At 47.0% G+C, this 144,179-nt stretch overlaps 1 protein-coding gene across 1 annotated transcript; it reads right to left on the bottom strand.

Annotated features, from left to right (window-relative positions):
- Window positions 1-29,054: 29,054 nt before the first annotated feature.
- LOC142295473 (latexin-like) lies at window positions 29,055-105,618 on the bottom strand. Its single transcript, XM_075338574.1, has 6 exons — window positions 105,087-105,618; window positions 36,554-36,616; window positions 35,613-35,787; window positions 33,478-33,614; window positions 30,438-30,500; window positions 29,055-30,349 (listed from the first exon to the last, which is right to left on the bottom strand). The coding sequence occupies exons 1-6, from the start codon at window positions 105,420-105,422 to the stop codon at window positions 30,209-30,211; spliced, it is 915 nt and encodes a 304-aa protein (XP_075194689.1). The 5' UTR covers window positions 105,423-105,618; the 3' UTR covers window positions 29,055-30,208.
- Window positions 105,619-144,179: the final 38,561 nt, after the last annotated feature.

Genomic DNA, 144,179 nt, shown 5'->3' with positions numbered 1-144,179 from the left:
GTGGCTAAAGCTTTCTGCCCCCCCCTCCCCCCCGCTGTGAATTGCAGTCCATAGCCGCCCCAGAAGATGGCGCTTTCATAGAAGCGCCATCTTCTGGCACTGTATCCAACTCCTCAAGTGGCCCTGGTGCCAGGTGGCACGCTGGGTAATAAGGGGTTAATACCAGCTATGTTTTACCAGCTAGTATAAAGCCCGAGATTCTTAATGTCAGGCCAAGTTTGACCCGGCCATTAAGAATCTCCAATAAAGGGTTAAAAAAAGACATCACACAGAGAAAAATACTTTACTAAAAATAAATACACAGACACATTAGGGACTCCATGTTTATTACTCCTCCTCACCCCTCCACGATTGAGAGATTTCTGTACTGACCATGCCAGAGGAGAGCGAGGGAAAAGAGAGAGGGAGGGAAAGGAGAGAGAGAGGGAAAAGGTGGGGGGAGAGAAGAGATTGGGGGGGAGAGAAGAGAGAGGGGGAGAGAGGTGCTCTGTCATAGTTACATAGTTATTTAGGTTGAAAAAAGACCTAGGTCCATCTAGTTCAACCTTCAAAAAAAAAAAAAAAAAATACCCCAGTGAGCCAGGGTTGTCTCATTTTCCCAGTCCCCACTGACTCCAGATTATACACAGCACAAGCTCCCACTATTTTCACAAATGCCAATTACAGTCTGTCACCAACATGCTCCACTCTGTGACTTGTTGTGCAGGTGCCAGAGTGGAGACAGTTGGTCCCATGCAGCAGGACAGGTGACAGAGCAGAGCAGTAACATGCTCTGCTCTGACCCAGAAAGTGCTGCATGTCACCAGCTTGTCCGTGTCTTGCTGCGTCGTGTAGTGCTAGTGGGAGGAGCACATGATCACACCGCCCGTTCTCCTGACATCGGAGCAGAGCGGGCGGGTGTAGAGTGAGCTCACATACTTACGTGACAGGGGGGGTTCAGCTGAAGAAACCCCCCTATACTCACACATCTGCCGGACGCTCAGCCCTCTTCACCGCTCCACACTGGCGTCCTCCGGATCCTCCCCTCGATGCTGGGCTGTGACATGCGGTAGTCACCGCCCACAGCACAGTCAATCAATGTGAGTGGTGCCTGCATCCTCTGACGTAACCGTCCAGTTTCAGAGCCTGGAACTTGATGGGACGTAAGAGGATACTAGCGTCCGCAGCACCAGGAGGTCATGTAACCGGCACTGAGCATGCAGGATTGCGTCGCTCAGTGCCAGAACTGCAAATAGAAGCCAATGAAGAAAACACCTAAAATGGTAACTTACACTCATAGAGAAAATTTAAAAAATGGGTGAACCACCCCTTTAATAAATAGAAGATGGGTTGTGGCTGGGTCTTTGAGCATAACAATGACCCAAAACACAGTTAGGGCAACTAAGGAGTGGCTCTGTAAGAAGCATTTCAAGGTCCTAGAGTGGCCTAGCAAGTCTCCAGACCTGAACCCAATAGAAAATCTTTAGAGGGAACTGAAACTCAATGTTGCCCAGAAACCTGAAAGATCTGGAGACGATCTGTATGGAGGAGTGGGCCAAAATCCCTGCTGCAGTGTGTGCCAACATGGTCATGAACATCAGGAAATGTCTGACCCTTGTAATTGCAAACAAAGGTTTCTGTACCAAATATTAAGTACTGTTGTTTTATTGCATCCATTACTTATGTCATGCAATAAAATGCAAATTAATTATTTAAAAATCATGCAATGGGATTTTCAGGATTTTTTTTGGATTCTGTCTGTCACAGTTGAGGTGTACCTACGATAAAAATTACAGACCTCTCCGTTCTTTGTAGGCGGGAAAATTGGCAGTGTATCAAATACTTTTTTCCTCAATATATGTACAAGTGATTGAATTTGAGTTTTAGGGTGTCAGACTCTCTTTAAGTAAAATGATTTTATGAAAATTGTTCACAGCACCCTGGTCTGACGCCATATTTGTACTGTGTTGCTGCCAGACCCAGGTAGTGTGACGTTCCTCAGCCGGCAGACAAACCCCAGTAATCTCTTGATTTCTGGTTCCCCCTAGCCGAACGTAACAACATGGAAGCTGGAAAAGAGTCCTGTAAATCTTTTTTTCTCAACTCCACTGAAACTGCTCCTGCCCTTGTAACATGGATATTAGTTTACCTTTTAATATAATTAATAGGATTATTCTGTTAGATATTTCCTGCATATCGAGAGCCACAAACGTGAAGAAATCCTGGTCACATAACCTGATAAATGAAACTACTCATTACAAAAAGATCAGTATGGAGTATGTTAAAGAAATATCCAGATCTAAGGCGGAGGGGTGTGAAGTACTAAGAGCGGCCGGTTCCTTTATCCGGGGTAGCAAATAGAGAATGAAGAATTGCTATGTATAAGGCCTCACAGGTAACCATGTTGTGTTTCCAGCGCCTCGTGTCCGCTGTGACATGTCCATGTGTCCTAGATTTGCCTCGCAGCCTCGTCTCATGTTTATTTCATGTAGGCGAGCATCTGGTGGGAATGTATTAGGAATACTGATTTCTTCTGAGTGACCTAACCCAAGAAAAATGTCCATGCTAAGTGTGTTTTCCTTTTATTTTACAAGTGTGTATGGTGCCAGCGAGGTCATAAAATGGGCGTTACTCCTTATCCACTTGCGTCTGCCTTCTTGATTACTTCATCTTGAAAGCAAACACGTTTTATTGAAATGATTGTGAACTGCTGATATGTAGAAAAATAAATGTTCTTAATTAGAGGGTATGGGGTATTCTCATATTCTCATTGTTTAGGATCTGTGCTGAAATGGTCCACGGTTCACAATATTAATGTGGAGAGAATGTCTCACGTTGTGACCATGGGCTTGACCCCATCAAGGAAGAAAGCCGCAGCTTAGTGATCACTGTGGATGATGGATGGGGCTGTACAAAATTCATGCAAGTAGTAAAAGGCACATGGGACAACATGGAGGGCAAATAGTTTTCATCTTCCGAAACTTCGTTTTCGTATTTATAGTTGGATACAGGTTTGGGTTTTTTTTTAGCCATGTTTTATAGAGGGTGTATAAAGCTGTGTATCCTATTTTATCAAAATATGAATTAAAGGCTCTGGGGCTTCTTAATATGTGCTGACTGGTTTTGGAGCAGAATCTAGGGTTATTGTTATGCAGAGAATCGGCTGCAATTACCAGTCATTCCCTCTTTCAGTAGGCGGTTACCTAAGCTGGGCAGTATGCCGGCAGCAGGGCCGAGACTGGCCATTAGGCAAATATGTGAAATGACTTTTATTAATTCCTCTAAAAATAGGGAAGGATCACCTTGCCTATGCATAAAATTAAAATAAATGCAGGGAATAAACCACCTGCTGGAATTCTCCCAACTTCAAGGGGAAACCAGCAGACCCTGTGAGGTAGCAGATACACCTTAAATACAGTTGGTGTTATAGCAATATGAACTAATCAACCGGATGTGTAGTTTATGTAACACAGCTGCTTATTCACACTCCGTTGATATTATTAACAGCAGCGTCATCCATCAGATTATTAACGAATAACGTTTTGGAACACCATTCTAAGGGGTGCTTCACACACAGCGAGCTCGCTGCCGAGATCGCTGCTGAGTCACGCTTTTTGTGACGCAGCAGTGACCTCATTAGCGATCTCGCTGTGTGTGACAATGAGCAGCGATCTGGCCCCTGCTGCGAGATCGCTGCTCGTTACACACAGCCCTGGTTCGTTTTCTTCAAAGCCGCTCTCCTGCTGTGACACACAGATCGCTGTGTGTGACAGCAAGAGAGCGACAAATGAAGCGAGCAGGGGAGCAGGAGCCGGCGTCTGACAGCTGAGGTAAGCTGTATCCAAGATAAACATCGGGTAACCAAGGTGGTTACCCGATATTTACCTTAGTTACCAGCCTCTGCAGCTCTCACGCTGCCAGTGCCGGCTCCGGCTCTCTGCACATGTAGCTGCTGTACACATCGGGTTAATTAACCCGATGTGTACAGCAGCTAGGAGAGCAAGGAGCCAGCGCTAAGCAGTGTGCGCGGCTCCCTGCTCTCTGCACATGTAGCTGCATTACACATCGGGTTAATTAACCCGATGTGTACTGTAGCTAGGAGAGCAAGGAGCCAGCGCTCAGTGTGCGCGGCTCCCTGCTCCCTGCTCACACTGGTAACTAATGTAAACATCGGGTAACCATACCCGATGTTTACCTTAGTTACCAGTCTCCGCAGCTTCCAGACGGCGGCTCCGTGCAAGCGCAGCGTCGCTTGCACGTCGCTGCTGGCTGGGGGCTGTTCACTGGTTGCTGGTGAGATCTGCCTGTTTGACAGCTCACCAGCGACCATGTAGCGATGCAGCAGCGATCCTGACCAGGTCAGATCGCTGGTCGGATCGCTGCTGCATCGCTAAGTGTGAAGGTACCCTAAGTCTGAACTGGGTGCAAAAACCTAAAAAAACATCACTATGGGGAGATAAGGTATGCACACCAGTGACTATGTAAGGGGAATACATGAAATAGCAGAAACTGCTGTGTGAATACTGACTTGAAAAATCCAATAGCTATATGTAAGAGTGAAAATGTGAAAAATGGAATCTGCATTACTGCCATGAACATATGAATCAAGAGAAATTTAGCTACTGAATTGATCAATGCAATAGAGCCCCAACACTACGCCAAAGTATTTCTCTACGTTGGGCTCCCTAGCTTGTGTGTGTCCTCTCATGCAGTTAAAAAACCTACCGTGTATGGGAAGCTGAGACCCAGGCTATATATGCGTATGATATGGATTGGCAATAGGTGTGGTTGGGGAGGGTTCACAAACGAAAAACTACTAACAATAACGAATAACGTTTGGAACACCATTCTAAGTCTGAACTGGGTGCAAAAACCTAAAAAAACATCACTATGGGGAGATAAGGTATGCACACCAGTGACTATGTAAGGGGAATACATGAAATAGCAGAAACTGCTGTGTGAATACTGACTTGAAAAATCCAAGTGTTGGGGCTCTATTGCATTGATCAATTCAGTAGCTAAATTTCTCTTGATTCATATGTTCATGGCAGTAATGCAGATTCCATTTTTCACATTTTCACTCTTACATATAGCTATTGGATTTTTCAAGTCAGTATTCACACAGCAGTTTCTGCTATTTCATGTATTCCCCTTACATAGTCACTGGTGTGCATACCTTATCTCCCCATCCATCAGATTATTAACCAAAAATAATAGCAAGAAGTCCTAATTAGACCCCAGCTACCAGTGTGATTAGTGATTATTTCACAACCGGTTGATACTGGAAAACAATAACCAGGGATACAAACACCATAGGTTAACCTGATACTCTCTATCAGGCAACAATCTCACCCAAATCCTGGTGTCTTGTTTCCCAGAGTGTCAGTGTGTCATCATATTCGGCGTAATCCAAAAAGACCTTCATCAAAACGGTCTAGGACCCCTTATGAATAGACCCACTTCTCCTCTCCTGACCCAGACTGGGTTATCAGGCGGTCACGGCGTTAGTCGTGCACGGCATACAGGACTGACGCCGTGACCGCCTGATAACCCAGTTTAGGTCTACTCCTTTAGGCTATGTTCGCACTGGGAAATGAAATTTCCTTGCGTAAATTCCGCAGGCTCTCAAAGATCTTATCACCTGCGGAAAAAATCCGCATCAAATCCGCACCCAAATCCGCATGCGGATTGTCGCGTTTTGTTGCAGATTTGGTGCGGATTTGGTGCGGTTTTTCCGCAAGCTGTTCCCTGCGTGATTTTTACATTAGATTAGGGAAAACCCACACCTACCTGCGGAAAAGAAGTGACATGCACTTGTTTTTGCTGCGGGATTTCCGTAGCAAAACATGCAGCTGTCAAATTCTGCCTAGTGCGCACAGGATTTTTTTTCTCCATAGGATTTGCTGGTGATTCACTGCAGAGATGTTATGAACATTTTCTGCAGCGAAACATGCAGCAAATCCGAGGAAAATCCGCGGCAAAATCCGGTAAGTGCGCGCATAGCCTTAAGCTCCCCTGATGAATGATACACAGGAAACGCGTCGGGAGGAGGAGAGTCTGGGAGAGGAGAAGTGGGTCTATTCATAAGGGGTCCTACACCGTTTTGATGAAGGTCTTTTTGGATTACGCCGAATATGATGACACACTGACACTCTGGGAAACAAGACACCAGGATTTGGGTGAGATTGTTCCCTGATAGAGAGTATCAGGTTAACCTATGGTGTTTGTATCCCTGGTTATTGTTTTCCAGTATCAACCGGTTGTGAAATAATCACTAATCACACTGGTAGCTGGGGTCTAATTAGGACTTCTTGCTATTATTTTTGGTTAATAATCTGATGGATGACGCTGCTGTTAATAATATCAACGGAGTGTGAATAAGCAGCTGTGTTACATAAACTACACATCCGGTTGATTAGTTCATATTGCTATAACACCAACTGTATTTAAGGTGTATCTGCTACCTCACAGGGTCTGCTGGTTTCCCCTTGAAGTTGGGAGAATTCCAGCAGGTGGTTTATTCCCTGCATTTATTTTAATTTTATGCATAGGCAAGGTGATCCTTCCCTATTTTTAGAGGAATTAATAAAAGTTATATTTTAGGTATTATTGCTGTATTTCAGGATTTTCATATTGATATACCATACCAGTGGCTGTATTAAATATGTGAAATGCCCGATGGGCCTGTCCTTCGGCACTACAGGAGTATCAGCTGTAGTGGATCAGAAAGCCATCAGCTGCCTACTCCTCCTTTTAAATTTTTCACTGTTGGGTGTCATTGCAGCCATTTGGTAAATTCAAAAAAAGTTTATTTTTTTTCCCTCATTAATGTACACTCTGCACCCCATCTTGACAGAAAAAGAACAGAAATATAGAAATATTTGCAAATTTATTAAACAAGAAAAACTGAAATATCACTTGGTCATAAGTATTCAGACCCTTTGCTCGGTATTGAGTAGAAGCACCCTTTTGAGCCATGAGTTTTCTTCGGAAGTTTTTCCACACCTGGATTTGGGGATCCTCTCCAGCTCCGTCAGGTTGGATCGTGAACGTTGGTGGACAGCCATTTTCAGGTCTCTCCAGAGATGCTCAATTGGGTTTAGGTCAGGGCTCTGGCTGGGCCAGTCAAGAATTGTCACAGAGTTCTTCTGAAGCCACTCCGTTGTTATTTTAGCTGTGTGCTTAGGGTCATTGTCTTGTTGGAAAGTGAAAATTCTGAGGTCCTAGGAATAAACAATTATAATAATGACTCTTAAAACTTGACTTTTACTAAAGTGAAAGCTTCAAGATGACGAGTAGTCACATAAATACGTGAACATAAAAATTGACACATGCCCACTGGGTCACAAAGATCAAACAACCCAGCAACCATGTGAGGCACAAATACAAACAAGTCCCTGAGACAGTTTCTAGAAACAATTTGAAGTTTATTAACAATCTCAAAGTATCCTCATGTTATCCCAGTCGGGGAACAGCCCCCCAAAAGGTTAAAATCAGCATGCGGGGACAGGCACAGAACTAATATACACACATGATACAAGTGCATCCGCATTCTGGACAGAACCTATGATGCTGATTTTGTAAAAGACACAGCTAACATGAATACCAAAATTCCCCTGATGAGTGAAGGTGATAACGAAACGCGTCGGGAGTGATTGTACGGATCAGCATACTGTGCTATGGCAGGAAGAAGTAAATTCTGACTTGCACAGCAAACTTGATCCCAAAAAACAGGAGGAAGGTGGTGACTAGAAAAGAGGAAAGTCGACCATGATTGTAAAAACCTGTGCTGGGATTCAGTAGATGAGCCTATTCTTTGGTGAGAACTTTCCATATCTTTTACACATATTGTCATATTGAGTAAATGATGTCTAGTGGTTCTGATTGGTAATTATTTGGTTTCACAATTTTTCCCTTACAATAATCCCAGTTTTTCCCTTTTGGGGGGCGGTTCCTTTGTGACCCAGCGGGCATGTGTCAATTTTTATGTTCACGTTTTTATGTGACCACTAGTCATTTTTAAGCTTTCACTTTAGTAAAAGTAAAGGTTTAGGAGTCATTATTATAATTGTTTGTTTTTGCACGTCTCCTTGACCCTTTATGCTATTTCTAAGAAACTTTCGTAAGTTTATGCTTTGTTAAAATTACAAGGTATCCAGCTTATCATTACAAGTCTGAGGTCCAGAGCACTTCAAAGAGGTTTTCTTCCACGATATCTCTGTACTTCGCCACAACCAGTCACCCTTTCCCTGCAGCTGAAAAACACCCCATACCATGATGCTGCCACCACCATGTTTCACTGTTGGGATTGTATTGGTCAGGTGATGAGCAGTGCCTGGTTTTCTCCACACATACGACTTAGAATTATCACCAAAAAGTTCTATCTTCGTCTCATCAGACCAAAGAATCATACTTCTCATAGTCTGGGAGTCTTTCATGCGTTTTTGGCAAAAGCTATGTGGGCTTTCATATGTCTTGTACTGAGGAGAGACTTTCATTGGACCACTTTGCCATAAAGGCCCGATGAGTGGAGGTCTGCAGTGATAGTTGACTTTGTGGAACTTTCTCCCATTTCCCTACTGCATCTTTGGAGCTCAGCCACAGTGATCTTGGGGTTCTTTACCTCTCTCACCAAGGCTTTTCTCCCACGATTGCTCAGTTTGGCTGGATGGCCAGCTCTAGGAAGAGTTCTGGTGGTCCCAAACTTCATCCATTTAAGGGTTATGGAGGCCACTGTGCTCTTAGGAACCTTGAGTACTGCAGAAATTCTTTTGTAACCTTGGCCAGATCTGTGCCTTGCCACAATTCTGTCTCTGAGCTCCTTGGGCAGTTCCTTTTGACCTCATGATTTTCATTTGGTGTGACATGCACTGTGAGCTGTGAGGTTTTATATAGACAGGTGTGTGCCTTTCCAAATCAAGTCCTATCAGTTTCATTAAATACAGCTGAACTCCAATGAAGGAGTAGAACCATCTCAACGAGGATCACAAGGAAATAGACAGCATGTGACTTAAATATGAGTGTCTGAGCAAAGGGTCTAAATACTTATGACCATGTGATATTTCAGGTTTTCTTGTTTAATAAATGTGCAAAAACTGATACGTTTCTCTTTTTGTTTCTGTCAAGATGGGGTGCAGAGTGTACATTACTGCACTATTGAATTTACCAAATGGCTGCAATGAAACAGAGTGAAAAATGTAAAGGGGTCCGAATACTTTCCATACTTACTGTATATGGGGACTATGGGGCATCATACTGTGTATAGAGGGCTCATAAACATCATACTATGTATGGGGGTCTCCTTACTGGGGGAGTTGTTATGGCACAAAAGGAGGGTACTATTATTGTGCAGAGCATGGAGGGGGCATTACTGTCTAGGAGACTGGTATAGCACTGAAGTGGCCGCGGGTAAGACTGCGGCTGAGTTCCCATAATCTGCGCCAACAAAATCCCCACGCTCAGATTTTATGCAAGGGTACATTTCTTTACTGGTAAACATTTCAATGACACACGCAGCTGGCTTAGCAGCACAGGAGACGGTCCGGAGGTCCCTTGAATCCAGTATCACATCTGCAGCAGTTCTGGCAATCCCTCACACTTCAGCGATGAGGGCAGTCCGAGGCAGGTCTGCTCTGATACAGCTCCAGTGGCTCAGTGAGCTTTTTCCCGCACTTTTTTCCTGTACAACCAGTGTTTGTGGGAGGCGATCAGATTTTACAGTGTCCGCCCCTCGAGCAATTTCAGCACTTGTCCACAAGATGGCAGCACCATCCTGTGTAATGTCAGTCTCCATGTCCTTTTCAGGCAAAAAACAGTCAGAGCTGCTCGCCTCATTACATATCCCCCCACTGAAAGGTTGGCAGTCCCTGTCAACATTCACAGGTTCCAGGGCAGCGAGGACTGAGGCTGTGGCAGGGGGAGGCTGAGAAGCGGGCCATACATACTGGTCCCTATAAGACTGCCCAGGAGGAACCCCGGCAGTGGTGCGGGTAGTACGCCGCAGAGGTTGATTTCCCTCCACTCTATCACCGGTTGCACTCTCTACCTCCATCAGTTCCCTAAAGGGAGGGCCAGTCTGCGCAGGCGGGTAACCAGTCCCGGAGTCAACAAGGTCACTATGCTGAGTAATGTCAATGGTGTCAGTCCTGTCAGCAGTGTCGTCCTCACCGGGTACTGTGGTCAGGGAGTCAGGCTGGGATCAGCAGGGGCGCAACATATTCCGGAGCAAGGTGCGAGAGTTGCCGCTATCTTCGCCCCGGACTCTGTACACATGACCATCAGGGTAGGGGCGCTCAACTACCCGATAGACTTCAGCTTCCCACTTAGCTCGGAGTTTTCCTTGAGGCTTCTTAATACGAACCAGGACTAGCTGTCCTACTTCTAAGGGTTCTTCCTGTACGGGGAGCGGGTCAGCATGTCTCTGGCCCCGGATTTGTTGGCCTACCAGTCGGTATACAGTTTCCATCTTCTGACGATGAGTGTGTAGCCAGGATGGATAGGTACCGCCGGTATTTTTTTCAGGACTGGTCAGGTTTAGGTCATGGACCCCTTTTCCTGGGCGGCCAAAGAGAAGGGTGTGTGGGGTAAAACCCGTCACGGAGTGGACTTGATTGTTGTAGGCCCATGCTAGATCCGGAAGGAATTGGGGCCATTGGTCTTTCTTGTCATCGGCTAAGGTGCGGATCAACTGGAGTAGAGCCCGGTTAAAGCGCTCACACGCACCATTCCCCTGTGGGTGGTAAGGGGTGGTTCTGGACTTCTGGATCCCATACATCCGATGCAGCGCCTCGATAATTTGACCTTCAAAACAAGCCCCCTGATCAGAGTGCAACCTCTCCGGACACCCATAGACCTGGATGAACTGTCAACAGATGGCCCGCGCAGCTGACTCGGCAGTCTGATCTTTGGTAGCAACAACAACTGCGAATTTTGTGAAATGGTCTACCATAACCAGACAGTATTGGTAGCCACCACTCACCGTCCCAATCGACAGGTAGTCCACCATCAACAGCTCAAGGGGCCGGGATGTCTCAACTGTTTGGACAGGTGCGACAGGCTTGGCAGACATCTTCAACCAGCTTGCGGAGTCCCGGACAGTAGATGGACTGTTGGACCCACCGGAAGGTCTTGTCTATTCCAAAGTGGCCGTTCCTCTTGTGTGCTTCTCCCACCATCTCACGGGCCATTTGGGCCGGCACTACAACCTGTAGGCACTCCTCCAGCATGTGGGATAGGAAGATCCTCCGGTATAGCACTCCTTCTCTAAGAATCAGATGATCCCATTGGCTGAGCAGGGTCAGGGTACTGGTGGACAGTCGTGACCGCGTGTCAGAGGACGGCTTCTGCTGCTGCTTCACCCATTGTTTGAGTAGGGCACATTCAGCATTCTGGTCCTGGATTCTGCACCATTCCTGTGGGGACAGTGGGGACCTTACTGGAGTGCCAGCCTCATCCACAGCATACTGGCGGCAATCCATCATCTGCCGGGCTAATCTTGTGAAGTCAGGCATCTCGTCTCCTTCCAGCTCTTCGTCCTAGTCCTTAGTGGGCGAGGGGGATGTCCTTCTGGACAGGCTGTCCGCATTCTGATTTTCAGCCCCAGCTCTATATTTAATCTTGTAGTTACTTGGAGAGTCGAGCCATCCATCGCTGCTCCATAGCCCCAAGTTTCGCATTTTCTAAGTGGGACAACGGGTTGTTGTCCGTCAGGACTAGTACTTCCGCCCCCGTCAGATATCCAGCAAATTTCTCAGTCATTGCCCACATCAAGGCCAACAGCTCCAGCTGGAATGAACTGTAATTGGTGGGATTCTTTTCACCTTCATGTAGGGACCTACTGGCATAGGCTACAACACGTTCCTTGCCTTCTTGTACCTGTGAGAGTACTGCCCTCAGACCCTGTAGGCTGGCGTCAGTATGTAATTGAAAGGGCAGGGTGTAATCTGCATATGCCAGGATGGGGGACGACGTCAAGGCACCCTTTAGAGCTTGGAAGGACTCTTCTTGGTTAGGCCCCCAATTGATGCGGCGTCCTCTGGGACTGTTGGTAGTCGCTCGAAGCAGGTCATGCAGTCGTGCAGCAAGCCGGGCGAAGTTCTTGATGAACCGACGGTAGTAGCCTGCCAGTCCCAGGAAAGCCCGGACCTCCTTGACAGTTGTGGGTTGTGGCCAGTCCCGTACAGCGGCTATTTTCTCCGGCGATGGTTGTACACCTTCGGCCGAGATCCTGTGGCCCAGGTAATCGATCTCCTGCTGTAGAAGACGGCACTTGCTGGGTTTCAACTTCAGGCCATGTTCCCTTAGCCTCTGGAATACGCGGCCCAGACTCTGTAGATGTTCTTCGAACGTGGCTGAATAGACCACAATGTCATCAAGGTAGATGAGGGTGAAGTCGAAATTGAAGTCTCCCAAGCAGCGCTCCATCAGCCTCTGGAAAGTTCCTGGCGCGTTGTTCAGGCCGAAGGGCATCCTGTCAAACTCGTACAGACCCATGGGTAGGATGAAAGCGGTCTTTTCTCTGTCCTTTTCGCTCATGGGTACCTGCCAATAGCCGCTGGCCAGATCCAGGGAGGAAAAGTACTTGGCTTTCTTCAGAGCCGTCAGGGATTCTTCGATCCTCGGCAAAGGGTATGAGTCCCGGACGGTGCAAGCATTCAGGCGGCAGTAGTCCACACAGAACCTCAGGGATCCGTCTTTCTTTTTAACTATTACCACCGGTGCAGCCCAGGGGCTCTGGCTCTCTCGTACCACTCCGGCATGGAGCATGGAATTCAGGAGGCTTTTCACTTCTTGGTATTGCTGGGGTGGTATCTGCCGGTATCTCTCACGGATAGGAGAAGAGTTACCCGTAGGGATCTCGTGTTGGATACTGGTGGTGCATCCAAAGTCGGTGTCATGCCGGGCAAAGGACGCCTGGTGTTCCTGTAGTAGTTTTTCCACCCGTGACACTTCCTGTTTAGAGTATTGGGATGTATCCAGCTGACACTTCTCTAGCAGCTCTTTTCCAGCTTCAGTGTCATCTGTGGCGGTGGCCATGGCAGAAACAGTCACTGTCCAGTCTCCCTTTGTCGATGGGGCAAACTGGAAGGGGTAGGGGCCCCTGGGATTCACCTCTGTAGGTAGGGCGTAGACTCTGGCGAGCTGTGTCCCCGCTTCTAGGTCGACGCCTACACTAGTCGTATTGCTCAGCCGGACAGGGATCCTTCCCCTCCTCACGACAGCCAGAGTGCGAGCGACTAATGGGTTCAATTTTCCCTCCCTCGGGGTTTGCGGCTCAATCAGTACCTCCACGCCTTCAAGCGGTCTTGTGGTGCTAAGGGGTAGCAAGATAATTGTCTCCTTTTCAGCCAGTAAGGTGATCCTAGTGTAGCGAGGTACGGTGACAGTGGCTATGGGCCGTTGTTCCTCTGCCATTTGCTGTAGGCTGCAGGCCCGAACCACTCTTCGGAATGCTCGGCGGGTGGCCCCATGTGTGGTAACTTCCTGCCAGTACTTGGGTCCCCGCTTGGTAAACAATACCAGGTCCAGGTCTTTCAGGATGTTCATCCCAATAATCATGGGCGTGTCCGAACCGAAGCCTTCTTTGACCACGATTATCCCCCTCTTCCCGAGGTCATGTCCACACATTTCGGTGCTCATCCAAGCTACTCCCGTTACTGGAATGGGTAGATTATTGGCCACTTTGATCTTGATGACGGTATTCGGGTCATAAGCAGCCCGTGGTTGTAGATATTTCTCGTAAAACTGTTCTGAGATGGTGGACACCTGGGATCCAGTATCCATTAGTCCTTGCACGGCAACTCCCTCTAGCATTACTTTCAGTGTAGGACTGTTTGATGCAAGCTTGCTCCTTTGTTGGCTCCTTTTCTCCGTGGTCTTCCCGGTCGAGTGAGCCTCCTCAGCCGGGGTGTCTAGTTTAAAGGTGCCCGCTGTTGAGAGGCATGGCTTGGCGGTTCTAGTGGATAGGCCTGGGGTTCCATCCGCTGTTTCGAGTGAAACTCCGCTTGCTGGGGTGTTTGAGAGTCCATTCAATGGAACGGCTGCGGGTCGGGTTGGAAGGAGTTCTGGGGGCAACGGTTTGCTCTGTGACGGGGGTCACCACATGTCCAGCACTTCCCCATAGGCCGGCTAGGTTGCCGTCTCACTTGCCTATCCGCCTGTTGGTCTAATGTGAGCTGCAGCACCTGCTTCTGTAAATCCGCCACCATCTGCTTCAGTTCCTCTGTGTCGCTGTTCGGAGTATTTGTACTGTACATGGATCTGCAAGTAGCGGTATAAGTCTCTGTTCCCGTAACAGGTCCCCTAGAATGTTCTATGGCTTCTTGTTTAACCTCAGCAAATGTAAGGGCTGGATTTATCCGGAGTAAGTCCTGCAATGAGCGGTTGAGATACGGATCTCTCAGTCCTATTACGAATTGGTCCCTCAGCACCAGGTCGCGGGAGGATGTACCAGCTAGATTTTCTCCATTTTTGCAGGCTTGTTTCAGCAGTACTTGGAGGGCGTTCGCATATCGAGGAATGTCCTCCCACTCGAGCTGTGTACGCTGGAAGAACATGTAGCGCAGTGTTCCCAGGTATCTGGTCGGCCCATAGGTGTTCTCTAGCACCCGCACCAAGCCATCTAATGTACGCTGACCCCTAACCGTCTCCAGTCTGACCGTCGTCCATGCTTCCCCCTCTAATGTCAGCATAGCCATTTCCACTAAGGTCTTAGGGTCAGCATTATACATTTCCCCCACTATCCTAAGTTGTTCCGCCCATTCAGGTACAGGGTAATTCCGTCCATTAAACTTTCTCACTTGATTTACAATAGACGCCGGAGGACTATAAGCTACCACCGGATTTTGCTGGTCACAGATCCTGCCGACTACGCCAGATGAAGTGGCCGCGGGTAAGACCGCGGCTGAGTTCCCATAATCTGCGCCAACAAAATCCCCACGCTCAGATTTTATGCAAGGGTACATTTCTTTACTAGTAAACATTTCAATGACACACGCAGCTGGCTTAGCAGCACACATAATTAGGGTTTGCTATCCGAGTCTCTAACTTCGGACACACGGCACAGAACACAAAAAAAACAGCAATGATAAACAAGAATTCTGTCCCTGACTTGCCCTATGGGTTACATTACCAGTCCAAAACACAAGGAGGAAGGGCTCCCACGTAGCAGGCCTGAACTCTGGGTAAACGGCGGCGACTCCAAGGAGCAGAGATGGGGAAATCTTCAGCCCTCTCGCCAGAGGACTAGCATACAGTCTCTTGGAATGGAGGAAGGAGACTGTTCGGAGGTCCCTTGAATCCAGTATCACATCTGCAGCAGTTCTGGCAATCCCTCACACTTCAGCGATGAGGGCAGTCCGAGGCAGGTCTGCTCTGATACAGCTCCAGTGGCTCAGTGAGCTTTTTCCCGCACTTTTTTCCTGTACAACCAGTGTTTGTGGGAGGGGTTCAGATTTTACAGTGTCCGCCCCTCGAGCAATTTCAGCACTTGTCCACAAGATGGCAGCATCATCCTGTGTAATGTCAGTTTCCATGTCCTTTTCAGTCAAAAAACAGTCAGAGCTGCTCGCCTCATTACAGCACTATATGGTAGGTGTATAAATAGGAATAATCTGAGGAAGGGGCTAGAAAAGTAGGAGGCCAAAGATGTTTCTGTGTTACATTTTCCAGGAATAAGTTATGTATGGTGGTAATATCAGGCCTAGGGGTTTTAATTGAGAAGTATGGCAATATTATCATTACTGTACGTGCTGGTAATATTTGTTTATGGACTAAAGGTATTGTTTCTCTTTTATTGCAGTATTTATGCTAATATTGTATTTAGTACAATCATGTTTGTTAAAAGGGTTGTACACCCCTGAATAAATTGCTGGGAAGCCCCGCAGCATGCTGAGTCTTAACTATTTTTATGTATTTTACACACAGATTTTAGTTCACGTTACGTCAGTGTGCAATGCAACTGCACTGCGATCCTGAGATTTTTCTCATGATTGCAGTGCGTGTGCAATGCGTGTGTGATCCGTGTGTGATCCTTTTTTTTCTCAGCAGCTGTCATCTGCCAATCAGCTCTGCTACATGGCCGCTGACAGCAGCCACAGACAGCCATGTAGCAGAGCTGAATGGCATATGACAGAAGGCACAGACAGAGCCGCACAATCAGAATGAAGTTGGATGAACTTCACCCGACTTCATTGTCATGCCGCGGCTCTGTCTGTGTCGCGTCCTGATTAGCGGTCACCCGTGAAGGACTCACCGGTGACCGCTAATCTCCTGAGTGACTGAATTGAGCAGCGAGATTAGTGCTGCCGTCACTCAGGTTACCCGCGGCCAGCTGGATCCTCCCCCCCGTGACCGCAACTCACCTGTGACTTCATCGCTGTCACTCGGGCGACTTGCTGTCACAGTTGGAGGATCCAGCGGTGGCCACGAGTTACCTGACTGACATCAGCTGATCGCGCTTCTCAACCCCGTTGCGAGCTGAATCATTCACTAACATGTGTCCGATTCCAATGCGAGATTTTCTCGCATTGCTCTACTGCGAGAAACTCGCAAGTGAGAAGCAGCCCTAATTGGAAGAGTGACCCCTGTTTTGTGTTTTGGAGACACTCCTGGTCCTGGAATACAAATACTGATGAAATACTGGTCAAAAATACTGACGTGTGAATGAGGCCATAAGACTTGGCTTTGCTTGTCAGTTCCAGCAGTTGTCCCGTGATGACAAGTATGCAATCTGCAGTCCTGTGCCGACTATAATAGAACATTAAGGCTGCTTTCACACATCCGTTTTTTCCTGTGCGGCACAATCCGGCGCTTTGCAGAAAATCCGCAACTGTTTTATTTTGCCGCCGGTTGCGTTTTTTTTGCATAGACTTTCATTAGTGCCGGATTGTGCCGCATGGGCTTGCGTTCGGTCCGGTTTTTGCCGCATGCAGCAGATTTAGCCGATGCGGCGGCCGGATGGAGCGTTGCCTGGCACATATTTTTGTCCGGCAAAAAAACCCGCATCGCGCCGCATCCGGCCTATGCGGCGCGATTTGCAATGCATGCCTATGGACGCCGCATGCGGCGTCCTGCGGCAAACACCGCATCCGCCGCATGTGGTTTTTTCCACTGCGCATGCTCAGTAGCGTGCCGCAAGCGGCAAAAACCGGACGGGCCGCATGTCAAAAACGTATGCAAAGGATGCGGTATTGTCGCCGCATCCGTTGCATAGGTTTTAGAGCCGGATTGGCCGGCTCTGCTAAAACCGGAGGTGTGAAAGCAGCCTAAGTGAAACAGCTGAGTCTCAAGTCGTCACATAATCACAAGGATGCAAATCGCACACGTATTAACATGACAACTGCTGGAACTGGTGAGCAGAGCCAAATGCTAATGGTGTATATATTGGGGTTCAGCAAGCTTCACTGCATGCTGCAAATTGACTCCTCTTTATTTATAACCCCTTAAATGATCAGTTTGATGGCATTATTCTGTCGCTATGTGGTGGCATTATGGAGTCATAATATCACTATATTATTTACCTTATATAACAGTATGATAATATAGGTCTTGCAATTAATCTTAGTTTGCTCCTCACGGGATAATATTTGTATTTAGAGCTCAATCTTGAGAAGGGGGAGAAAACCTGGGCCTGTGTGCTGTCAGGCGCTAGGGCCTCCGTCCCAGTCCGGCGTTGGCCATGAGTACACACCTGACACACCTTGGACTTACTGTAGTCACCAATTTAATGCCAACCCTAAAGAAGACACACGCCTGTCTTCTTGTATGAGCTGATATAAGTGGGGAATAAGGATTTTACTAATTACTGTGTGGAGAGGAAGGGCTGGAGACAGTGCACGGATCTAAGAGGGACTCTGCATGAACTGCGGATGAAAGTGACCGTCTACGATCTACAGTATGCAGAGCAGATAGAGCTGGGGGTGTTTACAGTTTTGGCATTTAATAAACTGGTGATCAAATGGTGGTAAGTTTATTGAAACATCAGTGACCATTTTAGTGTAGCTGATGTCAACTTTTACCAAATTTTTGTGTTTACCATTCTAACATACCGTATATGATCATGGCTGATTACAAACTTTAGACTTTTGTCTTCAAAATTTACATGTAAGTATCTTTAAATTTCTTTTGTCTGTGTTTTATGGAATTATATCTAAACCTGACTTAGAAAAAGTTATACCTCAGTTATTCTCCCCTAGAAACAGCGTTTTTAACCTAGTGCTTTGTGAAGCCGAAGCTCTGCCCTCATTTGCGTTGAGGCTTCTGTTGCATGAGACACCACACTCATAAAGGGGTACTCTCATGTTATTAAATTGCTTTAGCTAGTTAACAGATAGGAAAAGCTAGTCAATTGCAAACCTATTTTCATGCTGTCATTCTCCTTCTGTGACAGCTTTTATCTTCAATAGTATACATCTTTCAGCCAAGTAACGCGGCTACCAGAGCCTGGCCAAGTGTGTGAAGTAGTCGCATTTTAAACTGTGAGTTAATTATTTAGATGATAGACAGCGCACTCCAGCCCTTTGATTTCTATGCAGCCATTATCTGCTCCCCTACCTTCACCTCAATATTGGTTCCTAACAAGCTGTTATCAATCTTGCAAAATCACCAGCCCCAAACATTGCCAGTTTCTAGAGAAACTCCCCTAATCCTGGCTCACTGTCTGGAGCTGTGTGCTTGTTCAGAGGCCCTGTTATTTTTATGTTATTTCTCTAGTGATTATAGAACAATCACTGACAGAGTGCCTTGAGTAAGTATTCACCCCCCCTTGGCATTTTTTGTTTTGCTCACAACCTGGAATTTCACCTTTTTTTTTTTTTTTTTTTTTTTTTGGAGGGTTTGCATAACTTCATGTAAAGAACAAGTCTACAACTGTGAACATTTGGTTTTCTATTTATTGTGATGCAAACAACAAATAGGGCAAAATAACTGAAAACTGTGTGCATAGCTGGCTGAGCCTAGATGTACGGGCTGCAGTCAGGTCATGGGCGTGACCAGCTTGATTGATGAGCGTGACCATTTGGATTGGGGGCGTGGCAATGTTTTACCTGTCCATTATAATCCGACCCCCGCTTCTATTATAATCAACTCTATGCCCACCTGGACTTAGAATAAACATTGTTTTTCTGTCTGGAAAGGTCAGGCTGGAAACATCAGGCTGCATTTTGAACACGCCCCATCACATGACAAATTACCTGTCAGGAGCCCGTACATGCTAGCATCTACCGTGCATAACCATTCACCCCCCTAAAGTCAGTACTTTGTAGAGCCTGCTTTGAAACAATTACAAGTGAAAGTCACTTTGGTATAGTCTGTTTTAGCTTTCGCTTTCCACATCTTGCCACTAGGATTTTTGTCCATTCCTCAAAAAAAAAAAAACTGCTCCAGCGCCTTCAAAATAGATGATTTCCTCTGGTGAACAGTAATCTACACGTTTGACCACAGATTCTCAATTGGATTAAGGTCTGGTCTTTGACTATGCCACTCCAAGACTATTTTCCTTGTCCCTGCTGCCAAAAAACATCACCACAGCATGATGCTACCACCACATCTCACTGTGGGGATGGTGCTCTTGGCGTGATGAGCTTTGTTGGTTTGTCACCAGACATAATGTTTACCTTGGTGGCTAAAAAGTAAAATTTTGGTCTAATCTGACCACAGCACTTTCCTCCATACATTTGAGGAGTCTCACATGTCTTTTGTCAAAATCAAAATGAGCCTTCCAATTTTTGGCTGTAAGTAAAGACTTTTTTTCTGGCCACTCTTCCATGAAGACCAGCTCTATGGAGTGTACAGCTTATTGTGGAGGTATGGATGGATACTCCAGTCTCTGCTTGGAAACTGCAGCTCCTTCAGGGTTACCTTTAGTCTCTGTGCTGCCTCTCTGATTAATGCCTTCCTTACTCGGGCTGAGAGTTTGGGTAGCGGCCCTCTCTTGGGCAGGTTTGTTGTGGTACCATGTTCTTTCCATTTGATGATAATGGATTTAATAGTTCTCTGGGGAACCATCAGAGATTGTTAAATTGTTTTAGAACCCAACCCTGACTTATACTTCTCACCACTTTGTCTCTGACTTGTTTGGAGATCTCCTTGATCTTCATGGTGTTTGGTTAGTGGTATATATACTGTATGTATATAATGACAGACCACGGGACATTTAGTGACAGGAAACCCACCTGTGTGCAATCTAACCATATGCTTTATGCCGGTAATTGCTTGCAGCAGAAATGTTTAGGGGCCTCATAGTAAAAGAGGTGAATACATTTGCACATGGCAATTTTTACTTACTTTATCCCATAAATTTAACTTTTGCCTATATTTTTCTCACCTTCCCCAACGTAGACTATTATTTAGTGCTGATGCATCACATGCAAATCGGATTACAAAAATATTTAAACACAAGTTGTAATGTAACAAAATAGGTAAAAAGCTAAGGGGGTGAATACTTTTCCAAGGCACTGTAGTTAATGTGTCACAGTAGCAGGATAAAGTCCGCAGATGGATAAAGCTACTGAACCAGAATTGCCATTTGAGGAGTTGAAAGAGACTGGAGAGCTGTGAGCCGCTCAACACACAAGTTGCGAATACTCCTTTCATATGCTGAAGATTATTTTCTCATATATCTTGGCACCCTCTCTTTAGCTACTCATTGTACTGAAGCAAAGCTTCTAATAACCTAATACCATCTCTGCATCTTGGGTCTGATATACGACTGAAATTCCACATATATTGAATTGATTGATTTTAATGGAAGCTGTCAGGACCCCTATAATCTGTAACCTAGCAATAGCACCTGTGTGGGCCAAAATTCCCCGTGTAACCATCCCTGTCTAATGCTATTATCAAAAACAAAGGTTTAAAAAAAAATGATTTATATGGTTAATTTTCCCTATGCTATTTAGGGCTGTGACAAATCGCGGGGGCGTTGGTGTCCCTGCCTAGACGGCCCACTAAGCATGTGATCACACCCCTGTGGGTGTGAAAGCCTTCTTTACATAAGCAGCGTCTTTTCCAGCACTATGTAAAGTTCCCTTCAGCATTACAGGGAACCTATCACCAGAATTTGGCCTTCTAAACTAAAACTAACACCTTAAGCAGCACCTGTGCTGCATTCTATAAAGGTGCACCTTACCCCCTGACCCTCCCCGTAGACCCCACAAATACCTTTATAAAATCTTACGCCATGTATGTAAATTGTCCGGTCCGATTGGCGTCCTAATCTGTGCCTCCTGTCCCTCCTTTTGCCGTCCTCCTGTGCTGATTGACGTGGGTGATGCCTTGAGCACCATTCATGTAGGAGGGCAGAATCATGTGCCTGCACAGACACACTCTTGGCTCGCGCAGGCGCATTTTGCTCTACCCTATTGCGGGCAGAGCTGAAAACAGAGGTGCACCTGCGTGAACCGGGAATGTGTCTGCGCAGGCACAATAGGGCAGAATGAAATGCGCCTGTGCGAGATTTTGCCCGCCTACATGGATGGCGCCCGAGACATCATCCACGTCAATCAGACAGGACAATGGCGACAGGAGGCGCAGATTAGGACACCCATCGGACCAGACAATTTACATATATGGAGGGAGGTTTTATAAAGGTATTTGTGGCATCTACAGGGGGAGTCAGGGGGTAACATGCACCTTTATAGAATGCAGCACAGGTGCTGCTTCAGGTGCTAGTTTTAGTTTAGAAGGCCAAAATCTAGTGACAGCTGGCCTTTAAGCTTCTCTGATGCCGGGTGTTTGCGTCCTGGCTTCAGAGTGGCTCACTGTGCATGATCTTGTCTGCACTTCCGATCATACGCACTACGCCTCTCTGAAGCCGGGACACATATCCCTGGCATCATAGTAGGAAAAAAAAATCTTACTTCCATACCTTCACCAGTTTCAGATTGGCTCCCTCTGCTGGCCAACAGTGGGAAATGTGAAAATGTATTTATTGTTTTATATTATGTGACAAACAAAAACATATTCAAAAATATATTTAAAAAAGACTATTTCCATGTGTTGATTTGGAGACATTGTTTTACACAAAAAGTAAATTGACATCTGAAATCTTGCTAATCTTATTGGATGAAAAAGTTGATGAACGATCCAAAATCCACAATGGAAAAAAAAAAAGTAATTGACATGTTAATTGTGGACAGCTAAGCATCTATTATTATTATTATTTATTATTATAGCGCCATTTATTCCATGGCGCTTTACAAGTGAAAGAGGGTATACGTACAACAATCATTAACAGTACAAAACAGACTGGTATAAGAGGAGAGAGGACCCTGCCCACGAGGGCTCACAGTCTACAGGAGATGGGTGATGGTACAGTAGGTGAGGACAGAGTTGGTTGCGCAGTGGTCTACTGTACTGAGGGCTATTGTAGGTTGTAGGCTTGTTGGAAGAGGTGGGTCATGACAGGGCCGGCGTCCGAACCCGGCATACCCGGACAAATGCCGGGGCCCTGGAGAGCTGGGGGGCCCACTCGGCCTCGTCAGTTCTGGTGCCCCTTAGCCGGGGCCCACTCGCCTTAGTTCTGCTGCCCCCGGGCCGAGTTCCGGGGACCGCTGTCCTCGGCAGGAATCTTCGGCGCCGTCCCTTTAAGGCGCGCAGACTTCCTGGTTTGAACTTTATCTATGGGCGGAGCTACCGCCCGGCATCCTGCTCAGTCCCACAGATGAAGGAGTTGCAGTGCCAGCCAGCGACCCCCAGCACAGCACTTCTCTCCGGCGCTGTGTGGGCCCCCTCTCCACCATGACCTGAACGGTATGTGCCCTCCCCGCCCCCCGATTTATGGGCCCTGGTGAGCTGTATGGGCTTCTCCCCCCCCCTAGGTGTATGCCCTGCCCCCCCGGTGCCATATGTGCTGGCCCCCGGAGCTGTGTGTTTGGGCCCCCCAGAGCCACGTGTGTGGGCCCCCCAGAGCCACGTGTGTGTATGTATGCAGCAGAGCTATGTGTGTATGTATGTAGCAGAGCTATGTGTGTATGTAGCAGAGCTATGTGTATGTATGTAGCAGAGCTATGTGTGTATGTATGTAGCAGAGCTGTCTGTATGTATGTAGCAGAGCTATGTATGTATGTAGCACAGCTATGTGTGTATGTATGTAGCAGAGCTGTGTGTGTATGTATGTAGCAGAGCTATGTGTGTATGTATGTAGCAGAGCTATGTATGTATGTAGCAGAGCAATGTAGGTATGTAGCAGAGTTATGTATGTATGTAGCAGAGCTATGTGTGTATGTAGCAGAGCTGTGTGTGTATGTATGTATGTATGTATCCAGCAGAGTTGTGTTGTGTGTGTCTGTATGCATGCAGTAGAGCTGTGTGTGTTTGTATGCATGTATGATGTGTATCTATGTATATCAGTGTATATGACTGTATAGATATGTCAGTTCTATATGTATTTTTGTGAGTTTGTCTTTAAATATGTATATGTATGTGTACGTATGTGTGTGTCTGCGTGTGGATGGGGCCCACTGGGACTCTTCCGCCCGGGGCCCACAACAACCTGGAGCCGGCCCTGGGTCTTGAGGTTCCTCTTGAATCTATGAGCAGTATGGTGGGTGCACAGAATACACAAACACTGACAAATTTTAAAAGATTTTATTTAAAATAGTAGATATTTTATAATCTTCTTATTGGAGATTTTATGTGAAGCATCTGTGCAAAGATTAACAGAAAAATAGGCGATAAGACTATTTACAAATCTTTAGATATGCTCTATGTATAATAGATTGATAGAAATGCTGGTAATATGTTCAGTCCCCGGCAGAACAGACAAATAATAGATCAGATGGATATACAGCAATATACAACACTAATGAGAGCTAATTTACCAGTTATGGCATATCAGTGTCCGGTTCAATCCCTAGTGGCTGGGCACATGGATGAGATGGGTGTGTATGGCGAATGCCGGCTGCACCACAAGAGGTTTTGATGATGGCCATAAGGCCTCATTTAGACGTCCATGTTTCAAGTACATGTTCAATCTGTATTTTTCACGGCTAGAACGCAAATCCATTATAATCAACGCTGATATTCATATGTCCGTGTAAAAATCAGAGATTGTGGTTTGCTTTTTTTTTATTTTTTATTAGCATAGATGAAAAGAGCCAAAACAAGTCTATGGTTTTGTGAAAAACACAGACAGCACACTAATTACATTAATGTACTGTCTGTGTTTAACATTGCAAGGAATAGGAGCTTCGACAGTTCTCCATCCAGGAAAAACAGTGATGACATCATTACCATTGTTCGGGATACGTGAAAAATACTGATGTCTGAAAGAGGCTTAAAGAGGTTGTCGACTACTTTTACATTGCTGGTCTATCCTTAGGCGGGCTTTGCACACTACGATATCGCAGGTGCGATGTCGGTGGGGTCAAATTGAAAATGACGCACTTCCGGCATCGCATGCGACATCGTAGTGTGTAAAGGCTCGATGATACGATTAACGAGCGCAAAAGCGTCGTAATTGTATCATCGGTGCAGCGTCGGTGTAATCCATAATTACGCTGACGCGACAGTCCGATGTTGTTCCTCGCTCCTGTGGCAGCACACATCGCTGTGTGTGAAGCCGCAGGAGCGAGGAACATCTCCTACCGGCGTCACTGCGGCTTCCGTAGGATATGCGGAAGGAAGGAGGTGGGCGGGATGTTTACATCCCACTCAACTCCGCCCCTCCGCTCCGATTGGCCGCCTGCCATGTGACGTCGCAGTGACGCCGCACGACCCGCCCCCTTAACAAGGAGGCGGGTCGCCGGCCAGAGCGACGGTCGCAGGGCAGGTGAGTCCATGTGAAGCTGCCGTAGCGATAATGTTCGCTACGGCAGCTATCACAAGGATATCGCTGCTGCGACGGGGGCGGGGACTATCGCGCTCGGCATCGCAGCATCGGCCTGCGATGTCGCAGCGTGCAAAGTACCCCTTAGGATAGGTCATCAATGTCTGATCAGCCGTGGTCCAACACCCCACCGATTAGCTGTTGCTAGCGCCGTTGGCAGCCAGAAATGCCCAGTTCCGGACCTGCCCCGTTGATGGCTAGCGGCCGCACCTGGATACTGCACATCTGCGTCCCATTCAAATTGATAGGAGGCGGATGTGCAGTACCCAACCACAGCCACTATCAGAAGACAGAACAGCTCTGGAACTGAAGATTTCTGGCCACCGGCTTACGCTACCGGGAAAAGCAACAGATTATTGATGGGGGTGCTGGGATGTCGACCCCCACTCAATCAGACATTGGTGACCTATCCTAAGGATAGACCATTAATGTAAAAGTAGTGGCCAACCTGCCACATTGGGCATCATCATTATTATGTTGCTCTTGTGTATTCCTCCTATAGTGGGAGATACGCAGTGGATGTTCCTTTCGCTGCTCATTACCGTAGCAGTATTCTGTGTGAAATTTTATAAAATTTAATTTGCTCACTATGGGAAGAACCTGCACTGAATGCAATGCAAAGATGGAAGCTGCGGCAATGTCAAAGTTGTGGTGCTGATTTTGCTGCTGGATAACTAAAATTGAAGTATCAGTAAAATCACAAATTATTATTGATTCTCAGAATTTCTGGTACATGTGGTCCAGACTGTCAGAAGAAACGGCTATGGTCAGCGATGGGCATGGGCTATAAAGCTGACAGTGTTTATGTAGGTGCATTGCCTCAGATTCGTGCTTGTAGTCAGCTACATAGTCACTACATTGAAAAGTCAGAGATAACCTGGACATAGACATTGTTTTCATCCAGATCTGGTCATGTTGAGCTCTTTACAAAGAGTGTTCTGATGATCATAATGGATTTTCAGGTATGACACGTAAACCGTGACAGCATGCAGTGATCCTAATAGATTTGGTGCATGTTATTATGACTGCTCGTGTCACAATCTGTCGGCTACCAGCTGGAGTAAATTTGTGCTATAATTTACACCATTTTTACTATGTCGCAGTAAATAAGTCGGACACTTGATAGCCACTTTTGCCAAATACTTCTGCAACTTTTTAAGTACTAAAAACTGGCAAACAGATGATGACTTGACCCTAAAGTATGACAGATAGTTGCGTAACCTAGTATTTAACATTAAGTTGATAAAACCCCTTGACACGTATACTACTTATTGTGTTTGTGTAATAGACCTATTCACAATGGATCCATGTAATATTATCTAAATAGACATCTTTTATTTTTCTAATCTGTGTACATCTTAATATATTTACATGCTACCAATGTATTAGGTGCCACTTAATCCTAAAACCCCTATATGGTTACCGGGCCATAGTGTATACCTTTTAGCAGCTATTTAGTTATGGTGTCTACTGCCAGATTATAGCATGTATATACACTGCAGCTGCACTCCTGATTAATATGATAAAAAGACCAGAGCTAACACGGGAGGTGACCGAGACGCCACCCAGCACTTGTCGACATATCATGCTGCAAGTGAAGTTTAGCGCTTAGATCTACCTGAAATCTGAGCTCAGCAGATGTGGCCAATGTCATGGTGCTCCTGACTAGTGTGGACCACTAATTGTGGCTAATAGGGATTCATTTTTTTTTCCACATGTCCTTTTTTATAATTTGTTTGTTTTTTGCTCACAAAAAAACCCTGGACCATTTATCATTATGTTAAGGATCTGTTTAAATACATATACATACATGGACACACACACACAGTATATCACAAAAGTAAATACACCCCTCACATTTATGTAAATATTTTATTATATCTTTTCATAGGACAATGCTGAAAATATGACACTTTGATACAATGTAAAGTAGTCAGTGTACAGCTTGTATAACAATGTTAAGTGTACAACACAGCCATTCGTGTCAAAACCACTGGCAACTAAAGTGAGTACACTATAAAGTGAAAATAGCCAAATTGTGCCCAATTAGGCATTTCCCTTCCCCGATGTCATGTGACTCATCAGTGTTACAAGTGTGACGCCCCTGGACTATCAGGTCGTCACAGGGTACTGCACAAGCTGCCCTTCCGGGCAGTATTCCGCCTTCCTCTTGGTTCTGGGTCCCTAACTATATGGTGTTGCCTCCAACAGCAAATCAAATCCTAGATACACCCTGCACCACACCCACCAGACACACCAGTGGACGGCTTGAGTGGAATAGAGTCGCCCAGCTGGGGGGTCAGGGAGGGGAGGTGAGGAGTGTAGTCAGAGTGTGAGAGGAGAGAGGTTGGGAAGTAGCTCTCAAGCTGTGAGGAGCTCAGAGGAAGTCGGGAGTGGTGACTCCTGAAGTACTGTCTAGGTTGCAGACGGTAGTCTGGGTTTAGAGGAGTCGGACCCCCGGTCGCAGGGGATTGTGGCGAGGTGCTCAGACTTGTCGAGGAGGACAGCCGGCAGCCTAGCACTATCACTGGTCCGGGACCGAAGGCACGACGGGGTACACAGACCCTAGGTCGGGGAGTAGCTTCAGGCAACACGACAATTCACCTGAGGAGAACGGAGCCTTTATGATCTGTTCCCACCCGCTCCAGAATCGGGGCATTAGCGCAACGAGGGGGATAGGACTTTCCAATCCAAAACGGTCCAGAAAATCCCAAGCATGAGCCCTGAGAGCAAGCTCCCATACTTAGCTATGCCATAGTAGGGAGCGGGGCCCGGCTAGTTCCAAGCTACCGGACCCACAAGTTGAAGTTAAACTAAGTGCCACTTAGTCAAACTAAGGTCACGGATCACCAGGCAGCACCATTGGGGACGGGACCTGGACGAGCTGCCCTCAGCGGCAGTGGTACCCAGAGACTTGGTGTACCCAGTTGTTGGTGTCTGCTTATGAACTGAGGGAGTACGAGAGTGACCTCTGCACCCCACAGCACCCCTCACCGAGTCCCGGGGCATTCCCCCTACCCGTGGAGGGTTACAACACCTGGCTGCCCCACTCCATCACCCCGGGTACTCCCAGCGGTAGCAGCGGTACTCCCCAATTTACCGTACACCATGGGTGGGGTCACGTACTATACATCAACTCCCCTGTAAATAACCCCTTGTTATTCGAGTGGCCGCACGACCCCCGGGTCCGGAGACCTTCGAGCCACAGTGAACCCGGATCCGAGCAGCTCAGCTGCTTCCACGGAGGCGGTACACAAGGTCTTCGGTGTGCATGGGGAGCAGGTGTGTTACATTTTGTGTTATAGCTCAAACACTCTCCCATACTGATCACTGGAAGTTCAAGATGGCAAAGAATTCTCTGAGGATCTTAAAAAAAAAGAATTCTTGCTCTACATAAAGATGGCCTGGGCTATAAGAAGATTGCCAACACCCTGAAACTGAGCTATAGCATGGTGGCCAAAACTATACAGAGGTTTAACAAGACAGGATCCAGTCAGAACAGGCCTTGCCCCGATCATCCACAGAAGTTGAGTGGACGTACTCAGCCTCATATCCAGAGGCTGTCTTTTCAAAAGAAATGTATGAATGCTGCTTGTTCCACTGTAAAGGTTTAGGCGGTGGGTGGGGGTCAGCCTGTCACTGTTCAGACCATATGCCACACACTGCATCAAACTGGTCTGCATGGCTGTTGTCCCAGAAAGAATCCTCTTCTAAAGATTATGCACAAGAAAACCTCCAAACCGTTTGCTGAAGAGAAGCAGATTAAGGATATCAATTACTGAAGCCATGTCCTGTGGTCTAATGAGACAAAAACAAAACTTATTTGGTTCAGGTGGTGTCAAGCGTGTGTGGCGGTAACCAGGTGAGGAATTCAAAGACAAGTGTGTCTTGCCTACACTCAAGCATGGTTGTGGGAGTGTCAAGGTTTTATGCTGCATTAGTGCTGCCGGCTGTGGGATGCCAACGTTCATTGAAGAAACCACGATTGCCAACAAGTATTGTGACATACTGAAGCAGAGCATGATCTCCTCCCTTCAGAAAATGGACCACAGGGCCGTATTCTAACATAATAACAATCCAAGCAAAGGAAGAAAGGCGGCATCTCACCATGAGGTTTTTCAGCTTTATTTAAAGCATGTGAATTACAGCATGTGGGGGAGAGGGGAGTGCGGCAGCGGCAAGCGGACGACGCTTCCCGCTCCCGCACTCCCCTCTCCCCCACATGCTGTAATTCATATGCTTTGAATAAAGCTGAAAAACCTCATGGTGAGATGCCGCCTTTCTTCCTTTGCTTGGATTTTTCAGAACAGTGACTATGCTGAAGGCTGAGCACCACCTGGAGTTGCTAATCTAATCCATTGACATCTACATACCAGGTCTGTAAGTATGGCTCCACTCCACAACCTTTGCGCTGAAGTGCCCGATTTTTTTCTTCCTTTTTTTGCTAACATAATAACAACCCCAAACACAACTCCAAGACAAAACTGCCTTGCTAAAGAAGCTGAGGGTAAAGGGTCTGGACTGGCCAAGCATGTCTCCAGATCTGGAGGAATAGAAGAGGATTCCAGTGGCTGCTGTGAAGCTCTAGTGAACTCCATGCCCAAGGCTGTGCCTGGAAATAATGGTGGCCACACAAAATATTCAGACTTTGGACACAATTTGGCCATTTTCACTTAGAGGTGTACTCACTTTTGTTGCCAGCGAATTGACATTAATGTCTGTGTGTTGAGTTATTTAGACAGCATGCCAAATTTACACTGTTATTCAAGCTGTACACTCTACATTGCATCAAAGTGTCATATCTTCTGTATTGTCCCATGAAAAGATATAATAAAAAAATTACAAAAATATGAGGGGTGTACTGACTTTTATGATATACTGTAATTATTATTTTTTTATTAACTTTCCAGTTTCTATTATCCTTTAACAGCATCTGAGCACATCGCATTTTTTTGATGGATACATTCACTTGGAGGGGAGATTTTGATCTGAAAATTGTAACAAAAACTGATGTTTTTTTCTTTTGCAGACAACTGTTCTGAAAAAAATAAAATCTAAATAAATAAAAACGGACTTGCATATATGGTACTATTCGCATATAATGGGTATATCTGGATGTGAAATTCACAAAACATATACAACAAAAAAGGGACATCTGAATGAGGCCTAATTCTATAATTACAGGCAAATCCTTTCTCATTTTCCATGTATCATCTCATAGTTATGTTCTGGGTGCTTCTGACATCAGAAATGTGTGGTGAAAAATAAAATCTATATCTTATATTTAACTTGTAAAAAAAAGTAAATTACAGTGACATGTTCAGTTTCCTAAAAAGATATCAACCTATATCTTACAAATTATAAATTCTTATAAATGACCCCTTTATTCTAAAAATATTCTTTTTATTTAAAATTCCCCAGGAACGCTGATCCATCCTCAGACTTGTTACCGGAGCCATTTTCGGAATCCTCTGTACAACTGTAATTAACTTTGGGACGCTTTCCGGGAATCCAGACAACATGGACACTACAAAGCAGCATATCCTGGAAATGGCAGTAAAGGGTTAAAAGACAAGTGTAAGGAAAGATCTTAGCTATTTCACACATCCTATATCAGTAAGTGGTCACTTACTTCTGATGGCCTTTCATGAAGATAGAGTTCATAGTCAAAGGCAATTAAATTGTCCTTACGGAGCTGAAAACAAAGGAAAAAAATGTGATTTTTATTTCAATGGTAGCTTTGTCTTCCATTTCCAATTAGCTGCTGTCAAGCTGCCACCAGGGGGAGCCGGAGCTCGGCAGCAGAAGACACTACACAGAGCAACAAGAACCAGGAAGTAGATACACAATGTGTGTTCGTACACTGCCTCACAGCACAGCTTGGGAGCAGAGCTGCGGGGCGTGCGAGGAATGGTCAGGCGGGCCGGGTCAAGCACAGCACGGGCAGAAGGAGGACTGGAGGAAAGAGCAGAAGCACAGTCGAGGTCAGGCCGAGGTCAGTACCAGAGGAAGCAACCGAGTGGGGAGGTAGGAGAGGGGACAGAGGTAGGAGAGGGGACAGAGGAATGGGGGAACGACTAGGGGACAGAAAAGACAGGGCACGGGGCACAGACGTATCAGGATAACACTTACAGGACCAGCAATCACAGGCAAAGCAGCGCTAAGCTTATAGTTTTTAAAGCATCCAAGCTCCGGAAGTGAGGCTCAGGAGAAGGCTCCGCCCCCTAGCCATGTGGACGGGGAGGCGGAACCGTGACAGCTGTAAAATACAGCTATGGCCAGAAGTGTTGACACCTTTGAAATTGTTCCAAAAAATGAAGTATTTTTTTCCAGAAAGTTATTGCAATTATACATGTTGTCTCCTACACAATTTTATTTTCTCTGTGTGTATTGGAACAACACACAAAAAATAAACACAGAAAAAGGTAAATTGGACATAATTTCACACAAAACTCCAAAATTGTTGTCAGCTTTCCTAAATTGTAGGTAAAGAACTGTGTTTCAAGCATGTGATGCTCGTTCAAACTCACCTGCGGCAAGTTACATGTGTGGGCAATGTGAAAATCACAGCTAAAAAATAGATAAAAAAGGGAGAAGTTGACTCAATCTTTGCATTATGTGTGTGTCTGTGTGTGCCACACAAAGCAGGGAGAACAGAAAGAGGAGAAGAGAACTGTCTGAGGACTTGAGAACCAAAATTGTTAATAAAAAAATATTAACAATCTCAAGGTTACATGTCCATCTGCAGACATCTTAATGTTTCTTCGTCCATGATGTGAAACATAATCAAGAACTTTACAACCCATCGCACTGTAGCTAATCTACCTGGACGTAAAAGGTTGCAATGCAGGTTAGTCTGGATGGTGGATAAGCAGCCCCAAACAAGTTCCAAAGAAATTCAAGCTGTTCTGCATCATTGTCAGCGCAAACTGTCAATATTTGAATTGAATAAAATGCTATGGCAGGAGACTCAGGAGGACCCCACTGCTGACACTGAGACATAACAAAGCTAGAATGCAGTTTGCTAAAATGTACATGAGTAAGCCAAAATCTTTTTGCGAAAATGTCTTATGGACAGATGAGACCAAGATAGAGCATTTTGGTAAAGCACATTATTCTACTGTTTACCAAAAACATAATGAGGCCTACAAAGAAAAAAACAGTACGTACAGTCATATATTGTGAAGGGTCAAAGATGTTTTGTAGTTGTTTTGCTGCTTCTGGCACTGAGTACATTGATTGTGTGCAAGGCATCATGAAATCTGAAGATTACCAAAGGATTTTGGGTCGAAATGTAATGCCCAGTGTCAGAAAACTGGGTTTGCATCTTACGTGATGAGTCTTCCAACAGAACAATGATGACCCCAAACATACTTCAAGAAGCCCCCAGAAATGGATGGAAGCAAAGCAGTGAAGAGTTCTGAAGTGAGTCTGGATCTAAATCCCATTGAACATCTATGGAGAGATCTTGGGAGAAGGCGCCCCTCAAATATGAGAGACCTGGAGCAGTTTGCAAAAGAGGAGTGATACAAAATTACAGTTAATAGGTTTAAGAAGCTTGTTGATGGTTATAGGAAGCGAGTGATTTCAGTTAATTATTGCAAAGGGTGTGCAACCAAATATTAAGGGTACCAATAATTTTGTGGAGACATACTTAATTTTCTGGAACAATTTCAAGGGTGCCAACACTATTGGTCATGACTGTATCTGTAGATTATATGAGGGGGTTGTCTGATTTATGATATATATTTTTCAAAAGCCAATTGATATTCTTAAAAATAAAAGAAAGAAGGTATACACACTGGCTTCAACTCTGGCACTTCAGCACAGGCCACTCTGGTTGACTTTGTATGGCCAGGAAGTGATGATAATGTCCAGTTCTTTGGTCCCTTAACCACTGAGGGCTTTGATTGTTTTCTTTAGTTAGAGAACTCGATTTGCTGTCATTCTTTATATCCTCATGGAGCCCCTTTCCAGCCACCTGACTGCTGAGGACTGGAAGAATGAGACACTATCACTTGCTGTCATGGCAGACTACCTGCGCTGCAGATGGCTCGAGCCAGTGAGTATACCTTGAATTATTTTTTAAGGTTCGTTGTATTTTTAAATAATATTTTCTCATCCAGTTAATTGCTTAAAGGGAATCTATCACCAGGATTTTGCAATGTAAGTTGAGGGCAGCATGCTGCAAGGGTTAAAAAAGAAAAAGCATCTGTGTTTCTCTCATCTGTCTTTATTTTGCTATTGATTAGTCATGCTAAAGGCAGAGAAGTCCAGCATAGCCCCTTCTGTGATTGACAGCTCACAGTCAATGCACAATCTCTATAGAGAACCTGGTGTGGGCAAGACAGCTTCCAGCTCTGCTACACTCAATTCTGAGATAAAGTCAGAACAGCTGCACACAGTGATCTAAGATGAATGTGGTTAGTTTCAGAATTTCTGCCCACATTATGCTGCTCTAAGATCAAGTAGCAAAAACCTGGTAATTTCCATTATATTCAGAAAGACGGGGTTGACTTTATGAAAGACAATAATCAATTCATATACAATTACATATGGACATAAAAAACATGAACAGTTTAACCTACACTTGACCATTCCTTACAATCCATAATATGTTAGGTGACATATTTTGACTTTTTGGATAGTAAATGTAATAATATATTTCTTACCACTTGCTTTGCAGATTTGATTTGTGCCATATTGTATTCATGGCCTGCGGTGGTCTTATCCCATATAACGTAGCTGCATCCCAAATGAGCTAGATTCCACACCGGTTCTAGCTGTGGTTCAATATATCCAAAGCTGTCTGAAAAAGGATCGATGAAAGACACTGATTATAATATGCTAAATCTAAGTTACAATATGATCACACCGTAAGAAAAGCATCAAAAGTAAAGCAATTCATGATAGGAATTATGGGTGCTATTGGACAGATTTTTTTTTTTTTTTAAAGAAAACAGGTAAGTATAAGTGTTATTATATTACCAGGGGGGAACACAGTGATTGAGATGGCGTTGTCAGAGTACTGTACAACCTCTTTGAATATGAGTCGGAGGAAATCCACCCAAAACAAAAACTTTCAAAAGATTAAAATAATCTCCTTTACATTAACTAGGATATTTACAAATTACAAAGACAAAGTTTTCCCCAGGGAGGCTATACAGAGTGGGATGTAAAATATGGGGCTATACAAATGGAAAAAGGGCTATTAATTTATATGTTGGTAACAGGCAAACAAATTAATATATTCTGGTCTAAACAAAACACATTCTATCAAAATGACTTTTCAGAAAACGCATTATATGCAGTATTTTTCTTGGTCTTATTTTTTTTTTCTTTTGTAAGCCAGTACGTTCTATAATTTCCTATGCATAAGTAGGAAACTTAGGCTAGGTTCACATTTCCGTTGTTTTGCATCAGTCACAATCCGCCGCTCTGATAAACAATGCAATCCGTTTGGCGAATTCCATTGTTTCCCATAGACTTATATGAGCGGCGGATTGTGACTGATGCTCTTGCATTGCATCCTCCGCCCGACTGATCAATCGTGGAAAGACTGACCGTCGGGCGGCAGGAACGCAGAGCTTAACGTTTTTTGAGCAGCGGAATCCTTATGATTTCGCTGCGCATGCTCTCTCTCGGCGGCCGAACGATCAGCTGATCACCCAGCAGCCGGCTTCTGTGAGCGATCAGCTGAATACCCGGCGGCCGGCTTCTGTGAGCGATCAGCTGAATACCCGGCGGCTGTGAGAAATCAGCTGATCTCCTGGCGGCCGGCTAATGAGAGCGATCAGCTGATCATTCACAATAGCCGGGCGATCATCTGATCGCTCTCAAAAGCTGGCGGCCGGCTATTGTGAACAATCAGCTGATTGCTCTCATTAGCCGGCCGCCGGCTTTTGAGAGCGATCAGATGATCTCTTGCCGGCCAGCTAATGAGAGCGATCAGCTGATTGTGAACGATCAGCTGATCGCTCTCTCGCTCTCGTTTTACAACGGAATCCGCTTTCTAATTCCAATTATTGTCATCCGTTGTACAACGCATCAGTCACAAGCGTCAAGCAACGCAGGTGACTGATGCAAAACGACGGAAATGTGAACCTAGCCTAATAAATGCTCTGCAATAAAGTCAGGAAAGAAATTCCCTAATTTTTAGTGTTTTTTATTTCACACACAGTACATGTTTAGTTTTTCTCCCACTGCCCTTCATTTTTTTTGTCATTTGGTACAAAAAAAGCTTATGTTCATTTATCTTGTGTTTTTGGTGCATATTTCACGCAATTCTATGAGGAATCTATAAATCACCTGATCTAGGATTTACATTATTTGTAAAAAAAATACTCATAAAAATGCACCAAAAACACATTTAAAAAAGCCATAAAACTGCTAATAGAATACCATAAAAACTGCATGTGTTTTTGGCCCCAAGCCCCCCAAAGCATGTTAAATAAAGTATGTGCTCGTAAGTTTTTTGAAGTTTATAAAATAACACCTAAAAATCTGTTAAAGAATACTTGAAAAACTCTTCCTATTAATGTCAATGATAAAAACCTCTTGATTTTCTATGTTCATGTTCAATTTTCTGAGTGTTTCGTTGGCAAATAAAGTGCATATCACTTCTTTTTGTGGCACTATATGGAAAACGCTCCAAATTAGCCACTATCCAATCAAATGCAAAGAACGCTTTCTAAAAAAATCCTTAACACCACATCAGGAAACAAGAAAACACCTCAAAGAAGTAGTTTCCACTTAAAAACGTATCGTTTTTAACCCCATTGTGTGCCCTTAGCCGTAAAGCTCTCACCAGGAATGTTTTCTCCAGTGATTGGTGTAGTCTGAGACTTCATGAGCTTGTAGAAGTTGTAGTCATCGTCGCTGGCTTGCTTCTGGATCTTGGAGCTAGCACAGTTGACATTAATGGCTGGTCGAGGTTTCCCTTCTTGGAAAAAAACCGTTGCCGTGCATAGTCCTAATTTTTCCTTTGGGAAAAAAAAGAAAATATAAGTTTCTAATTTAACAAGCAGTAATTGTGCAAACATTTGGTGACTAATGTTTTTTTTAGCAACACCAGCTTTTTGAAAAGAGGGAAGAGCTTAGCCTAGTGAGGCATGGCCAAATACGGCCCACAAAAGTGGCTTAACGTATGACAAATATACGAACATGACTGAATGCAAATAGCAGCTGAAACAGGTGCCAAATTCATTAATAGGTTAATGTATCTTACTGAATTTGGTGCATTTAACCTAGATGGGAGTACAGAACACCAGTCTTCCCGAAATACAAGAGCCGTAGTTTGCCTCATTAACCCAGAACAATTATTAAAGGGAATCAGCCACCAGGTTTTTGCCACCTAATCTGAAATTAGCATAATATAGGAGCAGAGACCCTGATTCAAGTGATGTGTCACTTACTGGGCTGCTTAGTGTAGTTTTGATAAAATCACTGTTTAATTAGCAGTACCTTAACATTACAGGACTACTTGGCCTGCTGCTAGATAGTCCAGCATATTCATGAGCTCTGTAGAACTGCTAGATCTGCAGCAGAAAAAATATTGATTTTTATCAAAATGACAGTAAATAGCTCAGTAAGTGACACATCGCTGGAATCAGGATCTCTGCCCCTACATTATGCTGCTCTCAGATGAGGGAGCAAAAACCTGGTGACAGATTCCCTTTAAATTACTGTTGTAAAACTACAACACCCAGCATCTCAGGTGCAAGTTATTACTGATAATTACCAACTCACCCGGGTTTGGGATATTTGAGCAGTGAATTCCACATAGTATTTATGTCCAATTTCAGGAACAATCTAGAATGAATATAAAAAAGAAGTGCAATTAATGTCCAGTGTCACTAAGGATAGAGCTAAGACTGTAAGTAGATATTACAATATGGCTTATCTTAGGATACTAGTAAATAACAGTAAACATTTGTGTATCTATATTTATATTGTATATTAACTTACATCAACACTGAGTTGCCGCCTATATCATAAACTTCAGAGCTGTAATCATTATGCCACAAGCTTCAAAGCCCAAACCTCCCAGTATTCCCCGCAGGCTCAGTGCCAGCACAGAGATTGTTCTAGTTTACAATCTTTATATCAAGTCAAGTGCTGGAATCTAATCTGATTTAGGATAAAGAATCTGTCCCACCACAGCATGAAGCTTAAGGTGGTGTCACACATAGCGACGACAACGACGTCGCTGCTAAGTCACCATTTTCTGTGACGTAGCAGGGAGCAGGAGCCGGCGTCTGGCAGCCTGCGGTAAGCTGTAACCACGGTAAACATCAGGTAACCAAGGGAAGACCTTTCCTTGGTTACCCGATATTTACCTTCGTAACCAGCGTCCGCCGCTCTCACGCTGCCAGTGCCGGCTCCCTGTTCACTGCAGACGTAGCTGGAGTACACATCGGGTAATTAACCCGATGTGTACTCTGGCTAGGAGTGCAGGGAACAGGGAGCCGGCACTGGCAGCGTGAGAGCGGTGGATGCTAGTAACTAAGGTAAATATCGGGTAACCAAGAAAAGTGCTTTCCTTGGTTACCCGATATTTACCTTAGTTACCAAGCGCAACATCGTTTCCACGCCTCGCTGCTGGCTGGGGGCTGGTCACTGGTGAGATCTGCCTGTTTGACAGCTCACCAGCGACCATGTAACGACGCAGCAGCGATCCTGATAAGGTCAGGTCGCCCGTCGTAATCGCTGCTGCATTGCTATGTCTCACCCCAGCTACAGGTAAGAGGGTGCACAGGTAGCGGACAACAATGCCACCTGTTTCCAATGGCACATCAGACATGTGAATCAAGTACGGCGCTGTAATGGTAATGCAGTGCATGTACAAGGTGAAGATGTCCTTTGAACAGAGGTGTAGCTAGGGGTTCATCTGGAGGTAGAGGGGGTGGCGAAACTTCTTAGTGGGCCCCAAACCAGGGAACCATGTTTAAAACTATGGTGGTGCACCATAATATGCATTATAGGAGAACCTCAGCAGATGACCAAGACTGATAATAAATCACAATCTAAAGAGAACACCACTATTACCGCCGTATGGTGACCATAGTGGTGGATATCAGTCCTACAAAACTAGGTGACTTACAGGTGACGTTCTTTCTGATGGAGTTGTTCATTTTTCCTGTCTTTTCTATCTGGCCCAGAATGACATTGTAGCTCTGGTGGGTGTGATTCCACTGCACCATGGGCCAGGCTTACCCTGGAGAGGCATGACTAAGTGTCTCCTGGGTCTTCACTAGAGCCTCTGATCATGAGGATAGGCTGGCCAGCCAGTAGACACCAGGCATCACATCAAGGCACTCTTCCGGGCCGAAGCAGCTGACAGGAGGGTTAGCGGCACGTGTATGAGGCACAGGACGGCAACGACAAAGACGTGACCAGACAAATCAAGGTCAGGGCAGACAGCACAGGTTGGATACATGTAGTTGAGGACAGTATCAGAGAGGTCAAACAAGATGGGAAAACAAGCCGGGTTGATAAAAGGAGACAGAATATGGAGTTGCTTAAATAAGATGTTCGTAGACTAGGACCCAACGTTCGAGCGAGGAACGGAGGGTGCAGTTGCCTGATATATTACCCGCTAGCAGGTGACAGGGAAGCAAATTTCTACAGGACAGAGAGGATACAAATTCTTGCTTGGCCTGGGATCTGCTGTTCTGCAAGCAGCAGGCCGCAAAATAGAAAGTTTTAGAGTATTGTTCCCTGCTGTGCCGCATAGAAATTTCATGGCTAGCAGGGCCCAGAGAGATCGACCCTTCCGGTAGATATGGAATTGCCTTTGAATCAATGAATCAAATATATATCATACAAATCAAATATTCTAGGATAGTCCTTTCTCAGATGTTCTAAGCACATAATCGTGGAGGAGCATAATATTGGTACTATAACAAGTTTTGTATGCAGGCTGTCAATCACACCCAGGTAGGTGTGATTAGGAGATCCAAGGCAGGGCTAGTCTGGAGAAGAGACACCGGCTAGACCTGTCCTGCCTCATTAGTATATACAACACTGCCGGAGTTCATTTTTTAAAAAATTGCAGTGGCAGTAAACCCCATGAAAAAGTAAAAAATCCCCATGCTATTTGTGGTTGAGGTAGATCCAGCAAAGCAAAAGTACTAAAATTGTGGTCACAATTAAAAATTAACTTTTAATATTTAAATTTTTTAAAAAGAATTTATACCACACACCATAAATGGTTGCAAAACCAACCAACTAATTAGGGCTGATGTTCAAGCCCCTATCATTACCCAGTCAAGGACACTGTGTAACCAGTAGTGATGGTTCTACTGGAATAACACCAATTGAGACAATTGTCCCATATGTAACATATAGATTAATAATCCATAGCATAGACAAACATTTGAGTGGGTATAGTCCCACTATGATGACGATATTAGAGACTAAAAGACGTTATTGTCTCTACAATAATATGCAAAAGCTGCAATCTGCAGCGATCAGTAACCAACAAAATGGTCAATTGAAACACAAACTTGTTTTTAGTTGTCCAGTAACAGGGGGGGGCACCAAATCCGCCTCACAATACCCCTTAGCTGGCAACAATCTGACCTGATGTTTTCTTAGACCTCCCGACGCGTTTCTTAATTTATCTTAATCCTCAGGGGACTGTGGTCAAGAAATAACAACTGTGAAAATAAACAATATAATCAGGCTAAAAAACAATGCAAGGATTCATCAAAAGGGTCGCAAAGCATTCTCAAATAAGCCTCCCACATACCTTCATTAAAGAGGCGGACAACCAACATACTGTGTCCGGGCTGGTAATAAGCACTGGGCTTTCAAACTTGCCGCCCTTAAATATCCTGTGGGCGGGATGCCCAAATTATCATAATTGCCACCCCTATGCTGAGAGCACCGTCCCTACACAATGAATGATCGGTCAAAAGCCAATCATCAGATAGTGGGACCGCCCACCACCATATTTGGGCCACAACAATTGGTGGCCGTCACTGAGGGCTCGCCCTCATTGACCAATTAGTATATTGGAAGACGTCCCCCAAATTACATCCCCGTGTATGGTGATCATATGCTCTCTGACATCACCGCCTATCACATTCCTGCCACTCATACCATGTGACCGGAACTACAGCATTTGGCCGGCGTACAGAGCGGCCGGAAGTCCCGCCCGTGTGACGTCCAATCGTCCATGTGACCGCAGGCCGGCGTCATCCGATCTATCCCACATCAAAGGATGACCGGAGCTATACAGCACATATCTAGGCGCCTGACATCCTGCCTGCAGTGCTAATCTCATTAATATTTGTATTGCCGTATAACCGGAAATACATGAGATTTTCAGGCACGCATCGCGGTCACATGATCTGCCCATGTGACCGCAGGCCGACGTCAATCAAGTGACCGGAAGTGCGCGGAACTACATCGCGCACCTCCAGACACATCAAACGCCAAACAGCGACGCGTCAGCACGTCACCAGGGCAACCTTTAATCACATGACCTGTCACATTATCATTGCCATAGTATACTTCGAGCGCCCATATTTGTACACAGGCTGGCGACACACAAACAATATGCTTGCGTACCCCCCACCTGTCATATGGGCTAAGGCTCATCACATGAGAGATAACATAAGGGCAAGTTGTGCAGAATGATGAAAGGGAAGAAGAGGGGGGGGTGGGGAGGGGGGTATTCTTAGAGAAAATCAGTAGGAAGGATTGAGAATGCTGAATTGTCCTAAGAATAGAAGGACACAAAATTGGATTTAGGCAGGCACCCACAACGGGCCCAATTGACACGGACACGAGGCAATTGGAGGATAAAATAACCAGATATCCAAATGGAATTTGGCAGAGGGGGAGGGGAGATTTTCAACAGAAAGGAGGAGGGTTGGGTGCCCTATAACAGACCCTACTCAGCCCTGTCCTCCCCCTACCTACCAACGGAGTGTAACAACACCTTAAAGTACCGGGTGCCCCCGCTCCACGGTGGCTGTCCCTAAAGGACCCTAATATGGCCCTAGGGGCTATAGGAAGCACCCATAAGTGAGTGTCTCATTAAGACCCCACGGTGTTTGGGTTTTCAATGTATATATCCATTTGCACTCCCGCTGGAGGATCAACCGATCCCAATCTCCCCCTCGGGTCGGGTAATTGATAAGGTCGATTCCCATGAAAGTTAACCCTGAGATGTCACTGTTATGCACGACTTCCATGTGTTTGGCTAGGGGAGTATCCCTCTTGTTGACTATATCTCTAAGGTGCTCCCCCACCCTTCTCCTGAACTCCCTTCTCGTCTTGCCTACATATTCCAGTCCACAGCCACATCTTGCTTTATAGACAACCCCCTTCGAACGGCAGTTTATGAAATTCCTGATGTCAAAGGAACAACCAGTCGCAGAGCTGGAGAAGGTCCTCCCGGTCTCGATGTGTGGACAAGCCACACACCCCTTACATCGAAAACACCCTTTCAGCTCAGTTCGTAACCAGGTGTTGTCTTTTGGGCGAATAAAGTGGCTGTGGACTACTCTATCACCGATAGAGCGACCTCTCTTATATGTACATTTTGGATGGTTACCCACCACATCACCTATGTCTACATCCATCTCGAGAATTGGCCAGTGCCGTTCCAAGATCTTACGTATTGCGGCTGACCCATTGGTAAAGGTGGAGATGAAATGAAATTTCCCATCCGTTGTCTTGTTCTTATTATGTGAGGGAACTAATAGGCTGGATCTTTCCCTGGATTGTGCCGCTTTGTAGGCCTTAGAAAGGACATGGTCAGGATATCCCCTTTCCCTAAACCGGCTGCGTAAATCATCCGCCTGTCGGGAAAAGTTTAAAGGGGTGGAACAATTCCGTCGTGCCCGCAGATATTGTCCCTTGGGGATGCCTGCCCTGAGAGGTAAAGGATGATTGCTCTCCCAGCGCAGGAGTGCATTGGAGGAGGTAGGTTTACGAAATGTGTTAGTCGTTAGGGTTCCATCAGCATTTTTTGTCACCAGAATGTCCAGAAAAGACAGCTCTCTTTCGTCACATAGGGCCGTAAAACCTAGCCCCAAAGGATTGTGATTGATCTCAGAGACAAATTGTAAAAATGTCTCCTTGGTACCCCGCCATAGCATGAATACGTCGTCTATGTAGCGGGTCCATAATACAATCCTATCCAAATCATAAGGGGAATCTTCCCCAAAAATAAGGTTCTCTTCCCACCAGCCCAGGAGCAGATTGGCGTAAGATGGTGCACATGGACAACCCATGGCCGTGCCCCTGAGCTGGTGGAAGAAGAGCCCATCAAAAAGAAAAAAATTTTTTGTAAGACAGAAAGAGAGCAGTCTGACCAACCACGCGTTGTGTCTTATAAAGTGACAGCCTCGTCCTTTCAAGAAATACTCCACCGCTCTCAATCCATCCTCATGCACGATCGAGGAGTACAAAGCCTCCACATCAATCGAGCATAGGATGGTGTCATTATCAAGCACAACATCTTCAATCTTTCTCAAAAAATCCGTTGAGTCCAACGTGAATGAATTCAATGAACTCACGAACGGCTTGAGAATATGATCGAGATAGGTGCCGATGTTCTGACAAAGGCTCCCCACCCCAGACACAATTGGTCTACCTTTGAGGGGTGTGAGGCCTTTGTGCACCTTGGGGAGACAATAGAAGGTGGCCAATGTAGGAAACAGAGGAAACAGGAAATCATATTCATTTTTATCTATGAGTCTGGCTTCCAAACCTTCTAATAGAAGTACCTTAAGTTCTGCTTTAAAGTCATTAAGGGGATTGTGTTTCAATCTCTTATAGTTGTTAGTGTTATTAAGGATAGCCAGACACATCTTCCTGTAATCCTCCAAGTCCTGTACCACTATATTGCCCCCCTTGCCTGAACTTTTTATTACGATCGAGCGGTCTTGTTCCAAGGCACGCAAGGCCATCACTTCAGGTCTAGTCAAGTTAAACACTTTGTGTTTTTTCTGGCGGGCCAAATTTTCAAGATCCTTTGAGACTTGCTCAACAAAAACGTCTATAGTGGACTGATCAAACAGATTAGGAGGCATACGACGACTTTTGTTCTTAAGGGATGTAAATGGACCTTCGCCACTAAGGTTAGGGTCTGCGTCTGATAGATGGTAAAGTAGCCGTATGTCTCCCAAAAGAGCCTCAGGTACCCCCAGTTCTTTGCTCATGCGTTTCTCTTCCTTTACAAAATGCTTGTGCCACTTCAGTTTCCTAGCAAATAAATGTAGGTCTTTAATACTTTCAAACAGCTGGAAATCTGAAGTGGGAACAAAGGAAAGGCCCCTGCTCAACACACACATCTCCTCCGTACTCAAAACCCGTGAGGACAAATTCAAGACCTGTGGTTGTCTGTCTGGTTGGGTGGGCGCGATTGACTTCTCAGGTAATACCCCTGGTCTAAAAAACGCACTCCTGGGTTGTCGTTGTGGAACCCCCTACCTCTTCCTCTTCCTCCTCTACCACGTTGCCTTCCTCTAGAGTTTTTATTACGCTTTTCACTATCTGAGGCCTCAGTATCAGTCGAAGAAAAATCAGTTTCAAGACCAGCAGGAGTGTTCCTAGGGGCAGAGAAAGTATACGCCCTCCTATACCTAAATTCCTGCAGATCCCGGACAAAGTATCTATGCTTCCTTTCCTTCAAGTGGTACTGGAACCTCTCCAGTTGACCCTGTAGAGACGCTTCCTTAGAGGAGAAGTCCGGTTCACCAGAAAATTTTTTGGTAATTTCGATCTGCTCCTTCAATTGAATCGAAAGAGCGGATAGTGTGGATCTCTCTTCCTCCAATAATAACTTCATAAATTGTACGGAGCTATTCGTGGCCTCCCTTTCCCATTTATCCAACAGTGTTGAGTTCTTATATCTGAGGCCCGGAAGAAGGGAAATTCTCAGATGGCGGGGGACAATATCCGATTTTATATAACTTTCAAGACTTTGAACCTCCCACCAAGACGTAATTTGGTTCTTATACACTCTAGTGAGCTCTTTGAAGGCAGCCGTATAAGTAGGAGTATATTTAGGTTGTGCGAAATCTTTCTCTGAAAAGATATCCTTGGCCTCTTGTGCCCAGTTACCCGTGTCGAGGCCAGCCGTAAGAAAACCTGCCATTCCAATTAATTAATTCAAGGAACAGAATGTGTCGTTGCTTACCAGTCAAGGAGAGAATTAGCAAAGCAAAAGTACTAAAATTGTGGTCACAATTAAAAATTAACTTTTAATATTTAAATTTTTTAAAAAGAATTTATACCACACACCATAAATGGTCGCAAAACCAACCAACTAATTAGGGCTGATGTTCAAGCCCCTATCATTACCCAGTCAAGGACACTGTGTAACCAATAGTGATGGTTCTACTGGAATAACACCAATTGAGACAATTGTCCCATATGTAACATATAGATTAATAATCCATAGCATAGACAAACATTTGAGTGGGTATAGTCCCACTATGATGACGATATTAGAGACTAAAAGACGTTATTGTCTCTACAATAATATGCAAAAGCTGCAATCTGCAGCGATCAGTAACCAACAAAATGGTCAATTGAAACACAAACTTGTTTTTAGTTGTCCAGTAACAGGGGGGGGCACCAAATCCGCCTCACAATACCCCTTAGCTGGCAACAATCTGACCTGATGTTTTCTTAGACCTCCCGACGCGTTTCTTAATTTATCTTAATCCTCAGGGGACTGTGGTCAAGAAATAACAACTGTGAAAATAAACAATATAATCAGGCTAAAAAACAATGCAAGGATTCATCAAAAGGGTCGCAAAGCATTCTCAAATAAGCCTCCCACATACCTTCATTAAAGAGGCGGACAACCAACATACTGTGTCCGGGCTGGTAATAAGCACTGGGCTTTCAAACTTGCCGCCCTTAAATATCCTGTGGGCGGGATGCCCAAATTATCATAATTGCCACCCCTATGCTGAGAGCACCGTCCCTACACAATGAATGATCGGTCAAAAGCCAATCATCAGATAGTGGGACCGCCCACCACCATATTTGGGCCACAACAATTGGTGGCCGTCACTGAGGGCTCGCCCTCATTGACCAATTAGTATATTGGAAAGACGTCCCCCAAATTACATCCCCGTGTATGGTGATCATATGCTCTCTGACATCACCGCCTATCACATTCCTGCCACTCATACCATGTGACCGGAACTACAGCATTTGGCCGGCGTACAGAGCGGCCGGAAGTCCCGCCCGTGTGACGTCCAATCGTCCATGTGACCGCAGGCCGGCGTCATCCGATCTATCCCACATCAAAGGATGACCGGAGCTATACAGCACATATCTAGGCGCCTGACATCCTGCCTGCAGTGCTAATCTCATTAATATTTGTATTGCCGTATAACCGGAAATACATGAGATTTTCAGGCACGCATCGCGGTCACATGATCTGCCCATGTGACCGCAGGCCGACGTCAATCAAGTGACCGGAAGTGCGCGGAACTACATCGCGCACCTCCAGACACATCAAACGCCAAACAGCGACGCGTCAGCACGTCACCAGGGCAACCTTTAATCACATGACCTGTCACATTATCATTGCCATAGTATACTTCGAGCGCCCATATTTGTACACAGGCTGGCGACACACAAACAATATGCTTGCGTACCCCCCACCTGTCATATGGGCTAAGGCTCATCACATGAGAGATAACATAAGGGCAAGTTGTGCAGAATGATGAAAGGGAAGAAGAGGGGGGGGTGGGGAGGGGGGTATTCTTGCCTAAATCCAATTTTGTGTCCTCCTATTCTTGCCTAAATCCAATTTTGTGTCCTTCTATTCTTAGGACAATTCAGCATTCTCAATCCTTCCTACTGATTTTCTCTAAGAATACCCCCCTCCCCACCCCCCCCTCTTCTTCCCTTTCATCATTCTGCACAACTTGCCCTTATGTTATCTCTCATGTGATGAGCCTTAGCCCATATGACAGGTGGGGGGTACGCAAGCATATTGTTTGTGTGTCGCCAGCCTGTGTACAAATATGGGCGCTCGAAGTATACTATGGCAATGATAATGTGACAGGTCATGTGATTAAAGGTTGCCCTGGTGACGTGCTGACGCGTCGCTGTTTGGCGTTTGATGTGTCTGGAGGTGCGCGATGTAGTTCCGCGCACTTCCGGTCACTTGATTGACGTCGGCCTGCGGTCACATGGGCAGATCATGTGACCGCGATGCGTGCCTGAAAATCTCATGTATTTCCGGTTATACGGCAATACAAATATTAATGAGATTAGCACTGCAGGCAGGATGTCAGGCGCCTAGATATGTGCTGTATAGCTCCGGTCATCCTTTGATGTGGGATAGATCGGATGACGCCGGCCTGCGGTCACATGGACGATTGGACGTCACACGGGCGGGACTTCCGGCCGCTCTGTACGCCGGCCAAATGCTGTAGTTCCGGTCACATGGTATGAGTGGCAGGAATGTGATAGGCGGTGATGTCAGAGAGCATATGATCACCATACACGGGGATGTAATTTGGGGGACGTCTTTCCAATATACTAATTGGTCAATGAGGGCGAGCCCTCAGTGACGGCCACCAATTGTTGTGGCCCAAATATGGTGGTGGGCGGTCCCACTATCTGATGATTGGCTTTTGACCGATCATTCATTGTGTAGGGACGGTGCTCTCAGCATAGGGGTGGCAATTATGATAATTTGGGCATCCCGCCCACAGGATATTTAAGGGCGGCAAGTTTGAAAGCCCAGTGCTTATTACCAGCCCGGACACAGTATGTTGGTTGTCCGCCTCTTTAATGAAGGTATGTGGGAGGCTTATTTGAGAATGCTTTGCGACCCTTTTGATGAATCCTTGCATTGTTTTTTAGCCTGATTATATTGTTTATTTTCACAGTTGTTATTTCTTGACCACAGTCCCCTGAGGATTAAGATAAATTAAGAAACGCGTCGGGAGGTCTAAGAAAACATCAGGTCAGATTGTTGCCAGCTAAGGGGTATTGTGAGGCGGATTTGGTGCCCCCCCCTGTTACTGGACAACTAAAAACAAGTTTGTGTTTCAATTGACCATTTTGTTGGTTACTGATCGCTGCAGAATGCAGCTTTTGCATATTATTGTAGAGACAATAACGTCTTTTAGTCTCTAATATCGTCATCATAGTGGGACTATACCCACTCAAATGTTTGTCTATGCTATGGATTATTAATCTATATGTTACATATGGGACAATTGTCTCAATTGGTGTTATTCCAGTAGAACCATCACTACTGGTTACACAGTGTCCTTGACTGGGTAATGATAGGGGCTTGAACATCAGCCCTAATTAGTTGGTTGGTTTTGCAACCATTTATGGTGTGTGGTATAAATTCTTTTAAAAAATTTAAATATTAAAAGTTAATTTTTAATTGTGACCACAATTTTAGTACTTTTGCTTTGCTAATTCTCTCCTTGACTGGTAAGCAACGACACATTCTGTTCCTTGAATTAATTAATTGGAATGGCAGGTTTTCTTACGGCTGGCCTCGACACGGGTAACTGGGCACAAGAGGCCAAGGATATCTTTTCAGAGAAAGATTTCGCGCAACCTAAATATACTCCTACTTATACGGCTGCCTTCAAAGAGCTCACTAGAGTGTATAAGAACCAAATTACGTCTTGGTGGGAGGTTCAAAGTCTTGAAAGTTATATAAAATCGGATATTGTCCCCCGCCATCTGAGAATTTCCCTTCTTCCGGGCCTCAGATATAAGAACTCAACACTGTTGGATAAATGGGAAAGGGAGGCCACGAATAGCTCCGTACAATTTATGAAGTTATTATTGGAGGAAGAGAGATCCACACTATCCGCTCTTTCGATTCAATTGAAGGAGCAGATCGAAATTACCAAAAAATTTTCTGGTGAACCGGACTTCTCCTCTAAGGAAGCGTCTCTACAGGGTCAACTGGAGAGGTTCCAGTACCACTTGAAGGAAAGGAAGCATAGATACTTTGTCCGGGATCTGCAGGAATTTAGGGATAGGAGGGCGTATACTTTCTCTGCCCCTAGGAACACTCCTGCTGGTCTTGAAACTGATTTTTCTTCGACTGATACTGAGGCCTCAGATAGTGAAAAGCGTAATAAAAACTCTAGAGGAAGGCAACGTGGTAGAGGAGGAAGAGGAAGAGGTAGGGGGTTCCACAACGACAACCCAGGAGTGCGTTTTTTAGACCAGGGGTATTACCTGAGAAGTCAATCGCGCCCACCCAACCAGACAGACAACCACAGGTCTTGAATTTGTCCTCACGGGTTTTGAGTACGGAGGAGATGTGTGTGTTGAGCAGGGGCCTTTCCTTTGTTCCCACTTCAGATTTCCAGCTGTTTGAAAGTATTAAAGACCTACATTTATTTGCTAGGAAACTGAAGTGGCACAAGCATTTTGTAAAGGAAGAGAAACACATGAGCAAAGAACTGGGGGTACCTGAGGCTCTTTTGGGAGACATACGGCTACTTTACCATCTATCAGACGCAGACCCTAACCTTAGTGGCGAAGGTCCATTTACGTCCCTTAAGAACAAAAGTCGTCGTGTGCCTCCTAATCTGTTTGATCAGTCCACTATAGACGTTTTTGTTGAGCAAGTCTCAAAGGATCTTGAAAATTTGGCCCGCCAGAAAAAACACAAAGTGTTTAACTTGACTAGACCTGAAGTGATGGCCTTGCGTGCCTTGGAACAAGACCGCTCGATCGTAATAAAAAGTTCAGGCAAGGGGGGCAATATAGTGGTACAGGACTTGGAGGATTACAGGAAGATGTGTCTGGCTATCCTTAATAACACTAACAACTATAAGAGATTGAAACACAATCCCCTTAATGACTTTAAAGCAGAACTTAAGGTACTTCTATTAGAAGGTTTGGAAGCCAGACTCATAGATAAAAATGAATATGATTTCCTGTTTCCTCTGTTTCCTACATTGGCCACCTTCTATTGTCTCCCCAAGGTGCACAAAGGCCTCACACCCCTCAAAGGTAGACCAATTGTGTCTGGGGTGGGGAGCCTTTGTCAGAACATCGGCACCTATCTCGATCATATTCTCAAGCCGTTCGTGAGTTCATTGAATTCATTCACGTTGGACTCAACGGATTTTTTGAGAAAGATTGAAGATGTTGTGCTTGATAATGACACCATCCTATGCTCGATTGATGTGGAGGCTTTGTACTCCTCGATCGTGCATGAGGATGGATTGAGAGCGGTGGAGTATTTCTTGAAAGGACGAGGCTGTCACTTTATAAGACACAACGCGTGGTTGGTCAGACTGCTCTCTTTCTGTCTTACAAAAATTTTTTTTCTTTTTGATGGGCTCTTCTTCCACCAGCTCAGGGGCACGGCCATGGGTTGTCCATGTGCACCATCTTACGCCAATCTGCTCCTGGGCTGGTGGGAAGAGAACCTTATTTTTGGGGAAGATTCCCCTTATGATTTGGATAGGATTGTATTATGGACCCGCTACATAGACGACGTATTCATGCTATGGCGGGGTACCAAGGAGACATTTTTACAATTTGTCTCTGAGATCAATCACAATCCTTTGGGGCTAGGTTTTACGGCCCTATGTGACGAAAGAGAGCTGTCTTTTCTGGACATTCTGGTGACAAAAAATGCTGATGGAACCCTAACGACTAACACATTTCGTAAACCTACCTCCTCCAATGCACTCCTGCGCTGGGAGAGCAATCATCCTTTACCTCTCAGGGCAGGCATCCCCAAGGGACAATATCTGCGGGCACGACGGAATTGTTCCACCCCTTTAAACTTTTCCCGACAGGCGGATGATTTACGCAGCCGGTTTAGGGAAAGGGGATATCCTGACCATGTCCTTTCTAAGGCCTACAAAGCGGCACAATCCAGGGAAAGATCCAGCCTATTAGTTCCCTCACATAATAAGAACAAGACAACGGATGGGAAATTTCATTTCATCTCCACCTTTACCAATGGGTCAGCCGCAATACGTAAGATCTTGGAACGGCATTGGCCAATTCTCGAGATGGATGTAGACATAGGTGATGTGGTGGGTAACCATCCAAAATGTACATATAAGAGAGGTCGCTCTATCGGTGATAGAGTAGTCCACAGCCACTTTATTCGCCCAAAAGACAACACCTGGTTACGAACTGAGCTGAAAGGGTGTTTTCGATGTAAGGGGTGTGTGGCTTGTCCACACATCGAGACCGGGAGGACCTTCTCCAGCTCTGCGACTGGTTGTTCCTTTGACATCAGGAATTTCATAAACTGCCGTTCGAAGGGGGTTGTCTATAAAGCAAGATGTGGCTGTGGACTGGAATATGTAGGCAAGACGAGAAGGGAGTTCAGGAGAAGGGTGGGGGAGCACCTTAGAGATATAGTCAACAAGAGGGATACTCCCCTAGCCAAACACATGGAAGTCGTGCATAACAGTGACATCTCAGGGTTAACTTTCATGGGAATCGACCTTATCAATTACCCGACCCGAGGGGGAGATTGGGATCGGTTGATCCTCCAGCGGGAGTGCAAATGGATATATACATTGAAAACCCAAACACCGTGGGGTCTTAATGAGACACTCACTTATGGGTGCTTCCTATAGCCCCTAGGGCCATATTAGGGTCCTTTAGGGACAGCCACCGTGGGGCGGGGGCACCCGGTACTTTAAGGTGTTGTTACACTCCGTTGGTAGGTAGGGGGAGGACAGGGCTGAGTAGGGTCTGTTATAGGGCACCCAACCCTCCTCCTTTCTGTTGAAAATCTCCCCTCCCCCTCTGCCAAATTCCATTTGGATATCTGGTTATTTTATCCTCCAATTGCCTCGTGTCCGTGTCAATTGGGCCCGTTGTGGGTGCCTGCCTAAATCCAATTTTGTATCCTTCTATTCTTAGGACAATTCAGCATTCTCAATCCTTCCTACTGATTTTCTCTAAGAATACCCCCCTCCCCACCCCCCCCTCTTCTTCCCTTTCATCATTCTGCACAACTTGCCCTTATGTTATCTCTCATGTGATGAGCCTTAGCCCATATGACAGGTGGGGGGTATGCAAGCATATTGTTTGTGTGTCGCCAGCCTGTGTACAAATATGGGCGCTCGAAGTATACTATGGCAATGATAATGTGACAGGTCATGTGATTAAAGGTTGCCCTGGTGACGTGCTGACGCGTCGCTGTTTGGCGTTTGATGTGTCTGGAGGTGCGCGATGTAGTTCCGCGCACTTCCGGTCACTTGATTGACGTCGGCCTGCGGTCACATGGGCAGATCATGTGACCGCGATGCGTGCCTGAAAATCTCATGTATTTCCGGTTATACGGCAATACAAATATTAATGAGATTAGCACTGCAGGCAGGATGTCAGGCGCCTAGATATGTGCTGTATAGCTCCGGTCATCCTTTGATGTGGGATAGATCGGATGACGCCGGCCTGCGGTCACATGGACGATTGGACGTCACACGGGCGGGACTTCCGGCCGCTCTGTACGCCGGCCAAATGCTGTAGTTCCGGTCACATGGTATGAGTGGCAGGAATGTGATAGGCGGTGATGTCAGAGAGCATATGATCACCATACACGGGGATGTAATTTGGGGGACGTCTTTCCAATATACTAATTGGTCAATGAGGGCGAGCCCTCAGTGACGGCCACCAATTGTTGTGGCCCAAATATGGTGGTGGGCGGTCCCACTATCTGATGATTGGCTTTTGACCGATCATTCATTGTGTAGGGACGGTGCTCTCAGCATAGGGGTGGCAATTATGATAATTTGGGCATCCCGCCCACAGGATATTTAAGGGCGGCAAGTTTGAAAGCCCAGTGCTTATTACCAGCCCGGACACAGTATGTTGGTTGTCCGCCTCTTTAATGAAGGTATGTGGGAGGCTTATTTGAGAATGCTTTGCGACCCTTTTGATGAATCCTTGCATTGTTTTTTAGCCTGATTATATTGTTTATTTTCACAGTTGTTATTTCTTGACCACAGTCCCCTGAGGATTAAGATAAATTAAGAAACGCGTCGGGAGGTCTAAGAAAACATCAGGTCAGATTGTTGCCAGCTAAGGGGTATTGTGAGGCGGATTTGGTGCCCCCCCCTGTTACTGGACAACTAAAAACAAGTTTGTGTTTCAATTGACCATTTTGTTGGTTACTGATCGCTGCAGATTGCAGCTTTTGCATATTATTGTAGAGACAATAACGTCTTTTAGTCTCTAATATCGTCATCATAGTGGGACTATACCCACTCAAATGTTTGTCTATGCTATGGATTATTAATCTATATGTTACATATGGGACAATTGTCTCAATTGGTGTTATTCCAGTAGAACCATCACTACTGGTTACACAGTGTCCTTGACTGGGTAATGATAGGGGCTTGAACATCAGCCCTAATTAGTTGGTTGGTTTTGCAACCATTTATGGTGTGTGGTATAAATTCTTTTTAAAAAATTTAAATATTAAAAGTTAATTTTTAATTGTGACCACAATTTTAGTACTTTTGCTTTGCTAATTCTCTCCTTGACTGGTAAGCAACGACACATTCTGTTCCTTGAGGTAGATCCAGGTATCCTGACATGTTTATTTTAAGTGAACAGGGAGATTTAGCATCCATGTGGAATGTAATAAAGTAAAAAGCTCTTTCGACAGAGCTGGGGAAGGGGGGGAGGGGAATCCTAATGTTACTGTCTATAATACATTACTAAACAGGCCATTAGTTGCACCGCATCTATCAAAGTGTGGCACAATAGTTAATAACTTTGGTGCAGTTTTACATAGAACTGTACTGTCCAGAGGTGTTTGACCAATTATTACATTACTGGAGGATTGGGTCTTTTTAATAAATTGCAAATCTTAACCCTGGCATAAACCACCACGTTTTCCTCACCCACTTTTAAAAAGTACAGAAGCATAATAATTTTTTTTTTGCAGAATACAACGTCTAACAAATTTGCAGAATACTGCAGCAAAAGCTTTCCAATGATACAGTAAAGTGCTACCAGCAGCCTCCCACCAATCTGTTACTCAGCAATCAGTTATTTTTCTTCATTTGTAAGCCAAAAAGTAGAGTAGGTCTAAAATTCAGAAAAGTTGAAAATCTTAATCATTTTTTTTATTTTTAATTCCTTTCCTGCATTTGGCTTATATTCATTGATGTATAATAATGACCGAAATAATGACAAGTGAAAGCAACCTTATGCCAAATCTCTGCCAATAAGGAAGATCATCAATGTACCTGCCACCGTCCTTTTGGCAGGTTGATGGAGGTTTGATATCCTAAATCTTGCTAGCAGGTTACCTTTATGATAAGTCATACTAACCAAGTTGATTTCACATTCATATTAAAACGTAAGAAGTAATGGTGTGCCGCAAGTATATACAAAAACCTAGTGGGGTCCAACCTCCAGAAGCCATGTTGGTCATGAGAACAAAGTGCTAAAGCTAGTTTTAAAGAAAGACTAATCATTCACGAGTAGGATGAAGTAGTGTGTACTATTAGCTATTCTTTTTATTTAAAAATAAAAAATATTTTTGGCTGATGGATTATTATGCTGCATGTAACTAAAATAGAGGGCTTACATTCATTTTAAGTCTATCTGTAATTAGTTTTAGGCCATGTGCCCACATTGTGTTTTTTCCTCTGTTTTGGTTGCGTTTTAACCCCTTCACGACCTTTGACGGATCTAGCCGTCATGGTGCCCTGGTACTTAAAGACCCATGACGGCTAGATCCGTCATGGCGGAATCGCGGCACCAGAGCACCGGGCACCGCGATCGGTTTTAAAAAACTGTAGATTCGGGAAGGAGAGGACTTGTACCTGACCTCAGGAGGGGTGGTGTCTCCTTCCCGGACCTACGGAGGCTGTGATTGGCTGAACGGCGTTCGTCAGCCAATCACAGCCAGTGTTATGTTTCAGCCATTGAAAATGGCTGAAGCATTGAAATCCAGCTATGTCAGTGCAGCTGCAGCACTGGCCATTGGCTGGAGCTCAGTGAGCTTTACTGCACCCGCCCCCAGCTCTGATTGGAGAGATCGGCCTTGTGACCGATTTCTCCAAGCAGCACCGTGTCTCTGGAACCGGGTGAGCTTGCTGTAGGAGATCGCTCTCCTTAGCTTCTCCCTCCGTGGAATCTGAGGAGAGCGATCCCTGCAGGCGCCCATCTGTGAGTCACAGCCCCCGATCCACCGCTGCCCTGCTCCATGTGCTTCGCCCCTGCTCTCCCACTGCGCCCCTGCATGTGACGCCGCTACTCAGCAGTAAGAGCAAGCGGCGTCAGATGCAGGGGGTGGCGCAGCAGGAGGAGAGCGTCACGGCGGCCGCTGCACTCTCCCCATCAGCCGCTCCACCGCCCCAGCATCTGCCGCTCCCCTCTCCCCATCAGTCACTGCTCTCGCCCCATCTGCTGCTCCACCGCCCAGCATCTGCCGCTCCCCTCTCCCCATCAGTCACTGCTCTCGCCCCATCTGCTGCTCCACCGCCCAGCATCTGCCGTCCCCTCTCCCCATCAGTCACTGCTGTCGCCCCATCTGCTGCTCCACCGCCCCAGCATCTGCCGTCCCCTCTCCCCATCAGTCACTGCTGTCGCCCCATCTGCTGCTCCACCGCCCAGCATCTGCCGTCCCCTCTCCCCATCAGTCACTGCTGTCGCCCCATCTGCTGCTCCACCGCCCCAGCATCTGCCGTCCCCTCTCCCCATCAGTCACTGCTGTCGCCCCATCTGCTGCTCCACCGCCCAGCATCTGCCGTCCCCTCTCCCCATCAGTCACTGCTGTCGCCCCATCTGCTGCTCCACCGCCCAGCATCTGCCGTCCCCTCTCCCCATCAGTCACTGCTGTCGCCCCATCTGCTGCTCCACCGCCCAGCATCTGCCGTCCCCTCTCCCCATCAGTCACTGCTGTCGCCCCATCTGCTGCTCCACCGCCCAGCATCTGCCGTCCCCTCTCCCCATCAGTCACTGCTGTCGCCCCATCTGCTGCTCCACCGCCCAGCATCTGCCGTCCCCTCTCCCCATCAGTCACTGCTGTCGCCCCATCTGCTGCTCCACCGCCCAGCATCTGCCGCTCCCCTCTCCCCATCAGTCACTGCTCTCGCCCCATCTGCTGCTCCACCGCCCAGCATCTGCCGCTCCCCTCTCCCCATCAGTCACTGCTCTCGCCCCATCTGCTGCTCCACCGCCCCAGCATCTGCCGCTCCCCTCTCCCCATCAGTCACTGCTCTCGCCCCATCTGCTGCTCCACCGCCCAGCATCTGCCGCTCCCCTCTCCCCATCAGTCACTGCTCTCGCCCCATCTGCTGCTCCACCGCCCAGCATCTGCCGTCCCCTCTCCCCATCAGTCACTGCTGTCGCCCCATCTGCTGCTCCACCGCCCCAGCATCTGCCGTCCCCTCTCCCCATCAGTCACTGCTGTCGCCCCATCTGCTGCTCCACCGCCCAGCATCTGCCGTCCCCTCTCCCCATCAGTCACTGCTGTCGCCCCATCTGCTGCTCCACCGCCCAGCATCTGCCGTCCCCTCTCCCCATCAGTCACTGCTGTCGCCCCATCTGCTGCTCACCGCCCAGCATCTGCCGTCCCCTCTCCCCATCAGTCACTGCTGTCGCCCCATCTGCTGCTCCACCGCCCCAGCATCTGCCGTCCCCTCTCCCCATCAGTCACTGCTGTCGCCCCATCTGCTGCTCCACCGCCCAGCATCTGCCGTCCCCTCTCCCCATCAGTCACTGCTGTCGCCCCATCTGCTGCTCCACCGCCCAGCATCTGCCGCTCCCCTCTCCCCATCAGTCACTGCTCTCGCCCCATCTGCTGCTCCACCGCCCAGCATCTGCCGCTCCCCTCTCCCCATCAGTCACTGCTCTCGCCCCATCTGCCGCTCCACCGCCCCAGCATCTGCCGCTCCCCTCTCCCCATCAGTCACTGCTCTCTCCCCATCTGCCGCTCCACCGCCCCAGCATCTGCCTCTCCACCGCCCCTGCATCTGCCACCTCACTCCCCCATCAGCCTCTGCCCCCTCCCTTATCTGCTGCCTGCTCTCTCTCATCCCCTTAATCCTCTGCCCCCTCTTCCCCCCTCCCGGATCTGCTGCAATCCTGCTGCCTAGATCCATTCTGTAAGGTAGCTATCCCCAATCTCACCTCCCACTCCCCTTCCACCCTTCCCCTCGCCCCCCCTTCCTCCGCCACTCCTGCATCCGTTGTGCCCGCACCCATCCTCAACCGCTCCTCCATCCGCCACGCCCTCCCAACCTCCGACGTGCCCCCTCACCAATCCTCCGCCGTGGCCCCTCACCCATCCTCCGCCGCTCCTGCATCCGTTGCGCCCTCTTCTATCCTCCATCCATCTTTTTTCCATCCCACCTAGTACCCCCCCTTTTTGCAGTACATCTGTGCGTTCGTCCTAATTTTTTTTTCTGTAAACTAAGAAAGAAATACAAATAAACTTAGTTTAGGGCCAGTAAAATTATACTGTAGTAATCATCAACTACAGTATTTTTTACTGAATATTGTAAGGGTCAGCCCAGTGCCACACATGAGAGCGATGCTCGAGTCTCACACCGCATCATCCGGCACGGTCGCTCTCTTCCAGACAGGAGTGTGCGGCTGTGTCGGGTGATGCGATGCGAGATTTGTGCATTGCTCTCACGTGTGGCACTTGCCTTAGTGTCAGTTGCAGGTGCATATATATTTTTTTTTTTACTGACGTCTCTATTTTTTATTATGCCAAACTAATATTTCTTTGTATTGGGGGGGGGGGGTCTAGTTTCCAACATGGGGTCACATGTGGGGGAGCTCCACTGTTTGGGCATATCAGGGGGATCTCCAAACGCGACATGGTGCGGCTAACGATTCCAGCTAATTTTCCATTTAAAAAGTCAAATGACGCTCCTTCCCTCTGGAGTTCTGCCGTGCGCCCAAACAGTGTTTTTCTGCCACATATGAGGTATCAGCGTACTCAGAACAAATTGCCCAACAAATTTTGCAGTCCACTTTATCCTGTTACCCCTGTACAAATTAAAAAATGGAGCCTAAATAAACATTTTGTGGAAAAAAAAAGTACTTTTTTGTTTTTATGCCTCAATGTATGAAGCACGTGAGGGTTCAAAGTGCTCATTACCCATGTAGATTTATGCCATGGGGGTTTAGTTTCCAAAATGAGGTCACTTGTGGGGGAGCTCCATTGTTTAGGCACCTCAGGGGGTCTCCAAACGCAACATGGCGTACGCTAATAATTCCAACCAATTTTGCTGTGAAATGGCGCTCCTTCTCTTCTGAGCCCCGCTGTGTGCCCAGACAATTACTTTCCACCACATATGAGGTACCTGTGTACTCAGGAGAAATTGCACAATACATTGTATGGTGCATTTTTTCCTGATACCCTTGTGGAAAAAAAAGCTACCTGGTTGAAATAACAATTTCATGGTAAAAAAAAAATATATATATTTTCACGGCTGAACGTTCTTAACTTTTGTGAAGCCTCCAGGGGTTCAAAGTGTTCAGTAAACATCTAGATAAATTCAATGAGGGGTCTAGTTTCCAAAATGGGGTCACTTGTGGGGGAGCTCCATTGTTTAGGCACCTCAGGGGGTCTCCAAACACAACATGGCATCCACTAACGATTCCAGACAATTTTGCGTTTGAAAAGTCAATTGTCGCACCTTGCCTTCCGAGCCCTGCTGTGCGCCCAAACATTTGATTTCCACCACATATGAGGTATCTGTGTACTCAGGAGAAAATGCACAATACATTTTATGTTGCAATTTTTCCTGATACCCTTGTGAAAAAAAAGCTACCTGGTTGAAGTAACAATTTCGTGGTAATTTTTTTTTTTTTTTATTTTCATTGCTCAAAGTTATTAACTTTTGTGAAGCCCCCAGAGGTTCAAAGTGCTCAATAAACATCTAGATAAATTCCATGAGGGGTCTAGTTTCCAAAATGGGGTCACTTGTGGGGGAGCTCCATTGTTTAGGAACCTCAGGGGGTCTCCAAACGCAACATCACATCTGCTAATTATTCCAGACAATTTTGCTTTCAAAAATTCAAATGATGCTCCTTCTCTTCCGAGCCTTGCCGTGCGCCAAAACAATTGATTTCCCCCACATATGAGATATCGGTGTACTCAGGAGAAATTGCACAATTAATTTTATGGTGCATTTTTCCTGATACCCTTGTGAAAATGCTAAATTTTATGGCTAAAGTAACATTTTTGTGTAAAAAAGTAAAATTTTCATTTTTTCCTTCCACATTGCTTTGGTTGCTGTAAAGCTCCTAAAGGGTTAATAAACTTCTTAGATATGGTTTTGAGCAGTGTGAGGAGTGCAGATTTTAGAATGGGGTCACTTTTGGGTATTTTCTGTCACCTCGGCCTCTCAAAGTCACTCCAAATGTGATGTGGTACCTAAAATATTTTTTTTGTAAATTTTGTTGGAAAAATGAAAAATTGCTGATGAACTTTGACCCCTTCTAACTTCCTAACGGAAAAAAATTTTGTTTCGAAAATTGCGCTGGTGTAAAGTAGACAAGTGGGAAATGTTACGTAGTAACTATTTTGTGTGACATATCTCACAGATTTATGGGCATAAAATTTCAAATTTTGAAAATTGCGAAATTTTCAAAATGTTCGCCAAATTTCCAAACTTTTCACACATAAACGCAAAAAATATCGGCCTAAATTTACCATTGACATGAAGTACAATATGTCACGAAAAAACAATCTCAGAATCGCCAGGATCCCTTGAAGCGTTCCAGAGTTATAACCTGTCAAAGTGACACTGGTCAGAATTGCAAAAAATGGCCGGGTCTTTAAGGTGAAAACAGGCTGGGGGCTGAAGGGGTTAAACTGCACTGTGTCATTGACAAAATGCATGTGTTGTGCTTCCCCAGCAAAGTCTATGATAAATCAGAAATTCCATGCACACATTGCTTTTTTTCGGCAGCATTTTGTTTGACAAATATTTGTCAAAATTGTTGCCTAAAAAAAAGCAGCATGTCACTTCTTCATTGCGTTTAGTGAACATTTTCCCTTCATTGAAATGAATGAGGCATGTCAAAATACAATCAAAATTTTATACTCACCGATCACCGGCTTCTGAAAGTGCCGGCCGCTCATTAGGCTCTATTTTCATATTCACTTCACCCTCCTATTATGCTCATTTCATATTCACTGCTTCCCCAGCCCACTGGTGCCTTTGATTGGTTGTAGTCAGACATGCCCTCACACTGAGTGACAGCTGTTTGACTGCAACCAATCACAGCTGCCGGTGGGTGGGTCTATATCGTACAGCACAATAAATTAAAAATTTAAAAAAACGGCGTGCGGTCCTCCCCAATTTTGATACCCAGCCAAGATAAAGCCTCACAGCTTTATAGGGAGCCCCCCCAGCCTAAAAATATCAGCCAGCAGCCACCCGGAATTGCCGCATCCATTAGATGTGACAATCCCGGGACTTTACCCAGCTCATCCCGAATGCCCTGGTCAGGGTAATAAGGAGTCAATGGCAGCCCACAACAGCCAGTAAGTCCTAGGTTTGTGATGGCAGGCGTCTATGAGACACCCTCTCATGACTAATCTATTAGTGAAGTAAATAAACACGACCACCGAAAAATCCTTTATTGGAAATAAAAGACAAAAAAGCCACCCTCTTTCACCACTTTATTAACCCACCCAAACACCTCTCCAGCTCCGACGTAATCCACACAAGGTCCCACGACGCTTCCAGCACTGCTACATCTGACACTCACAGTGAGCGCTATAAAGCACGACCGCTCGCTGTGAGCTTCACGCAGCAACTGAAGTGAGACGCGCTATCAGAGGTGACGTCACTCATGTTAGCCGCAGCCACAGCTGGAGTGCTCCTCCTGTGACAGCAAATCACCCGAGTGACTGAAGTGAGCCGCGTGATCAGTGGCGCCATCACTCAGGTGATTTCCGGTCACAGCTGGAGTCCTTCACCTGTGACCGCAAATCAGGCCGTGACACAGAGAGAGCCACGCGATGAGATTGAACTCGGGTGAACCTCTGACGTTACAGCTGCGGGCCCCGCACTACTGCCTGTGTCATGGCACTGAACCAGAGTTCATTCTCATTGCACGGCTCTGTCTCTCTCTGTTGTCAGCAGTCAATCATGCTCTACGGTGTGAAGATGTAATTTACCCTCTCACTGTATATGCTGTACAGATTCCTATTTCAAGCTGGGTTCATTGTCTTATTTGAACTACTTCTGTGTACATTTCTATTGTTGTAGGTAATCACCCCCTAAAATGCAAGGTTATATCCTCTTGAGGCACTTCCATCCCTGGGAGTAGGGGGAGGTGGGCCTAGAGTCCAACTAGTGTAAACTCTGCTTACCTGGGAGATTCAGTCAGAGTGAGCTGAAACTTGAAGAGAGCAGGAGCTCCAGCCTGTGTGGCTGTGGACACGGACGGAGCTAGGCCTGTGTGGCGGCCCGTGGGATTGTGTGGAACTCTTTGGACTACTGTAAGGACGATTGCTTTGTAATCCGGTCCGAGGATTGTCGGGAAGGGCCCCCGAATCTGTTTTACGTGGACTTATCGTGTGCTGTTCCAGTGTTCTTGTGAATAAACCTGTTGGATCGTCCCTCGGCCTCGTCCATCCTTTGCTCTGTTGTACACCCCCGTCACAAACTGGTTGGCAGCGCTGGGATCAGAGCAGAAGGAATGGAGGACAACGGCCCATTAACATCTGGAATCAGAACCTCAGAGTACAAGAACTGGACTGTGGTGAGCCTACAAACAATGGCCCGTGAAGTAGGAGTTCGTTTCAAAGGACTCTCCAAGGAGCTGCTGATTGAGGCGCTAGAAGGAGTCTGTTCGCAAAATGACGTGGAGGAAGGATCCTCACAGCAAACGGAAGAAAGACGGCAGCCGGAGGTGAATACCCAAAAAAGTCAATGGGTTGTGTGGTACAAGGAGGAGATGGCACTGCTTGGAGATGAGGCCACCATAGAAGATAAGAGGGAGGCCATGCGTGCAGCTAAAGAGAAGGAGCGCAGGATGGAGGAGATGGCACTGCTGGATAAGGAGCTCGCTGTGGAAGCCGCGAGAGGTTCCAGACAGACTGTAACCCCAGCACCCATCATGAGGGAACTTCCCAGGGTGTCCCGCAAAGACTTTAAGCCGTTTAATGAGGCTGCAGGCGACATTGAGGGCTTCTTCCAGGACTTTGAGCATCAGTGTCGATTAATGGAAGTCCCGGACAGGGAGCGTGTCCGGCATCTGGTTGGGCTCCTAGAGGGGGGAGCTGCTGAAGCCTATAGAGCTATGGACCCTCAGTGGAACTGTGAGTATGCGGATATTAAACAGACTATTCTAGAACATTATGCTGTGACCCCAGACACTTACAGGACTCAGTTCCGTGCTTTAGCCTGTGATGGGGAAGTGTCTTTTAAGATATATGCTCATAGACTCAAACAAATATGTAATCGCTGGCTGGAGCCAGAGGAGGCCTTATCTTGGGGGACCTTCCTGCAGGTCATCCTAAAAGAACAATTCTTTGCCCAGTGCCCCGCTGAGATCCGGGAATGGGTGCGTGAGAGAAAACCAGCGACAGTGGAGGAAGCTGCTGCTCTAGCTGATGAGGTGCTCACTATCAAGCCTCAGTGGAGGGTTCTGTTGGAGGATGGAGAGACGCCTAACAGCTCCACAACACCGGATGCCCCCAGTTATTCTGTCCCCATTGTTCCCCGTTCCACTAAGCCACCACATGTTGATACCCGTGTTAATGTGCCTCCAGTTGCTTCTACTGCACTTTCTGGAATACGCCGGGGTCCCGGGCATTTGCAGGCCTCATGCCCAGCCAGCCCATGGAGGAATCATCCTCAAACCCCTACAGCACCTTCAGGTGGGAGCCGGCCTCCAAGTTCCCCTACCCCTTACCCAAGAGGACACCTTGGATGGAGGGAGACCCAGCGCAGATGCTATCAATGTGGACAGCCAGGGCATCGGCAAGTCTCCTGCCCAGCTGTTCAAATGAGGACTGATCCTGCACCCAATCGGATTGTTAATTATTTACAGCCCAGTGCCATGGAGGAAGATGTGGCACCGTTATGTGAGGACTGGCCTAGTGACTCAGCCCCCCATGTTGCACCACCAGGAGTTTACGGGGTGCGACCCGCAGTTATGACGACTTCTGCTCATCGAGGTAAGCACTTGCAGGAGGTTGTGCTGGATGGACAGAGACTTGTTGGATTTTGTGACTCGGGTGCTTTCCTTACACTGGCTGATCCCCGAGTGGTTCGGCCTGAGGCAATCCATAGAGGACCTGGGATTGTTATTGAACTGGCTGGTGGACAATGGAGGACTATTCCCACAGCCACTGTGGATCTGAACTTTGGTTTTGGGGTCAGGCGATGTGTGGTTGGGGTGATGGGTGGTCTGCCTGCAGCTGTTCTCCTGGGCAATGATGTGGGAGAGCTACGATGCCAATTCGTGGCTGCATGAAGCCACATGTAAGTAACGCTCTGCCTGTGTGTACTTAACCAGTGACCTGTAGAGGTCCCTAGTACGTACACAAGTTGGGAGGGGGAGGGATTGTGAAGATGTAATTTACCCTCTCACTGTATATGCTGTACAGATTCCTATTTCAAGCTGGGTTCATTGTCTTATTTGAACTACTTCTGTGTACATTTCTATTGTTGTAGGTAATCACCCCCTAAAATGCAAGGTTATATCCTCTTGAGGCACTTCCATCCCTGGGAGTAGGGGGAGGTGGGCCTAGAGTCCAACTAGTGTAAACTCTGCTTACCTGGGAGATTCAGTCAGAGTGAGCTGAAACTTGAAGAGAGCAGGAGCTCCAGCCTGTGTGGCTGTGGACACGGACGGAGCTAGGCCTGTGTGGCGGCCCGTGGGATTGTGTGGAACTCTTTGGACTACTGTAAGGACGATTGCTTTGTAATCCGGTCCGAGGATTGTCGGGAAGGGCCCCCGAATCTGTTTTACGTGGACTTATCGTGTGCTGTTCCAGTGTTCTTGTGAATAAACCTGTTGGATCGTCCCTCGGCCTCGTCCATCCTTTGCTCTGTTGTACACCCCCGTCACATACGGTGCTGCTGTTACAGGACAGGGATATAGCAGAGCTGAATCACCGTGGGACTTCGTCTGGATTACTTTGGACCTGCAGGTGTTTTTAGGGGTTAAAGTGGTGAATGAGGGTGTTTTTTTGTATTTTATTCCAAATAAAGGATTTTGGGGGTGTATGTGTTTATTTACTTTCACTTACAGATAAGTGTTGAGGGCGGGGTCTCATAGACGACTGCCATCACTAATCTAGAACTTAGTGGCTGCTGTGGGCTGCTATTAACTCCTTATTACCCTGATTGCCACCTCACCAGGGGAACGGGAAGAGCCGTGTCCAGCACCAGAATTAGCACATCTTATGCATGCACCACTTCTGGGGTGGCTGAGGGCTGCTATTGTTAGGCTGGAAAAGGCCAAGTAATGATGGGCCTTTCCACCCTAATAATAGTAGCCCCCAGTTGTCTGCTGCACCTTGGCTGGTTTTAGAAAAATAGGGGGACCCCACGTCATTTTTTTTTTTTTTAAATAAATAAAATAATTTAAAAAAAAGTGTGGGATCCTCTCTATTTTTCATAACCAGCCAAGGTTCAGCAGACAGCTGAGGGTTGCAGCCTGCAGCTGCTGCTGTTCTTGTGCTGGATATGAAAAATGGGGGGACCACACGTCATTTTTTTACAAAAAAACCCAACAGCTGGCCAATCCAGCTATCAAGCTATTCTGTTATTTCTCTCTATCTATTCTATATGTTCCTTCCTATTATCTATTCTATACGTTTTATCTATTATCTATCTATTCCATATGTTCTTTCTATCTACTGTATCTTTGCTAGCTATCTATCAATTATCCTTTTCTATCATATTTTATTTCTTCTTTAAAAAGCACACTGAAAAAAACACATCGAAAACGCATGCGTTTTTTGTCAAATGCAGTGTTTACAGTTGTCAAATCTGCCAGAGGGTGCATTTTTTTTGTCAGACCAAGAACGCAGCCTGTGGACATACCCTTATACTTTTATTTAGTAGTAGTTCAGAGAAATAATATAAAAATAATATAAAAAATAGGAAGAGTTCAACCAATAGTAGCCACCTTAAGGGGTACTTTGCACGTTGCGACATCGCTACTGCAATATCGTCGGGGTCAATTGAAAGTGACGCACATCCGGCGCCGGTAACGACGTCGCAACGTGTAAAGCCTAGATGCGCCGATAAACGATCGCAAAAGCGTCGTAAATTGGTGATCTGTGTAGTGTCGGACATTTTCATACTGTCGCACCAATAGGAGATACGATGTTGTTCCTCGTTCCTGCGGCAGCACACATCGCTGTGTGTGAAGCTGCAGGAGCGAGGAACATCTCCTTACCTGCCTCCACCGCCAATGTGGAAGGAAGGAGGTGGGTGGGATGTTTACGTCCCGCTCATCTCCGCCCCTCCGCTTCTATTGGCCACCTGCCGTGTGACGTCGCTGTGACGCCGCACGACCCGCCCCATTAGGATGGAGGCCGGTCGCCGGCCAGAGCGACGTCGCAGGGCATGTAAGTGCATGTGAAGCTGCCGTAGCGATAATGTTCGCTACGGCAGCTATCACAAGATATTGCATGTGCGACGGGGGCAAGGACTATCGCGCTCGACATCACTATCATCGGCTAGCAATGTCGCAGCGTGCAAAGTACCCCTTAGTTCTTAGTTGTGTTGCTCAGTGTAATAACTTTATATAATTTCTTATTAGTCAACACCTAAGAAACTCTAAAAACACAAAAAAATGAATTAAAGAGAGTCCATTATCACAAAAAATTTAGATCAGGTTTTTGTGTTACATTAAATTGTATATTGTAAAGTTACATTGTGTTATATTAGAAAGAAATTGGCGAATTTTTTTTTTCCATTGTACAATCTCTATTAAAATAAACAAAAAAATAAAAATTAATCCTGCAATTTTCACACTAGCTACTGTTTTCTTTTTAGACCTATACCTCCTATTTATTCAGGAAGCATTTACAGCAAGGCTGAATATTATTAGAGACATAATTACAGTGATAGGTAACATCTCTAAACACAACCGATAACACAGGATCCACCAATCATAATGTGTGATATCACATCTCCCCTCTCTACACAATAATTGCTGAACAGGCTCATTTGACATTTCGCTAGAAAAGATAGGGTCGGGGTCTGACCATTGTGGTAATGTACATATGTTATTTCCTGAAACAATACTAAATGTAAGCTCAGTAGCCAGTGTGATGTTTGCAAGATTTCTTTTATGTTTTACTTTTAATACTGATTGTGACATGTTCTTAAATAATTGTTTTTAAAAGAATAGATTTAACACAAAAAAAACCCCAGACTTAAACAATAGGTAATTTTTTCATGATAGATTCCCTTTAAGCTTTGATGGCCTCAACTATATCAGCCTAATAGACAAACAAGGGAACTGTTATTGTAGCTCAGTCATTCTTAAAATTGTTGGGATGTAAGGCTCTGCAATAAAAAAGGTGCAAAATGGACTTGGATAGCCGAGAGAACTGTGATCAAAATATAATAAGGGACTATACACCTAGGATGGGTTCAGAAGAGTATATTCGCCATGGATTGTGCTATCAATTGCACAACTTGCAAGATAGAAATCTATGGTAAAAAGCTGCAACGATTCCACATATAATAATAATTTTTATTTATGTAGTGCCAACATATTCAGAAGGGACATGTACAGACAATATGAGACATTACAAAATAACAAAATTCAGATACTGTAGGTAGGTAATCACTAAGCTCCACCCTCTCCCGTCACGTGTGATAAGAAGTGCTCCCAGTGGATATTCTGATCTCACACTGGAGATATCAGGGATGCTGAGATAAGAAGAGGCTGCTCACACTGCTGTCCACGCTGCCCATCTGATATAATACTGTAAATATTTGAGGTGCTGAGTTAAGAAGAGGCTGTTTACACTGCTGTTCACCCTGTCTATCTGATCTAATACTGTAGATACCAGGGGGCTGAGGTAAGAATATGTTACTCACAATGCTGTTCACCCTATCTGATCTAATACTGTAGATACCAGGGGGCTGAGGTAAGAATATGTTACTCACAATGCCGTTCACCCTGTCTATCTGATCTAAGACTGGAGATACCAGGGAGGCAGAGGTAAGAAGAGGCTGCTCACACTGCTGTCCACCCTGTTTATCTGATCTATACTGGATATACCAGGGGAGCTAAAGTAAGAACATGTTACTTGCAATGCTGTCCACCCTGTCTATTTGATCTACTACTGGAGATACCAAGGGGGCTGAGGTAAGAAGATGCTACTCAAAATGCTGTCCACCTTGTTTATCTGATCTAATAGTGGAGATACCGGGGATGGGGCTGAGGAAAGAAGAGGCTGCTCACACTACTGCTGTCCATCCTTTCTTAATGTTCTATTTTCTTATAGCACCGATTGTAAGAGGCACATGATCACAGAGGAGACCCCACTGAGAACTGCCATATAACACAAGGGCTAGAAAGCTGCTCACTCTGCAAGACTCATCTGCACTATGTAATACTATATTTATGCATTGTAAACACCAGCAGCTTTCATTGTACTGGTACATGCAAACGGAAATGATCCTTCCTCACCTCAATTATAATCACAGAAAACATTTTCCTGTTTTCTACAAGCATGATGATTGTTAGGGCTGATTTTGGCTAATCTAGATACTGAACAGGGAAAAGACTGGAAAAGGGGGGGGGGCATATTTTACTGAACTTAAAATTGTATATATTTGTTATCATATCTTCAGTTTTTGATACTTTTGTTATTGTCTTCTTGTATTGCAGTATTTGCTAAACATCACAGTAATGAGCTTCTGAAATATTTGTAGGTAATTTAAAAAAAAAAAAATAATTTTCATGTTGTTTATCCCCTCTCCTGTGAGTATCACCTTGTTTGTTGCCTCTGGCCAGTGACCAATTGTGTAGATTTTATTTTGTGTCCGCCATCCTTTCCTCTCTCTTTCTCTTTCCAGTTTTTATTTACGTCTACTCCAGCCGTCTCTTTTCAGTCCCTACCTACTCCTTGTTGACTTTCAGAGGCTTAGATGAAATCTATTAAGATCAAAAATCCTAAGCCATCTGTATGGGCAAGTAGGTCATAGAAAGTTGAATATAATGATGCATCAATATTTGCAATCGGGTGTCTTATTCCAGAGAAATCCACATTTATCTTGATATGTTTAGATCTATGGTCAGGACACAGATCTCAGCCTCCAGAGCTTATTTTAAATCAAAGGGGGCATTACTAGTGCGAGACATGTAATGATTGACAGTCTGCTCTCCTGATCTTGGGTGAATAAACTGAAAAGACAATAGCATAATAGGGTCCTATCCAGGAAGAAAAATAGAAAATATAAAGAGATTTGCTCACCTGGCAGGGTTGTATTAGCACAACCACTTTTTGCACTGAGGCGCAGACTAATGCAGACCCACAGGACTAAAGATCAAACAAGAATGGAACTGAAGGAGTTAATTCCTGTACTGCCTGGGCAAGAAGACTGTTGACCTATGGAGTCAGAAACACATGAAGATTAAATTCTGTTTGTCAGTTGGTTTCGAAGTGTTACACTTCTTCTTCTTCTTGACACTGTGGTTTGTCCTGAAGAAGTGTGACACTTCGAAACGCGTTGACAAATCGCCTTTACTCTTCATGGGTATCTGACTGCGTCAGGACTCTGTTCAGTCAGTGCACAAATTAACCTCTTTGTTTCCATTCTTGAATGCTCCTGATCTATATGTCAATATGCTGTAGAGGCAGAGCCTCCTGCACATCAGTGTCTGACCCATAGATCTTAACAGCTCATTTACATATAAAAAAAATGTGGAATTCTTTTGAATAAGACATTGGATCACAGATATCAAGATATCATTTTATTGAATTTTCCATGACTTGATTGCTCATATAGATGGGTTAGGAGGGTTGCTCCTACTCATAGAGTCCAAGGGTGTCTGATTGATAGACTGAAGATTCAGTATAATGTTTATATTATTCAGTGGAATTTCATCTCTTTCTAAGCTGAGGAGTCCAGTTGGCAGTTTTATTGAGTGCAGACAGCCTACACTTTATGACTGTGCATGCAGAGATAGTTGTCAATCACTTGAACTGCCTGCTGGTCCCCTGAGCATGGAAAAGCAGGGAATTTAATGGACAAAACTATATATCAATTTGCATAACTCTTACTTTTCTATACAAAGCAGTCCTCAGACAATTATACATAAAAGCATTTAAGGGGGCAATATACATAAAGTAGTAGTCTGATATATAAAAGTTTTATTCTATTTATAGGACAGGTCATAACTTACTGATCAATGGGGATCTAACTGCTGGGACCATCACCAATCCCAAGAACAGGGCTGTGAAGTGGCATGTTTTTTGCTGCCCTATCTGAGAGCAACATGATGCATATTGACAGAGAACCTGATTCCAGCGATGTGTAACTTCCTGGTCTGCATGTTGTATTTTTTTTTATAAAATCACAGTTTTATTACTGCAGATCTAGCAGTTCTATGAATGCGGAGCTCTGTATAATCCCACCACATCACTGATTGACAGATCTCTGTGTACATTGTGCAAAAGCAGAAAGCTGCCATCAGTGGTGTGGGCAGAATAATACGGAGATCATGAATATAAAGGTCTATTTAGCTCCATCTTTAATAGCCCTCTAGTAGTGATTTTATATGCTCTACAGCAAGCAGCTCAGTAAGTGATATAGAGTGCCTTGCGAAAGAATTCACTCCTTGGCATTATATCTATTTTGTTATATCACAACCTGTGTTTAAATATTCTTGTAATCCGATTTGTATGTGATACATCGGCACTGAGTAAAAACAAACGGAAAAACACCGGAAAAAAACGCTAAAAAAACGAGTATTTCTTCTGCTGTTACATGGCAACAAACTGAAAAGAACATGTTCATATTGAAAACACACTGTAAGGAACACTGCACTGTCCATTCAATTCTGATTTAGGCTACTTTCACACCTCCGGTTTCTGCAATGCGGCACAATACGGCACTCTGCAGAAAAACCGCAACTGGTTTTTTTTTGCATAGACTTACATTAGTGCCGTATTGTGCCGCAGGGGCTTGCGTTCGGTCCGGTTTTTGCCGCATGTGGCAGATTTAGCCGATACCGCGGCCGGATAGAACGTTCCCTGCAACGTTTTTTGCTCTGGCAAAAATAACCGCATCCGGCCGCTGCGGCGCATTTTCAATGCATGCCTATGGACGCCGGATGCGGCGCGATGCGGAAAAAAACGCATCCGGCCGCCGCATGCGGTTTTTTTCCACTGCGCATGCTCAGTAGCGTGCCGCAACCGGAAAAAAACGGACCGGCCGCATGTAAAAACTTATGCAAAGGATGCGGTGTTTTCGCCGCATCCGTTGCATAGGTTTCACAGCCGGATTGAGCCACACGGCTCAAACCGGATGTGTGAAAGTAGCCTTACTCTGAAAAAAAAAAGATATTTAATTAATATTGTATTAATGATAGAGGATACTAATAGTAGACTTAAGGGCACTTTACACACAGCGAGATCTCTAGCGATGTCGCTGGTGAAAGCACCCGCCCCCGTCGGTTGTGCGTCACGGGCAAATCGCTGCCCGTGGTGCACAACATCGCTTGGAACAGTCACACGTACTTACCTGCCTAGTGACGTCGCTGTGGTCGGCGAACTGCCTCCTTTGTAAGGGGGCGGTTTATGCGGCGTGACAGCGACGTCACTAAGCGGCCGCCCAGTAGAAGCGGAGGGGCGGAGATGAGCGGGATGAACATCCTGCCCACCTTCTTCCTTCCTCATTGCAGGCGACCGCAGGTACGGTGATGTTCCTCGTTCCTGCGATGTAACACATAGCGATGTGTGCTGCCGCAGGAACGACGAACAACCTGCTTCCTGCAACAGCAACGACAATTGGGAATAGAACGACACGTCAACGATCAACGATAAGGTGAGTAATTTTGATCGTTAGCGGTCGCTCGTACGTTTCACACGCAACAACGTCGCTAACGAGGGCGGATGTGCGTCATGAATTGACGTGACCACAACGACATCTCGTTAGCGATGTCGTTACGTGTAAAGCGGCCTTAACTCTAGGGACATAGGTATGAGATGATGTAACCCTAGAGGCAGGAAGGATACACAAACGCCAAGGATCTGTACATCTCCTCACAATGACTGATATGCAAACATTCCAAAACAGCGGATGAGCTCAAGTGTCCATGAACATTCAGATCCAGTGTGGACGCGTCCTCCACACTTGCTGAGACTTTATGGAAACCCTCGAACTGTTTAAAGTTTTCACTGATAAATCTGACACATCACTTCAACATACAGCTGTCAGGATAATTATGTCATAGGATAATTTCTACATAACGAATGCCATTGTCAATGAAGTTGGGTATGTCTGTAAGTTACTGATGTAGCTAAAGTATTAAAGTGGGTGCATCATGAAGATTATTGGAAAGTTATACAAGTGCATCTCAATAAATTAGAATATCATCAAAAAGTTAATTTATTTCAGTAATTCAATACAAAAAGTGAAATGCATATACATTATATAGAGTCATTACACACAGAGTGATCTATTTCAAGTGTTTATTTCTGTTAATGTTGATGATTATGTCTTACAGCTAGTGTTGAGCGGGCCCGGACTGTAAACGTCCGGATCCGCGCAGTTTCAGAGCTATCTCCGGGCTGGACCCGGAGGCGGGATTCCGGCTGCACGATCCGGAATCGGCAATTAATAAAAATGAAAAAAACAATAAATAAATGAGCGTTTCATACTTACCGAGACTCGGTGTCATGACGGCATACTGCTTCCGGGCCGCGCTTTCATTTCCTGTGCTGTGCATAAAATCACACAACTTTCCGTGTTTTCCCCGCTAACTGGCTGTTTTCTCAGCTGTGATTGGTTGCAGGCTGACGCGCCCCCCAGCCTGTGACAGCTCTGCCGCAGTCATCGCTTATCGCGGCTCAGTAATAGGCTGGACTCAGAGCGGGCGGTCTTCTCTATAGCTGCTCGCTATGAGATGTAGCAGAGCTGGATGTGTCGGCGTGGGACTTCTATGGATTACGTCGGAGCTGCAGGGTGTTTGGGCTTAATAAAGAGGTGAAGCAGGGTGTGTTTTGTACTTTATTTCAAATAAAAATAAAAAAGGTTGTCAGCTCACCCCTCTTCACTCCTGGATTCTGCACTGATGCAAGGAAACGCCCTGGCCCGGGCGGCAGTGGATATCAGCAAAGGAAAAAATCCAGCATCATGGAGATTTTGTAGAAATAAAACTTGATTTTATTGTAGCAGAATAAAAACATGCAGACTGTGCAGTGGGCACAGAGGCACAGGTGAAAAAATGTGGGTTATCCAGATAACCCACATTTTTTCACCTGTGCCTCTGTGCCCACTGCACAGTCTGCATGTTTTTATTCTGCTACAATAAAATCAAGTTTTATTTCTACAAAATCTCCATGATGCTGGATTTTTTCCTTTGCTTATTTCAAATAAAGGATTGTTCTCTGTGTCTGTTTATTTACTGTCACTTACAGGTTTGTGTGATGCAGGTATCTGATAGACGCTTGTGCCATCACAAACCTAGGGTTTAGTAGCAGCTGTGTGCTGCTATTAACCCCTGCTATTACCCCGACTGGCACCGCATCACGCCTGTGGGAAGAGTCATTAACGTACACCGGTATTGTCACATCTAATAGATGCAGCACTACCGGGCGGCTGCGGGATGGAATACCAGCCCCCGGCCGGCGTTATCTTGGCTGGGGATGAAAATTAGGGGGAACCGCAAGCCGTTTTTTTTTTTTTTTACTTTCACCGGAATCACACATGCGAAGGGCTCACGCGAGTCTGCCATGGCAGCACCCAGCAGCCTCGTAGTGTGACTCTGGGCACTGGATACTCAGCACAGATACAGCGTGACAGCTGGGGCTGCAGCCGCGCACTATAACTGTGCTGCCGCGTGCCGAGTGTTTATTTTTACCACCGTGAACTGACCGACAGACTGTACTGCTTTCCCCGCCCACCGGCCATCCTGGCGCCTGTGATTGGTTGCAGTTAGCTGACATGCTGCCACTCAGGGTGGGGGCGCGTCTAGCTGCAACCAACACACGCCGGTGGGTGGGGAAAACAATGAATATTGAATTGTCGGCTCCGGAAGGTAACAGCGTGACCCAGAAGGAGTGTGCCGCCATGACAGCGCCTCGGTGAGTATGCCGTGCTCGCTCCTAGCCCCCTAGCACCTCCACAAACGTTTTTAACCTCCAGATTCCGGTCCCCATTGACTTATATGGGCACCAGATTCCGGAGCGGATCGGACCCTTTTTTTAAATCTGGCAGTGATCCGCCGGTATCGGATTATTGGCCATCCGATCAACTCTACTTACAGCCAATGAAAACCCAAAAGTCATTATCTCAGAAGATTAGAATATTATATAAGAACAACTGAAAAAATGGTCTCAAAACTCAGAAATGTTGGCGCCTACTGAAAAGTCTGTACAGTAAATGCTCTCAATACTTGGTTGGGGCTCCTTTTGCATGAATTACTTCATCAATGCGGCGTGGCATAGAGGCGATCATCCTGCGGTACTGCTGAGGTGTTATGGAAGCCCAGGTTGCTTTGATACTAGCCTTCAGCTTGTCTGCATTGATGGCTCTGGTGTCTCTCATCTTCCTCTTGATAATACCCCATTGATTCTTTATGGGGTTTAGGTCAGGCGGGTTTGCTGGCCAATCAAGCACAGTGATACTGTGGTTATTAAACCAGGTATTGGTACTTTTGGCAGAGTGGACAGGTGCCAAGTCCTGCTGAAAAATTAAATTTCCATCTCCAAAAAGCTTGTCGGCAGAGGGAAGCATGAAGAGCTCTAAAATTTCCTGGTAGACGGCTGAACTGACTTTGGTCTTGATAAAACACAGTAGTGGACCTACACCAGCAGATGACATGGCTCCCCAAACCATTACTGATTGTGGAAACTTTACACTAGACCTCATGCAGCTTGGATTGTGGCCTCTCCACTCTTCCTCCAGACTCTGGGACTGCGATTTCCAAATGAAATGCAAAATTTACTTTAATGTGAAAACAACACCTTGGACAACTGAGCAACAGTCCAGTTCTTTTTCTCCTTGGACCAGGTAAGACGCTTCTGACGTTGTCTATTGGTCATGAGTGGCTTGACACAAGGAATGCGACACTTGTAGGCCATGCCCTGGATACGTCTGTGTGTGGTGGTTCTTGAAGCACTGACTCCAGCAGCAGTCCACTCTTTGTGAATCACCCTCAAATTTTTTAATGACCTTTTGTTAACGATCCTATCAAGTCTGTGGTTATCCCGGCTGCTTGTGCACCTTTTTCTACCTCACTTTTTCCTTCCACTTAACTTCCCATTAATATGCTTGGATACAGCATTCTGTGAACAGCCTGCTTCTTTAGCAATGACCTTTTGTGGCTTACCCTCCTTGTGTAGTGTGTCAATGACTTCTGGACATCTGTCAAGTCAGCAGTCTTCCCCATGATTGTGTAGCCTACTGAACCAGACTAAGGGACCATTTTAAACACTTAGGAAGAGTTTGCAGATGTTTTGTGGTAATTATTCTAGTTTCCTGAGATAATGACTTTTGGATTTTCATTGGCTGTAAGCCATAATCATCAACATTAACAGAAAGAAACATCTGAAATAGATCACTCTGTGTGTAATGACGCTATATAATGTATGTGTTTCCTTTTTGTATTGAATTACTGAAATAAATTAACTTTTTAGGATATTCTAATTTACTGAGATTCACTTGGATATTTGGACCACAGGCTTTGAGCTGAAAAAGAAAGCTGAATACAAGCAGCTCATGTTCTGTAGAGCTCAAGCTGTTTCTGTTCTACATCCATTCAACTAAATAGCCAATATATAATTCTATATTATACAGTGCCTACAAGTAGTATTCAACCCCCTGCAGATTCAGCAGGTTTACACATTCGGAATTAACTTGGCATTGTGACATTTGGACTGTAGATCAGCCTGGAAGTGTGAAATGCACTGCAGCAAAAAAGAATGTTATTTCTTTTTTTATTTTTTTTTTAAATTCTGAAACGTTTATTCAGAGGGTCATTTAGTATTCAACCCCTCAAACCACAAGAATTCTGTTTGGTTCCCCTAAAGTATTAAGAAGTATTTCAGGCACAAAGAACAATGAGCTTCACATGTTTGGATTAATTATCTCTTTTTCCAGCCTTTTCTGACTAATTAAGACCCTCCCCAAACTTGTGAACAGCACTCATACTTGGTCAACATGGGAAAGACAAAAGGAGCATTCCAAGGCCATCAGAGACAAGATCGTGGAGGGTCACAAGGCTGGCAAGGGGTACAAAACCCTTTCCAAGGAGTTGGGCCTACCTGTCTCCACTGTTGGGAGCATCATCCGGAAGTGGAAGGCTTATGGAACTACTGCTAGCCTTCCACGGCCTGGACAGCCTTTGAAAATTTCCACCCGTGCCGAGGCCAGGCTTGTCCGAAGAGTCAAGGCTAACCCAAGGACAACAAGGAAGGAGCTCTGGGAAGATCTCATGGCAGTGGGGACATTGGTTTCAGTCAATACCATAAGTAACGTACTCCACCGCAATGGTCTCCGTTCCAGACGAGCCTGTAAGGTACCTTTACTTTCAAAGCGTCATGTCAAGGCTCGTCTACAGTTTGCTCATGATCACTTGGAGGACTCTGAGACAGACTGGTTCAAGGTTCTCTGGTCTGATGAGACCAAGATCGAGATCTTTGGTGCCAACCACACACGTGACGTTTGGAGACTGGATGGCACTGCATACGACCCCAAGAATACCATCCCTACAGTCAAGCATGGTGGTGGCAGCATCATGCTGTGGGGCTGTTTCTCAGCCGAGGGGCCTGGCCATCTGGTCCGCATCCATGGGAAGATGGATAGCACGGCCTACCTGGAGATTTTGGCCAAGAACCTCCGCTCCTCCATCAAGGATCTTAAGATGGGTCATCATTTCATCTTCCAACAAGACAACGACCCAAAGCACACAGCCAAGAAAACCAAGGCCTGGTTCAAGAGGGAAAAAAATCAAGGTGTTGCAGTGGCCTAGTCAGTCTCCTGACCTTAACCCAATTGAAAACTTGTGGAAGGAGCTCAAGATTAAAGTCCACATGAGACACCCAAAGAACCTAGATAACTTGGAGAAGATCTGCATGGTGGAGTGGGCCAAGATAACTCCAGAGACCTGTGCCGGCCTGATCAGGTCTTATAAAAGACGATTATTAGCTGTAATTGCAAACAAGAGTTATTCCACAAAATATTAAACCTAGGGGTTGAATAATTATTGACCCACACTTTTATGTTGAAAATTTATTAAAATTTAACTGAGCAACATAACTTGTTGGTTTGTAAGATTTATGCATCTGTTAATAAATCCTGCTCTTCTTTGAAGTTTGCAGGCTCTAACTTATTTGAATCTTATCAAACCTGCTATATCTGCAGGGGGTTGAATACTACTTGTAGGCACTGTATCTCTATGAGGCTTCCCCAGAAAAAATAAGGTGAGTGTCCAGGGATCTGGATCTGAGATGATCAGGTGATTGTCTTGGAGACAGCAGTTGAAAGGGAATCTGACAACAGGTTTTTGCTATGTAATCTGAAAACAGCATGCTGTAGGGGTAAAGCACAGATTTCAGCAATGTGTCTATTATCAAGCTCAAGCTCTGTGCAGTTGTTTACATCAGTTAGTTCGACATGCCCTGCCTCTGTGATAAGCAACTCACTGTCTATAGACATTGTTCAGAGACTGGTGTGGCTTTCTCAACTTTGCAACGTGCTAAATCTAAACACTTTGTATCAGAATGGCTGCACCCAGTAAACTAAGTGACACATTGTTGGATTCAGAGTCTCTTTGCCTACATCATGCTGCTCTCAGCTTAGGTAGCAAAAACCTGCTGACAGATTCTCTTTAAAATAAAAAGAAATCTGGGACAGACATTTTAGCACTGTACGTCTGCACCAAATCTAGATCTCCTGGCTAAAAATTGCATCACTATTGCATCAAAACCACATTATGTTTTGATGCATTTTTTTCCCCAGAGGTGTAGACTAGGTGCAGGAATATGGTGTAGAAATTTGAGCACCAAATCTGCATTCCTTGAAAAAAAAAAATGCGGTTTTCTGCCAAGAAATGCAGGTCTGTAAACTGTAAAAGTGACTTCACTGAGGTCACAGACTGTGGGAACCTCAAGCTGTGACCACAAATAACCTGAGCGATGTCACCGCTCATTGCTGCGGCACATTCTCTACCTGAAGCTCACAGCGAGGGGGTTATATTCTATGACCGCGCGTTGTCACTTCAGATGTAGTAGAGCTGGAATCGTCATAGGACCTCGTGTGGATTACATTGGTCCTAGGTGTTTTGATTATTAATAAAGGGGTGAAAGACGGTGTTTTTGTTTTGTATTTTATTTCAAATAAACGATTTTTTTGGCGTTTGTTTATTTCTTTTCACTTACAGATTAGTAATGTGGGGGCTCATAGACGCTCCCATTACTAATCTAGGGCTTAGTGGCAGCTGTGAGCTATCATAAACTTCTTATTAAACCGATTGCCACTACAGCTAATGAATACGACAATCCTGGGTGACTGCAGGCTGCAATTTTTTGATTGGGGGGCTCAAGAAGCATGTGTCTCCCCAGCTTGAGCTCCCATTGGCTGGGTATCAAAATTGTGGGGCACTGCACACTGTTTTTTAAAAATTATTTAAATAATTTAAAAAAAGCAGCATGCTGTGATTTTTTTCGTCAGGCCAATTACATCTGAGGAAATTCTGCCTCACTGAATAACATTGGTAGTAGTGCATCTGATTTTTTATCACATTGCACTTGGTGGGAGCGAGGTCTCACAAGTATTTATTTGAATGGATAACGTATGGGATTACAGAAACACAGGACTGCACTAAGTTTACGAATAAAAATCTTTAAGTCATTTATGAAGCTACTTTCCTAGAAAGAAAAAAAATGTAAGAGTAGGATTAACTCTACTGACATCCCGAGATCCAGGATAATGCACGATTCAGAGCCGACTGTGCACACAGCATTCTCCACCATGACAACACTAACTAATAAATCCCAAACCTGAGCTGAAATAGGATCCTGAGCCCGGGAGACTCACATCCATAGTAACATCTCTGCACTCAGGAGTAGTAGGCTATAGATTTACACAAAAGGCAAGTTATGTCAGATGGGTGTTTAACAGATTAGACAGGTGCTGGATTATATCAACTATTCCGGATTATCAGAAAATTAGGACAACCCGTGCTGTCATCACCAAAAGCAGAGATAAATGATTATCTCTGACCATTCTTAAAATTCCATGTTCTGTACAAAAAAACAAAATGATCAGAGGTAATAATGGAAGATACTATATCAATATTAAAAAAGTCTGGATGCTTTTCTCACAGCAAATGGCACTGTGGATTATAAATAACCCAGTAATGGATAATGTGTAACCGAAGGAGAAAGGCTGGACTTCATGGACCTGTGACTTTTTTTAACCTATGTAACTATGAATCCTGGATTTTCACGTTATATTATTTCAATGTAATGATACATAATTTTGCATTACAGAAGGAGAACCTGTAATCTAATATATAAAGCTGAATGTGTGTGTGTGTGTGTGTGTGTGTGTGTCCGGGATTGGCATCTGCACCGTCGCAGCTACAGCCACAAAATTTTGCACACTCACACGTCTGGACCCCAAGAGCGTCATAGGCTATGTTGTGAGGCGAAATTTTAACCCCGCGCGTTCCAATTTAGCAATCAATTTTGCCCCTATCTAAATAATGGGGAAAAAGTGAAACGAAAAGTGTACTGTATCCACACTGTCGCATTTACAATCACGAAATTTTGCACAGACCCCTCATGTGACCCAGGGAATGTTGTAGACTGTTTGTACAGGAAAATTTAACCTCGCGCTTTACAGTTACTCTCCAAAAAACATGACTTCATTAAAGTAAATGGAGCCTGGAACTACAGGTTATTAGTAGGAGCTGTGATTGGTTGCTATAGGAAGAAAAGACATTCATAGAAAAAGAAGCTTATATGTGAGGTAATAAGATGTCGGTGGGCAGACGGGTAGAGACAAAGAGAGACAGACAGGGAAAGAGACAGATGGGGAAAGAGACAGACAGACATGCAGACAGGGACAGAGACAGGCAGACAGGGAAGGGGGAGACAGCCTGAGAGACAGACAAAGATAGATGGGGAAAGACACAGACCTTGATATAGACAGATGGGGAAAGAGACAGACAGAGACAGGCAGACAGGGAAAGAGACAGACAGGAAAAAACACAGACAAAGAGACAGGGAGACAGACCTGGAAAGAGACAGATGGGGAAAGAAACAGAGAGATAGAGACATACAAAGAAAGAGACAGACAGAGACAGGCAGACGGGGAAAGAGGCAGACGGGGATAGAGGCAGACGGAGCACATTACTTAGCTTAGTTTTTGCCTTTTAATAATTACATTTCTATCTATTTGTTTTGTGTTTTTTGTGCGCAGAATACATTTTTGTTAATACATTCTATTTTGTTAACAGCAGTTATTAACCCGGGGGGAAGCTGGGTAGTACAGCTAGTACCAATATAAATGCTACAAATTCATGTCTCCTATTTGTTAAAATAAAGTGGACAACTCCTTTATCGATACCAATTGTAACGCGTACTATATTGGAAGTAGGAGCTCTGTTTTTTTTTCCATCCCCTATAATAAAAAGGGACATTTTTGTATATAAGGTCCTTTGTGCTTCACACATTGAGTGATACATTGTACAAACTTTTATGATATCAGTTCTGTTGAGGAACATAAGTACCGGTAAATACATCTGGAAACTATTGCAAGATTTACCCCTTTAGTGATGGGGCCAATTTTGACCTTTATGACCCAGCCAAATTTATCAATTCTCACCAGTGTCACTTTATGACATTATAACTGTAGAGCTCTTCAACACATCCCGGTGATTCTGAGATTTTTTTTGTGACATATTCATGATAGTGGTAAATTTGGGACGATATTTTTTTGCATTTATTTGTGAAAAATTGGAATTTTGGTGAACATTTCACAACTTTCAAACTTTTAATTTTTATGTCCATAAACCAAAGAGTCATGTCACACAAAATAGTTAATACATAACATTTTCCAAATATCTACATTACATCAGCACCATGTTTCAAATATATATTTTTTTTGTTAGAAAGGTTAACTGTTTATCAGCAACTACCATTTTTTTAGGGACCACATCACATTTGAAGTGACTTTGAGAGGCCTAGGTGACAGAAAATACCAAAACGTGACACCATTCTAAAAATGGCACCCCTCAAACTGCTCAAAACCACATCCAAGAAGTTTATGAACCCTTCAGATGCTTCACAGGAATTATTATATATGCAGCATGGGAGACGTGCGGGGGGGAAGGGGGCCTGGGTCAAGAGATCCAGCTAGGCTCAGGGCGGCATAAGCAGGCTATAAAACATGCTAGTGGTGCACACTCCTTACCTAGGTAACCAGCCACTCACACTGCTGGGTGGTCTGTAGTCTAGGCAACGAGCTGTAGACTATAAGGGTAAGTGGCCATGATCAGTAGGCGTTCTGGGTTCAGCGTATATTCGATGCGTCGCTGCGTTCTCCTGCACAGGATACTCAAGCAGGAGAAATTGTCATGCTGTGGATTGGAAACCCATACCACAAAACAGTTTACGCAGTATTAAAAAGAAGCACAGTGGGCAGGAGATGTCTATAAATCCCATCCACTGTGCTTGTTCTGTACAACGCAGCGTTTTTTGATGCAGTGAAAACACTCTGCATCCAAAACTTTGCTAACACTGATAGTGAGCACAGGCTCTAAAAAGCCATACGTTCTTGAGAACACACGGGTTTTAAATAAGAAGGTAAATTGCAAAGATACTCGTATTTACAACCACTTTGTAATTTTACCCATTTAAAGGGAACCTGTCACCAGGTTTTTCCCTTATGAGCTGCGGCCACCACCAGAGAGCCCTTATAGACAGCATTGTAGTATACTGTGTATAAGAGCCCAGGCTGCTCTGTATAATGTAAAAAACAGCTTTAGAATATTATAATACTCACCTCCGGTCAGATGGGTGTCGTTGCTCTCGGGTCCGGCGCCTCCTCTCTTCCGTCCATCCCCGTCTTCTTTCCTAGCTCCGTGTGGACGACACGTTCTATGTCATCCACACAGAGGGCAGAGCAAAGTACTGTATTGCACAGCCACGGCTAAAGGTCAAAGACCACCCACACACTACAGTCCCTGACAAAAGTTCTGTCGCTTATCTATGTTATGTAAATAATAGCTTATAACCTGACTTTAAATTCATCCATTGGTTTCATAAATTACTCTTTTGAAAGCTGAAACCCTCCCAAATTTGGTTTAGGTTATAAAAATAAAGTTGCTGCAAAGCTGAAATATTGATCATTTAATGAACACAGAAAGGTCAGATTTTAGCAAGACAAAAGTTTTGTCGCCTTGTCATATAATGCACCCAATCCTAGTTTACATCCTCACCTGTGCTCACTAAATGATCGCTTAATTAGTGGGTGTGTATAAAAAGAAATCCAGCACCCCAGACCTTCACTTGAACTGCAACTTGACCTCTGACAACATGCCAAAAATCCACCCTGCGAACAAAGCCTTGATTATCAAGAGGCTGAAGACCAGATCCACTGCAGAGGTGGCTGGCACCTTTAATGTGTCTCAGCGTGAAATACAAAGAATTAAAAAAAGATTTGAAGAGACTGGAGATGTTTTTCACAAGCCCAGGTCCAGCAGACCCCGCAAGACAACTGCTCAGGAGGAACGTTTGTTGGTTAGAAAATCCAAAGCCAGCCCCTCTTCCACTGCAGCAGAGCTCCAAAAGGCCTGGTCACCTCAAGTCCCTGTGTCAACTAGAACAGTTTGTAGTATTCTGTCTCGAAATTGCCTCCATTGTCGAATCAGTGCCCAGAAGCCAGCATTAAACAAAAGGCAATTAAAAAACCTTGTGGCATTTGCCAAGTCCCACAGCCTGCTAAACAGATGGACACTGGAAAAGTGGCAGAAGGTGGATTTCTCTGTTGAATCTTCAGTTGAATTACACCGCAGCCACTGCAAATACTGCAGGAGACCTATTGGAGCCCGTATGGATCCAGAAAACAGTTAAGTTTGGTGGTGGAAAGATCATGATCTGGGGTTACATTCAGTATGGGGGTGTGCGAAACATTTGCAAGGTGGAAGGCAATAGCAATAGCCTACAATATTAAGAAGTATTAGCTACCTCTTACATTCCCAATCATAAAAGGGGTCAAATTCTGCAGCAGGATGGTGCTCCATCTCATACATCCATCTCTACAACAAAGTTCCTCCTGGCAAAGAAGATCAAGGTGCTCAAGGACTGGCCAGCCCAGTCATCAGACATGAACATCATTGAGCATGTTTGGGGTAGGATGAAAGAGGAAGCTTGGAAGACAAAACCAAAGAATCTAGATGAACTCTGGGAGGCATGTAAGACTGCATTCTTTGCTATTCCTGATGACTTCATCAATAAATTGTATGAATCATTGTTCAACTGCATGGATGCAGTCCTTCAAGCTCATGGAGGTCACACAAAATATTAAATATGGCTCTAATAGCACCACAACTTCATTCACCAATGTTATGCAACATATCTTTGTACTAGAAGTTAATTATTTGTTTGAATTCCACATTACTTTCTCTGGGCACCAAAACTTTTGTCTTGCCAAAATCTGACCTTTCTGTGTTTATTAATGATCAATATTTCAGCTTTGCAGCAACTTTATTTTCATAACCTAAACCACATTTGGGAGGGTTTCAGCTTTCAAAAGAGTAATTTATAAAACCAATTGATGAATTTAAAGTCAGGTTATAAGTTTTTATTTACATAACATGGATAAGAGACAGAACTTTTGTCAGGTACTGTACAATACTCTGATCTGACCTCAGCAGGGCAGAGAAAAGTGCGCATGCGCAGGAGCACAATGGAGGCCTCTGTGTGGATCACGTAAGGCTGTGTGCGCACGTTGTGTTTTTTCATGCGTTTACGCAGCGTTTTAAACTGCAGCGTAAACGCATGCGTTCTGCTTCCCCAGGAAAGTCTATGAAAAGTTTACAAATTCCATGTGCACGTTGCGTTTTAAAACGCAGCGTTTTGCATGCCAAATTTTTTACAAAATCGAGGCATTCTAAAAAGCAACATGTCACTTCTTTTGGGCGTTTTGGATGCTTTTCCCCACTCTGTCTATGGCAGAGCAAGCATCCAGAACGCATAAATTCTGCATCCATTCTGCACTCACAATGCATCCAAAACACAGCTTTTTGGCTGCCTTTTCAAACGCACATGCAGTGAAAAAACGCTGCAGAATATTTGTCACGGCAGACCGCAACGTGCACACATGGCCTAAGACTAGTGTTGAGCGGACCCGGATCTGAAAAATCCGGATCCGCACGGTTCGAGGTTCCGATCCGAGTCCGACCAGTACCCGGAGTGCACGATCCGGATCCGTTTTTTTTTGTTTCTTCCCTCCCTCTCCCTCTCCTCCTCTCTCTCTCCAACCCGATCCGGATCCGTCGGACCCGGATTCTAGCCGACGCATCTAACCTAAGACGCATCATCTACATGGAGCTGAGGAAGAGGACGTGATGGATGGAAGAGAAGAGGCGCTGGACCAAGGCCAGCGATGCCCATCGGACTTTACTACTACCTAGTTGAGCATAATAAAAGTGTTTTTTACGTTATACAGTGCGACCTGTGCTCTTATACATATTATTCTGGAATGCTGTATATAAGAGCTTATTGGTGGTGGCTGCAGCTTATATGGGAAAATCCTGGTGACAGGTTCTCTTTAAGAACTTGATAGAATCCCTTTAATTTTACAAGAGAGAACATTTAAAGCAAATAAATAAACAATCAGTAAATAATAAATAACAAGACATGCACTTTAATGTCCTTGTGCTTGTATGTCCTGACTCCTGCCAGTTTCTGGAACAGGAGAAAGAAGCTCTTGGGAAAGAAATCTGTTATGACTAGAGGGTAGGAAAACAATTCAGAAACACATGCCAGGCCTTCCAGTAAAGACGGGAGACGTTATTGGGACAGTGACCTTTCTGTAGGAACAAGAACGAATCTCATGTGGCCTTTTTATCTCCAGCCGGTGCTGACAGATCGGCTCACGGTGTGGGCTTCCTACAGACCTTCCCTTCATTGGAACATTCTGAACCAAATGTCATTGAGATAAATAATCCTAGTGAATATGTGACTTGAAGACGGCAAAGTATAACTTTATCTTACGGATTTCAAGTGTTCAATGCCAGACAGTCAGAAGAAAGCAAAACAATTAAAACCAGCGGAGCACGCAATGAGTATCAGGCATGTGTGAATGATTTACTTTGGCAGAATGGGTTACACTGTATGTATTTTACTGTTTCTATTCCAAGATTGAGGCCTATAGTGACACAATAAAGGGGCTGTATAATGTATTATTGTACTGCTCTTCATTATGACAGCTGCTTGGAAAACCAGTATCAGGTAGGTAGCGTCCCTCCGCTCAATGTGCGACCACATACCCAGTGATCTGTGTGAAAGCGGCTACCCATCTGGATATGAGTATTAGGTACACAGGCCCCTTGTCTGCATTGGTGATATAAGGAGGCTGAACTGACTATACACTCAGCTGCCTTCACATATATAACTGATGATGGCAGACCATAGAGAACGGAAGAAATATCCCACCTAGAAGTGGTGCCTCCCACTGGCGGACACAGACAGGAATAATATAGGGGCCCTTGCAGCCCAAGAACTCATCAAAATGCACAGTTCCCCCTGCTTTGGAAGTAGAAATAGGCCCCATACCTCCTGGGGCCCCTTGCAGCTGCACCAATGATATGTCCGCCCCTCGTGCTTCCTGAACCGTAGACTGGCCCTAATACTGGGACACCAAGGTAACTATCAATTGAAAGTATATTAGTACATTTTATTAATATGCTTTTTAAACACCTTTTTAAACTAATTATTAGCTTGCTGGACAGACCAATCTAATTCCGAAAATGCTGGCCTTGAAGGCAATATTCACACTGCAGAATGGATGCAGAAATTGCTGCGATAGTACAGTAGTGTCCAAAATAATAGCAGTCCAATATGACTAACCAGATTATTCACTGTTTTTGGTATAAATTATATCACCACATGTCAAGCAATTTACCAGTTTGTGTAGTAGATTCTTAGAAACCCCCCAGACTGCGCATTCATGTTCTGCAGGTTTTTGAGTCTCTGTATTTGAATAATTAATTGAAAGCGAAGGTGTTCAAAATAACAGCAGTGTGGAGTTAAGTGAAGTCAACCATTCTGTGAAGAAACAAGAGAGAATCAGGTGGCCCTTATCTAAGAGGCACTTTGCACACAACGACATCACAAGCCGATGCTTGCGATGCCGAGCACGATAGTCCCCGCCCCCGTCGCAGCAGCGATATCTTGTGATAGCGGCCGTAGCGAACATTATCGCTACGGCAGCTTCACATGGACTCACCTGCCTTGCGACGTCGATCTGGCCGGCGACCCGCCTCCTTATTAAGGGGGCGGGTCGTGCAGCGTCATAGCGACGTCACACAGCAGGCGGCCAATAGAAGCGGAGGGGCGGAGATGAGCGGGACGTAAACATCCCGCCCACCTCTGTCCTTCCGCATAGCCGGCGTGAGCTGCAGGACGCAGGTAGGAGATGTTCCTCGCTCCTGCGGCTTCACACACAGCGATGTGTGCTGCCGCAGGAACGAGGAACAACATCGTACCTGTCACAGTCGCGTAATTATGGAATTCCCAGACACTACACCGATGATACGATTCCGACGATTTTGCGCTTGTTAATCGTATCATCTAGGATTTACACACTACGATGTCGAGTGCGACGCCGGAAGTGCGTCACTTTCGACATGACCCCTCCGACATCGCACCTGCGATGTCGTAGTGTGCAAAGTGCCCCTAAGGGTGAAGCCAGCACATGTTGTACATTCATTTCTCCTTTAAGGCCTGAGAAATATGGGTCGTTCGAGACATTGTTCAGAAGAACAGTGTACTTTGATTAAGAAGTTGATTGGAAAGAGTAAAACATATAAAGAAGTGCAGACAATGATAGGTTGTTCAGCTAAAATGATCTCCAATGCTTTAAAATAGAAAGCATAAACAGAGAGACGAGGAAGAAAATGGAAGAAAACCATTCAAATGGATGGAAGAATAGACAGAATAGCAAAGGCTCAGCCAATGATCAGCTCCAGGATGATCAAAGACAGTCTCAAGTTACCTGTGAGGGCTGTGACAGATAGAAGACGCCTGTGTGAAGATAATCTATTAGCAAGAAGTCCCCACACCTGTCCACACTGCCAAAAGTACCAATACCTGGTTTAATAACCACAGTATCACTGTGCTTGATTGGCCAGCAAACCCACCTGACCTAAACCTCATAGAGAATCTATGTGGTATTGTCAAGAGGAAGATGATAGACACCAGACCCAATAATGCAGACAAGCTGAAGGCTGCTATCAAAGCAACATGAGCTTCCATAACACCTCAGCAGTGTCACAGGCTGATCGCCGCCATGCCACGCCGCATTGATGCAGTAATTCATGCAAAAGGAGCCCGACCAAGTATTGAGTGCATTTACTGTACAGACTTTTCAGTAGGCGCCAACATTTCTGAGTTTAAAATATTTTTTTCAGTTGTTCTTATATAATATTCTAATTTCCTGAGATAATAACTTTAGGGTTTTTATTGGCTGTAAGCCATAATCCTCAACATTAATAGAAATAAACACTTGAAATAGATCACTCTGTGTGTAATGACTCTATATAATATATGTTTCACTTTTTGTATTGAATTACTGAAATAAATTAACTTTTTGATGATATTCTAATTTATTGAGATGCACTTGTATGTCTGTGCTTCAAGTGATCGCATCTTAGATCACAATGGAGTATTACTGCAGTTTTAGCTTGGATTAGATGCAGAGAATTTTTTTAATGTAATATTAGGATTAGTTACATAATTTTACACAAAACTCCAAAAATGGTCTTGACAAAATTGTTGGCACCCTCAACTTAATATTTGGTTGCACACCCTTTGGATTAAATAACTGCAATCAATCACTTCCTATAACCATCAACAAGCTCCTTACATCTCTCAACTAGAGATGGGCAAACCTGCAGATGTTCGGCTTCGGCAGGTCCAGCCGGATTTAAAAAAAAAAAAAAATATATAAGGTTCAGGACCGAGCTTGAACCTAAACACCTACCTGGATGCTGAACCCCATATAAGTCTATGGGGACCCAAACATTGTGCTGTAAAATGGTAGTAGAAAGGGCCAAGGGGATTAGAGCAGGAGCTTTATACTTACTAAGTTTCCCGCATGGCTGTAACGCTATGTCCGCCTCCGCTCGTTAACCCTATTAACCGTCATACACATTCACTGCTTCCCCCGTCCATCGTCAGTCCCGGATTGGTTGCAATTAGACCGTGCCCCCAACCTGTGTGAGAGCATATGTGATTGGTTGGAATCACACATGCTGTCTGCGTCTCTTTAGTGATGTTAAAATAAATGAAAAAATTGGCATAGTGTCCCCCCATACTGTGATACCCAGCGCAGATAAAGCATACAGCTACAGCTTGCAGCCCCCAGCCATGTGCTTATCTTGGTTGTGTAGGAAAATAATAGGGACCCTATGTGGCTTTTTTTTTTATTGTATAAAAATAAATTAAAAAAAAAGGCTTGCGGTCCCCCCCAATTTTGATACCCAGCCACGACAGCTAGGGGCAGGTTTACCCAGGCTGGGGAGGCTCATGGTTATTGGGCCCCCCAAGCCTATAGCCACCCAGAATTGTTGCAACCATTAGATGCGACAATCTTGACACTTTACCCGGCTCATTCCGATTGCCCTGGTGCAGTGGCAATTGGGATAATATAAGAGTTAATAATGAGCTGCCACTAAGCCCTAGATTAGTAACCCCCTCCTCCAGTACTAGTACTGTAAGAGAAAAGAAATAAACGCAAACACCGAAAAAAAAAAACTTTATTTGAAATTAAATACATAAAAAACCCTGTTTCACCAATTTATTAACCCCAAACTCCCAGTTTCAATATAATCCACATGAAGGTGCCACGATGATCCCGTCTCTGCTACATGCTGAAGTTGCAGCGCGTGAACACATTATAAAGCGTGACCACCACTGTGTCTTCTTTCAAAGAATGACTGAGCCGCAGCTGTGAGCGGTGACGTCACTCTGTTTGTCTGCCTGCGGCCACAGCTGGAGGAGCCCACGGTACCCCACCCGTGACCGCAGGTAAACTGACCTCATTGAACTCAGTGACCTCACTTCAGGTTAACTCATTCAGTTCAATGAGACCTGTATCTCCTGGCAGAAAACCGTGTTTTTTGTCAAGAAATACAGATATGGTGCTGAAATTTATACACCAAACTCCTGTACTAATACTGTGCCTCCTGGCCAAAAACCGCATCAAAACGCAATGCAGGATTTTTGCTAACCTGGAGATAGGTCATCAATACCATATGCCTGGACAACCCCTTTAAGAAAATCATTTGGTAGCATAGAAATTAGGATTACAGACCCAGCTCTCTGACAAACTCACTGGTGTACTTTGCAGTTAACTCCTTCTGCTGCCAGTTATGTACAGTGATACATACAGGAGGTAGACGCTAAAACAGAATGACTGAATAAGACACTATTGCATAAATGCTTTACAGACAAAAATACATGCATTTTAGTAATAGCCTGCCCCAAAATGTGACTCTTATCCTATAAAGGTGCGATCATAGATGGTATTTTTTTGTTACTTTTGTTCTAAATTAAAAGACAATAATTACCTGTCAATAAAAAATAAAAATCTAAAAAAGCTTGAATTGGAATCTATGAATAAACAACATGTGTTATTTAAAATACATCCAAATGTTATTAAACATTTACAGAATACGATGAACATTGCCTGTGATGACTGTCGGACCCGCACACAAGACCCCGGCTGCATTGTGGCACCCGCTTTGTATACAAATATTAATTCCTTTGTAGCAATCAAAGTTAAACAGAGTCGTCCGTCCCAAAGCTGGAGCATCCAACAGAAGAGCAATTGACTTTTTGTTATGGCAACCGGTCAACTATGCAATCACTGCCATAGCAACCGGCTAGTTTGTCATTAATACGCAGCTTTTTTATTCAATGCTAATAGGATGATTCTGTGTTCAGAACGGCAGATACAAGGGAGGCAGGAGAAATACTAATGGCCGTCCTGAACAGATACTATAGCCATAAAGCCCTGCCTACACTTGTGGTTTCACATGCTTTGGAAACATCTGAGGGAATGCTGTGCTTGCTGGAGTGAGTGCACTGCCTGATGACTAAGGCTAGGTTCACATTTCCGCTGTTTTGCATCAGTCACCTGCGTTGCTTGATGCTTGTGACTGATGCGTTGTACAACGGATGACAATAATTAGAATTCATTGTTGGACTCCGTTGTAAAAGAGAGAACGATCAGCTGATCATTCACAATAGCCGGCCGGCTTTTGAGAGTGAACAGATGATCTCCCAGCGGCTGGCTAATGAGAGCGATCAGCTGATCTCCCGGCGGCCGGCTCCTGTGAGCTATCCGGCCGCCGGGTGATCAGCTGATCGCTCACAGGAGCCGGCCGCCGAGTATGTGTGCGGGGGGCGATGTGGGTGGATCCGAGCGGGGCCATGGCGCTGAGGACGTCAGTGCCTTTGACTACACGGCTGGGGACAGGTGAGTGTGAGTGTGTGTGTGTACATGCGGAGGGGCGAGGCCGAACGGGGAAGTGTCGGGCTCCCTGCACACATAGCCAGGGTAAATATTGGGTAACTAAACAAAGCACTTTGCTTGGTTACCCGATATTTACCTTGGTTACGTGTGCAGGGAGCCAAAGAGAGCATGCACAGCAAAATCCTACGGATTGCATTGCTCAAAAAATGTTACAAGCTGCGTTCCTCCCGCCCGGCGGTCAGTCGTTCCACGACTGATCAGTCGGGCGGAGGATGCAACGCAGCATCATCAGTCACAATCCGCCGCTCATACAAGTCTATGGGAACAACCAGAGCAGCGGATTGTGACTGATACAAATTGACGGAAATGTGAACCTAGCCTAAGGCTGTGTGCACACGTTGCATTTCTTTCAAGTTTTTTTCTTGCAGATTTTAATCAATACTGCAATGAAAACTGCATCCCAGCAAAGTCTATGAGATTCCTGAAGTGCTGTGCTCACCTTGCAGATTTTTTTCTGTGCAGATTTTTCTTCCTATCTCAATGCATAAAACAAAACGCAGAACCCCAATTTTTTTTCTGCAGTTTTTCCTTCCAAGAAAATCTGCACACAAATCTGCAATGTGGGCACATACCCTTTAGGCGTTCCCAGTTCCATAATATTGATAGCTGACTCTTCCGCTGTGTAACATCTGTGCTGCATATTACATCGTTGTTTCACTAAAGTGAATGGGACAATGCCATACCAAGTAGACGGCGTGCCAATAAACAGCGTAAAACTGGCTGCAGCACTCACAAGCGTACCAGCCCCTTCATACAACTGATGAGTAGCAGAGCTGCATCCCCAGTGATTGGAAATATCTTAAAGGGGTTGTCTACTACTTTTACATTGATGGCCTATCCTTAAAGCGCACCAATCACCAGGATTTTCGTATATAAGCTATCAGGCTGATTCTCTACATACCAGTAGTGGTCAGCTAGGATGTTTAGGTTTTGAAATCCAAAAAAGTAAAATTTATAAAATCATCAGCTGCGTGAGTGACAGCAGCTGAGGATCAGATAATATCTGGAGGGGGTATGCATTCTTATCCCCTCCCCCTTTTAGAATTAGCATAAATATTATACAATCGACCTAGCAGGACCTGTGTGAGGTTATACCCATGTGACCTGGTATCCAGCTTTGTTGGCTGAGGGCCTGCCCCTTCTGGTCACATGGGTATGACCTCACCTCAGGTCCTGCTAGGTCGATTGTATAATGCTTATGCTAGTTCTAACAGGGGGAGGGGATAACTATGAATATATGATCCTCAGCTGCTGTCACTCAAGAAGCTGCCGGTTTTATAAACTTTACTTTCTTGGATTTCAAAACTTATACATCCGAGCTGACCACTACAGATATGTATAGAATCAGCCTGATATGCCAGTATAGCACTGGCTTTATTTTATATACGAAAATCCTGGGGATTTTTTCCCTTTAAGATAGGTCACCAATGTCTGATCAGTCGGGCTCCGACGCCTATACCCCTGCCGATCAGTTGTTCTTGGTGCCGGCAAAACGTGGCCAGAAATGCTTAGTTTCAGAGCTGCCCCATCTTCTGATAGCGGCAATGGCTGGGTACTGCACATCTGCCTCCTATTGATTTGTATGGGGGGCGGTTCAGACATTGACAGCCCATCCTAGAGATAGGTCATCAGTGTTAAAGTAGTGGACAACCTCTTTAAAAAACGGCTATCAATATTCTAACCTTTTAAACTCCTTTAAAATGGCTACATGCATTACTTAGACGTAGATTGATGCTTGAACGGGTTTTCTAAAGTGTTTATGAGAGCACAGGAGCATGGAGGGTGGGGGGCTACTGAAGACTGTCAGTCCTCAGGTGTGCTGCATGGCCAATGTATACCACCAGCATCAGAGCACATGTGGCCCAAAGATCTTAGCAGCTTTTCCTCTGCATTGGAGGAGAGCAGGAGCTCTGGATCTAGCCGGACGCGGAGATCTGACCAACTTCCACGCAGCACTTTCAAGCTCTAAAACAAAAAGCTTGTAAGAGCTGCATTCCCTGCCTGCGCCATGGCTAATACACTGCAGAGGTGGCCAGTAACCTAGGCAACGAGCAGTAAACAATTACAATAAAAATCCTCCCTGTTCTTAAGAACAGAGAGGATTTTTAAAAACATGTCAATTACAGAGTTGGTTTTCTTTTAAGCATTTTACAATTTTACCCATTTATGACATTGAAAAAAAACTTTAGCTCAGGAAAAGCAGCTGACTTTTACAGTGATGTTTTTGGAAAAAGCAGTGGTCAGACGAGACATTACCTTCCTACCTGAATGTCTATTCTCTGCATTTATGTTCTTAAAGGCAATCTGTCAGCAGGCTTTTGTTATGGCTTCTGAAAGTACTATAATGTAGAGACAGAGCCTGATTCCTGTGATGTGTCACTTACTGCACTGCTTTTTCGGCTGTAGATGAGGCAGAACTAAGACTTCTGAGCTGTGTATAACCCGCCGGAACCCGTTAGCTTCCTGGGTACACTGTGAATTGTGAGCAATCAGTGGTGGGGGCGGGATTACACAGATTAGCCTGTCTGCTGGGCATGTGAGACATAGTCCTGTATTGATAATCTCCTGCTGATAATACACTGATTGTATTGAAACTACAACATACAGCGTAATAAGTGACACATCACTGGAATCAGGATCTCAACATCTACATTATGCTGCTCTCAGATTAAATAACAAAAATCTGCTGACAGATTCCCTTAAATAAGATTTTAAAATAAAATATGTGTATATCAATAAAGGTAAAGTGCATGGAAAAGTTTCTAGTGAGCTTCTTTATTTTCTAGGTGTAATAGATCAGTGTCACTCAGTAATATGATAATACTGAAGACAAAGCTCACAAATTATAGGTTGAATAAACCTCTACCAAAAGGCTTTGCAGGCATCTACATTTTTCAATACTACTGGCAGAGCTTTCTTTGAATGGACGTCAGTGATAAAACTAAGAAACTATATGAGCAGCTGCAGACATTTGAGCCTTATGTGTGATCCGCTGTTACAAAAGGTCTCTTAGACATCAATGTAATCACCTCACGCAATTGTAATGTTTTATAGTTAGTGGCTGTAAATGTCACTATCATCTGAAAAAATAGTGCAGTTCAGTGATTCCAGATATAAAAATGATCTAACATGGGAATATTTGTTATGACAGTGAATATCAGTTTGTGTTCTATGCGTATATTTATATCTAGTGCCTTCTATACCAGGGCCCCCAACCTGTGGCTCAAGAGTCACATGTGGCTCGTAGGCCTATGATGTGTGGCTCGCAGCTGTCTGCCATCTTGTTGCATATGCACCTGGTCTAGCTAATGGCTATGAAGAGCAGAGCTCCAGATGGTGACTTTGGAGAGTAGCCTCACACAGAAGACCAGGTCGTAATGGGGGTAAGGTGGGAACCCCTGGATTTCAGTATACTGCCTCATTGTGATTTCTGTGGAAAAGCTTAGGCTGTCATTATACTGGTAATGTAGGCTCTGGGTGTCACTTGTGTGAGGAGAGGTAAGAGCTGGATGTGGCTTGTGATCCTCTCTCAGAGCTGGATGTGGCTTGTGACCCTCTCTCAGAGCTGAATGTGGCTTGTGACCCTCTCTCAGAGCTGAATGTGGCTTGTGACCCTCTCTCAGAGCTGAATGTGGCTTGTGACCCTCTCTCAGAGCTGAATGTGGCTTCTGACCCTCTCTCAGAGCTGAATGTGGCTTCTGACCCTCTCTCAGAGCTGGATGTGGCTTGTGATCCTCTCTCAGAGCTGGATGTGGCTTGTGACCCTCTCTCAGAGCTGAATGTGGCTTGTGACCCTCTCTCAGAGCTGAATGTGGCTTGTGACCCTCTCTCAGAGCTGAATGTGGCTTGTGACCCTCTCTCAGAGCTGAATGTGGCTTCTGACCCTCTCTCAGAGCTGAATGTGGCTTCTGACCCTCTCTCAGAGCTGGATGTGGCTTGTGACCCTCTCTCAGAGCTGGATGTGGCTTGTGACCCTCTCTCAGAGCTGAATGTGGCTTGTGACACTCTCTCAGAGCTGGATGTGGCTTGTGACCCTCTCTCAGAGCTGAATGTGGCTTGTGATCCTCTCTCAGAGCTGGATGTGGCTTGTGACCCTCTCTCAGAGCTGAATGTGGCTTGTGATCCTCTCTCAGAGCTGAATGTGGCTTGTGACCCTCTCTCAGAGCTGAATGTGGCTTGTGATCCTCTCTCAGAGCTGGATGTGGCTTGTGACCCTCTCTCAGAGCTGAATGTGGCTTGTGGCCCTCTCTCAGAGCTGAATGTGGCTTGTGACCCTCTCTCAGAGCTGGATGTGGCTTGTGACCCTCTCTCAGAGCTGGATGTGGCTTGTGACCCTCTCTCAGAGCTGGATGTGGCTTGTGACCCTCTCTCAGAGCTGGATGTGGCTTCTGACCCTCTCTCAGAGCTGAATGTGGCTTCTGACCCTCTCTCAGAGCTGGATGTGGCTTGTGACCCTCTCTCAGAGCTGAATGTGGCTTCTGACCCTCTCTCAGAGCTGAATGTGGCTTCTGACCCTCTCTCAGAGCTGAATGTGGCTTCTGACCCTCTCTCAGAGCTGGATGTGGCTTGTGACCCTCTCTCAGAGCTGGATGTGGCTTGTGACCCTCTCTCAGAGCTGGATGTGGCTTGTGACCCTCTCTCAGAGCTGGATGTGGCTTGTGACCCTCTCTCAGAGCTGAATGTGGCTTGTGATCCTCTCTCAGAGCTGGATGTGGCTTGTGACCCTCTCTTAGAGCTGAATGTGGCTTGTGATCCTCTCTCAGAGCTGGATGTGGCTTGTGACCCTCTCTCAGAGCTGGATGTGGCTTGTGCCCCTCTCTCAGAGCTGAATGTGGCTTGTGATCCTCTCTCAGAGCTGGATGTGGCTTGTGACCCTCTCTCAGAGCTGAATATGGCTTGTGATCCTCTCTCAGAGCTGGATGTGGCTTGTGACCCTCTCTCAGAGCTGAATGTGGCTTGTGACCCTCTCTCAGAGCTGGATGTGGCTTGTGACCCTCTCTCAGAGCTGAATGTGGCTTGTGACCCTCTCTCAGAGCTGGATGTGGCTTGTGACCCTCTCTCAGAGCTGAATGTGGCTTGTGACCCTCTCTCAGAGCTGAATGTGGCTCGGGACACTCTCTCAGAGCTGAATGTGGCTCAGGACCCTCTCTCAGAGCTGAATGTGGCTTGTGACCCTCTCTCAGAGCTGAATGTGGCTTGTGACCCTCTCTCAGAGCTGAATGTGGCTCGGGGCCCCCCTCTCAGAGCTGAATGTGGCTCGGGGCCTTCTCTCAGAGCTGAATGTGGCTTGTGACCCTCTCTCAGAGCTGAATGTGGCTCGGGGCCTTCTCTCAGAGCTGAATGTGGCTCAGGACCCTCTCTCAGAGCTGAATGTGGCCCAGGACCCTCTCTCAGAACTGAATGTGGCCCAGGACCCTCTCTCAGAGCTGAATGTGGCCCAGGACCCTCTCTCAGAGCTGAATGTGGCTCGAGGCCCTCTCTCAGAGCTGAATGTGGCTCAGGACCCTCTCTCAGAGCTGAATGTGGCCCAGGACCCTCTCTCAGAGCTGAATGTGGCTCAGGACCCTCTCTCAGAGCTGAATGTGGCTCAGGACCCTCTCTCTGAGCTGACTGTATCTCCAGACCCTCTCTCAGAGTGAATGTGGCCCTCAAGGTCAGAAAGGTTGGGGACCTCTTTTCTATACAATGATCATACTCATGCATCTTGGAGATGAGACCCTCTGAGATGTTATCAGTTCTCATAGCTGACTCCCTATATCAGTAATTGATTAGCCACAACTTTATCATTTATGATCCAATTGTAAGGGCAATGTCCGATGACCTAGTGACTGTAGTTTTTGCAGTACATTTGTGTGACCCACTGGCGGACACAGACAGAAAAGGGCAACTGTGTAAAAACCATATATAGACCCTTTGTAGCCCAAGAAGTCATAAAAATGCATAATTTCACCTGGTTCAGAGGTAGAAGTAGCCCCCCAACCTCTTGGGCCCTTGTGTGACTGCACTTGATATGTCCGCCCCTGGTATGACTCAAATTTAATAGGTCAATTAAATCAACTTTAAACCCAATTGGTAATTCAGACATGTTTCTCTACATGTTCTGCCCACGTTTTTCAATGATAGAACATGTATACATTATTGTTTAGGACGCTGTTCTCAGGTTCGTGTTTTTTTATAGACTGTCAGCAAAATATAAATGGACAGATGTCCATTTTTTATCGCTGTTATGGATCAAGATCACATATTCAAGGCTTTAGGTCAATGATAACACTGATGACACCCTAGCTGCACCCTACACATCTCTATTTTTCACTGATTGATTGATAGAGATGTTGAGAATCCTCCATTAGTTTTTTATATCTCTGATGGTTAAACATGAATGCCATGACCAAACACTGAATTTTTTCATGTGTGAGAAAATAAAAAAAGACATCTGGATGAGGTATAAGCGACATGCAGTGTGAAAACTGGAGGGTTAATACAAATCCGCATGTACTCAATGGCACAGTGTTTGTAATAACTGCGCTGTCTGAACTGAATCCCAATCCGCTCACAGCAAATTGCAAACTATTGAATCCATGTGGGTTCTAAAGATAAGGACGTGTTCAGACATTGGAATTTTCAGTGAACATGTGGAAAAAAACAATAGCTCGTTGACCAATGCTATAATTGACTGTGTGCCAGTTTATGTAATAGCAGGCAGTTCCTGCGTCCGTCCTCGGTGCGGAGCACCCGATCGCCATCTGAGCCTACACCACTGTCTGTTTCTTCACCCCAAAAAACGCACAATGTTTCATCCATGTGGTCACCTGTATACCATCTCCATGTCTGTGTTGACATCTGTAAGGCACTAGGTTTTGATGTTGCAGATCTTCTGCGCCTATTATGTAAATTAGGTGACTTAGGTGTTTATTACATGCATTTTTATTGATTTTTTTATGCTGCAGTTTTTGTCTCTTCTTGGTCTGTCATGTTTTATTTTTGATACTTCTTGGGGTTTTGCTTTGACAAAACTAAATTTGTATATTACATGTGTTATTGGCTGCAAAAATGCACTAAATAAGTATGTGCGTTTTTCCCACATCTTGGGCTGTGTTCCCACAATGAGGCTTTGGTGAGTTTTCAACACTACTTACAGTTAGGTCCAGAAATATTTGGACAGTGACACAAGTTTTGTTATTTTAGCTGTTTACAAAAACATGTTCAGAAATACAATTATATATATAATATGGGCTGAAAGTGCACACTCCCAGCTGCAATATGAGAGTTTTCACATTCAAATCGGAGAAAGGGTTTAGGAATCATAGCTCTGTAATGCATAGCCTCCTCTTTTTCAAGGGACCAAAAGTAATTGGACAAGGGACTCTAAGGGCTGCAATTAACTCTGAAGGCGTCTCCCTCGTTAACCTGTAATCAATGAAGTAGTTAAAAGGTCTGGGGTTGATTACAGGTGTGTGGTTTTGCATTTGGAAGCTGTTGCTGTGACCAGACAACATGCGGTCTAAGGAACTCTCAATTGAGGTGAAGCAGAACATCCTGAGGCTGAAAAAAAAGAAAAAATCCATCAGAGAGATAGCAGACATGCTTGGAGTAGCAAAATCAACAGTCGGGTACATTCTGAGAAAAAAGGAATTGACTGGTGAGCTTGGGAACTCAAAAAGGCCTGGGCGTCCACGGATGACAACAGTGGTGGATGATCGCCGCATACTTTCTTTGGTGAAGAAGAACCCGTTCACAACATCAACTGAAGTCCAGAACACTCTCAGTGAAGTAGGTGTATCTGTCTCTAAGTCAACAGTAAAGAGAAGACTCCATGGAAGTAAATACAAAGGGTTCACATCTAGATGCAAACCATTCATCAATTCCAAAAATAGACAGGCCAGAGTTAAATTTGCTGAAAAACACCTCATGAAGCCAGCTCAGTTCTGGAAAAGTATTCTATGGACAGATGAGACCAAGATCAACCTGTACCAGAATGATGGGAAGAAAAAAGTTTGGAGAAGAAAGGGAACGGCACATGATCCAAGGCACACCACATCCTCTGTAAAACATGGTGGAGGCAACGTGATGGCATGGGCATGCATGGCTTTCAATAGCACTGGGTCACTTGTGTTTATTGATGACATAACAGCAGACAAGAGTAGCCGGATGAATTCTGAAATGTACCGGGATATACATTCAGCCAAGATTCAGCCAAATGCCGCAAAGTTGATCTGACAGCGCTTCATAGTACAGATGGACAATGACCCCAAGCATACAGCCAAAGCTACCCAGGAGTTAATGAGTGCAAAAAAGTGGAACATTCTGCAATGGCCAAGTCAATCACCAAATCTTAACCCAATTGAGCATGCATTTCACTTGCTCAAATCCAGACTTAAGACGGAAAGACCCACAAACAAGCAAGACCTGAAGGCTGCGGCTGTAAAGGCCTGGCAAAGCATTAAGAAGGAGGAAACCCAGCGTTTGGTGATGTCCATGGGTTCCAGACTTAAGGCAGTGATTGCCTCCAAAGGATTCGCAACAAAATATTGAAAATAAAATTATTTTTTTTGGGTTTGGTTTATTTGTCCAATTACTTTTGACCTCCTAAAATGTGGAGTGTTTGTAAAGAAATGTGTACAATTCCTACAATTTCTATCAGATATTTTTGTTCAAAGCTTCAAATTAAACGTTACAATCTGCACTTGAATTCTGTTGTAGAGGTTTCATTTCAAATCCAATGTGGTGGCATGCAGAGCCCAACTCGCGAAAATTGTGTCACTGTCCAAATATTTCTGGACCTAACTGTATATTCACTGTGTCAATAAGAAAAGGTGTAAGGGCAAGCACGCATTTTGCGTTCTCCTACTTGCAGTAATAAACGCACGTTTTGGACTTAATTGATTTGACCAAAGTTGCCTTTTTCAGAACTTTAGCGCTGAAAACGCATGCGTATTTACCGCGTTTTAGATGCGTTTTCACCTGCGTTTTGAAAGATGCGTTTTGAACATCAATACACTGCTAAATAAAGTTTAAGCAGTCAAACATAATGCAAAAAGAGAAAAAAACGGGACAAATCTATATTAATGGAAAAAATAATTAAAATAGATATATTTTATAAAATGATAGCGGTAATATACATTTTATCACTAAAATAGCAATAAATGCATATTTTTCTTAAATTAAATTGTCGGATTATGTGTGTGTGTAAAGGGACATATGAAATCATTATTCCAAAAAGCATGCGTTTTGGAAGTCCAAAACGCATGTTTTCTGCACTGAAAAAGCAGGTAAAACGCAGGAATTTGAAGGAATCTTGGTTTTTGCCATTTCTCATTGACTTCAATGTTAGGAAAACTGACCTAAAATGGCAAAAACAACTACATGCTGCTTCTTTGAACGCATCGTTTTTGCCACAAAATATGCAAATTAAATGCAGCGTTTTGAAAAGCAAAGTGCGGTCTATAAATCAACATTTTCCATTGACTTTGCTGGAAAATCAAAACGGATGCATTTACGCAGAAAAAAGGTGCTTCTCAAAACGGACCAAGAAAGCAGTGGAAACGCAGGTGGAAACGCAAAGTGCGTGCTTGTCCTAACAGTTCCAGCAAAGGGACTGGGATTTCTAGGAATCTGCTGCCCTCTGCTTCTATCACTCGGCATAATCTGACCTGCGTGTTTCAAATCCACAACATGTCAGCTTCTCTTGTGGCTACAGTGAGTTTTCTGCGCAGATTTTCCCCATACAATTACATTAGATGCGCACAATCTGCTGATCAAAGACGTACACACATTATTAGTCTGATTCCGAGGCAGAAACACATAAAAAATGCATATAATTTGCACCCAAGTACCGTGTATCAGTATAGCTTTGTCACAGCCAAATACCAGCAAGTATCAAATATAAAGCAGCTTTATATAAAGCATGACACATCAAGAAGAGACACAAAAAAGCAACATCAAAAACGCGATAAAAATACATGTAAAAAACGTAAGTAAGCTAATTTACATAAAAGGTGCAGAAATGGTGCAGAGAATCTGCTACAACAAACACTCATTGTGGGAATGTAGCCAAAATCTGCACAGAAAGCTCAGTGTACCCACAAGAGAACGACATGTGGATTGGAAACACGCAGGTCAGACTACACTAAGGGCTCTTCTCCACTTGCGATTTCCATGTACGAGTGCGATCCGATAAAAAAAATCGGATCGCACTCGCACCAATGTTAAGCTATGAGGCATTGTCCACTAGCTTAATTTTATACGATACGACTCGTGATCTCGGTGAAATCACAGCATGCTGCAATTTGCACCGAGTCTCAGCTCTTGCACCCCCATGCAAGCCTAAGGAAGCGAGAAAAAAATCAGAATATGGGTGGCATGCGCATGTCATACAGATCCTTGACACTTGCATACAGCGTCGGACTGGCTACCGGAGGAATCTCCAGTAATACCAGGCCTGGCCGCGGTTACATGCACTGAACCCCGAAGCTGTCACCTGAGCTCCGGAGTGCAGCCTGGACTGAACACTGAGCACCGAGTGATTGATTCACCGGCGATTGCTGTTCAGTTCAGCAGAGCTGCAGACAGACCGTGCTGAACTCTGGAGCTCAGGTGACAGCTCCGGAGTTCAGTGCAGGAAACCGCGGCAGGCCTGGTATTACTGGAGATTCCTCCGGTAGCCAGTCCACCGCTGCTTGCATAAATACTCACATAGCACTCGCATGACGCTCGCATGTTATACGGATGCTATGTGAGGAAAAAAACACACACCGTACGCAGACCACACGCAGGACACTCCACTCACATTTGTAGTCGAGTATCGCTGTGATTTTTTAAACGCAAGTGGAGAAGAGCCCTAAAAAAGAATCTCAGAGTGCCGGAGATTCCTATAAATCCCATCCACTGTGCTGGAACTGTAAGCAGCAAAAATACGCAGGATTGAAAACTTTTTTCCCCAGCTCTCTTTCCTTTGCTTTTATTTGTTACCTCACCTCTCTTTTTTCCAGCTCTTTCCCCTGCTTTTCTTTTTCACCTCATCCCTCTTTTTTTCCCAGCTCTCTTTCCCCTGCTTTTCTTTATTACCTCACCCCTCTTTTTTCCAGCTCTCTTTCACCTGCTTTTCTTTTTCACCTCATCTTTCTTTTTTTCCAGCTCTCTTTCCTTTGCTGTTTTTTGTTACCTCACCTCTCTTTTTTTCCAGCTCTTTCCCCTGCTTTTCTATTTTACCTCATCCCTCTGTTTTTCCAGCTCTCTTTCCTTTGCTTTTTTTTGTTACCTCACCCCTCTTTTTTCCAGCTCTCTTTTCCCTGCTTTTCTTTATTACCTCACCCCTCTTTTTTCCAGCTCTTTCCCCTGCTTTTCTTTTTTACCTCATCCCTCTTTTTTTCCAGCTCTCTTTTCCCTGCTTTTCTTTATTACCTCACCCCTCTTTTTTCCAGCTCTTTCCCCTGCTTTTCTTTTTCACCTCATCTTTCTTTTTTTCCAGCTCTCTTTCACCTGCTTTTCTTTGTTACCTCCCCCCCTCTATTTTTCAGCTCTTTCCCCTGCTTTTCTTTTTCACCTCATCCCTCTTTTTTCCAGCTCTCTTTCACCTGCTTTTCTTTGTTACCTCCCCCCCTCTATTTTTCAGCTCTTTCCCCTGCTTTTCTTTTTCACCTCATCCCTCTTTTTTACCAGCTCTCTTTCACCTGCTTTTCTTTGTTACCTCCCCCCCTCTATTTTTCAGCTCTTTCCCCTGCTTTTCTTTTTCACCTCACCCCTCTTTTTTTCCAGCTCTCTTTCACCTGCTTTTCTTTGTTACCTCCCCCCTCTATTTTTCAGCTCTTTCCCCTGCTTTTATAGTCAGTGAGAGCATTTCCCATGGTTGATAATAATAAAAACAAATAACAGACAAAGACTCAATGTAGTAAAAGTTTACCAACTTAAGTTAGTAAAATGACATCTAGACCCATTAGGTTGTATGCACGATGCGTCCTGGGGTGACGGATCCACTCTGACCTGGTCACATCTGCGTCACAGATTCCTTCATACTTCCCCCTGCATGCGACACTATTCTTCCCATAAACCTGGCAGACATTTGATCAGGGCCAGACGCCCCCATAATAATAACAGGTCTGGCAGTTCCTCAGTTACATTTTTTCACTCTATGGAACTGACAGCACAATATCAACTCAGGACCACCCAGCTTCTGTGCTATGTCGTAGCCACTGGGGGGGGGGGGGGGTTGGGGTTTGCTGCAATTTTTTCATTTCTGACAAATAAACCCCTGCAACGTCCCCTCAATGTGTGACAGCAGGCTTATTACCTATTACCTGAAGTATGGGGTTTTTTTTTTACTCCATAGGTTGTGTTTGGCCACATTCTACAATGCAATGTGATGTCAGATGAATCGAGACATTGTATCTCTATGTATCACACTCTGATCCTTGGCACAGATACACTATGCCATACTGAGGATCGTCAGGGCACCATGATGCCATACTGTAGATGGGCAGGACTCCCTGATCCCATACTGAGGACGAGGAGGGCACCATGATGCCATACTGAGGACGAGGAGAGCACCATGATGCCATACTGAGGACGAGGAGGGCACCATGATGCCATACTGAGGACGAGGAGGGCACCATGATGCCATACTGAGGACAAGGAGGGCACCATGATGCCATACTGAGGACGAGGAGGGCACCATGATGCCATACTGAGGACGAGGAGGGCACCATGATGCCATACTGAGGACGAGGAGGGCACCATGATGCCATACTGAGGACGAGGAGGGCACCATGATACCATACTGAGGACGAGGAGGGCACCATGATACCATACTGAGGACGAGGAGGGCACCATGATGCCATACTGTGGATGGGCAGGACTCCCTGATGCCATACTGTAGATGGGCAGGACTCCCTGATGCCATACTGAGGACGAGGAGGGCACCATGATGCCATACTGAGGACGAGGAGGGCACCATGATGCCATAATGAGGACGAGGAGGGCACCATGATGCCATACTGAGGACGAGGAGGGCACCATGATGCCATACTGAGGACGAGGAGGGCACCATGATGCCATACTGAGGACGAGGAGGGCACCATGATGCCATACTGTGGATGGGCAGGACTCCCTGATGCCATACTGTAGATGGGCAGGACTCCCTGATGCCATACTGAGGACGAGGAGGGCACCATGATGCCATACTGAGGACGAGGAGGGCACCATGATGCCATACTGAGGACGAGGAGGGCACCATGATGCCATACTGAGGACGAGGAGGGCACCATGATGCCATACTGTGGATGGGCAGGACTCCCTGATGCCATACTGTAGATGGGCAGGACTCCCTGATGCCATACTGAGGACGAGGAGGGCACCATGATGCCATACTGAGGACGAGGAGGGCACCATGATGCCATACTGAGGACGAGGAGGGCACCATGATGCCATACTGTGGATGGGCAGGACTCCCTGATGCCATACTGAGGAAAGGCAGAGTACCATGACACCATACTAAGGATGGTCAAGACACCGTGCTATACTGAGGACAGGCAGGGCACCATGACGCCATACTGAGGACAGGCAGGACACCATCACGCCATACTGAGGACGAGGAGGGAACCATGATGCCATACTGAGGACAGCCAGGGCAGCACCATGCTATACTGAGAACGGGCAGGACACCATGATGCCATACTTAGGATGGGCAGGGCACTATGATGCCTTGCTGAGGACAGGCGGGACAACATGACACCATACGGAGGATGGTTAAGGCACCATGATGCCATACTGCGGACAGGCGGGACAATTTGATGCCATACTGAAGACGGGCAGGGTACCATGATGCCATACTGAGGACGGGCAGTACACCATGACGCCATACTGCAGATGGGCAGGGCACCATGATGCCATACTGAAGATGGACAGGACACCATCATGCCATACTGAGGACAGGCAGTACACCATGATGCCATACTGAGGATGGGCGGGACACCATGATGTCATAGTGAGTACGGGCAGGACACCATCATGCCATACTGAGGATGGGCAAGACACCACAATGCCATAGTGAGGATGGGCAAGACACTATGCTATACCGAGGATGGTCAGGGCACCATATTACCATACTGAGGACAGGCAGGCACCATACTGAGATTGGGCAGGGCTCTATGATGCCATACTGACTGAGGACGGGCACAATACCATGCCATACTGAGGATGGTCAGTGCACCATGATACCATACTGAGGATGGTCAGTGCACCATGATACCATACTGAGGACGGGCAGTACACCATGACGCCATACTGAGATACTATGGACAGGCATTACACAATGATGCCATACTGATATACTGAGGACAGGCAGTAAGTATGCTATGATGCCATACTGAGGATGGGCGGAGCACTGAGGAGGGGCAGGGCAGCATGATACCATACTGAGGATGGGCAGGACGCTATACTGAGGATGGGCAGAGCACCATGATGCCATATTGAGGACAGGCAGGACACCATCATGCCATACTGAGGATGGGTAGGGCACCATGATGCCATACTTAGGATGGGCAGGACATCAAGCCATACTGAGGATGGGCAGGGCAACATGATACCATACTGAAAACAGGCAGTACACCATGATTCCATACTGACGATGGGTAGGGTACCATGATATCATACTTAGGACGGGTAGGACACCATACCATATTAAGGACGGGCAGGGCACCATGATGCCATACTGAGGACAGGCGGGACAACATGATGCCATACTGAGGATGGGCAGGGCACCATGATGCCATACTGAGGACGAGTAAGGATACCATGATGCCATAGTGAGGACGGGCAGGACACCATGGTGCCATACTGAGGACGGGCAGTACACCATGATACCATACTTAGGATGGTTAGGGCACCATGATGCCATACTGCGGACAGGCGGGACAACATGATGCCATACTGAAGACGGGCAGGGCACCACGATGCCATACTGAGGACGGGCAGTACACCATGACGCCATACTGCAGATGGGCAGGGCACTATGATGCCATACTGAGGATGGACAGGGTGCCATGATGCCATACCAAAGACTGCCACAACACCATGATGCCATACTGAGGATGAGCAGGGCACCATGATGCCATACTGAGGACAGGCAGCACACTATAATGCCATACTGAGGACGGGCAGGACACCATGATGCCATAGTGAGGACGGGCATGACACCTTCATGCCATACTGAGGTCAGGCAGTACACCATGATTCCATACTGAGGACGGGCAGGACACCATGATGCCATACTGAGGATGGGCAAGAAACCACAATGCCATAGTGAGGACGGGCAAGACACCATGCCATACTGAGGATGGTCAGGGCACCATATTACCATACTGAGGACAGGCAGGCACCATGATACCATACTGAGATTGGGCAGGACACCATGGTGCCATAGTGAGGACGGGCAGGACACCATGGTGCCATACTCAGGACGTGCATGGTACTATGATGCTATAGTGAGGATGGTCAGGGCACCATATTACCATACTGAGGACAGGCAGGACACCATGGTGCCATAGTGAGGACGGGCAGGGACACCATGGTGCCATAGTGAGGACGGGCAGGACACCATGGTGCCATACTGAGGACAGGCAGGACACCATGGTGCCATAGTGAGGACGGGCAGGACACCATGGTGCCATAGTGAGGACGGGCAGGACACCATGGTGCCATAGTGAGGATGGTCAGGGCACCATATTACCATACTGAGGACAGGCAGGACACCATGGTGCCATACTGAGGACGGGCAGGACACCATGGTGCCATAGTGAGGATGGTCAGGGCACCATATTACCATACTGAGGACAGGCAGGACACCATGGTGCCATACTGAGGACGGGCAGGACACCATGGTGCCATACTGAGGACGGGCAGCACACTATAATGCCATACTGAGGACGGGCAGGACACCATGGTGCCATACTGAGGACAGGCAGGACACCATGGTGCCATACTGAGGACGGGCAGGACACCATGGTGCCATACTGAGGACGGGCAGGACACCATGGTGCCATAGTGAGGACGGGCAGGACACCATGGTACCATAGTGAGGACAGGCAGGACACCATGGTGCCATACTGAGGACGGGCAGGACACCATGGTGCCATACTGAGGACGGGCAGGACACCATGGTGCCATAGTGAGGACGGGCAGGACACCATGGTGCCATAGTGAGGACAGGCAGGACACCATGGTGCCATACTGAGGACGGGCAGGACACCATGGTGCCATACTGAGGACGGGCAGGACACCATGGTGCCATACTGAGGACGGGCAGGACACCATGGTGCCATAGTGAGGACGGGAAGGACACCATGCCGCCATGCACAGAGGTCACTAACCTTCACTGTTGCCTTCTTGATCTCCTCCACCTCCAGCATCTGGTGCGGGGAGCCGGAGAGGTAGTACTGGTAGGTGATGGCCAGCCGGGCTGCCTGCCTGCTTTCCCTGTTGTTGGGGGGGATGTCTTGCGCGGACCAGGTCTCCGGGGACACAGTGAAGGGTAAAGCTTGTAGGGCAATAGGCAGACACGCCAGGAAAAACGCAGCTGAGCGCATGGTGGCCGGAGGATGCGCTGCTGGTCGGAGCTGTGCCCGCTCTGTGCCCGGTGCTGGTACTAATACCCGGGCAGTGCCCCTCCTCCTTGTGGGTGTCGCTTCTCCGCCCCCCAGGCTCATCTGTCAGTGCGGGGGTCTGAGCTGCCAGCCGCCGCCTCCCTGCTCGTCTTCCCAGAGCTCAGCTCATGGCTGGCTGCATCCCTCATGCCAGTGCTTCCTCGTCCGTGTCCTCCTGCACTGTAATGCGGGATCAGGGCAGCCGCCTCATCACTGATGATGGGAACCTCTGGGATGAGTCCGGTCCGGACAGTTCTGCTGGTCTCACAGCATCAATAATCAGCATAGGTCATCCGGAATTACCGGAGCGGATTGCTATCATGTAGGCGCTGAACGCGTCACATTTACATCTTGGGGTTTGGTTCAAGATATTTGACTACATGAATAGCGCCGTCTGCGGTCAGCGGGGTCCTCAGTGGGGTCCGTCATGGTGTCATGGCTCCAAGTATGCTACTTTCACATAGGCTACTTTCACACATCAGTTTTCTGCATTCAGGCACAATCCTTTTTTTTCCTGATGCAAAGGATCCGGCAAAAACGGATGCAAAGGGTACTTTCACACATCCGGACTTTTGCTCTGCGGCACAATACGGCGTTCTGCAGAAAAACCGCAACCGGCTTTTGTAACGCCGATTGCGGTTTTTTTTTGCATTGACTTACATTAGTGCCGCATTGTGCCGTAGGGGCTTGCGTTCGGTCCGGTTTTTGCCGCATGCGGCAGATTTAGCCGATGCGGCGGCCGGATCGAATGTACCCTGCAACGTTTTTTGCTCCGGCAAAAAACACCGCATCGCGCCGCATCCGGCCGCTGCGGCGCATTTTTCAATGCATCCCTATGGAGGCCGGATGCGGCGCGATGCGGAAAAAACCGCATCCGGTCGCCGCATGCGGTATTTTCCACTGCGCATGCTCAGTAGCATGCCGCAACCGGAAAAAACCGGACCGGCCGCATGTAAAAACTGATGCAAAGGATGCGGTGTTTTCACCGCATCCGTTGCATAGTTTTCACAGCCGGATTGAGCCGCAGGGCTCAAACCGGATGTGTGAAAGTAGCCAAACTGTATCCACCGGATCCGGTTTTTAACGGATCCGTTATGCCGGATGCGTACAAAACCGGATCCGGTGGATACGGTTTGCATCCGTTTTTGCATCCGGTTTGTCCTTTTTTTTGAAGGATCAGCTTTTTTAATTAATTTGGTGCATGCGCAGTTTACAAAAACGGATCCGGTAGCCGCATCCATTTTTTACCGCATTGCGCCGGATCCGGCGTCCATAGGCTTTCATTGTAAAACACGCCGTATCGCGCCGGATCCGGCGCGATGCGTTTTTTTTGCCGGACAAAAAAACGTTGCAAGATACGTTGCCTCCGGCCGCCGCTTTGATAAATTTTGCCGCATCCGGAAAAAAAACGGATGCACCGCAAAGCCATCCGGTACAATCCGGTACCAATGCAAGTCTATGGGGAAAAAACGGATGCGGTACCGGATCCGTTTTACCCGTTTTTTTCCGGATTGAACCTGATGGCAAAAAACTGATGTGTGAAAGTAGCCATATCCAGCTTTTGCCGTCAGGCACAATCCGGCGAATACCGGATAAGGCTACTTTCACACATCAGTTTTTTGCCATCAGGTTCAATCCGGAAAAAAACGGGTAAAACGGATCCGGTACCGCATCCGTTTTTTCCCCATAGACTTGCATTGTTACCGGATTGTACCGGATGGCTTTGCGTTGCATCCGTTTTTTTCCGGATGCGGCAAAATTAGTTAGGCTACTTTCACACATCAGTTTTCTGCATTCAGGCACAATCCTTTTTTTTCCTGATGCAAAGGATCCGGCAAAAACGGATGCAAACTGTATCCACCGGATCCGGTTTTTAACGGATCCGTTATGCCGGATGCGTACAAAACCGGATCCGGTGGATACGGTTTGCATCCGTTTTTGCATCCGGTTTGTCCTTTTTTTTGAAGGATCAGCTTTTTTAATTAATTTGGTGCATGCGCAGTTTACAAAAACGGATCCGGTAGCCGCATCCATTTTTTACCGCATTGCGCCGGATCCGGCGTCCATAGGCTTTCATTGTAAAACACGCCGTATCGCGCCGGATCCGGCGCGATGCGGTTTTTTTTGCCGGACAAAAAAACGTTGCAAGATACGTTGCCTCCGGCCGCCGCTTTGATAAATTTTGCCGCATCCGGAAAAAACCGGATGCAACGCAAAGCCATCAGGTACAATCCGGTTACAATGCAAGTCTTTGGGGATAAAAAGGATGCGGTACCGGATCCGATTTACCCGTTTTTTTCCGGATTGTACCTGATGGCAAAAACCTGATGTGTGAAAGTAGCCTTAAAGCGGCGGCCGGAGGCAACGTAGCTTGCAACGTTTTTTTGTCCGGCAAAAAAACCGCATCGCGCCGGATCCGGCGCGATACGGCGTGTTTTACAATAGAAGCCTATGGACGCCGGATCCGGCGTAATGCGGTAAAAAACGGATGCGGCCGCCGGATCCGTTTTTCTAAACTGAGCATGCTCCAATGTAATTAACAAAACGGATCCAGCCAAAAAACGGACGAAAAGGATGCAAAAACGGATGCAAACCGTATCCACCGGATCCGTTTTTTAACGGATCCGGCATAACGGATCCGTTAAAAAAACGGATCCGGTGAATACGGTTTTCACTTTTTTTCAGGATCCGTTGGATCAGGAAAAAAAAGGACTGTGCCTGAATACAGAAAACTGATGTGTGAAAGTAGCCTTAAACAGATCTGGCGTCGGATGCGTTTTTATCCTCATTGAATTATATTAGTGCCGGATTGTGCCTGATGCCCTTGCATTTCATCCTGCGGTGAAATTTCTGGGTCCGGCTGCAGGAAAGGACGCACAAGGGAACGTTTTTTGTCACGGGCAAAAAAAACACACCTCGCCGGATCCGATGCTGTGCGGGGTGTTGTAAAATGAAAGCCTATGGGCGCCGGATCCGTCGTAATGCGGCAAAAAACACATTCCACCAACGGATCCATTTTTTCTAAATGAGCATGCTCAGATGTGTAAATTCCCTTCTGGTTAGAAAATCTCTCTCTGTCAGTCTTTCTCTGTCTGTCGGTCTCTCTTTGTTGATGTCAGTCTCTCTCTGTCTGTCGATGTCGGTCTCCTCTGTGGGTGTCGGTCTCTCTCTGTCGATGTCGGTCTCTGTCAGTCTCTCTGTCTGTCGGTCGGTTTCTCTCTCTGTCGAAGTTGGTCTCTCTCTCTGTCGGTCGCTTTCTCTGTCGATGTCGGTCTCTGTCAGTCTCTCTGTCTGTCGGTCGGTTTCTCTCTCTGTCGGTCGCTTTCTCTGTTGATGTCAATCTCTCTCTCTGTCTGTCGAGGTCGGTCTCTCCCTGTCGATGTCGGTCTCTCTCTCTCTCTCTTTGTCGGTCTATCTCTGTCGATGTTGGTCTCTCTCTGTCAGGCTCTCTCTCTCTGTCGATGTCAGTCTCTCTCTCTCTTTGTCGGTCTCTCTCTGTCGATGTCAGTCTCTCTCTCTCTCTGTCGGTCGGTCTCCCCCTCTCACCCCTTCTCTCATACTCACCGATCATCGTCACTGCGCTGCACAGCTGTCACACTGCTCTGGCGGCTTCTCCTGCTTTGAAAATGCCGGCCACTCATTATTCCATCTCGTATTCACTGCTTCCCCCACCCACCGGCGCCTATGATTGGTTGCAGTCAGAAACGCCCCCACGCTGAGTGACAGCTATCTCACTGCAACTAATCACAGCCGCCGGTGGGTGGGTCTAAATCTTGCAGTAAAATAAATAATTTTTAAAAAAACGGCGTGTAGTCCCACCCAATTTTGATACCAGCCAAGGTAAAGCCACACGGCACACGTGCTGGTATTCTCAGCATTGGGAGCCCCACGTTATGGTGAGCCCCCCAGCCTAAAAATATCAGCTAGCAGCTGCCCGGAATTGCCGCATCCATTAGATGCGACAGTCCGGGGACTCTATCCGGCTCATCCCGAATTGCCCTGATGCGGTGGCAATCGGGGCGATGGGGAGTTAATGGCAGCTCATAGCTGCCACTAATTCCTAGGTTAATCATGGCAGGTGTCTATGAGACACCCCCCATGATTAATCTGTAGTGAAAGTAAATAAACACAAACACTGAAAAATCCTTTATAATAAATAAAATACAAAAAAAAACCCCTTCACCACTTTATTAATCTCCAAATACCCATTCAGGCCCGGCGTAATCCACAGAGGTTCCACGACGCTTTCAGCTCTGCTATATCGGAAGCTGACGGGAGTGGCCGCAGAACACCGCCGCTCTCTGTGAGCTCCACGGAGCAACTGAAGTGAGTCGCGCTGTCAACGGTGACGTCAGGTTACCCACAGCCACCGCTGGATCCTCCAACTGTGACAGCAAGTCGCCCGATTGACTGAAGTGAGCCGCACTGTCAGCGGTGACATCACTCAGGTTACCCACGGCCACAGCTTTATTCTCGATACAAACTACTATAACGGATCTGTTTTTTTACCGGATCCGTCGCATCAGTTTTACACAATCTACGCTGGATCCGTTGCATCAGGCACACACCGTATTGTGACTGATGGCAAAAAACGGATGTGTGAAAGTAGCCTTAGTGCTCATTCAGACACGCTCATTATCAGTGTGTATGTATCTGTGAGATGGACCGCACCTGGAGAGAACATGACCAGTGACTGGAGCAGTTCAGACGCACGCTTTTCACACGCAGACGCACATTCACTACTGCTCTGATGGGATTTTTTGGGATCAAACTAAACTCATCTATTTACTGTAAATGAATGTATTAAAAAAATATTTTTGTCCGGCCCCATCCATATGGGATCTGTCACCATTATTAACATAAGAAACTGTATTTGTTCTTGTAAAATGTTTTGATGGATGATTTAGAAAGACAGAAGCCACATTACGTGACACAGGACATATAGATGACTGAATGGATGAAAAATTGTATGATTTTCTTAGGAAACATGGATGATTCTACTTACCGTCATTAATCCAGGCTCCAGGTGGTTCACTAGGCATTAGTTGGCTGCATTGGTGCTGAAGTAGCCCGTTTTAAATTTGGCAACCCAGTTCTTAAAAGGGTAGTTCACCCATATTTTTTATTTTCTAGATCGATAATATATTGAGAAACAATGTTTCTCTCAACTACCTTAAGTTGGCAATAATGCCTGTGAGAGGAGCTATTGCAGACCGCTGTTCCCCGCTCCGTGACCCCTGGGCTCCATGACCTCGGGGATCCGGTGACGTCACGTCAAGTTCCGGATCACGTCACATGACCGCGGCCGGCCGCAGTCTTCCTGACTCATTGGGCTGTGGGCGGTGCTTCACCGCTCGTCACAGCCCAGAATGTCTCCTGCTTGCAGCGCTCTGCCGTGAGGGAGGAGGGAGCAGATGGGCTGTGACGAGCGGTGAAACACCGCCCAAAAGCCCATCACTCATGGACACTGGGGCCGGCCACAATGTCAGGAACTTGACGTGACGGATCCCCGAAGTCATGGAGCCCGGGGTTCACAGAGCGGGGAACAGCGGTCTGCAATAGCGCCTCTCAAAGGCGCTATTGCCAACATAAGGTATTTGAGAGAAACATTGTTTCTCAATATAATATCGATCTACAAAATAAAAAATATGGTTGAATCTCCCCTTTAACTGTGGAATATGAAGGGCATTGAGCCCCAATGTCTGCGACATACAGTCAGGGCCAGAAATATTTGGACAGTGACACAAGTTTTGTTATTTTAGCTGTTTACAAAAACATGTTCAGAAATACAATTATATATATAATATGGGCTGAAAGTGCACACTCCCAGCTGCAATATGAGAGTTTTCACATCCAAATCGGAGAAAGGGTTTAGGAATCATAGCTCTGTAATGCATAGCCTCCTCTTTTTCAAGGGACCAAAAGTAATTGGACAAGGGACTCTAAGGGCTGCAATTAACTCTGAAGGCGTCTCCCTCGTTAACCTGTAATCAATGAAGTAGTTAAAAGGTCTGGGGTTGATTACAGGTGTGTGCTTTTGCATTTGGAAGCTGTTGCTGTGACCAGACAACATGCGGTCTAAGGAACTCTCAATTGAGGTGAAGCAGAACATCCTGAGGCTGAAAAAAAAGAAAAAATCCATCAGAGAGATAGCAGACATGCTTGGAGTAGCAAAATCAACAGTCGGGTACATTCTGAGAAAAAAGGAATTGACTGGTGAGCTTGGGAACTCAAAAAGGCCTGGGCGTCCACGGATGACAACAGTGGTGGATGATCGCCGCATACTTTCTTTGATGAAGAAGAACCCGTTCACAACATCAACTGAAGTCCAGAACACTCTCAGTGAAGTAGGTGTATCTGTCTCTAAGTCAACAGTAAAGAGAAGACTCCATGAAAGTAAATACAAAGGGTTCACATCTAGATGCAAACCATTCATCAATTCCAAAAATAGACAGGCCAGAGTTAAATTTGCTGAAAAACACCTCATGAAGCCAGCTCAGTTCTGGAAAAGTATTCTATGGACAGATGAGCCAAAGATCAACCTGTACCAGAATGATGGGAAGAAAAAAGTTTGGAGAAGAAAGGGAACGGCACATGATCCAAGGCACACCACATCCTCTGTAAAACATGGTGGAGGCAACGTGATGGCATGGGCATGCATGGCTTTCAATGGCACTGGGTCACATGTGTTTATTGATGACATAACAGCAGACAAGAGTAGCCGGATGAATTCTGAAGTGTACCGGGATATACTTTCAGCCCAGATTCAGCCAAATGCCGCAAAGTTGATCGGACGGCGCTTCATAGTACAGATGGACAATGACCCCAAGCATACAGCCAAAGCTACCCAGGAGTTCATGAGTGCAAAAAAGTGGAACATTCTGCAATGGCCAAGTCAATCACCAGATCTTAACCCAATTGAGCATGCATTTCACTTGCTCAAATCCAGACTTAAGACGGAAAGACCCACAAACAAGCAAGACCTGAAGGCTGCGGCTGTAAAGGCCTGGCAAAGCATTAAGAAGGAGGAAACCCAGCGTTTGGTGATGTCCATGGGTTCCAGACTTAAGGCAGTGATTGCCTCCAAAGGATTCACAACAAAATATTGAAAATAAAAATATTTTGTTTGGGTTTGGTTTATTTGTCCAATTACTTTTGACCTCCTAAAATGTGGAGTGTTTGTAAAGAAATGTGTACAATTCCTACAATTTCTATCAGATATTTTTGTTCAAACCTTCAAATTAAACGTTACAATCTGCACTTGAATTCTGTTGTAGAGGTTTCATTTCAAATCCATTGTGGTGGCATGCAGAGCCCAACTCGCGAAAATTGTGTCACTGTCCAAATATTTCTGGACCTAACTGTATCACCATGAATATCCTTCGCGGACTTTCCTTGCAGAAACAAGAATTTTATCACTCCTCTGCGCTCAGTTGCTGTGAATATCGCATTAGATGCCGTCATTGTGTTTTCTTGCATGCGTAGAACACTTGCCATAAGCTACAAACACAAAATTCTGAAAACATATATTAGACACATAAAGCTTTTGTGATGCCCTGGCCTATCAGGTCGTCACAGGGTGCCGTGCAATCTGCCCTTCTGCATGGTACCCGCACCTCCTTGGTTACGGGTCCTGCCCTTTTGGTGTTGCTAACAACAGGTATATACAAATCCTGAGGAACACTCTGCACCACACCCACCAAACACCCATTGAGCAGCCTGAGGGGAATAGGACCACACAGATGGGGGGATGGTAGAAGGAGGGCCAGAGGTGTCAGTTAGTGAGTAGAGAGTTGAAGTTCAGCGGTGACAGTGAGAGGTCACGCTGCGGAGCTGGGGTGTCCCAGGTGCCAGACGTTGGCCTGGCCAGAAGGAGCTGGAACCCCGGTCGCAAGGGTAGTGGCAAAAGGGCACGGTACTGCCAAGGAAGGCAGTTCGGCGGCCTTGTGCTACAACCGGGCAGGGGCCAGGGCACGACGAGATACGCGGACCCTAGTCTGGGAAGTAGCTTCACGCAGCCCAGTAATTCACCCGACGAGGACGGAGTCTTCACGAGCCGTTCTCCACCCGCTCCAGAATCGGGGTACTAGCGCAACGAGGGGGATAGGACTTCCCAAAATCGTCCAGAAAATCCCAAGCATGAACCATGAGAGCAAGGTCACCCTGCTAGCCACGCAGGTGAGCGGGACCCGAGTAGTCATAGGCAAAAGGGATCCACAGAGAGTTAAACACTGTGCCAAGGGACAAGGCTTCAGACCAACCAGCAATGCTAAAAGGACACGGACCCAGCGTGCTCTAACAACAGCAGCAGGACATTCCAGGACTTTGGTTTACCCAGTGTCTGTGTCAGCGTATCTGGACTGTGTGAGTACGTTGTGCCCCCTTTGCCCCAATGGGTCCCCAGGCATTCCTATCACCGAGCCACGGGACACCTTCCCCCTGCCCATGGAGGGGTTAACAAATTAAGCTGCCAGCCCATCGCTCCCGGGCGCTCCCTCTCCAAACGCAGCAGCGGTGGTATCCTGCCTTACCACACACCGTGGGTGGTGTCACGAACACTATCCCGTCCACCATATACAACAAAACCCCCCTTTTTATTTCGAGAGGCCGCACGACCCCGCCTCGAGTTCGGAGACCCCTCAAGCCACTGCGGATCCGGATCCGAGCAGCCCGTCGGCTGTTGCGGGGGCGGCACACTTTCATGTGATGTAACATTCGCTACCTTAGAAAAAAAAAGATCACAAAGCCAAAGACTTATCAGCAGCCCCTCGTATATCATCAGGAGTCAGGAGGCCCCATAGGTTGAACAGTTTGGACGACTTTAACATGTATAAAGGCCGCTTTACACGCTACAATTTATCTGACGATATGTCGTCGGCGTCACAGTTTTCGTGACGCACTTCCGTCATCGTTAGAGACGTTGTTGTGTGTGACACCTACGTGTGACTCCGAACGATCGCAAATAGGGTGAAAATCGTTGATCATTGACACGTTGTTCAGTTTCAAAATAATGTTCGTCGTTTGGAACACAGCAGACATATTTCTACGTTTGACACCCTGCCAACGACGAACAACATCCACACGACCGCCTTGGTCAAACAATATATCGCTGAACAATGTAGCGTCGTTTGTGAGATGTGTACGTGTGACCGCTACAAAACGACCTATGAGCGATCTCGGCAAATCATAACAATGATCTGTGCGTGTCACATCTCTAACGAGATCGCTAGCGATATCATTGTGTGTAAGCAGCCTTAAGAGTCTTGAATTGTTATTTCCAGCAATCAATACGATAAATATGATTCGGAATAGCTTGCAGTCTTTGGAAATAATCAAACTGCGACTGTTTGGTGCTGGTGATATCTGTTATGTGACAATATAGCGCTGCATGAACTCAAAATTAAACATACAGTGCCTTGCGAAAGTATTCAGCCCCCTTGAATTTTTCACCCTTTTCCCACATTTCAGGCTTCAAATATAAAGCAAAAAAAATAATGTTATGGTGAAGAATCAACAACAAGTGGGACACAATTGTGAAGTTGAACGAAATTTATTGCTTATTTTAAAAAATAAATAACTGAAAAGTGGGGCGTGCAATATCATTCGGCCCCTTTACTTTCAGTGCCGCAAACTCACTCCAGAAGTTCTTTGAGGATCTCTGAATGAGCCAATGTTGTCCTAAATGACTGATAATGATAAATATAAGCCACCTGTGTGTAATCAAGTCTCCATATAAATGCACTTGCTCTGTGATAGCCTCAGTATTCTGTTTAAAGCGCAGATAGCATTATGAAGATCAAGGAACACAACAGGCAGGTCCGTGATACTGTTGTAGAGAAGTTTAAAGCCGGATTTAGTTACAAAAATATTTCCACAACTTTAAATATCCCAAGGAGCACTTGCAAGCGATCATATTGAAATGGAAGGAGTATCATACCACTGCAAATCTACCAAGACCCGGCCGTCCATCCAAACTTTCATCTCAAACAAGGAAAAGACTGATCAGAGATGCAGCCAAGAGGCCCATGATCACTCTGGATGAACTGCAGAGATCTACAGCTGAGGTGGGAGAGTCTGTCCATAGGACAACAATCAGTCGTACACTGCACAAATCTGGCCTTTATGGAAAAGTGGCAAGGAGAAAGCCATTTCTCAAAGATATCCATAAAAAGTGTAATTTAAAGTTTGCCACAAGCCACCTGGGAGACACACCAAATACGTGGAAGAAGGTGCTCTGGTCAGATGAAACCAAAATTGAACTTTTTGGGCACAATACCAAACGATATGTTTGGCGTAAAAGCATCACAGCTCATCACCCTGAACACACCATCCCCACTGTAAAACATGGTGGCAGCAGCATCATGGTTTGGGCCTGCTTTTCTTCAGCAGGGACAGGGAAGATGATTAAAATTTATGGGAAGATGGATGGAGCCAAATACAGGACCATTCTTGAAGAAAACCTGTTGGAGTCTGCAAAAGACCTGAGACTGGGACGGAGATTTGTCTTTTAACAAGACAATGATCCCAAACATAAAGCAAAATCTACAATGCAATGGTTCACAAATAAATGAATCCAGGTTTTAGAATGGCCAAGTCAAAGTCCAGACCTGAATCCAATCGAGAATCTGTGGAAAGAGCAGAAAACTGCTGTGCACAAACGCTCTCCATCCAACCTCACTCAGCTCCAGCTGTTTGCAAAGGAAGAATGGGCAAGAATTTCAGTCTCTCGATGTGCAAAACTGATAGAGACACATACCCCAAGCGACTTGCAGCTGTAATTGCACCAAAAGGTGGCGCTAGAAAGTATTATCTTAAAGGGGACGAATAATATTGCACGCCCCAATTTTCAGTTATTTATTTTTTTAAAAAGTTTAAATTAAGCAATAAATTTCGTTCAACTTCACAATTGTATCCCACTTATTGATTCTTCACCATAACATTAAAATTTTTATCGTTTTGTGTTTGAAGCCTGAAATGTGTGAAATGTTGAAAAATTCAAGGGGGCTGAATACTTTCGCAAGGCACTGTATATATTCAATCAATTAAGTGCTTTTTTTTAATCATTGACTTTCAGAGCAACTTGTTACATTAGGGGTCAGGAACCTTTTTGGCTGAGAGAGCCATGAACGCCACATATTATAAAATGTGTAATTCCGTGAGAGCCATACAATATGTTTAAAACTAAATACAAGTAAATGTGTGCATTTTATTTAAGTCCAAATGTTAAAGTACAATAAGTCCCTGAATTCTTTTTAATAATGTTGTTATACTGTTAGGGTACTTTCACACATCCGGACTTTTGCTCTGCGGCACAATACGGCGTTCTGCAGAAAAACCGCAACCGGCTTTTGTAACGCCGATTGCGGTTTTTTTTGCATTGACTTACATTAGTGCCGCATTGTGCCGTAGGGGCTTGCGTTCGGTCCGGTTTTGGCCGCATGCGGCAGATTTAGCCGATGCGGCGGCCGGATCGAACGTACCCTGCAACGTTTTTTGCTCCGGCAAAAAACACCGCATCGCGCCGCATCCGGCCGCTGCGGCGCATTTTTCAATGCATCCCTATGGAGGCCGGATGCGGCGCGATGCGGAAAAAACCGCATCCGGTCGCCGCATGCGGTATTTTCCACTGCGCATGCTCAGTAGCATGCCGCAACCGGAAAAAACCGGACCGGCCGCATGTAAAAACTGATGCAAAGGATGCGGTGTTTTCACCGCATCCGTTGCATAGTTTTCACAGCCGGATTGAGCCGCAGAGCTCAAACCGGATGTGTGAAAGTAGCCTTACTAAGCAATGATGAATAAAGTACTTCTTACCATTAATGTGACTTCTGCATGGTTTTGCTAATGGCTTTGTGGTCTAGTTGATACGTGGTGAGGTTAAAGGGAACCAATCATCAGGATTTTCGTGTATAAGCTGCAGCCAGTGCAGTACTGGCACTATCATGCACAGTGTGTACATACCATTGGGGTGCAGCTCGGGTGTTTAGGCAGTGAAATTCATCTTTATAAAGTTTGAAATTTCGTGCACTTTTTGATTGACGTGTGCACCTCTCTGTTAATGTCCGGGCGGGTTATGCAGGAGTTCCCCGCCCCCCCACCAGCCTGTTCCTCCCTCTCTCCTGATGTCCGGGCGGGTTATGCACGTGTTCCCCGCCCCCCCGTGCCGCCTGTTCCTCCCTCCCTCCCTCTGGCTGTATGTAAATATCTAATCTTCAGAAACATGGCGCCGGAGTGGGCCTCTGCGTATAGCGCTTATCTATGTTTCTGAAGCCCGCATCACACAGCTTGGTGTTAGAGGGCGGCGCATGCGCCCTCGCTCCTTCTGATCCCGTTGTGACCGCAGGAGCGAGCGCGATCACAACAGGACTGCAGAACAGCTGATCGGAGGACGCGATTACCTGCTGCTCCTGTATCATGCCGCCCCAGGACACCGGGCCAACACACCAGCCGGTGTGACATCGCTGTGGCACCACCCTCTCAGACACCAAGTTGTATAATGCGGGGGCTTCAGAAACATGGCGCCGGAGATAAGCGCTGTGCGCAGAGGCCCACTCCGGCGCCATGTTTCTGAAGATTAGATATTTACATACAGCCGGAGGGAGGGAGGAACAGGCAGCGTGGGGGGGCGGGGAACACGTGCATAACCAGCCCGGAGAGAGGGAGGAACAGGCTGGTGGGGGGGCGGGGAACTCCTGCATAACCCGCCCGGACATTATCTGCAGAGGTGCACACGTCAATCAAAAAGTGCACGAAATTTCAAACTTTATAAAGTTGTATTTCACTGACTAAACACCCGAGCTGCCCCCTGATGGTATGTACAGCCTGTGCCTGATAGTGCCAGTACTGCACTGGCTGCAGCTTATACACGAAAATCCTGATGATTGGTTCCCTTTAAGCTTCATGCAGGTGTTGGGACTTTCATCAATTAAACATGATCATAGGTTGGTCTTAATGTTCTTTAGAAGTGAGAAAGACTGCTCACATGCATACATAGAGCCAAACATTGTCAGTACAGCAATAATCACACACTGCAGAGTGGTATGTGACGGGAAGAACGTTCAAAGTTTTAACAATCACCTAGTCCGCGGGTTGAAGTTTTTTCATTTCTCCCTACTTGTGTTTGCCCGCCAACTCTGCTTGCTGTCGTGCAAGTCTTTCCAACTCTTCATTCAGTGATTTGAACTTATTCACCCACGTGTCTGAGGCCTTCAGGTCAGCAGCTTGTAGCTCAAAATCTATGACGGAGACACTGGGGATATAACTCAGGACGGCGCTGTCCACTGCGCACTCGTATGAATGGGTGATGAACTTAAAAAGATGAGTGCACTCACGAAATTCTTCAAAGTGCGCTTTGAATGACTGCAGGAGATTAGATTGGCAGCCCGCTTGCTGCTGGAGATCAAGATGTTGAGCAGGGTGTCACTGCCTGTGCATAAATCTTTAAACTCTCCCAGTTTTTCAAAGTGTAGTTAAGGACCTATTTTAATGTCAGTGATGAAGAGTTCTAGCTTGTTTTCAAATGCAGACACTGCTTGTTGAAGGGATAAGACTGTATTTGCAACGCCTTGCATTTTCACATTGAGCTGGTTCAGATGTTCAGTCATGTCCACGAGATAGTAGAACTTCAGGAGCCACTCAGTGTTAGCTAACTCAGGATGCTCAACATTTTTCATTTCAAAGAAAGTCTGGATTTCGCTTAGACAAGCCGTGAAACGGCCGAGCACCTTCCCTGTTGACAACCAATGCACATTGCTGTGCAGATGCAGACCAGGATAATTATTCCCAACTTCATCCAGCAGTATTTTAAACTGGCGATCAGTTAAAGCCCAGGCAACAATAAAGTTGCAACATCAGCTCACCGAGCTGCTCGCCACACATCTGAGCACAAAGTACCTCCTGATGTAGGAATCAGTGAAAACTTAGGCTAGGTCTTTTTTCATGCTCACGAAGAAGTGCTACAAATCCTCTGTTTTTCCCCACCATGCATGGAGCACCATCAGTACACACTGAAATAAGTTTATCCACCGGTAGATTTTTTTTCTTTAGCGAGCTCAGTGAAAGACTTGAATAAATCATCCCCTCTTGTTGTCCCTTTCATAGGCAAAACAGCAAGACTTTCCTCAAGTAGTGTCACCGACCACAAACCTTACAATCACGCTGAACTGGGATAAATGGCTTACGTCAGTTGACTCATCCAAAGCGAGAGAAAAGAATGGTGCTGCATTTATGTTCTTCACTTGTGTTGCCTCAATTTGATTCGCCATCATGATGGTATGATCATGAATAGTTCTTGCCGACAGAGGCATGTCTTCTATTCGTTTGATTATCTTGTCTTTATCTGAAAAGTCGTCAAAAAGTTCCTTGGCAACATCAAGCATGAATGTTTTGGTATACTCCCCATCTGTGAATGGCTAACCCTTTCCTAACCTTTTCTCACAATTGCTAAAGCACCAGCAAAGCTAGCCGAATTCCAGTCACCTTGTTGGGTCCAAATACGGAGTTGCTGCTGACTAGCTTGCACAGTAGCTCTTGACAGTCTTTCTTCCTGCTGTCCCCTGCAGGATATTTTGATGCAAATGTAGTATGGCGTGTGTTGAAGTGCCGCTTTATATTTGACCGTTTCATCGATGTAATTTTATCATCACATATCAGACACGCTGCAGAACCCGCTCTCTCCACAAAGGCGAATTCCTCTGTCCATTCCTGCTGAAAAGTATGATACTCCTCATCTTTTTTTCTTTTAGCCATCTTTTTCAATAAAAGGGTTTGTGCAATTAGAGGCGCTCTCTGAATAATGTGGCTACTGATTCCCGCCAGTGAAGTTTAAAATGGCGCCGCCACTTCTGATCCGCAGCACAGGAAGCGGTCACCGGTATATAAGGCGCCCGCTCTCTGACAGCTTTTTAGTGTCATGATTTGTTTTTATTAAAGATTTGTCTGCAAGCCAGATGCAGCCATCAAAAGAGCCACATCTGGCTCGTGAGCCATAGGTTACTGACCCCTGTGTTACACGGTTCTGACTGTCAAAAAGCAATATTTAAGTTTAAGCGTTAAAATGTGTGGAAATGTTAACAGGTAAAATTTAAAAATATATCTGTATTAGCCAGAGATAATATTACAATATACTGACAAGGAATTATGAAACATAGGCAAAGGTTCAGACTGTACAAGAAACAAAGGAATAAGGATCAGCAGCTCACTGCCTCGGATGATGTGTGAGTTGGGGATGGGGAGACAAATCTTAGGCACTTTCACAATGTTGAAGGGACGGCGTGTCCAGCTTCACCGGAGATTAAAACTTGGTCTTTATTGATACATCTTTAAAAACATGAAGGTGCACAACCAGCATAAAAGTCAGCTGTGACGACAACTGTGTCCAAGACTGAATTACCCCAAAAGGAAAAAAAAGGATCTCATAAAGTACCAAGACAAAGATGGCACCTAATGTCCATCTGATGACCCATTTGAAGCACCTCCACTGATAGCAGAAAATTGGTGGGTGTCAAAGTCATACAGATCTGATATTGAAAAACTATACTAAGGATAGGTAATCATTATTATTATTATTTATTATTATAGCGCCATTTATTACATGGCACTTTACATGTGAAAAGGGGTACATATAGTAGGGACAAGTACAATAATCATAAACAAAATAAGGCACAGACTAGTTCAGGAGGAGAGAGGACCCTGCCCATGAGGGTTCACAGTCTACAAGGGATGGGTGAGGATACAGTAGGTGAGGGTAGAGATGGTCGTATGGTGCTATATCAGACTGAGGGTTACTGCAGGTTGTAGGCTTGTCGGAAAAGATGGGTCTTCAGGTTCCTTTTGAAGCTTGTCAAGGTAGGCGAGAGTCTGATATTTTGTGGCAGAGCATTCCAGAGTATGGAGGATGAACGGGAGAAATCTTGGATGCAATGGTGGGAAGGGTATATTGGCAGAGAGGAGAGGTCGGGGAGTAGCGGGGGATAGGTGGATTAGTTGGGCATCATAGTTTAGAATAGATTGTAGGGGTGCCAGACTGTTAGTAGGGAGGCCACAGAGCAGGAGGTTGCAATAGTCCAGGCGGGAGATAATAAGGGCATGTGCACAAGGGTTTTTAAGCTTCTTGGGAAAGGAATGTACGAATCCGGGAAATATTTTTGAGTTGGTGGCGGCAGGAGGTGAAGAGGGCTTGGATGTGTGGCTTGAAAGAGAGATAAGAGCCTAGAGTTACTCCCAGGCAGCGAGCATGTGGGAATGGGGAAAGTGAGCAGCCATTGACATTGATGGATAGGTCAGTTGGGGGCATTGAGTGAGGAGGAGGAAAGATAATGAATTCTGTTTTGTCCATGTTCAGTTTTAGAAATCGGGCAGAGAAAAAGGATGCTATAGCAGACAGACACTGTTTAATTAAGGTTGGTAAGGAGGTGATGACATAAGCCAGAAAAACACCTTTAAACTACAGTGCCTGCAATAAGTGTGAGGTTAGGGTCTACCGTAGAGTGGATGGTACCATTTGTGGTCCCCAATATGGTGGACAGTCAGTGTTCAACTTTTCAGAAGTGCCTCATTGTTAGCTCTAAACAGTATGGAGTCCAAATCAATATATATTGGCTAAGTAATTATTCCAGAAAGTTGTCCTCAGTAACAATGATAAAAACTAGCACCATCATTATACTATAGCATTAGTATAGTAGCTATATAGCAGTACCGAACAACCAAAAATACCACCATAAAGTATTCAACTAACACAAACTTACTGCAAACAAATGAGAGGCTTTTAAAGTAATATGTCTAAATATTCCGTAAGTACTTTACATCCGTGGCACATCTTTCTGCAGACTAGCGGATGTGCCCTATTATGCTGCACATAAAGATAAGGCTGCACATCAAAGTTAGATAATAGTATAATGCAGTGGCGTAACTAGAGTTTGATGGGCCCTGGTGCAAAATTTGGACCGGGGACCCCCTCCATGTACACTGACACTTAGGGTACAGGATAATGACGCTGACACTAGGGGTACAGGATAATGATGCTGACACTTGGCTTTTACCCACAGCACGCAGGTTTCCCATGATCTAAAATCCCTCTATCAGCACCCAGCTTTCCCATGATCTGATATCCATCTTGTCCTCGGCACCCAGCTTTCCCATGCTCTGTCATACATCTTTCTCTCAGCACCCAGCTTTCCCATGCTCTGTCATACATCTTTCTCTCAGCACCCAGCTTTCCCATATCAGAGCACGGGAAAGCTGGGTGCTGAGAGATGTATAGCAGAGCATGGGAAAGCTGGGTGCTGAGGGAAAGAGCCTTTTTCCCTCAGCACAAAACATTCCCATCCCATACTTGTATCTTTCTCCCCCCTCGTATATAGTGCTCCAAATACTATAATGGCCCCTGCATAGCCTTCCAAATAGTATAAAGGGTCCCACATAACCCTTCATATATTAGAATACACTTCCATAGTCCTCCATGTATGATAATGCATTTCCCATAGTTCTCCATATTTTATACTGCAAAACATAGTCCTCCATGTTTTATAATGCACCCCCACAGATCATGTGTAAGGTAGCCTCCATAGTCCTCCATATAGTATAATGTAGCCCCCAGAAGTCCTATATGTATTATAATGCAGCCCCATGAATCATCATATTGTATTATGCAGCCCCATACTCCTCCATGTATAATGCACCCCTATAGTCCATGTATAAGGTGTCCTTCATGTTTATTATGCAGTCCCATAGACCTCCATGTATCATGCAGCCAGCACCTCCAGGCCTCCATGTATCATGCAGCCAGTCCCACCAGCGCCTCAATGTGTCATGCAGCCAGCCCCACCAGGGCCTCCATGTGTCATGCAGCCAGCCCCCCCAGGTGTCATGTAGTCAGCCCCCCAGGTTTCATGCAGCCAGCCCCCCCAGGTGTCATGTAGCCAGCCCCCCCAGGTTTCATGCAGCCAGCCCCCCCAGGTGTCATGCAGCCAGCCCCCCCAGGGCCTCCATGTGTCATGCAGCCAGCCCCCCCAGAGCCTCCATGTGTCATGCAGCCAGCCCCCCCAGGGCCTCCATGTGTCATGCAGCCAGCTTCCCCCGGGGATATATGTGTCATGCAGCCAGCCCCACCAGGGCCTCCATGTGTCATGAAGCCAGCCCCCCCAGGGCCTCTATGTGTCATGCAGCCTGCCAGCCAGCCACCCCCAGGCCTCCATGTGTCATGCAGCCAGCCCCCCCAATGCCTCTATGTGTCATGCAGCCTGCCAGCCATCCCCACCAGGGCTTCCATGTGTCATGCAGCCAGCTTCCCCCGGGCCTATATGTGTCATGCAGCCAGCCCCCCCAGGCCTCTATGTGTCATGCAGCCAGCAAAATAAAAAAACAAATACCTCTCTTCTCCTTCCGACCCCTGCGACCGCGGTAGTTACGCCCCTGCCCCCATATGTCACACACCCTGCTCCCCATACAGCCTGCAGCCCCATAGCACACACCCTGCCCCACATATGTCACCTTGCCTGTACCCCAACTTACTCCTCTCTCAAACACTCTGCACCCCTTCACATGCTTCTGTCGCGGGCGGAGGAGGGGACGCTGCGCTCTCCCACTGCTCGGGTCCGGCTGCCGCTGCTGCTGCGGCCTGCTGCTGCTCGGTGGCTCGAGCGATGGGCCGGATCCCGGGGACTCGAGCGGCGCTCCTCGCCCGTGAGTGAAAGGGGTTTGGTTTTTGGGATTGTTTATTGTCCGTGACGCCACCCACGGTTGTGGTGATGGTGTGGACACCACCGCTGCTCTGTATGGGGATCCCGGGAGCGGTGACAGGGAGCAGCACAGTTGTTGGTTCTCCCCTCCGTGGGTAGGGGGTAGTTGTCCCGGGGCCCAGTGATGAGGTGGGTGATGAGGGATGGCGGGGCCGGTGCAGGGCTTGGTGGGGTGCAGGGACGCGGGGGCAGCGCTGTGCCTCACGGCACTGTGGTACTCACTCAGCCTGAGACGGTGACACAGTTCTCGGTAAAACACACGGCTGGAAAGACGGTTCCCACGGACGGCTGCAGTTGCTTTTCCCCAGTAGTTGACGGTGACGGTCCCTTTTCCTGCACCTAAGATGATGATGGTAGCGATGGGTTCCCACCGGTAACCCGCTCCCCGACTTGGTTATGGGCCGGAGGAGCCCTTCTTTGCCCGCAGGCGCTGGCCCTGAGAAACTGGTGCCTTGGCGGTGGCGGTGTCTCTCTCTAACGGTTGGACTGTTGCCTTCAATCGGGACTTGGTTGTTGGGAGACCCAGAGGTCCCCTTCACTGACGGATTTGGCAAATTCACGGCGACTCCTAGCCTTGCCGGGATCCGAAAGGCCCCTGCCAATGGTGCTGACTGCTCTTCGTATACCGCTCCGGTACCGCCGGGCCACCACCCGTCCACGGTCCTTCCGGCAACCTCCAAGCAGCCTCTCCTGCAGACAGTCACCGCCGTCTGCTGACCTTGCTGTCTCAGTCCGGGGCACACACCCGGACCAACTTCAGGCTTCCTCAACTGTCACTGTCTCTTCCACTTTACTCCTCTCTCTTGCTCCTCTACCACTTCACTTCAACTCCTAAACTCCTCTCCTTCCACTTCCTCCTCCAAACTCTATCTCCTACTAACTGCCTGGTTCTCCCGCCTCCAGGGCTGTGAACTCCTCGGTGGGCGGAGCCAACCGCCTGGCCCACCCCCTGGTGTGGACATCAGCCCCTGGAGGAAGGCAACAAGGATTTTTGTGTAGCTTTGGTGTACCTATCTGGGGTGTAGGGTGTGGTGGTGTTATGACCTGTGACCCCTGGCTTGCCCAGGGCGTCACATTCCCCCTTAGCAAAATGCAGACCGTCCGCGGGCTGCCCGTCCAACACCGGTTTTATTTTCTGAAAAGATATAAAAACATGACATACAAGTAAAATAACTTCATCCCACATCGGGAGGTTCATTTCTTAAACGTTACATAACATTTCAACGGTTGCGGCTGCCGCTCTCTCCCACCCAAGTAACCTGGCCCTGATGCTGCCCCTAAAACCCAGGCAGCACCCCTTGACCCCAGTCCTGAACCAGTTACCCGAGCGGGATCTGTCCTTCCCGTCCAGAGGGTAGCCACCGGTTCCTGTGGTTGCTGGGCCCCAGCCTGCTCCACTGCGGGCCCTCCCTCCAACCTGCCTCTCCGGAGGCGGTAGCGGTGGCTGCAACAACAACATTTTTATTTACAAGCCACTAACGTTTGTGGTTGCCCTGCAAGTTCACGGGCTTGTCCATAGAGAGTTCCCTATGCAACTTTTTGAAGGGTCCACACGGGGACAACAATGCCGGCAATGGCCGGTTCCCAAATCACGGTTGCAATCAGGTGACTGTTTGGTAATCATTTTTCCATTTGTCATCATTTCAAAAACTTTTAAAACACATACACACAGGTGGTCCCAACGGGGACGGTGCAACGGTGCTCCGCTGCCCTTACTCTGAGTCTTCGACATCACCTGAGGGAGGGGGCGTGGCGCTCACACGGGCCTCCTGGCTGCCCCTTAGCTTGGCATCCAGCGCAAACCACCCCCTCTCCCCACAGTGCCGGGTGTACTGTACAAGGTCCCCTGGCATCAAGTTGCGGCCTGGGTGCCCTTCTGGCAGGTGAGCATTCACATCCCGCCGGGCTATAAACACTTCGGCCTCCAGGCCCGGTTCATAAATGAATCCATAGCCCCGGCGGACATCAAACCGCCTCACCTGCCCCTCATACAGCGGTCCCCGGACATGGAAGGTCGCTTGTCTCAGGCTCTCCTTCTCCCGTATCGTACGGGCCACCATCTCCGCCTTCCTTCTTTCTCTCTCCTCGATTTCCAGGCCCAACGGTACCGGCTCCCTGTCCCAGTACGGCGCTGCTGCGAGCTCCGGCGCACGGGTCGGGCCCCGCGGGACCTGTTGGACACTGCCCACCGCTGGTGATCTGGGCGGCAGGCCCCGCGGTGACTTGGCCTTGGGCGCCGCCTTGCAGCAGCAACTCGGCGCAACCTCAGCCGAGGTGTGGGGGATGGGCACAGGGGCTTTCCTCTGTTGGGCCTTCGGCACGGAGCGGGCTATCGGCTCCGGCTCGGGGACTTTCTTGGGGGACGCCTCCGGTTCGGTTTTCGGGGCTTTCCATGGCAGCACCTCCGGTCGGCTTCGGGCTCCGGCTACAGGCCGATCCACCTGGGTGGACATGCTGGGTATCGCTACCGGTTGCGGTGGCAGCGGGCCTAGTGGCGGGGTCACGGCTTCCGGGACGGGTGGTGAGGGAGGTAGCAGGGCGAGAGGGTTTAGACCGGGTCCCGCAGCCGCGATGACCGGCCCTTCAAGGGCATCGGGGCGTGGGTCACTCACCCTCCCTTCCTCAGCTTCCTCCTCGCGTCTCCGCACGGCCGCTATAACCTCCGCCATGTCGGTCTCCCACTCCTCCATGAGGAGCTGCATTTTGACCTGCAGCCTCTGGTAGAGCTGCGCGGTCCGGATTTCCACCCACGCCGCGGTTCCAGGTGCGGGGGCTACGGTGCTTCGGGACGGCATCCACATGTTGCTGGTGGATTCTCCCAGGAACAAGATGGCTGCAGAGTCCTGGCGTCCCTATCTGTATAGCCACGGCTACATGCGACCAGTCGCCATTTCGTCCCCCTTAGCCTCTTTCCGGCCCCTCCTCTATCGGGGCGGGTTTTGGCCTTCGCGCCTCCGCTACTCGAGAAGACGCTCGAGTGGGAACTTTTCGCGCCAAAGATGGCGACTTCCGAAATTTTTCGGCCGGACGCCTCTGGCGGTAACAAGGCGCACCTCTACCCAACGGCAGAGCGGTAAGATCCTGTTTGTGACGCCAAGTTGTCGCGGGCGGAGGAGGGGACGCTGCGCTCTCCCACTGCTCGGGTCCGGCTGCCGCTGCTGCTGCGGCCTGCTGCTGCTCGGTGGCTCGAGCGATGGGCCGGATCCCGGGGACTCGAGCGGCGCTCCTCGCCCGTGAGTGAAAGGGGTTTGGTTTTTGGGATTGTTTATTGTCCGTGACGCCACCCACGGTTGTGGTGATGGTGTGGACACCACCGCTGCTCTGTATAGGGATCCCGGGAGCGGTGACAGGGAGCAGCACAGTTGTTGGTTCTCCCCTTCGTGGGTAGGGGTAGTTGTCCCGGGGCCCAGTGATGAGGTGGGTGATGAGGGATGGCGGGGCCGGTGCAGGGCTTGGTGGGGTGCAGGGACGCGGGGGCAGCGCTGTGCCTCACGGCACTGTGGTACTCACTCAGCCTGAGACGGTGACACAGTTCTCGGTAAAACACATGGCTGGAAAGACGATTCCCACGGACGGCTGCAGTTGCTTAACCCCAGTAGTTGACGGTGACGGTCCCTTTTCCTGCACCTAAGATGATGATGGTAGCGATGGGTTCCCACCGGTAACCCACTCCCCGACTTGGTTATGGGCCGGAGGAGCCCTTCTTTGCCCGCAGGCGCTGGCCCTGAGAAACTGGTGCCTTGGCGGTGTCTCTCTCTAACGGTTGGACTGTTGCCTTCAATCGGGACTTGGTTGTTGGGAGACCCAGAGGTCCCCTTCACTGACGGATTTGGCAAATTCACGGCGACTCCTAGCCTTGCCGGGATCCGAAAGGCCCCTGCCAATGGTGCTGACTGCTCTTCGTATACCGCTCCGGTACCGCCGGGCCACCACCCGTCCACGGTCCTTCCGACAACCTCCAAGCAGCCTCTCCTGCAGACAGTCACCGCCGTCTGCTGACCTTGCTGTCTCAGTCCGGGGCACACACCCGGACCAACTTCAGGCTTCCTCAACTGTCACTGTCTCTTCCACTTTACTCCTCTCTCTTGCTCCTCTACCACTTCACTTCAACTCCTAAACTCCTCTCCTTCCACTTCCTCCTCCAAACTCTATCTCCTACTAACTGCCTGGTTCTCCCGCCTCCAGGGCTGTGAACTCCTCGGTGGGCGGAGCCAACCGCCTGGCCCACCCCCTGGTGTGGACATCAGCCGCTGGAGGAAGGCAACAAGGATTTTTGTGTAGCTTTGGTGTACCTATCTGGGGTGTAGGGTGTGGTGGTGTTATGACCTGTGACCCCTGGCTTGCCCAGGGCGTCACACTTCTGTCACAGTCTGCAGCCCTCACATCCCACTCACCCTGCACCCCCTCCCCCTCATATCCCCTCTTTTCTCATTACCAGTCATGTGTCCAAAGTATCTTCTGGTGCTTTCTCCCCGGCAATCCTGTGTTTCCTCCCACACAGTCACATGCACATGACATCATCGCAGGTCCTGGTAGGGATGGATTCTGTCTGCCGTGCAGGAGCGCTTCTGCTCTGCTGCAGGTCAGGAACGCCTGGTGGGCCTCTCCAGGTCAGGGGCCCCTCTGCCCCCTGCTGACACCGGCCCCCCCCCTCTGACTCACAGGCCGGCCCCCTAACGGTCGCGCAGTCGGCCACTACACAGCGGCACTACACATGGGGGCTCGGCAGCCGGCTCTACAGAGCGCTGCCGGGCCCCTATAACCCTGCGGGCCCGGTCGCAGTGGCGACCTCTGCGACCGTGGTCGTTACGCCCCTGGTATAATGCTATAAGCATACCGAAAAACATTGAAGAATACAATGAAAAATGCCACTTGCTAACTTGAAAGTGTGAATAATGAAATGCATACCTGCCATGAATATTAGGAAAAAGGAGATATTTAGCAATCGTATTGATCAATGTAACTGAGCCCCAAAACCTCGTCAAGGTATATCTCTATATTGGGGTCCCTAGCTCTATGACCCTAACTGTGTGTCATCTCATTGCAATTAAAAACTGCTGTGTGTGGAGAGGGGTAACCAAGGACTTTCTTATATAGGAGATGGGAAAAACATGGCCGAAAGGGGCGGAGCTGTGTTCACATTCAGAAAAAAGCTTCATAATACTAAATAGGATAACTGAAGTGAGCACTAATATATATTATGAGTGCAAGCCAAAAAAAAATGTTTTGGCTTGCACTCATAATATATATTAGTGCTCACTTCAGTTATCCTATTTACTATTATGCTGCACAGACTGAGCACCTCTAAGGCCGGCCATTTCTGAGATAAGTCTCATCATAGGTTTAGGCTGCTGTTCTCCCACCAGCCCCTGCAGCACTGCAAGAACCTTGCAACACATTTTATTCAAGAAGAGTATAAATAATGGAGAGATATATAGCGCTAAAATAGCAGCTCTATATGGATAATGGGCCAATTCAGTAAAAAATGTATAGAATCATAACAATTGCAAATAAGACAAATCACGGAGAGCTGTACAGAGCTTAATAAAAGGGTCATATAGGGCACAAATAACAAAGACATACAGAGAGGAATTACAGTGTACAAATAGAGCCTTAAAATATTGTCACGCTTCCCGGTCCCCTGGCCCCGCTCTCCGGTCCCCGTGGCCCGCTCCCCGCTCCCCGGCGGCGTCCCCTGCTCACCAATCCGGTCCCGGCCTCCTGTTCCCCGCCTGCGGCCTCCATGCGTCCAGCTCCTCGCTCCCGGCGCTCCTCTGCGACGTGGGACACCCAGCCGGGCACCCCTGCTTCCTCTGCACCGCTCCCTGGACTGGCTTCTGGTACTCGGGCCTCGCGCATGCGCATTACGGCGCACGCACTGTCATTGACCCTTTCTTAAAGGGCCAGCACCTAGAAACAGGAAATTGCATAGACAGGTACAGGGTATATTAAGATTCACTTTCCTGGTGGGCGGGGCCTGTTCTACGTGTTTGATAGACTAGGAGTTCAGGTCCCCGTATTGCTTGCTCTGTCTTAACCCTGTCCTGCCTCGTAGAGCCTGTTCTGCCACGCCAGCCGCTCCGAACCACGTCCACTACAGTACCCTGACGGTGACTTCGGCGGATGTTCCACCACCTCTGCAGCTCCGCCAGTCTCCAGTCCCTGGCTCCGTTTGGTGACCCGTCCCATCGCTCAGCAGGTTCCGGATCCCGCCTGACCCTACTACCCGGCCTCGGACCCTGAGCCTCGTCACCCGGACTACCGTCCAGAACTCCGTTTGTTCCACGACATCCACCTTTTCAGCTCTCCTATGGACTGTCTGACTACCAACAGTGCTTCGGCTGCCGTGCATCCAGACCCTCTGGCGGGGTGACCGGCCTGGCTGCCTCCTCAAGGGAAACCGGTGTACGGTCCAGAGTTTCCACCACCCGGACGTAACAGCTAGAACAGGCCATGGATCCCGCCGAAGCACTAGCGGCCCTGCAGCAGGAACTCATACGACAGCGCGAGACCCAGACCCGCATGCTGTCTTTCATGTCTTCTGTGGATCCCCGCCTGAACACGCTGCAAGCAACGGCCACGTCCTTGGCATCTCAGGTTTCCACTGCACAATCCACGGCCGCAGCTCCCGTGGCAGCCTTCTCGGATGCTTCCAAGCTTCGTTTGGCCTCACCACCCTGGTACGCCGGAGATCCCAAGACCTGCAGGGGATTCATAAATCAATGCTCCCTCCATTTCAAGCTGCTGCTGCACCTTTTTGCCTCTGACCAAGCCAAGGTCGCGTTCATGATGTCCCATCTAGAGGGAGAGGCACTGGCCTGGATGAACCCCTTGTGGGAGAAGGAGGATCCTGTAACCACCAACATCCAGGAGTTCCTGCAGGCATTTCGTAGCACCTTTGACGAGCCCGGCCGCGCCTCCGCGTCTGCCTCATCCCTCCTCCGGCTACGTCAGGGGACTCTGACGGTGGGCCAATATGCTATTCGTTTTCGCACCTTGGCCTCGGAACTCGGGTGGAACAATGAGGCCCTAACCGCCGCCTTCTGGGAAGGACTCTCGGGTCGTATTAAAGATGAGCTGGCTGGTCGTGACGTGCCTTCCACCCTGGATGCCCTGATTGCTCTAGCGACTCGAGTGGATCTTCGCTTTCAGGAACGATCCAAAGAGGTGTCCCGCGAGAGGCGTCCGATACGGCACTCCTACACACCACAGAAGTCCATCGCTCCCCAGTTGGCGTCACCTGGCGCGTCTACCTACGAGCCCATGCAGATTGACCGCCTGAGGCAGTCGGAGCAACGCCGAGCAGAACGACTAGCAAAGGGTCTCTGCTTCTACTGTGGTGTTGGCACACACCTGCTACGCTCTTGTCCCGAGAAGCCGGGAAACTCCAAAGCCTAGGCTTGGTAGGAGAGGCCACCCTAGGTGCTGGGACTCTCTCAGACTCCGTTACCTGGACTATTCAAGTCACTACAGAAGAGACCCGGTTCACGGCAGAGGCGTATCTCGATTCCGGAGCAGCAGGCAACTTCATCCAGCAGGCCACGGTGGATAAGTACCAGGTGCCTGTCCTCCCACTAGAGAAACCGCTGGTAATCGCCTCTGTAGATGGGAGACCCCTCTCTGACACCGTCTCACTGATCACCAAGCCTGTGGAAGTACGGATCGGTGCTCTGCACACCGAGAAGATCACCTTCTACGTCCTCCCGCGCATGTCTCATCAGATCCTGCTGGGACTCCCATGGTTATGGACACACGAACCGTCGGTCAGCTGGAGTACAGGTTTAATCACCCGATGGGGCTCCTCGTGTCACGAGAGATGTCTGAAATCCATCCAGCCCGTCCGACGCCCTCCGGTTCCAGAGTCTCTACCAGGACTGCCTTCTGCCTACTGGTCCTTCTCGGACGTTTTTGATAAAAAAGAGTCAGAGGTACTACCGCCTCATCGTCCCTACGACTGTGCCATCGATTTACTGCCAGGAACTACGCCTCCTAGAGGAAGGATATACCCCTTGTCCCCTGCTGAAACACGAGCTATGTCTGCCTATATCACCGAGAGCCTGGCTAAGGGGTTCATTCGGAGGTCCTCGTCCCCTGCCGGAGCAGGGTTTTTCTTCGTCAAGAAGAAGGAAGGTGATCTGCGCCCTTGCATTGACTACCGGGGTTTAAACCAGATCACCGTAAAAAACAAATACCCTCTGCCGCTTATCCCCGAACTATTCGATCGGCTCCGAGGAGCCCGTGTATTCACCAAGTTGGACCTCCGTGGGGCCTATAACCTGGTTCGCATTCGCTCTGGAGACGAATGGAAAACCGCATTCAACACTCGTGATGGGCACTACGAGTATTGTGTCATGCCCTTTGGTCTGTGTAATGCTCCGGCAGTCTTCCAAGAATTGGTGAACGACGTGTTCAGAGATCTCCTCTATGTCTGTGTCGTGGTATATCTGGATGACATCCTGGTCTTCTCTCCGGATCTACAGACCCACAGAGAGAACGTGCAGCTAGTTCTCCAGAGGCTTAGAGAGAACCGTCTGTACGCCAAGTACGAGAAATGCATCTTTGAAAAGTCGTCTCTTCCCTTCCTGGGTTATGTAATCTCGGACACTGGCCTGCAGATGGACCCAGAGAAAGTGTCTGCCATCATCAACTGGCCTCCTCCTTCCGGACTGAAGGCTATCCAACGCTTTCTCGGCTTTGCGAACTATTATCGTCAATTCATCCCGCATTTCTCTGCCTTGACTGTGCCTCTCTCTGCCTTGACTAAGAAAGGAGCTAATCCTAAGGACTGGCCCCCGGCGGCCGATGCCGCGTTCTGCTCCTTGAAACAGGCGTTTGCTTCTTCCCCGGTTCTCCATCGCCCTGAATTGAACCGACAGTTCACCTTAGAGGTGGATGCCTCCTCCTCAGGAGCCAGGGCAGTGTTGATGCAGAACTCCCCCTCCGGAAAGATGGTCACTTGTGGATTCTTCTCCAAGAGCTTCTCGGCACCCGAACGCAACTACACCATCGGGGATCGGGAGCTACTGGCCGTGAAGCTGGCCTTGGAGGAATGGCGCTACCTCTTGGAGGGAGCAGTATACCCTGTGATCATATACACGGACCACAAGAATCTGGAGTACCTGTGGTCTGCCCAAAGACTGAACCCACGACAAGCCCGCTGGTCCTTGTTTTTTGCTCGATTTGATTTCCAACTCCATTTTCGGCCTGAGAACGTGCGGGCAGACGCTTTGTCCAGGTCCTTCGTGCCCGTGGAGTTGGAGGAGGAGACGTTCCAGCCCATCATCAACCCCAGTAAAGTCATTCCGGTGAATCCTGACGCTTTAACTCAGATACCCCCTGGGAAAACCTATGTCTCAGATACTGACAGACAGAGAGTCCTGCACTGGGGCCATGCCTCGAAGATCGCCGGCCATGCTGGTCAGAAGAAGACTTGGAGTACGATTGTCCGTCACTACTGGTGGCCGTCCCTCCGTAAAGATGTCGCAACCTTCGTCTCAGCCTGTCCATCCTGTGCCCGGAACAAGACACCCAAGCACCTACCATATGGACGTCTTCTGCCTTTGCCCATTCCGTCCGTTCCGTGGCAACATATCGCAAGGGACTTCATTACGGACTTACCCTTATCCTCCGGACATACGGTCATATGGGTTGTGGTGGATCGCTTCTCAAAGATGGCTCACTTTGTTCCCATGGCAGGGCTGCCCTCTGCCCAGGAGCTAGCTGACTCTTTCATACAGCACATATTCCGATTGCATGGCTTCCCCGCACACATTGTGTCCGACAGAGGAACTCAGTTTACCTCGCGCTTCTGGAGGGCTCTCTGCAAATATCTGGGAGTGTCCTTGGACTTTTCTTCGGCCTACCATCCTCAGTCAAATGGCCAAGTGGAACGGGTCAATCAGATTCTGACCTCCTTCCTGCGCCACTACGTCAACATCCATCATGACGATTGGTCCACGCTCCTATCTTGGGCTGAATTCTCCCATAACCAGCACATCAGTGAGTCCACCTCCAGCTCTCCCTTTCAGGTCGTTTACGGACTGCAGCCTTCTGTTCCGTTGCCAGTATCCTCGGCTTCCGATGTCCCCGCAGCAGATGCTCTGGTTCGGGACTTCTCAGCTATATGGAACTTTGTCAAGTCTTCCCTAGAACGTGCTTCTTTGCGGATGAAGAGACATGCGGACAAGAGGCGCCTGGATCCCCCGTGTTTCTCCCCAGGTGATCTGGTCTGGCTTGCATCCAGATATGTCCGATTGAAGTTACCCTCGTACAAGTTGGGTCCTCGCTACATCGGGCCGTTTAAGGTCATCAGCAAGATCAATGCAGTCTCCTACAAGCTGCAGCTCCCGGCCACGATGCGGATACCCAACTCCTTCCATGTCTCCTTGCTCAAGCCTGTTGTCCTTGGTCCTTTCTCCGCTGATGCCGGTACTGCTCCTCCTCCTATTGCTGACGATGACATCTATGCGGTAAGGGATATCGTGGCCATGAAGACCGTGCGAGGTCGGCAATACTTCCTGGTGGACTGGGCGGGTTATGGTCCCGAGGATAGGTCCTGGGAGCCCCGGGAGAATGTTGGCACTCCTCTGATTCGTGCCTTCCTGTCCCGGTTGCGGGGAGGGGGGCGTGGGGGAGGGGGTACTGTCCCGCTTCCCAGTCCCCTGGCCCCGCTCTCCGGTCCCCGTGGCCCGCTCCCCGCTCCCCGGCAGCGTCCCCTACTCACCACTCCGGTCCCGGCCTCCTCTTCCCCGCCTGCGGCCTCCATGCGTCCAGCTCCCCGCTCCCGGCGCTCCTCTGCGACGTGGGACACCCAGCCGGGCACCCCTGCTTCCTCTGCACCGCACCCTGGACTGGCTTCTGGTACTCGGGCCTCGCGCATGCGCATTAGGGCGCGCGCGCGGTCATTGACCCTTTCTTAAAGGGCCAGCACCTAGAAACAGGAAATTGCATAGACAGGTACAGGGTATATTAAGATTCACTTTCCTGGTGGGCGGGGCCTGTTCTACGTGTTTGATAGACTAGGAGTTCAGGTCCCCGTATTGCTTGCTCTGTCTTAACCCTGTCCTGTCTCGTAGAGCCTGTTCTGCCACGCCAGCCGCTCCGAACCACGTCCACTACAGTACCCTGACGGTGACTTCAGCGGATGTTCCACCACCTCTGCAGCTCTGCCAGTCTCCAGTCCCTGGCTCTGTTTGGTGACCCGTCCCATCGCTCAGCAGGTTCCGGATCCCGCCTGACCCTACTACCCGGCCTCGGACCCTGAGCCTCGTCACCCGGACTACCGTCCAGAACTCCGTTTGTTCCACGACATCCACCTTTCCAGCTCTCCTACGGACTGTCTGACCACCAACAGTGCTTCGGCTGCCGTGCATCCAGACCCTCTGGCGGGGTGACCGGCCTGGCTGCCTCCTCAAGGGAAACCGGTGTACGGTCCAGAGTTTCCACCACCCGGACGTAACAAATATAATAATATGGACCTACAAAGCCTTTTAATAAATATACATTAAAAAGGTTTCAAAGTCCCTCAGGACAAACATATACCAACAAACACCTGGGCTGATAAATATTACTAGACTGATAATGGTCAGATAGGCAGTCAATGATATATTGGTATCAAAACTAGAAAAATGATGATGACCCACCCATGATGCTACTAATGATGTTAATACAAAAAACCCCAAAACAAACAAAACAAAAAGTAAACAATGAATGCGCAATTACTTCCAAAGGGGGTGGACAGTGGACCTCCTATCATAAAAAAAAGAAAAACACAAAAATAGTTTTTCACAGTGACAGTGGTCAGCCATGTACTAAGAAAAATGAGTAGATAAATGGAATGGTCTCACCAACTCCAAAAGAGCCAGGGTGCAGAATGTTTGCAACCAAGCCAGGGTCCACAATTATTCAGGAAAGCAACTGACCCTAATACCTCCTGGGGAATCTGAAATCTGTACTACTACCCAAAGGTACCCTCCTTACAAGGAAAGTCCACAGCTAGTTACACTAGACTGAACCGCCACAATGGCCCTTCATGTGTCCTGACGCGTTTCGTCCATATTCAGTGGACATACTGTGATGTAAGGATGAGGTCCTCTATCTGTCATAAGGGTCAGTTGCATTCCTGAATAATTGTGGACCCTGCCTTAGTTGGATACATTCTGCATCCTGGCTTTTTTGGAGTTGGTGAGACCATTCCATTTATTTACTAATTTGCTTAGTACATGGCTGACCGTTTGCACTGTGAAAAACTATTTGTCTGAGTATTTTTTTTTCTTGGAAGGAATTTCGCATTTATTTTTTACTCTTTGTTGTGTTTTTATTTTGTATTGACATCATTAGTGGCATCATGGGTGGGTCATCATCATTTTTCTAGTTTTGATACCAATATATCATTGACTGCCTATCTGTTCCTTAACAGTCTGGTAATATTTACCCTCCCAGGAGCTTGTTGGTATATGTTTGTCCTGAGGGACTTTGAAAACTTTTTACTGTATATGTATTAAAAGTTATGTTTTAGTCATTAGCTTATCTCTAAAATTTTTGAATGACAAATTTAAGCAAATTAATATTATCTAAACCCAGCAATTTCAAGGACTTGCAGACCGTCAAATGTGTATGGAGGCCCGCTGACATCGTCTCTTGGTGAGAAGAGCATTCAATATGTAGAATTTGAACATCTGATTCTTTTGTTTCCTTGAGAAATAAGAGACTGCCAGTAGCTGCTTAGTCTGCTCTTCCTATTGAAAAGATATGCATGCTCAGGCAAATCAAGCATACAATGGTTATAAAGAGATAGCTGTTGCTGACTGTATGGGCATATAATGGGTTAAACCTTAATTGGGTAGGGGTGCAATCATGCAAATATGGAAATATGGAAAGTGGATAGGTTATCTCTTGTAGAGATATAGACTGCTGCCGCAGCTACTATCTTCTATTTTACCAGTTACACAGCTCATAATGAACACTACCTAGTCTACATTGGCACTGCCAATGCTGCTGTAGGACCTAGCGATCACTTAATTGCTGAATCTCCGTCTGCTCCGAGGATACAGATCAGATCTTACAGTGAGTTTCGTAACCTCAGTGGGCTGTTTACCTGTGTAACTGGGTCTCCGAAGGGTGCCCCAGTTATAGTAGAAAAAAAAAATTAATACAGAAAAAATATTTCTACAAGATTAATTATGTTAAAAAATATACACATAAAACATCTGCAAAAAGGGTAATAAAAAGTCCAAACTGCAAATTAGATTAAAAATCTGATCTTTTTATATATAAAATATCTTTATACTTGGAACAAATATATAAATATACTTAAATATACTTAGAACAAAGAGAAAACAAAAAAATACACATACACCGTGTGCAGAATTATTAGGCATGTATTTTAGAAGATTTTTTTTATTATTGATCAACAACTATGTTCTCAATCAACCCAAAAGACTCATAAATATCAAAGCTTAATATTTTTGGAAGTTGGAGTGGGGTTTTTTAGATTTGGCTATCTTAGGAGGATATCTGTTTGTGCAGGTAACTATTACTGTGCATAATTATTAGGCAACTTAAAAAAAAACCAAATATATTCCCATCTCTCTTGTTTATTTTCACAAGGTAAACCAATATAACTGCACAAAATTTAGAAATAAACATTTCTGACATGCAAAAACAAAACCCCAAAAAATGAATGACCAATATAGCCACCTTTCTTTATGATGACACTCAACAGCCTACCATCCATAGATTCTGTCAGTTGCTTGATCTTTTTACGATCAACATTGTATGCAGCAGCCACCACAGCCTCCCAGACACTGTTCCGAGAAGTGTACTGTTTTCCCTCCCTGTAGATCTCACATTTTATGAGGGACCACAGGTTCTCTATGGGGTCAGATCAGGTGAACAAGGGGGCCATGTCATTATTTTTTCATCTTTTAGACCTTTAATGGCCAGCCACGCTGTGGAGTAGTTGGATGCATGTGATGGAGCATTGTCCTGCATGAAAATTATGTTTTTCTTGAATGATACTGACTTCTTCCTGTACCACTGCTTGAAGAAGTTGTCTTCCAGAAACTGGCAGTAGGTCTGGGAGTTGAGCTTCACTCCATCCTCAACCCGAAAAAGTCCCACAAGTTCATCTTTGATGATACCAGCCCATACCAGTACCCCACCTCCACCTTGCTGGCGTTTGAGTCGGAGTGGAGCTCTCTGCCCTTTACTGATCCAGCCTGTGGCCCATCCATCTGGCCCATCAAGAGTCACTCTCATTTCATCAGTCTATAAAACCTTTGAAAAATCAGTCTTAGATATTTCTATTTCTTTTTGACACTCCAGTAATGTTGCAGCTCTGAAATATAGCCAAACTGGTGGCAAATGTCATCTTGGCAGCTTCAAGCTTGATTTTCCTCAATTCATGGGCCATTATTTTGCGCGAGAGAGAGAAAAAAAAAATCCCGAACCCGGATCGTGCAGCCGGATTCCCAGGTCCAGGTCGGATCCAGACCCGACGCTGAAACCGCACGGATCCGAACTTTTATAGTTCGGGTCCGCTCAACACTATCCAACACGCTTCTTGCGACCCTGTTGGCTATTTGCCATGAAACGCTTGATTGTTCGGTGATCAAGCTTCAAAAGTTTGACAATTTCAAGACTGCTGCATCCCTCTGCAAGACAACTCACAATTTTGGAATTTTCAAAGCCCGTCAAATTTCTCTTCTGACCCATTTTGCCAAAGGAAAGGAAGTTGCCTAATAATTACAGTAAGTGTGAAGCCCCACAGGTGCTGTGTCGGTGCATACCTTCAGGGACTCCACGTAGCTGGTGCTGGTCACAGGTAGGAAATCTTCGGTTTTGATCGTGACGCCACTCTCAGTATTGCGGTCAGTGGGGACCGCCACTGCAGGTTAGGGGACGCCTGGGGCTGATGGTGTGTGCAGTTAGTTGGAATAGCCTCCTGAGAGTGAGGCAAGCCCCAGGGCCCGGTGTAGGTGCGTAGTACCACAAGTCGCAGAATGACCACACAGGCAGGATGTCTTTTAGGGTTTTTACTCACATTCGATGGCAGGGTGAGTAACCCGGGCGTAGCTGGGGTGAACCAGGTGGGAACCAGGTATCCTTCAGGCTGACTTTATGAGGGTGACTACTGACTCGCCTTCCTTAGCCCTTGGTGGTTTGGGGTGACCCCGACTTTTAGTCCCTATGGGGGTCACCCAGGGAAGATGCTGCAGCCTCTCTCTCCCCTTCGTTCGCCGTATGCTTGTTCCCCGGACCAGGCCACTCCAGCTGCTTGCCTCCTGTGACCTATGGGCCCTCACTGCGGTTACGTGGCTGCGGCTTTTGTGGTGTTGTGGTGTGGGCTTTGAGAGCCCCACACCGGCAGGTTTAGCAGAAGAAAGCTGGATCTATCTTCGCTTCGGGATCTGCCGCCCGGTTGGGCCTGGTGCTCTCTAGCAGTCTCCTTACTTCCCACTCCGTTGCACTCCCTAGCTGAAGCTGGCTTTCAGGTAGCACTCCTAGTTGACCGTTCTCCCCCGTCTGTAGCCACTGCGCGGACGCTGTCAGATTGCACAGCTCCAGGGATCTGCTCCTCACTTGAGCTCCCTGGACTCTACACTGAACTGGCTCACTGCTCCTCCTCTCCTATTCTTGCCTACGCCACCTAGCAACCAGACTCTCCACCACACCCCTTGAGAGGAGATGGAGGCTCTACCCCCTCCACTATTCCAGTGAAGGTGAAGGCTTGCCCCCTCCTGGGATCCCCAGGGGTCCTCTCATGGGTACATGTGTGAGACCTGATCACTATGCGCCTGTGTTCCACACCCCTGTCAGCCTTCTGGATTACCTGTGTTGTACTGTCCCCAGCATGGGTGCAGTACTCAGTGGTGCCTGACCAGGTCAGGGGCGCCACATTCCCCCTTAGTTATCACCAGCACGTCCTCGGGCTGCAAGACAACATTTTAAAATGCATAAAACATTAAAACATGTAAAACATTTTTAAAACCACCAGGTATCATACATCACCACCCTCCACCCACAAGTCCGTTAACCCACCCAAAACCCTCTCAGGAGGCAGGTCACCGGTCCTTTTGGTAACCAGATCTGGGCCATCTACTTCCCCAGACCTTTCCTCCAATCTTCCTCTCCCGTTGGCCGCGACTTCAGCCACTTCTGGCAGGATGTAGAGGCGGCTTTCATGGGCTGGTGGTTTCAGGGTATACCTGGCCTGGTGGATCCGCGCCGTCAGCCTCTTCTGGCAGGATGTAGAGGCGGCCTCCACAGTTGGTGCTGACCAGGTACCCTCTTTGTGGTGGTGAGCCAAGGCCCCATAAACAGGCGTGCTCTCTGGTCGCAGGTGAGCCAAGGCCCTATATACGGACGGGCCCCTCCTGGTTGCAGACGAGCCAAGCCCCTAAACAGGCTGGCCCTGGTGGTGGTGCCACTGGTGTAACTATTTACACTGCGAGAGTTTGTGGCTATAGCAAGTTCATAGCCTTAAAGTTTATTTCTCACAATAGTTTTTGTGGGCACATGCTTAAACAATAACGTTGCAAACTTTTCAACTTGTCAAACTGGTCAAACTTTCGGTACTTCTTTCTTTACTTTACTCCTCTTTACCAGGGCTTTGGCCTATTGGGCTGCGGCACCTGCTGCTTTCTTGCTCCTTGTCATCCTCTGAGGTAGTTTCATCTGTAGGCTCTTTGTCTTTTCTTTCTTGATCTTCATCTGTTTCCTTTTCTGCATCTGTTTCTTTATCTCTGTCTTGTCTTTCTTCTTTGGGACATGGTGCTACGTCTAAGGCATAGTAGCCCCTTTCTCCTTGATGCAAGGTGAACTGTACTGCGTCTCCAATTTTCAAATTTCTGCCTGAATGTCCTCTGGGCAGGTGGGCTTGAACATCTCTCCGATTCACAAATATGCCCTCTTTTATTCCTCTTGCTACAATAAAGCCGTATCCGCTTTTCAAATTGAAGTCCTCCACAACTCCTCTACAAAGGGGTCCTCTGACCTGGGCTTTGGATCTTCTCAGGGCTCGTTTTTCTTGCAGGTCTCTGGCTGTGACTTCTCTCTGCTCTGGAGACTGTGGTGTTGGAGGATACTTTGTTCTGCTGCGCCGTGTCTTGCGGGCTGGGTTCATGCCTGCGGGCTCCCAGGTGAGGTCTTTGGGCTGATCTTCGTCAGCAGACGGGGTCAGGTCTTCCTCATCCCAGCGATAATAGGGCAGCATCTCTGGCTCTGGGTATGGGTCCACTGCTGGTGGCACTGGAGTCGGAGTCAGCCCCTCAGCTTCCTGGCCTCCCCTCCCCCTTAGTTCTTCGCTGCACTCTGGTTGTGGCAGCGCTGGGGATGAGTGTTCTTCAGCTGGCCCAGGTGGTGGACTCTCCGGCGCAGCTGCAGGGGTTGCCTGAATCTCCTTGGGGGTATACGGAGGGAGCAGATACCGATCCACCATCTCTTGTGGGAACTGGGCCTCTAGGTCAGCCTTCAGCTTCCAGTATTCGGGGTCCTCTCCTATCAGGGTCTTCCTAGCAGGGACCTCTTTGGACTGGGGAGCGGTGTCTGCTCTGGCCTTGCAGGCCGGGGAAAATAGTGATGCAATCTCTTGGCGGGCCGCGCCCTGTATGGCGGCGGCCTGGTCTTGGCGGGCCGCGCCTGGCATGGCGGCGGCCTGGTCTTGGCGGGCCGCGCCCTGTATGGCGGCGGCCTGGTCTTGGCGGGCCGCGCCTGGCATGGCGGCGGCCTGGATCAGTGTCGCTGTTGCAGGGGGCTCTGTGCAGGCTGGGCTGGACGTCGCTGCAGCGATCGGAGCTTGGCGGGCCGCACCTGGCGGGGTTGCGGCCTGGTTCAGCATCTCACTTGCGGCGCGGACGAGCGTCGCTGCTGCGGTGGGGTCTTGGCGGACTGGGCTCAGCAGGGTGGCAGCCTGGGTCAGTGTCACACCTGCGGCACGGATCAGTATCGCAGTGGTAGTCGGACCTTTGCGGGCCAGGCGGGGCATGGCTGCGGCGGCCTGGATTTGGCGGGCCGCATCTAGCGTGGCTGCGGCCTGGTTCGGTGGCGCCGCGCCGGGCGCCTCTTCCGGGACCGCGGGCGTGGCAGCAGGGGTCGGGGCACTTGCGCTGGCCGGGGCATCACTCGACTCACCCATCTGTGGCAGCATCGGGGTCTGCGTCGTCGCCGCTCGGTCTGACATGCGTCGCGCGGCTCCCTCCTCGTAGGTCCGCACCGCCGCAGCCATCTCCAGGAGCTCCGTGCGTTCTTCCCTGAGCTGTCGCACAATCCTGGCCTCCAGCTGGTCGCAGAAGATGGCAAGCTCCCGGCACCACCAGGCAGCAGAGCCTGGCTCTGGGTATCCACGTCTGGACTCCATTTCCTCTAGCACGCTACTGGCTTCTTCTCTGCTCCGCCGTCTCTGGACGCTTCCGCTTTCTTCATCAGCGAGGTCAGGACTCTGCAGAGGATCTCTGGGTAGCCACACCTCTTCGTGGGCGGTAACTTCTCCCAGCGCGGGCTGCTGTTGTTTTTCAGCGCGCTTTTCATGGTGGCAATATGGCGGCGCTTCCAATTTTCCAAGCGGACTGCCCAGGCACATGGTCACCTGTCTAGACAGGTCTAGTCCTTATCCTGTTCGTGACGCCAGATGTGAAGCCCCACAGGTGCTGTGTCGGTGCATACCTTCAGGGACTCCACGTAGCTGGTGCTGGTCACAGGTAGGAAATCTTCGGTTTTGATCGTGACGCCACTCTCAGTATTGCGGTCAGTGGGGACCGCCACTGCAGGTTAGGGGACGCCTGGGGCTGATGGTGTGTGCAGTTAGTTGGAATAGCCTCCTGAGAGTGAGGCAAGCCCCAGGGCCCGGTGTAGGTGCGTAGTACCACAAGTCGCAGAATGACCACACAGGCAGGATGTCTTTTAGGGTTTTTACTCACATTCGATGGCAGGGTGAGTAACCCGGGCGTAGCTGGGGTGAACCAGGTGGGAACCAGGTATCCTTCAGGCTGACTTTATGAGGGTGACTACTGACTCGCCTTCCTTAGCCCTTGGTGGTTTGGGGTGACCCCGACTTTTAGTCCCTATGGGGGTCACCCAGGGAAGATGCTGCAGCCTCTCTCTCCCCTTCGTTCGCCGTATGCTTGTTCCCCGGACCAGGCCACTCCAGCTGCTTGCCTCCTGTGACCTATGGGCCCTCACTGCGGTTACGTGGCTGCGGCTTTTGTGGTGTTGTGGTGTGGGCTTTGAGAGCCCCACACCGGCAGGTTTAGCAGAAGAAAGCTGGATCTATCTTCGCTTCGGGATCTGCCGCCCGGTTGGGCCTGGTGCTCTCTAGCAGTCTCCTTACTTCCCACTCCGTTGCACTCCCTAGCTGAAGCTGGCTTTCAGGTAGCACTCCTAGTTGACCGTTCTCCCCCGTCTGTAGCCACTGCGCGGACGCTGTCAGATTGCACAGCTCCAGGGATCTGCTCCTCACTTGAGCTCCCTGGACTCTACACTGAACTGGCTCACTGCTCCTCCTCTCCTATTCTTGCCTACGCCACCTAGCAACCAGACTCTCCACCACACCCCTTGAGAGGAGATGGAGGCTCTACCCCCTCCACTATTCCAGTGAAGGTGAAGGCTTGCCCCCTCCTGGGATCCCCAGGGGTCCTCTCATGGGTACATGTGTGAGACCTGATCACTATGCGCCTGTGTTCCACACCCCTGTCAGCCTTCTGGATTACCTGTGTTGTACTGTCCCCAGCATGGGTGCAGTACTCAGTGGTGCCTGACCAGGTCAGGGGCGCCACATAAGCACACCTTATATAGGGTGTTGATGTCATTACACCGCACCCCTCCTCATTACAGAGATGCACATAACCCGATTTACTTAATTGGTAGTTGACGCTCTCAAGCCTATACAGCTTGGAGTTGGACATGTATAAAAAGTATCATGATCAAAATACTCATTTTTCCTAATAATTCTGCACACAGTGTATTAGGTATCCACAGGATCATAATTTTTCATTTGGTTATTTGCTGTGAAAAGTGGACAGTTTAAACAATAAAAAAATGTCTTTTTCTTGATTTTTATCTAAAAATGCGTAAAACAGGACCTCTT

This window comes from Anomaloglossus baeobatrachus, chromosome 3 (assembly GCF_048569485.1).
Source record: "Anomaloglossus baeobatrachus isolate aAnoBae1 chromosome 3, aAnoBae1.hap1, whole genome shotgun sequence".
Taxonomy (NCBI): domain Eukaryota; kingdom Metazoa; phylum Chordata; class Amphibia; order Anura; family Aromobatidae; genus Anomaloglossus; species Anomaloglossus baeobatrachus.
This window is presented reverse-complemented; position numbering and strand designations above follow the sequence as displayed.

What these genes read in the sequence shown, in the direction of transcription:
- LOC142295473 (XM_075338574.1), bottom strand. Translation starts at nt 105,422, where the DNA reads ATGAGCCTGGGGGGCGGAGAAGCGACACCCACAAGGAGGAGGGGCACT. An exon ending in CTCAAATATCCCAAACCCGG is followed by an intron (nt 35,788 to 36,553) that starts GTGAGTTGGTAA and finishes TTTTTCCCAAAG; the next exon opens with GAAAAATTAGGACTATGCAC. An exon ending in TCAAATCTGCAAAGCAAGTG is followed by an intron (nt 30,501 to 33,477) that starts GTAAGAAATATA and finishes CTTTGTTTTCAG; the next exon opens with CTCCGTAAGGACAATTTAAT.